This window comes from Macaca mulatta, chromosome X (genome assembly GCF_049350105.2).
Source record: "Macaca mulatta isolate MMU2019108-1 chromosome X, T2T-MMU8v2.0, whole genome shotgun sequence".
Taxonomy (NCBI): Eukaryota; Metazoa; Chordata; class Mammalia; order Primates; family Cercopithecidae; genus Macaca; species Macaca mulatta.
Window position 1 is genome coordinate 135,809,484 of NC_133426.1, and position 144,179 is coordinate 135,953,662.

The 144,179-nt window shown below is 37.7% G+C and overlaps 1 protein-coding gene, 1 long non-coding RNA gene and 1 pseudogene across 9 annotated transcripts in view; all 3 read right to left on the reverse strand.

Moving 5' to 3' along the window:
* Positions 1–12,551: 12,551 nt before the first annotated feature.
* Positions 12,552–90,265, reverse strand: LOC114669768 (uncharacterized). Its single transcript, XR_001442099.3, has 3 exons — positions 90,094–90,265; positions 89,875–89,985; positions 12,552–14,275 (listed from the first exon to the last, which is right to left on the reverse strand). It is a non-coding gene; the product is annotated as an uncharacterized LOC114669768 (long non-coding RNA).
* LOC114675254 (5S ribosomal RNA) lies at positions 89,086–89,203 on the reverse strand (annotated as a pseudogene).
* Positions 90,266–98,862: 8,597 nt separating the features above from the next.
* Positions 98,863–144,179, reverse strand: part of SMARCA1 (SWI/SNF related, matrix associated, actin dependent regulator of chromatin, subfamily a, member 1) — a 76,762-nt gene continuing 31,445 nt past the window's right edge. For 2 of the 8 annotated variants that reach the window (XM_015128164.2, XM_002806391.4), the window contains 12 exons: positions 143,780–143,932; positions 141,901–142,033; positions 140,787–140,935; positions 138,570–138,689; positions 133,247–133,357; positions 132,875–132,988; positions 123,110–123,232; positions 120,660–120,792; positions 117,727–117,845; positions 117,403–117,615; positions 100,694–100,804; positions 98,863–99,593 (listed from right to left, as the gene is read on the reverse strand). In XM_015128164.2, the coding sequence (XP_014983650.1) occupies positions 99,522–99,593; positions 100,694–100,804; positions 117,403–117,615; positions 117,727–117,845; positions 120,660–120,792; positions 123,110–123,232; positions 132,875–132,988; positions 133,247–133,357; positions 138,570–138,689; positions 140,787–140,935; positions 141,901–142,033; positions 143,780–143,932 (1,551 nt within the window). In that variant the 3' untranslated portion in view covers positions 98,863–99,521. Of the gene's footprint in view, positions 99,662–100,662; positions 100,805–117,402; positions 117,616–117,726; positions 117,846–120,659; positions 120,793–123,109; positions 123,233–132,874; positions 132,989–133,246; positions 133,358–138,569; positions 138,690–140,786; positions 140,936–141,900; positions 142,034–143,779; positions 143,933–144,179 lie in introns of all 8 variants that reach the window. The other 6 variants (XM_077989579.1, XM_015128167.3, XM_077989578.1 and 3 more) reach the window with 3 other exon arrangements.

Below are 144,179 nucleotides of genomic sequence, written 5' to 3' on the forward strand. Positions count from 1 at the left end.
GTACTTTCACAGTAGCACTTAGATTAGTGGTCAATTAAATAACTGAATACTACAGTCTAGGCAAATTGACACATAAAGTTATCCATTAGAGAGATCATTCTAGATTATTGGTTCTCAATATTGACTTCACATTAGAATCACTTGAGGGTTTTTTAAAATACTAAAGCCAGGCCCCAGTCTCAAGAGGTTCCAAAATGGTTAATAGCTCCCCAGCTAATTCTAATGTGCAGTGCACACATGGTGAAGAACCACTGATACAGAGACCAACGTACCTCATTTTACACATAAACTGAAGCCAAGAGAAAATAGGAGATTTGACCAGCATTCTTTAATAACAAAAGCTAGATCTGGGTTTCCTAATTCTTAACTCAATATGTTACTAATATCTACCTCTGCTTGAATAGATGAATTTCTGGAGGTATTCCATAATACAATATCTGGAAATTTTTTTAATACTTTGGTGCTGAGGTGGTAAAGAGTAGGTAGGGTGGTATCAACAAAACAAGAGTCATCATGAGGTGATGATTGTTGGAGGCAGGTAATGAGTACATGGGGGTTCTGGTACTATTTCCTTTACTTTTGTATATGTTAACAATTGTCATTAATACTGCCTATAAAATCAAAAACAAAAACAGGTAATTCCATGCCTCTGCCAAACTGCATCAGGCTATCAACTATATCTGGCTTTCACTGAGTTTGAAGAAACCCTTCCCTACTTTTCAACTCTAGCTGGAAACGTGAGAATGGTCTGTCAGTTCTAGACATTTCCCTAAAACTGTAATGAGTTATGATTCCGGGGCTGTAAACACCCCTAAAATAAAAAAAAAGCAAAAAGTTATTTTAATATACTCTATAAACAAGTTGCTAACAAATAGAAAGTTGCCTATTAAACAGCCACAAGTTTTGGTAAGCCAACTGTATAACACAGGCTTAACCTTGGTGAGGTTGCAGAGCACATGAGACTGAATTGCCCAATATTAAGCATGGAAAGATTATAATGCTGTTGTTGAATAGAGTATGCTATAGATGTCACTTAGGTCGAGTTGGTTGATGGAACTGTTCAAGTTTCCTTAACGTTTTATAATTCTTTTTCTTGTTGCTCTATCCATTATTAAACATGGAATATTGACATCTCCAAAACTTACTGAATTGTCTATTTCTCACTTTAATTCTGTCCATTTTTGCTTGACTTATTTTGACACTCTGTTGTTAGATCCACATATAATTTTTTTTTATAGATTGACTTTTATTATTATAACCTGCCCCTCTTTGTCTCTAGTAATATTTTTGCTTTAAATTCTGTTTGTATGAGATTAGTAAAACCACTCCAGCTTTCTTAGGATTGTTGTTTGCATGGTATTACATTTTCCACATTTTTACTTTTAGCGCATTTGTATATTTGAATCTAAAGTATATCTCTTATGAACAGCAAATAGTTGAATCTTGTTTTCAAAAATCCAGTTTAACAATTTCTGTCTTTTGGTTGAAGTTTTGATCATTTTACAATTATTGTAATTACTGTTTTTGTTTTTGTTTTGTTTTGTTTTTTGAGGCAGGGACTCACTCTGTCACCCAGGGTGGAGTGCAGTGGCACAATCTTGCTCATTTCAACCTCTGCCTGCTGGGATCAAACAATCCTCTCACCTCAGCCTCCCAAGCACCTGGGACTATAGGCACATGTCACCACCCGGATAATTTTGTGTTGTTTTTTTATATAGAGACAGGGTTTCACTATGTCACCCAGGCTGGTCTTGAACTCTGGGACTCAAGTGATCTGCCCACCTCAGCCTCCCAAAGTGCTAGACTACAGGCATCAGTCACTGTACCCGGCCTGTAATTACAATTAAAGTAGGATGTATGTCTACCATACTGCTATTTTTCTATATGGATATATTTGTTCCTCTGTTTTACTTTACTGCCTTCTTCTGTCTTAAGTGATTATTTTCTACTATACCATTTTAATTCCTTTAACGATTTTTGATTATATTTTTACTTTTCCCAGTGGTTATTCTAGGGTTGACAATATACATTTTAACATTTCAAAATCTACGTGTATATTTATACTAACTTAATTCAGTAAAATACAGATACTTTGCTCCAACATAGCTCCCTTCTTTCCTCCTCCTTCGTGCCATTGTTAATGTACATATTACATCTGTATATGTTATAAACTCAACAATACAGCATAAGAATTGCTTTATACAATCTTTATCTTTTAAATGAGTTAAGAAAATGAAAGAGAGAAATATAGGGTCTTTTATTAGCCTACATATTCACCATTTTTGCTAATTTTTATTTCTTGCTGTGGACTTGAGTTTACTACCTAGTGTCATTTTCTTGCTCCAATATAGATCTATACCCTCTCCCCTCCTTTGTGCTATTATTATCATATATGTTACATCTTTATGTATTATAATCCCAATACAATTTTATAACTAGTATTTTATTCAATTATCTTGCCAAGAAAAAATAAGATTAGATAGATATAGATAGTTAAAACTTGAACAGCACAAGGGTTAGGGGCACTGACCCCACACGCTGTTGAAAATCCATGTATAACTCGACTCCTCAAAAACTTAACTACTAGTAGCCTACTATTGACCAGAAGCTTTACTGATAACATAAACAGTTAATTAGGACACATACATCTGACCAAGCAGGTGAAAAATCTCTACAAAGAGAAATATAAAACATGGGTGAAAACAATAATAGATAACATAAACAAATGGAAAAATAGTCCACACTCATGGAATGGAAGAATCAATATTGTTAAAATGGCCATACTGCCCAAAGCAATCTACAGATTCAATGTTATTTCCATCAAACTACCAATGTCATTCTTCACAGAATTAGAAAAAACTATTCCAAAATTCATATGGAATCAAAAAAGATCTCCAACAGCTAAAGCAATCCTAAGCAAAAAGAACAAACCTACAGGCATCACATTACCTGACTTCAAACTATACTACAAAGCTACAGTGACCAAAACAGCATGGTACTGATACAAAAACAGATGCATAGAACAATAGAACAGAACAGAGAACCCATAAATAAAGCCACACAACTACAACCAACTAATCTTTTACAAAGTCAATGAAAATTAGCAATGGGGGAAAAACACCCTATTCAATAAATAGGGTCAAGATAATTGGCTAACTATATGCATACGAATGAAACTAGACCCCTATCATCAAATACAAATAATAACTTAAGATGGATTAAAGACTTGAGGGAGAGGTGGAGCGACATGACAAATAGAAAGCTCCACCAATCGTCTCCCAAACAAGGATACCAAGTTAACAACTACCTACACAGAAAAAATAAAAAATTTAAAAAACACCTTCAGAAGGACCAAGAATCAGGTGAGCACTCACAGTATCTGGTTTTATATCACTGAAAGAGGCACTGAAGAGATAGAAAAAAACAGTCCTGAATCATTGGTGCCACTCATCCCCCACTCCTGGCAGCCATGATATGGTGTGGAAAGTATCTCTGGGAATTGGGGGATGGAGAACACAGCAATTGTGAAGCACTGAACTCAATGCTGTCCTGTTAGAGCAGAAAGGAAAACCAGACCTAACTCAGCTGAGGCCCGCCCACAGAGGGAGCATTTAAACCAGCCCTAGCCAGAAGGGAATTGCAGATTCCAGTGGTCTGAACCCTGGTGCCAGCAAACCTTGCCACCAAGTGCCAAAGTGCTCTTAGTCTCTAAGTAAACTTGAAAGGCAGTCTAGGCCATAAAGATTGAAAGTAGTAGGAGAATCCTAGGGCTGAACTAGGGCCAGTGGATTGGGGAGGAATGTGACAAACTGAGACACCAGCTAGGGCAGCCAAGGTAGTGCTGGCATCATCCCTCCTCTAGCCTCAGGCTGCACAACTCACAGCTCCAAAGGAGACCCCTTCCTTCCACCTGAAGAGAGGAGAGGAATCCTGGGGAGGACTTGTCTTTCATCTTGAATACCAGCTCAGCCACAACAGGATAGGCACCAGTCAGAGAAGTGAGGTCCCTAATCTAGGCCCTAGCTCCCAGATGACATTTCTAGACACACCCTGGGCAGGAATGGAAGCTGCTGCTTGAAGAAAAGGACCTAGTCCTGCCTGCATTCATTACCCACTAACTGAAGAGTCCTTGGGCCCTGAATAACCAGCAGTGATACCAAGTGATATCGTCTGGCTCTGTGACCCCACCCAAATCTCATATGGAATTTTAATCAGAATTGTAATCCCCACGTGTTGGGGGAAGGACCCTGTGGGAGATGATTAGATTATGGGGGCAGTTCCCCCATGCTATTCTAGTGGTGAGTGAGTACTCACGAGATCTGATAGTTTTATAAAGGGCTTTTTCCCCCTTTGCTCAGCACTTCTTCCTGCCACCATGTGAAGGAGGACATGTTTGCTTCCCCTTCCACCATGATTGTAAGTTTCCTAAAGCTTCCTCACCCTGAAGAACTGTGAGTCAATTAAACTTCTTTACTTTATAAATTACCTAGTATTGGGTATGTCCTCATAGCAGCATGAGGACAGACTAGTACAGTAAATTGGTACCAGAAGTAGTGAAGCACTGCTGTAAAGAGACCCAAAAAATGTGAAAACAACTTTAGAACTAGGTAACAGGCAGAGGTTGGAACAGTTTCAAAGACAGGACGATGTGGGAAAGTTTGAAACTTCTTAGAAACTTGTTGAATGGTTTCAACCAAAATGCTGATAGTGATATGGACAATGAAGTCCAGGCTGAGGTGGTCTCAGATGGAGATGAGTAACTTGGTAACTGGAGCAAAGGTGACTCTTGTTATGCTTTAGGAAAGATCCTGGTGGCATTTTGCCCCTGCCCTAGAGATTTGTGGAACTTTGAACTTGAGAGAGATGATTTGGGGTATCTGGAGGAAGAAATTTCTTATTGTCCATATCACTATCAGCATTTTGGTCAAAGCCATTCAACAAGTCTCTAGAGAGTTCCAAACTTTCCCACATTTTCCTGTCTTCTTCTGAGCCCTCCAAACTGTTCCAACTTCTGCCTGTTACCCATTTCCAAAGTCACTTCCACATTTTCAGGTATTTTTTCAGTAGCATGCCACCCTACTGGTATCAATTGTATTAATCCTCTTTCATATCTGAGACTGGGAAGAAAAAAAGGTTTAATGAACTTACAGTTCCACATGGTTGGGAAGGCCTCACAATCATGGTGGAAGGTGAAAGGCATATCTCACATGGTGGCAGACAAGAGAAGAGAGCTTGTGCAGGGAAACTCCCACTTTTAAAACCATCAGATCTCATGGGGCTTATTCACTATCATGAAAACAGCACGGGAAAGACCTGCCCCCTTGATTCAACCACCTCCCACTAGGTCCCTCCCAGAACACATGAGAATTCAAAATGAGATCTGGGTGGGGACACAGCCAATCCATATCAGATAACAACACCCAAGTCTTTTCAAATATACATAAAGCCTTCCCAAGAAGAATGGCTACAAAGAAATCTAGCCACTGAAGACTACAATAAATACCTAGCCCTTCAATGCCCAAACACTGAAGAACATCCACTAGCATCAACACCATCCAAGAAAACATGACCTCACCAAATGAACTAAATAAGGCACCAGAGACTAATACTGGAAAAATGGAGATATGTGACCTTTCAGAGAGAGAATTCAAAATAGCTGCTTTTAGGAAGCTCAAAGAAAACACAAAGAAAAAAAATGCAGAATTCTATTAGATAAATTTAACAAAGAAACTGAAATAATTTAAAAGAATCAAGCAGAAGTTCTGGAGCTAAAAAATGCAACTGACATTCTGAAGAATGCACCAGAGTCCTTCAATAGCAGAATTAATCAAGCAGAAGAATTAGTGAGCTTGAAGATAGCCTGTTTGAAAATACACAGTCAGAGAAGACAAAAGAAAAACAGAATTAAAAAAATAAAGCATTACTGCAGGATCTAGAAAATAGCCTCAAAAGGGTAAGTCTAACAGTTATTGGCCTTAAAGAGAAGGTAGAGAAACGGAGGTAAAAAGTTTATTCAAAAGGATTATAACAGAGAACTTCCCAACCTAGAGAAAGATATCAATATACAAGTAGAAAAAGGTTATAGAACACCAAGCAGATTTAACACAAAGAAGACTACCTCTAGGCACTTAAGAATCAAACCCCCAAAAGTCAAGGATTAAAAAAGGATCCTAAAAGCAGCAAGAGAAAAGAAACAAAAGACATACAGTGGAGTTCCAATACATCTGGTAGCAGACTTTTCAGTGGAAATCTTATAGGCCAGGAGAGAGTGGCATGACATATTTAAAGTGCTGAATATGTGCATGACATATTTAAAGTGCTGAAAAAAACATATACCCTAGAAAAGTATATCTGGTGAAAATACTCTTTTAAACATGAGGGAAAATAAAGACTTTCCCAGACAAACAAAAGCTGAGGGATTTCATCAACACTAGACCTGTCCTACAAGAAATGCTAAAGAGAGTACTTCAATCAGAAAGAAAAGAGCCAAGCATGATGGCTTATGCCTGTAGTCCCACTACTTTAAGAGGACAAGGCAGGTGGATCACTGGAGGCCAGGAGTTCGAGACCAGCCTGGCCAACATAGCAAAACCCCTCTCTACTAAAAATAAAAAATATATACAAAAATTTGCTAGGCATAGTGGCACATGCCAGGTACTCCAGAGACTGAGGCAAGAGAATCACTTGAACCCAGGAAGCAGAGGTTGCAATGAGCTGAGATCGTGCCACTGCACTCCAGCCTAGACAACAGAGTGAGACCCCATCTCAAAAAAAAAAGGTGAAAACTGCCATATATTTTTGGCTGGGTGTGGTGGCTCATGCCTGTAATTCCAACACTTTGGGAGACTGAGGCAGGTGGATTACTTGAGGTCAGGAGTTCAAGACCAGCCTGGACAACATGGTGAAACCCCATCTCTACAAAAATGGAAGGAAAAGGATATTAATGAGCAATAAACAATCACCTGAAGGAGCAAAACTTACCAGTTTACAACACTGTAACTGTGGTGTGTAAACTACTCTTATCTTAATTAGAAAGACTAAATGATGAACCAATAAAAAATAATTACAACTTTTCAAGACATAGTACAATAAGATATAAATAGAAATAAAAAACAGTTAAAATGCAGGGGAACAAAGTTATGGCAAGTTTTTGTTAGTTTTCCTTTTGCTTGTTTGTTTATGCAAATAGTGTTAGGTTGTTATTAGCTTAAAATAATGGGTTATAAGATAGTATTTGTAAGTCTCCTGGTAACCTAAAACCCAAAAGCATACAATGTATACAAAAAAATAAAAAGCAAGAAACCAAATCATATCACCAGAGAAAATCATCTTCACTAGAGGAAGAAAAGAATGAAAGAAAGAAGGAAGAGAAGACCACAAAATAATCAGAATACAAATAACAAAATGACAGAAGTCAGTCCTTAGTTATCAATAATAACATTGAATCTAAAAGGACTAAACTCTCCCATCAAAAGCAATAGACTGGCCGAATGGATGAAACAACAAGATCTTTTGATCTGTTGCCTGCACGAAACATGCTTTACCTATAAAGACACACACAGACTGAAATAAAAAGATGGAAAAAGATATTCCATGACAACGGAAACCAAAAAAGAGCAGGAGTCACTATACTTAGAGCAGACAAAATAGATTTCAAGACAAAAACTATAAGAGACAAAGAAGGTCACCATATAATGATAAAACAGTCAATTAAGCAAGAGGATGTAACAATTTTAAATACATACGTACCCAACACAGAAGCAGTCAGATATATAAAGGAAATATTATTAGAGCTAAAGAAAGAGGCCCTAAAACAATAATAGCTGGAGACTTCAACACTCCACTTTCAGTATTGGGCAGATCTCCAAGACAGAAAACCAACAAAGACCAGACTTAATCTGCACTATAGACCAAATGGATCTAATAGATATGTACAGAACATTTCAATCAAGAGCTATGGAATACACATTCTTTTCCTCAGCACATGGATCATTCTCAAGGAAAGACCACATGTCAGGTCACAAAAACACATCTTAAAACATTCAAAAAATTTGAAATAATATCAAATATCTACTCTGACTACATGGAATAAAACTAGAAAGCAATAACTAGAGGAAATTTGGAAACTATACATGGAAACACATGGAAATCAAACAGTATCTTCCTGAATGACCATTAGGTCAATAAAGAAATTAAGAAAGAAATTGAAAATTTTCTTGAAACAAATGATAATGAAAACACAATATACCAAAACCTATGGGATACAGCAAAAGCAGCACTAAGAGGAAAGTTTATAGTTATAACTGCCAACGTCAAAAAAGAAAAACTTCAAATAAACAATCTAATAATGCATCTTGAAGAACTAGAAAAGCAAGAGGAAACAAAACCCAAAATTAGTAGAAGAAAAAATAATAATAAAGATCAGAGCAGATATAAACGAAATTGAAATGCAAAAGCAATTTTAAAAATCAGTGAAACAAAAATTGGGTTTTTTAAATGTTTCTTTTTTTCTTTTATTTTTCTTCAACTTTTATTTTAAGTTCAGGGATACATGTGCAAGTTTGTTACATAAGTAAATGTGTGCCACAGTCGTTTGCTGCACAAATCATCCCATCACAGGTATTAAGCCCAGCATCCATCAGCTATTCTTCCTGATGCTCTCCCTCCCTCTGCCCCCACCAACAGGTGCTCAGTGTGTGTTGTTCCTCTCCATGTGTCCATGTGTTCTCAACATTCAGCTCCCACTTACAAGTGAAAACATGTGTTGCTTGGTTTTCTGCTCCTGGGTCCTGTCAGGGGGGCAGGGGAAGGGACAGCATCAAGATAAACAGCTAATATATGTGGGGTTTAATACCTAGGTGATGGGTTGATAGATGCAGCAAACCACCATGGCACACATTTACCTATGTAAAAAACCTGCACATCCGCACATGTATCCTGAATCTTAAAATTAAATTAAATTTTAAAAAATAAAGAGGTCTATTTCACATTCAGTTTTCACCATATTGCACTGTTGTTTACCTCTCACAAGCCTCAGACCATAGGATACGAGAAAAGTTAGCCCTTATTAGGAGAACCACACTACTATTTAGGGAAGACCAGAGGATAGTATTGCAAAAGGGAAGGTAGATGGGGTATGAGGCTATTAGATACATAGTATGCTAGTGTGCACTGGATAATAATTGTGGAAAGGATGAAGAGAGGAAGGAGAAGGAGAGTCAGAACCAAACGAAAATATAGAGTCACTGATTACATATTATATTTCAGTAAGAAAATAGTAATAAATGTCCTTTACATGAGCAGCCTTATAAACTCTTATAAGGTGCTTAGAAGAGTGTCTGGCATAGAGTATTCACTATATATGTTTGTTAAATACGTAAATGTTCAGCTGGGAAACTTACTAGTTGGAGATTTATGTGTTTAATTTTGACCTTAGGTTTCTATGTCTTCATCGGGAAAAGGGAGGTGGCGGCTTATACACTGAAAAATTGTGGTTAAATTTATTTTCATATATTTATGGTGGGAGTGCAAATTGGAACCAGCCTTTTGAAAAACAATTTGTCTCTACGGATAAAATCTTTACTTTTAAAATTGAAAAACTACAATTAAACCAATTTCTAAAACTTCCAAAGTAATCCAATACATTGTTGTAGTCAAGAGATGGGTATTTGTGCATTATTAAAGTCGTTGTGAAAAGATTTATACAGGCATACCTCCTTTGATTGCAAATCACTTTATTGTGCTTCACAGATTTTACATTTTTTACAAATTGAAAGTTTGTGGGAACCCTGCATCAAGCAAGTCTATTAGTGCTGTTTTTCCAACAACATGTGCTCACTTCCTGTCTCTGTGCCTCATCTTGGTAATTCTCACAATATTGTAAACTTTTTCATTATTATTATATCTGTTTTGGTGATGTGTGATAAGTGTTCTTTGATGCTACTATTATACTTGTTTTGGGGTGCCACAAACTGGGCCTATATAAGACAGCAAACTTAACCAACACATGTATGTGCTCCGACTGCTCTACCAACCAGCTATTCCTCCATCTCTCTCACTCTCCTTTGGCCTCCCTATTCCCTGAGACATAGTAGTATTGAATTTAGGCCAATTAATGATCCTACAATGTCCGCTAAGTGTTCAGTGAAAGGAAGAGTTGCACTTTAAATCAAAAGCTAGAAATGATTAAGATTAGTGAGGAAGATATGTCAAAAGTTGAGACAGGCCAAAAGCTAGACCTCTTGAGCCAAACAGCTAGCCAAGCTGTGAATGCAAATGAAAAGCTCTTGAAGGAAATTAAAAGTACTACTCCAATAAAAACACAAATGATAAGTGAAACAGTCTTATTGCTGAGAAAGTTTTAGTGGTCTGAATAGAAGATCAAACCAGAAACAACATTCTCTAAACCAAAGCCTAGAGCAAGACCCTAACTCTTCAATTCTATCAAAGCTGAGAGAGGTGAGGAAGCTACAGAAGAAAAGTTTAAAGCTAGCAGAGTTTGGTTCACAAGGTTTAAAGAAAGAAGCTGTCTCCATAACATGAAAGTGCAAGGTGAAGCAGCAAGTGCTGATGGAGAAGTTGTAGCAAGTTATCCAGAAGATCTAACTAAGATAATTGATGAGAGTGGCTACACCAAATAAAAGATTTTCAGTTAAGAAGAAATAGCCTGATATTGAAGGAAGATGCCATCTAGGACTTCCATGGCTAGAGAGGAAAAATTAATGCCCAGCTTCAAAACTTCAAGAATCTGGTTAACTCTTTAGGGTCTAATGCAACTCATGTCTTTACATTGAAGCCAATGCTCATGTACCATTCTTAAATCTTAGAGCCCTTAAGAATTATGCTAAATTACATGATCAAGAAATAACCATAGAAACAGTCACCCAGCAGCCCTCACTGCTGCTCTGTCTATGGAATACTCATTCTTTTACTCCTTTACTTTCTTAATAAATTTGCATTCTCTTTAAAAAGAAAGAAGGAGCTAAATCTACTTTGCCTGTGCTCTAGAAATGAAATAACAAAGCTGGATGATAGCATATCTGTTTACACCATGGCTTATGAACATTTTAAGCCCACTGTTGAGGCCTACTGCTAAGAAAAAAAGATTCCTTTCAAAATATTACTGCTCACTGACAATGCATCTGATCACCCAAAAGCACTGATGAAGACGTATAAGGAGATTAATGTTTTCATGCCTGCCAACATAACATCTACTCTGTAACCCATGGATCAAGGAGTAATTCTGACTTTTGAAGTCTTATTATTTAAGAAATACATTTCATAAGGCTATAGTTGCCATAGACAGTGATTTGTATGATAGATCTGGGCAAAGTAAATTGAAAACCTAGAAAGGATTCATTGTTCTAGATGCCATTAAGAACATTCATGATTCCATGGAAGGAGGTCAAAATGTCAACATTAACAGGAGTTTGGAAGAATTTGATTCCATCCCTCATGGATGATTTTGAGAGGTTCAAGACTTCAGTGGAGCAAGTCACTGCAGATGTGGTAGAAAAAGCAAGAGAACTAGAATTAGAAGTAGAGCCTGACGATGTGACTGCATTGCTGTAATCTCATGATAAACCTGAATGGATGAGGAGTTGCTTCTTATGGATGGGCAAAGAAATTGGTGTGGCATGTACTCCTGGTGAAGATACCATGAACATTGTTGAAATGACAGCAAGGGATTTAGAATACTACATAAAATTAGTTTATAAAGCAACAGCAGGGTTTGAGAGGATCGAATCTAATTTTGAAAGAAGTTCTACTAGGGGTAACATGTTACCAAACAGCATTGCAGGCTACAGAAAAATCTTTCGTCAAAACAATAGTCAATTGATGTGGCAAACTTCATTATTCTTTTATTTTAAGAAATTGCCACAGCCACCCAAACCTTCAACAACCACCACCTTGATCAGTCAGCCACCATCCATGTTGAGGTAAAACCCTTCATCAACAAGAGCATTATGACTCACTGAAGGTCCAGATGATTGTTAGCATTTTTCTACAATAAAGTATTGTTAATTAAGGTATGTATGGCATTTAAGACATGATGCTATCACACACTTAATAGACTACAGTATAGTGTAAGCATAACTTTTATGCACTGCGGAACTTAAGAAAAATTGTGTGACTTGCTTTATTGCAGTATGTGCATTACTGTGGTGGTTTGGAACCAAACTTGCATTATTTCCAAGGTATACCTTCAACAACAAAAAGACAAAACCAACAAAAGAGAAAATTTTAATTAAATTATGGTACATCCACTCAGAAGAATATTCCGCAATCATTAAAAATGATAGTAGGCCAGGCAGGGTGGCTCACATCTGTAATCCCAGCACTTTGGGAGGCCGAGGCAGGCAGATCACAAGGTCAAGAGATCGAGACCATCCTGGCCAACATGGTGAAACCCTGTCTCTACTAAAAATACAAAAATTAGCTGGGCGTGGTGGCACGTGCCTTTAGTCCCAGCTACTCGGAAGGCTGAGGCAGGAGAATTGCTTGAACCCAGGAGGCGGAGGTTGCAGTGAGCCGAGATCGCGCCATGGCACTCCAGTCTGGGGACAGAGCAAGACTCCATCTCAAAAAAAAAAAAGAAGATAGTAAAGGTAATACTGAAACATGGATAAAATTCTTATGCTGTAGCCAGATAGTAAACTATTAATATATGTATAGCATGATGTATCAATCAGGGCTCTCCAGATACATAGAACCTATAGAAGATATAGCTATATATTGATATATAGATATATATAGAAAGGAATACATATATATGATTTATGCATATGAAGAGTTATATATAAATAGAATATAAACATCCTATAGAAGTTTTATATTCATAAATCCTATAAATAAGAGAGAGATATATAGATAAAGACATTTATTATAATGTATTATCTCACATAATAGGAAGGCTGAGAAGTCCCATAATCTATCATCTGTAAGCTGGAGACTCAGGAAAGTCAGTGGTGTAATTTGAAGACCTGAGAGCCAGAGAGCTGAGGGTGTAGATTCCAGTCCAAGTCTGAAGTTCTGAGAATGAGGAGCAGCAAGGGGAAGGGAAGGTTGATGTGGTAGCTGAAGCAGTCGGGAAGAATTAATTCAAGCTTCCTTCAACTTTTTGTTCTATTCAGGCCTTCAGCAGACTAGATGATGCCCACTTACACTGGAAAGAGCCATCTGCTTTACTCAGTTTGCCGATTCAAATGCTAATCTCTCCCAGAAACACTCTCAAAGACATACCCAGAAATCATATTTAACCAAAATATCTGGACATCCCTTAGTGCAATCAAGTTCCATATTTATTTTGCCTTTCCATATTTATTTTGCCTATCCATTCCATATTTATTTTGCCTTCAGTAAGCACCTCAGTTGGTCAGCATTCTTTACTTGGTGGAATGACCCAAACCTTTATTCCTAAGGGGTCTGGGTCATTAGTAGTCTGGCCCAGATTTAATTGTTGTTGTATTTCTTCCAATACATCAAGTTGGCACATAAAATTAATAATCACAAGTCCACTCCTAATTGATTTCCCTCCTCCCCACATTTTCTTAAACCATACTTAATATTCAAATTAAAATCATAACAAAGTCATAATTCTGCCTAACATAATACAACTATCCTGCATACAACCAAAAATGCATTAGCCCCTTCCCCAGAAAAGGGGAAGAAGGCAAAGCACTTGAGTGAAGTTTACTCTTCCCCTTGATTTCCCTGAACTAAAATACTCTGATATAAAATTAACAGTACTTAAACACTATGACATAGAGTTAATACATGTTACATTACATGATAAGGGAATAAGAGAGGAAAGGAAACAAAGATATTTGCTTAGGTAGTTGCATAGACACAAATGTATTCATAACAAACTAAGAAATATTTATGACAATTAGCCCTTGTTTTTATAACTGGTCACATGGTCATAGCTGGCATTTATAATTACCTTCATCTACCATCCATTCCATATTTATTTTGCCTTCAGTAAGCACCTCAGTTGGTCGTGGTTCTTTACTTGGTGAAATGACCCAAACCTTTATTCCTAAGGGGTCTGGGTCATTAGTAGTCTGGCCTGGATTGAACTGTTGTTGTTTCAAAAATTCAAATTGTTGAATTTTCTATTGACCTTAATGACAGGGCATGGTAATACCAAAAGATGCCTACAGGATCTCCTGTATTCCAAACATACTCTTCCTTACCTCCATTGTAGAGTAGTAGTCCAATTCCTCCTTAATAGTCAGGATCAGTCACCCCAGCCAGCACCACAACTCTTCTTTGCCTGTAGATTCAGAGGAATGAGGAGCCTAAAGTGGCTGGGAAGCAGTCTTAACTTACAGTTCAATGGAATCATTGTTTTGTCTCCTAGTGAAAGGGGTCCCCCCATTGGAACTAAGACCTTCAACCAGCAGAGCATGAAGTCATAGGAACAGGAAACAAAGTTTTACTAGTAGATCACTAAGGGTAATTAGTAATAGTGTCACTCCTATTTTCACCCCTTTATTACTGAACCCTTGAATCCTGGCTATGGGAGAAACACCACCATATATTGGGTGCCGATTCAAAGCATGTACAGCTTTGTGGAGGACCTTATCCCAGTCCTGCAAGGTATCACCACCTAGTTGCCAACGTAACTAAGCTTCAAAAGACCATTCCACAGGTCTATCAAGCCAGGTGCTTCAGGATGGTGAAAAACTTGGTAAGATTAGTGAATTCCATAAGCATGGGCCCATTGCCACACTTTTTTGCTGTGAAGTGAGTTGCTTGATCAGAAGCAATGCTGTGTAAAATATAGGACAGTGGACAGAGCATTGTGTAAGTCCACAGATGGTAGTTTTGGCAGAAGCATGACACTCATGGAAGGCAAATCCATATCCAGAGTAAGTGACTATTTCAGTAAGAAGAAAAACTGCTTCTTCCATTATGGAAGCTGTCCAGTGTAACGAATCTGTCATCAGGTACCTAGCTGATCACCTTGGGCAATGCTGCCATATCAGGGATTCAGTGTTCATCACAGCTGATGGCAGATTCAGCACACAGCCATGGCCATAGGCATGTCAGCCTTGGTGTGTAGCAATCCATGTTGCTAAGCTCATGTATAACTTCCATCCCTGCCTCCATAGCCACTTTGTTAATTATCCCACTGAGTGATGACATGGGTGGTTGGAGAAAGAGGCTAACTGGTATTCACAGAATGGGTTACCCTCTCCATTTGATTATTAAAATTTTCCTCTGCTAGGGTCAGCTATTGTTGAACATTCATACAGGACACAAATATCTTCACTTAGTTTTTCATTCAGAGAGGACTACCCACAGACCTCTTCCCAAAATATCCTTGTCATCAATTTCCCAATTATGTTCCTTCCAAGTCCCCAACCATAGAGCCACATCATTGGCCACAGCCCAATAATCAATATATAATTACACATCTGGACAATTCCTTTCAGTCAAAGTGAACAACCATGTGCACCGCTCAAAGTTCTGCTCACTGGTAGGCTTTCCCTTCACCACTATCCTTCATTGATAACCCAAACAAGGGCGTAGTGCTGCAGCTGTCTACTTTCAGGTGTTGCCTGCATATTATACAGAACCATCTGTACACTAGGCCTGAGTCTTCTCTTCCTCTGTTAACTAATTGTAGGTAACTGCCCATGAGGCCTTAAGTGCAGGCTAGGAGAGAGAAGGCAATGTAACAGGAGAGAGGACCATGGGCATTTAGACCACTTCTTCATGTACCTTACTGTTTATTCGGGGCCTGCTCAGGTCCAATCACATATATACCACATCTATTTGATAATAAGTGCTCTGCTGTGTGTGTCGAACTTTATGGCTCAGGGGGTCAGACAGCAACCAGTTTGTGATGAACACCTCAGGTCACATGGTAACTTGGTGGCCCATCATTAAGCATTTAGTCTCTAAGGCCCAGTAGCAGGTCAGGAGCTGTTTCTCAATAAGAGAGTAGTTATCTGTGGAGGGTGACAGGACTTTGCTCCAAAACCCTATGCCTGCATGGTGATTCACCTATAGAGATCTACCAAAGTCTCCAAACAGCATCCCTATCTGCCACTGACCCTTCAAGCACCGTTAGATCCACTGGATCATATGGCCCAAATGGCAGGGCAGCTTACATAGCAGCCTGGACCTGTTGCGGAGCCTTCTCTTATTCTGGGTCCTACTCAAAACAAGTAGCTTTTGGGGTCACTGGGTAAATGGGCCAGAGTAACACACCCAAATAAGGAATATTTTGCCTCTAAAATTCAAAATGGTCTACAAGGCATTGTGCCTATTTTCTGGTTGCAGGAGGAGCCAAATGCAGTAACTTATCCTTCATTTTAGAAGGGATATCTTGACCCCACACCACTGAACCCCTAGAGATTTTACTAATGTAGAAGGCCCCTGAATTTTTGTCAGATTTATTTCCCACCTCCTGGCACAAAAGAAGTCTTACTGATAAGCCTAAAGTAATTGCTACTTCTCACCCACTAGTTCCAATTAGCACAATATCATCAATGTGATGGACCAGTTTGGATATCTTATGGAAGGGAAAAGCAATCAAGATCTCTGTGAACTAAATTACGACATAGGCAAAAATAACAGATGCTAGTTAAGGCGGTGGAGAAAAGGAAACACATACACACTGTTGGTGGGAATGTAAATTCGTTCAGCCACTGTACAAAGCAGTTTGGAGATTTCTCAAAGAACTTAGAACCACCATTCAACCCAGTAAATCCCTTTACAAGGTATATACCCAAAGGAAAATAAAGCATTCTACCAAAAAGACATATGCATGCATATGTTCATTGCAGCACTATTCACAATAGCGAAGACATAGAATCAACCTGGATGCCCATCAATGGTGGATGCATAAAGAAAATATGGCACATATACACCATGAAATACTACACAGCCATTAAAAAAATAAAATCCTTTCCTTTGCAGGAACATGGATGCAGCTGGAGGCCATTATCCTAAGTAAATTAATGTACAAACAGAAAAATACTGCATATTCTCACTTGTAAGTGGGAGCTAAACATTTGGTACACATGGACACAAAAATGAGAACAATAGATACTAGGGTCTATAAGAGGTGGAAGCAGAAAAGGGGACAAAGGTTGGGTACTATGCTCACTATCTGGGTGATGGGTTCATTCACATTCATACCCGAAACCTCAGCATCACATAATATGCCCATGTAACAAACCTGCACATGTACCCCCAAATCTAAAAGAAATGTTGAAATTATTTGAAAAATAATAATTAATTAATTAAGTTTTGACATAGGACTGAAGAGATGATATGCCTGTGAGGTATAATAGTGAAGGTATATTGCTGGCCTTGCCAGCTGAAGGCACACAGTTTCTGGTGAGCCTTATGGGCAAGGATGGAAAAAAGAGAATTTTTCAGGTTGATAGTTGCATATCAAGTATAGGGGATGTGTTAATTTGTTCAAGCAATGAAACCACATCTAGTAGAGCAACTGCAATTGGAGTCACCACCTGATCAAGCCTATGACAATCCACTGCCATTCTCCAAAATACACCTGCTTTCTGCATGGGCCAAATAAGCAAGGTGAATGTAGATGTGGTGGCAGCCACCAACCTTGAATCCTTTAAGTCCCTGATGGTGGCACTAATCTCAGCAATCCCTCCAGGACTGTAGTATTGCTTTTGTTTTACTAATTTCCTAGGTAGATACAGTTCAAGTGGCTTCATACTTGGCTGTTTCCACCATAGTAGTACCCAGTCTGTAAGTTCAGGGAACCGAAATGGAGATTTTTCCAGCTGCTGAGCATGTCTATTCCAATTATGCATTCCAGAACTGGGCAAATAAACACAAGATGAATTCAGGGACCTACTGGACCCACTGTAAGATGGACATGAGCTAAAACTCCACTGATCACCTGACCTCCATAAGCCCCTATCTGACTGGTAGGCCACAGTGACATTTTGGGTCTCCTGGAATTGGTGTCAGTTCAGAACCAGTGTTCGGTAGTTCCTGGAAGATCTGATTATTTCCTTTTCCTCAATATACAGCTATTGTTGTAAAAGGCCATGGGTCACTTTGTGGAAGCTGGGAGAAAGATTAATAGTACAAATTTCTGATAGTGTACAAGGCCCTTCCTCAAATGGACCACACCTTTCCTTCATTCAAGTGGTTCTGGTTCTACAAACTGGCTTAAGTCTGGAAATTGACGAAGGAGCCATCACTCTCTGTTTTTATTATTAAAATTAGACTTTTGTTCAATTGACCCAGAACTATCCTGCTTATACAGATCAAGTAAGAATTTAGTACCATTCTTATCTATTTTGCTTCTAGAAAAACCATGATTAACTAACCAAAACCATTGGTCTGGGTGAGTCACGTTATTTTGCTGCTGTGACTCTGCTGTCCATTATGGTAGCCATGCTCACCTTTGGCAACTGAGTCCTGCTACTTGGCCCCTGCTACCTGGCACCCAATTATTCCTATTGCATTTAGGTTTCCAAATTCAGTAGCTACAGTTTTCACTGTAAGGTCTGGCCTACAAAGAAGAGTGATCACAGAGCTCTTTAAAGATGTCAGCACTCCCCTCATACATTTATTTCTCACAGTATTGGTGAAAGGTATGTCTTCTGGACCCTCCCAGTGTGGGTGAGTAGGTCTTAAATGATAAATTCACTCTCATATTTCAATCTCCCTAAGACTTTTAATTCCTTTCTGTACATTAAACCAAGGCAGATCTGGCATTTCCAGTTCTCTCACTGTGGGTCACCTTTTTGTCCATGTGTCAGCCAATCAAACAAATAAAATACTAAAGTCTTTTCAGACTCCATGAGCTTCAATATTAAATGCAGAATCTCTGCTTAGTGAGCCTATAAATTCTGCCTGATCCAACTTTATGTTCCTTTCACCATTATCCCACATCCTTAGTATCCATTCCCACACAAGTTCCCCAGATTTCTGCTTATATAAATTGGAAAATTCAAGTAGTTCTTTTGGAGTTTAGTCCACCTTTTCATGGGTCATACTTTGTACCTCAAGTTTAGGGGCCTGTTATGACTTAACTGTAGTTATAAGCCTAGAAGCAAAGAGGGGTGGTGGGATAGTGGGTCCTGAAGAGAGTCAGCAGTGTCTTGGATGGCAACTGCCTCAGGAGAGGCCATTCATTTCCTCAGGCAATGCAAGGTTACTCCCTTCAGATGGGCACGGAAAGGCCAATATTACTGGGGGTAGAGAGGTTGATACCACTGGGGACAGGGATGCTCCTGCTACTAGGCATAGGGAGGTCACTTCTACTGGGGGTGAGGAGATCACTTCCTTTGAGAATGGGGGGAGGGCTGCTCCCACTGGTGGTGAGGAGACTTCTTCCCCTAACACAGAAGTTTCACCAAAATTTAAGGGTTAAATGTCCCCAGCTTCATCCGGGTCTTCCCATACACCTCCATTCCAACTTACAGAATCCCATTCTTCCCCAGCCAATGCCCTCACGTTAACAGTAGACACCCAGCAAAGCTAGGAACTCAGTGCAAGTTGAAATTCAGCAAGAGGCAGAATATGTTTGATTTTCAGCAATCTTATCCCTGTAGCTACAGGAGATAAGGGTCTTCTTTGGGGCACACATAAAAAGCCTTCAAGAGCTTTGAAGAGAGTAGTGGTTCTCCCAGCACGGAGTTTGACATCTGAGAACAGACAGACTGCCTCCTCAAGTGGGTCCCTGACCCCTGAGTAGCCTAACTGGGAGGTATCTCCCAGTAGGGGCCGACTGACACCTCATATGGCTGGGTGCCCCTCTGAGACGAAGCTTCCAGAGGAAGGATTAGGCAGCAACATTTGCTGTTCTGCAATATTTGCTGTTCTGCAACCTCCACTGGTAATACCCAGGCAAACAGGGTCTGGAGTGGACCTCCAGCAAACTCTAACAGATCTGAAGCTGAGGGTCCTGACTGTTAGAAGGAAAACTAACAAACAGAAAGGACAGTCACACCAAAATCCCATCTGTACATCACCATCATCAAAGACCAAAGGTAGATAAAACCACAAAGATGGGGAGAAACCAGAGCAGAAAAGCTGAAAATTCTAAAAACCAGGGTGCCTCTTCTCCTCCAAAGGAACACAGCTCCTCGCCAGCATCAGAACAAAACTGGACGGAGAAGGACTTTCACAAGTTGAGAGAAGAAGGCTTCAGACGATCAGTAACAACAAACTTCTCCGAGCTAAAGGAGGATGTTTGAACTCATCACAAAGAAACTAAAAATCTTGAAAAAAGATTAGATGAATGACTAACTAGAATAAATAGTGTAGAGAAGACCCTAAATGACCTGATGGAGCTGAAAACCATGGCACAAGAACTATGTGATGCATGCACAAGCTTCAGTAGCCAATTTGATCAAGTGGAAGAAAGGGTATCAGTGATTGAAGATCAAATGAATGAAATGAAGCTAGAAGAGAAGTTTAGAGAAAAAATAGTAAAAAAAATGAACAAAGCCTCCAAGAAATATGGGACTATGAGAAAAGACCAAATCTACGTCTGATTGGTGTGCCTGAAAGTGATGGGGAGAATGAAATCGAGTTGGAAAATGCTCTTCAGGATATCATCCAGGAGAACTTCCCCAACCTAGCAAGGCAGGCCAACATTCAAATTCAGGAAATACAGAGAATGCCACGAAGATACTCCTCAAGAAGAGTAACTCCAAGACACATAATTGTCAGATTCACCAAAGTTGAAATGAAGCAAAAAATGTTAAGGGAAGCCAGAGAGAAAGGTCGGGTTACCCACAAAGGGAAGCCCATCAGACTAACAGCAGATTTCTCAGCAGAAACTCTACAAGCCAGAAGAGAGTGGGGGCCAATATTCAATATTCTTAAAGAAAAGAATTTCAACCCAGAATTTCATATCCAGCCAAACTAAGCTTCATAAGTGAAGGAGAAATAAAATCCTTTACAGAGAAGCAAATGCTGAGAGATTTTGTCACCACCAGCCTGACTCAAAAGAGCTCCTGAAGGAAGCACCAAACGTGGAAAGGAACAACTGGTACCAGCCACTGCAAAAACATGCCAAATTATAAAGACCATCAATGCTAGGAAGAAACTGCATCAACTAACAAGCAAAATAGCCAGCTAACATCATAATGACAGGATCAATTCACACATAACAATATTAACCTTAAATGTAAATGGGCTAAATGCCCCAATTAAAAGACATAGAATGGCAAATTGGATAAAGAGTCAAGAACCATCAGTGTGCTGTATTCAGGAGGCCCATCTCATGTGCAGAGACACACATAGGCTCAAAATAAAGGGATGAAGAAAGATCTACCAAGCAAATGGAAAACAAAAAAAAGCAGGGGTTGCAATCCTAGTCTCTGATAAAACAGACTTTAAACCAACAAAGATCAAAACAGACAAAGAAGGCCACTACAGAATGGTAAAGGGATCAACTCAACAAGAAGACCTAACTATCCTAAATATATAGATACCCAATACAGGAGCACCCAGATTCATAAAGCAAGTCCTTAGAGACCTAAAAAGACACTTAGACTCCCTCACAATAATAATGGGAGAATTAACCACCACACTGTCAACGTTAGACAGATCAACAAGACAGAAAGTTAACAAGGATATCCAGGAATTGAACTCAGTTCTGCATCAAACGGACCTAATAGACAACTACAGAATGTTCCACCCCAAATCTTCTCAGCACCACATTACACTTATTCCAAAATTGACCACTTAGTTGGAGGTAAAGCACTCCTCAGCAATGTAAAAGAACAGAAATTATAACAAACTGTCTCTCAGACCACAGGGCAATCAAACTAGAACTCAGGATTAAGAAACTCACTCAAAACCACTCAACTACATGGAAACTGAACAACCTGCTCCTTAATGACTACTGGGTACATAACAAAATGAAGGCAGAAATAAAGACGTTCCTTGAAACCAATGAGAACAAAGACACAACATACCAGAATCTCTGGGACACATTTAAACCAGTGTGTAGATGGAAATTTACAGTATTATATGCCCACAAAAGAAAGCAGGAAAGATCTAAAATTGACACCCTAATATCACAATTAAAAGAACTAGAGAAGCAAGAGTAAACACACTCAAAAGCTAGCAGAAGGCAAGAAATAACTAAGATCAGAGCAGAACTGAAGGCCATAGACACACAAAAAACCCTTCAAAAAAATCAATGAATCCAGGAGCTGGTTTTTTAAAAGATCGATAGACTGCTAGCAAGACTAACAAAGAAGAAAAGAAAGAAGAATCAAATAGATGCAATAAAAAATGATAAGGGGGATATCACCACCGATACCATAGAAATACAAACTACCATCAGAGAATACTATAAACACCTCTATGCAAATAAACTAGAAAATCTAGAAGAAATTGATAAATTCCTGGACACATACACCCTCCCAAGACGAAACCAGGAAGAAGTGGAATCCCTGAATAGACCGATAACTGGCTCTGAAATTGAGGCAATAATTAATAGCGTACTAACCAAAAAAAGTCCAGGACCAGACGGATTCACAGCCGAATTCTACCAGAGGTACAAGGAGGAGCTGGTACCATTCCTTCTGAAACTATTCCAATCAATAGAAAAGGAGGGAATCCTTCCTAATTCATTTTATGAGGCCAACATCATCCTGATACCAAAGATTGGCAGACACAACAAAAAAAAGAGAATTTTAGACCAAAATCCCTGATGAACATCGATGCAAAAATCCTCAGTAAAATACTGACAAACTGAATCCAGCAGCACATCAAAAAGCTTATCCATCACGATCAAGTTGGCTTCATCCCTGGGATGCAAGGCTGGTTCAACATATGCAAATCAATAGATGTAATCCATCATATAAACAGAACCAAAGACTAAAACCACATGATTATCTCAATAGATGCAGAAAAGGCCTTTGAGAAAATTCAACAGCCCTTCATTCTAAAAACTCTCAATAAACTAGGTATTGATGGGATGTATCTCAAAATAGTAAGAGCTATGTATGACAAACCCACAGCCAATATCATACTGAATGGGCAAAAACTGGAAGCATTCCCTTTGAAAACTGGCGCAAGACAGGGATGCCCTCTCTCACCACTCCTATTCAACATAGGGTTGGAAATTCTGACCAGGGCAATAAGGCAGGAGAAAAAAATAAAGGGTATTCAGTTAGGAGAAGAGGAAGTCAAATTGTCCCTGTTTACAGATGACATGACTGTATATTTAGAAAACTCCATCGTCTAAGCCCAAAATCTCCTGAAGCCGATAAGCAACTTCAGCAAAGTCTCAGGATACAAAATCAAGGTGCAAAACTCACAAGCATTCCGACATACCAACAACAGTCAGAGAGCCAAATCATGAGTGAACTCCCATTTGCAATTGCTTCAAAGAGAATAAAATATCTAGGAATCCAGCTTACAAGGGATGTGAAGGACCTCTTCAAGGAGAACTACAAACCACTCCTCAAGGAAATAAGAGAGGACACAAACAAATGGAAGAACATTCCATGCTCATGGATAGGAAGAATCAATATCATGAAAATGGCCATATTGCCCAAGGTAATTTATAGATTCAATGCCATCCCCATTAAGCTACCAATGACTTTCCTCACAGAATTGGAAAAAACTACTTTAAAGTTCATATGGAACCAAAAAAAGAGCCTGCATTGGCAAGACAATCCTAGGCCAAAAGAACAAAGCTGGAGGCATCATGCTACTTGACTTCAAATTATACTATAAGGCTACAGTAACCAAAACAGCATGGTACTGGTACCAAAACAGAAATATAGACCAATGGAACAGAACAGAGCCCTCAGAAATAATACCACACATCTAAAACCACCTGATCTTTGACAAACCTGACAAAAGCAAGAAATGGGGAAAGGAATCCCTATTTAATAAATGGTGTTGGGAAAACTGGCTAGCCATATGTAGAAAGCTGAAACTGGATCCCTCCCTTACAGCTTATACAAAAATTAATTCAAGATGGATTAAAGACTTAAATGTTAGACCTAAAACCATAAAAAACCCTAGAAGAAAACCTGGGCAATACCCATCAGGACATAGGCATGGGCAAGGACTTCATGACTAAAACACCAAAAGCAACAGCAACAAAAGCCAAAATTGACAAATGGGATCTAATTAAACTAAAGAGCTTCTGCACAGCAAAAGAAACTACCATCAGAGTGAACAGGCAACCTACAGTATGGGAGAAAATTTTTGCAATCTACACAGTTGACAAAGAGCTAATATCCAGAACCTATAAAGAACTCAATCAAATTTACAGGAAAAAAACAAACAATCCCATCAAAAAGTGGGCAAAGGATAAGAACAGACATTTCTCAAAAGAAGACATTCATACAGCCAACAGACACATGAAAAAATGTTCATCATCACTCGCCATCAGAGAAATGTAAATCAAAACCACAATGAGATACCATCTCACACCAATTAGAATGATGATCATTAAAAAGTCAGGAAACAACAGGTGCTGGAGAGGATGTGGAGAAATAGGAACGCTTTTACACTGTTGGTGGGACTGTAAACTAGTTCAGCCATTGTGAAAGACAGTGTGGCGATTCCTCAAGGATCTAGAACTAGAAATACCATTTGGCCCAGCAATCCCACTACTGGGTATATACCCAAAGGATTATAAATCAAGCTGCTACAAAGACACATGCACATGTATGTTTATTGCAGCACTATTCACAATAGCAAAGATTTGGAACCAACCCAAATGTCCATCAATGATAGACTGGATTAAGAAAATGTGGCACATATACACTGTGGAATACTATGCAGCCATAAAAAAAGGATGAGTTCATGTCCTTTGTAGGGACATGGATGAAGCTGGAAACCATCATTCTGAGCAAAGTATTGCAAGGATAGAAAACCAAACACCGCATGTTATCATTCATAGGTGGAAATTGAACAATGAAAACACTTGGACACAGGATGGGGAACATCACACACTGGGGCCTGTCGTGGGGTGAGGGGAGTGGGGAGGGATAGCATTAGGAGATATACCTAATGTAAATGACTAGTTAATGGGTGCAGCACACCAACATGTCACGTGTATACATATGTAACAAACCTGCATATTGCACATGTACCCTAGAACTTAAAGTATAATAATAAAAAAAGCCTTCAAGTTGTTTATGGAGCTTTGGTTGAGAATATGAGTCACGGAGCCCATGCTTTTCTTTCATCACTTTGTCCAAGGAGATTAGGACCAACCAGGCAACCTTATTATATTTGTTAGCTGTCAAAAATCTCCCCAAAATGTTCCAAATGTATGTACAACTCACCTAGTTCCTTTCTTTTTATAAGTGGTTGACTTGGAGTATCCAATGCAGACTTTTTTGTGTATCTCCATTGCCAGACCATGCATGAACTATCAATGCTCTCTTTACTACTGGAAATAGAGTTATTAGCATCTTTAAATCTAACCAGATTTAAGAGCCAATCTTAAAACTCCAGAACCAATTCAGAAACTCATCCTTAGAATTCTGTTCCTCTAGAATCACTCTTGGTACAAAAATCTGTATTAGTCAAGAGTTCTTCAGAAAAATAGAACCAAAAGGATGGAGATACATATAAAGAGAGAGAGATTTACATATTATATCTGTTATATCTCTAGATATCTACCTATATTAGATAGATAGATAGATAGATAGATAGATAGATAGATAGATAGATAGATAGATATAAAGAGATTTACTATAAGATATTGGCTTATGTGATTATGAAGGCTTAGAAGTTCCATGGTCTGCCATCTGAAAGCTGGTGACCCAAGAAAGCCAGTAGTGTGGTTTGAAGACCTGAAAGCCAGAGAGTTGATGGTGTAGATTCCAGTCCAAGTCTGAAGGCCTGAGAACCAGGAGCACCAAGGGCAGCAGATCAACATCCTAACTCAAGCATTTTTGTTCTGTTTTGGTCCTCAACGGATTAGATGATGCCCACCCACATCAGGGGCAGCTATCTGCTTTATTCAGTTCACCAATTCAAATGCCAATTTCTTCTAGAAACACCACAACAGGCACATCCAAAAATAATGTTTAACCATAATATACGGGCATCTCTTAGTCCAGTCTAGTTAGCACATAAAATTATCACATATGATTTTCATTATGTTTGATAAAATGTTTATTTTTTAATTATTAAAATTTTAAGAATGATTGAGATACAAAATTAAGGTTTTTTTCTCTTTTTTTTCCATTTCAAAACTGTCTTTTTTAAAATGTAGACTTAAATAATACTGTTCACTACCCTGTCTGCATGACAGGCTTAGCTTGAAGAGTAAATGTGACTATGATGTGCATGGAAGCACTCTGAAAACTCTCACATAACAATATGATGTCAGGTGGTATTTCATGGAGAGTTACATACAGACCCACATATGCACTAAATGGCACTTCTGTGTAGTTTTCCCCACATTTTCACATCAGGACACAAACAGAAAATGATAATAATTGTCAACACACTAAGAAAAACACGTAAGTTGCTTGCAGCCAGAACAATTTTCCAGAGCTCTGGCCACTGCCAGCCCTGCCCTACCTGAGGATAAGAAGACTAGTATTTCTGCATACCAGATGAGAATCTCTGTTCTATTGGCCCAACACTTCCCTTTACCCCCATCTCCCCCATAGGAATTGACTCAGAGCAAGAGGACAGCTTCAATTCCCTATGATTTCATCTCCAGCCCAACCAATCAGCACTCTCGACTCTGATCTTCCCCTACCCACCAAATTATCCTTAAAAACTCTGATCCCCAAATGATCAGGGATACTGATTTAAGTAATAATAAAACTCTGGTCTCCCACAAATAATAATAATGATAATAATAATAATAATAATAATAATAATAGTAATAATACAGGCCAAGAAATGTAGAATCCCAAGATCCAACACTGTGTGACTCTAGATATTTTACTTCACCTCTCATTTACAAACAGAAATATTTGTAAATATTTCTTTTCTTCCTGGCCTTAGAGAGTAAAGTAAGGATCAAGTGCTTTGTTTAGAAACAAAAAAAGGTAAGGACACATGATAGATGCTATTATTCTCTCCACATTTAAACCCTAGGTAGAAGCATTGACAACAGGGAGACTAGAAGGCAGTATGTTTTCAAATAGTACACATATGCTGCTCTTTTATTCTGCAAGTATTTACTGAGTGCTCCCTGCTTGCAAAATACTGTGCTAAGGTGCTAGGTGCTGAGAATAGAAAATTCTTATTCTCCTAAGAAAATATCTATTTTATTTTATTTTTTTGCTATAGCAACAAGTAATCCCCTCTGCCAGTTTTCAATACATTCTTTAGTCAGTGATACTTTGTACTAGTAATGCTTCTGAAAGCTAACCCATAAGTGATAGGCTAATGCCTCAGAATGTCAACCAATCAATAGTAGACACGAACCAGTAACCATGTTTCTATAGCTAAGGTTACAGTCTCTCCCTTTCTGGGTGGTGGCCTCTACACCATGGCCTTTGGAAGGTCTCATAGTGTGAGGGACTTTTGCTTAACCCTGCAAACCTGTCAAAGTGGCACCTAAATAAAACTTGTTGTGTGCTACTGCCGCCTTGTGGTCATATATTTTATTTTGACCAGCCCCAATATGTCAACCCCAATATGTCCTCCAACTCACTACAAAGGTCTGGAAATTAGACTGGCTTGACTTTCTGCCCTCTAGTTCTCAGTTTGACAGGGGAGTTATGACAAATTCATTCAGGTCAGTGCTCAGTTGATGTATATGAACTTATAAGTGGTCAGATTTGGGAAGAGGAAAGAGGTCACTGTGGGCAGGGATGTTTCAGGATCCCGGAGGAGATAGAAATTGAACTGGATAATGAGATAACCAGGCAGAGAAAAGGAGGTAGAAACCAAAAGATGAAACCAAGAGGAAACAGGTTAAACCACTAGTAAATGGGGTGATTTTAAAAATTCTACATCTTCTTCAAGGACCTAGTAGAATTATGTTCCCTGAGATAGGCCAAAAACTGAAAGCACGTTTCTACCAAGTGGATCTGTATCTCAGTAGTATTTCAAAGGTGTTTGTACTCTCCTGATGGTCACTAGACTAAGAATGCTACCCATGAAAATGATTACAGGCCAGTAATGTATGGATTATGATACAGAACAACTTGATCACCCTCTTTGTCCCTGGGTCTAAATAACCCCAGAAAGAAATAACCCTTATAAACACAGAGGAGCTATTACATCCCACCATGGCTTTTCAAACATGAAATAATGCTCATAAATATTCTTTGATTTCACTGGTAACAGTGGTTGTTCACAGGAAAATAAAACCATCCTTCCCCTGCCACTCTATCATTCCAAAGGTATCCCACTGCCCTGATCAGGTTATCCTCCTTGAAACAAAGTAACTTTTAATAAAGTGGGCTGGTGGCAGGGAGAACCTGATATGATCACACACCTGTTATAATAGGATTTAATTCTGCTTCAGATGTGCTAGTTTTAATAAAAAAGGATCGAGCAAATCGAAAATAAATTACACTGAAAGGTCAGGCTTATTGCTTGTACAGTTATGTTAACTCCCCCACTGACACTTTTAGAGACTGTATTTATGAGACCTTTTGATTTGGAAAGGAGAGGTATAAAATACATCTACAATTTCCCCGTTATTTGCAGCAGTATTTCATTTTCAAGTGTCAATTCCAAGCACTTAACTATGGCATTCTTCAACAGGAGTAAATCTAAAAAGTATGAGTTGTTTACACAACGCTGTTATTCAATATATTAATAAAACAAGCTTTTCTATCCAGTGGAAAGTTAGAAAAATCCTTCCAGAGCTTACACAGCACAGTAATTCACTTTATTGCATGTGGAACATTTACTAAGAATGTGTTGGCTCCTAATTTGAATGAGCACGTTCCTCTGACACAGCATCTCCTCTACCAGAAGGAGAGTCTGCTTGATTTACTAACTAGGGATGGATGAACCAATGACCCGCCCAGGTTTATTTTCCCAATATATTTAATGAGACATTCAAGTAGGTACAGTGTGTTTGTTTCTTTGCTCAACTCCAGCTTTGCTTTGCTCAGCTTATAGTAACTGCAAGTGTTACCATAAGCAATTCCAAATGTCTTTCTTTTCTCTTAGGCTAGTTTCATGATTCATCTATCAAACATAACAGAATGCGGAAGGGGACTTCTATTACCGCAAAATTGGTAACGATGGTCCAAAGCTGAAGACAAAAAAAAGTAAGAATAATAATAAACAATGAACACTTGCATGGCATTTATTATGTACCAGGCTTTGTATTAAACATTTTACAACCCTTAATCCAATCAATCCTCACAACAACTCTATGATGTAGTTATAACTATTATCTCCATCTTAAAGATGAGAAAAGTGAGGCACAAAAATATAAGTGAGTTGCCAAGTGACATATAGTTTGTAAGTGGAAGAGCTAGGATTTGAACTCAGGTACTCTGTGAGCTGACACACAGTTTCTAAGTGGAAGAGCTAAGATTTGAACTCCAGACTTGAAGTGTCTTGTAGCCTAGACTCTCTCATATTCTAAAGAGAGCCCCAATAAATGGGACCAGATATTTCCCACAAGGCTTACTGGACATACTGTCTTCATCTATCCTCTACCACTCTCCACGTCGTCTACTCCCCTGAGACCTGGAGGAGGGGAGGAAGCTATTGGAGTTTTCAGCCTGTTGCAAAAGAGGAAGAGGTTTTCCTCTCCACCACCAAAGCCAAATGAGGTAGGGGTGAGTCTCAAGATAATCTCTCATAGATCTGGGAGAGCCTGTTAGAAAATGAGACTGGCATCTTGCTCCCTAGCAGCATACTCATGGCCCTGGAGACCCTGATGATTTACTCAAAGATACATTTGAGCGGAACAAGGAGATAATACTTAAGAGAGAATGATATATGTTCTATAAAGGCAGAGAGTGTGGGTAAATATTGAGGCTGGGCCTGCTTCTCACGTGGAGATTTCTGAAGGCAGCATACTTGCTGTAGTAGCCCATTCCATCAGGGCATGAAAGGGCTGTAGTATAATGTAACCTGGAGAAGAACAGGATAAAACTGAACTCCTGACCCCTACTGCCCTTAAAAGTCACAGAAAAGGATCATAGCAGTTCTGACTCCACATACAGGAGCACAGACTGGAAGAGTAAAAGCCTTAGTGCTACCCAGGCAGCTTGAGGGCTGATAGTCATGGCAACCCATCTAGTGAAGGGATTGGACATTTGGAATTTTGGGAATGACTGAGAGAAACCAGGCTGCTCCTCTTTGACAGTGTCCTCAGTAACAGTGAACACTGAAAATGAAGCTAGCCACCACTGCTGTGAAAGCCACATATGCCGTCTATGTACACAGAAGGTAGCCCAACAGCGGAAGCTACCAGCAAGAGCTGGAAATAAATCTAACCAGAGTGAGGCCGGGAGCAATCTCCCTACCCCTAACAGGGGTAGGAAGTAATGGGCTAGAAAGTAACGCCAGAGGAGCTAACTTACAAGAAGGATCGGGGGGAGAAGAATAGAGAATACCATACCCCTGCATCTACACCTAATACTCCTACCCACCTATCTAGAAAGCAACAGGGTAGGAGCAATCTTCTATTCTGATAAGACATTGGAATTTTGTAATGGACTAAATTTTGATAACTGAAAAGAACCAGAAGGTTATGAATTTTGAAAAGGGAATTCAACAAAGCAAAGTTGGAATCAACATTTGGAAAACACAAAACCTTTACAAGTTAATGCCCCAAATAACTTACTATTCTTCAGTAAATCAGTTACATCAGAATTCCACTGCAGAGGACAGATGCCTCTGTAGTAGGCTGTAGGGGTGTGGTGATTATTTTTCATGCCCTTAACTTCAGAGGTTACGGATCCACAGAAACATTCCAACCTTCCATCATTTATTTTCAGTTTATCACTCATGGATTTATGAGCAACAGATATTGCCCAGATCACCGGGCTAGGGCAGAATACAATCACACACAAAGAAACAGTAACAAAAGAGTCCTGTGGTTCAGTTCCCACTTGTAGAATTGGAGGAACTCTAGCCCCATCCAAATCCTTCCTTCTGGCTCTAGTTGGCTATGGTGGAGGATAGGTGAGGAAGGATCATCGGGGTGTCTTGCAACTTCTGCCTTAGGCTTTATTTCCACATAATTCCTGCATGCCTGGTCCTAACCACACTCTCTGGGCCTAGCCTGTTGTCACTGCCCAAAGACTCTACTGCTGTTTCCTGTCATAACACTCCACCTTCATGATGCTGCTAGAGCCATCGCCACCACTGCAGCAGAAGGCCTCTTCTGTATTGCTGCTCTTAGTCTCATATAGAATAATACACCAGAATGTGCTGGTGCATTTCAGATACATGGGAGTCCCCTTTCCCTTAGACTTTGATATTTGTCCCAAAGGAGTATGTCAGAAGCCTATATGAGTATCGACCTATCACAATGCACCTGGGAGTCCCTCTCTACACAACCTAGTATTATTCCTGCACCAAGTTGATGGACCCAAACTCCCTCTACTACCAAGTTGAGCTCCTATTAAGATTAGATATGTATTGTGCAAGTGCTCTATGTTGAAACAGTGTGATTATTGTTTATTATCACACTTACTCCTCAAGTGTGATAGGAATAGTTTTTTTGGACAAAAATTAATTTTATCAGGTAATTTCTGGTTAGGATTAGTTTTGCCTGAAAAGAAACATAAATAAAATGGAAATAATAATTCCTTAAACAACACAGGGGTTTTGTTTCCCCTCATGTTCCAGTAGGATTGCTGTGATACCCCACTGTGCCAGAGACCTGGACTTCTATTTTATTGCTCCATCTTGTGGGGCTGAGGCTTTGGCCAGGATGATCCTCTTCATCATGAAATGAGAGAGACATGTTGCTGCCTCCCTTTAAGAACACTTCCTAGAAGTTGCACACACCACTTCTGCTTACAATTCATTGTCCAGTTAGGTGTCACATGGTCACATCTAATTGCAAGAGTGGTTGGGAAATGTAGTCCTTATTCCTGATGACCATGTGGCCAGCTAAAGAATTGGGGTTTTCCAAAAGAAAATGCAATAAAAACAAAGATAAATATCTGGGACCTAATTAAACTAAAGAGCTTTTGCATGGCAAAAGGAACAGTCAGCAGAGTAAACAGACAACCCACAAAAGGGGAAGACAATCTTCACAATCTATACATGTGACAAAAGACTAATATCCAGAATCTACAACGAAGTCAAACAAATCAGTAAGATAAAAAACAAACAATCCCATCGAAAAGTGGGCTAAGGACATGAATAGACAATTCTCAAAAGAAGATATACAAATGGCCAACAAACATATGAAAAATGCTCAATATCACTAATGATCAAGGAAATGCAAATCAAAACCACAATGTGATACCACCTTATTCCTGCAAGAATGGCCATAATCAAAAAACAGTAGATGTTGGCATGGATGCGGTGAACAGGGAACACTTGTTGGTGGGAATGTAAACTAGTACAGCCACTATGGAAAACAGTGTGGCGATTCCTTAAAGAACTAAAAATAGAACTAACATTTGATCCAGAAATCCCACTACCAGGTATCTACCTAGAGGACAAGAAGTCATTATTTGAAAAAGATACTCACACACATACGTTTACAGCAACACAATTCACAATTGCAAAATCGTGGAAAAAACCCAAATGCCCATCAGTCAACGAGTGGATAAAGACACTGTGATATATATAGATGAATGAATTAAGAGCATTTGCAGTGACCTGGTTGACATTGGAGACTATTATTCTAAGTAAAGTAACTCAGGAATGGAAAACTAAACATCGTATGTTCTCGCTGATATGTGGGAGCTAAGCTATGAGGACGCAAAGGCAAAAGAATGATACAATGGACTTTGGGGATTTGAGGGGAAGAGTGGGAGTGGGGTGAGGGATAAAAAGACTACAGATATGGCTCAGTGTAGACTGCTTGAGTGATGGTTGCACCAAAATCTCACAAATCACCACTAAAGAACTCACTCATGTAACCAAATAACACTTGTACCCCAATAACATATAGAAATATATAATTAATTAATTAATTAATTAATTAGATATAAATGAATAAAAGAACAAAAGAATTGGGGTTCTATTGCTAATCAAGAAATGGGAATATTGCTGGGTGTGGTGGCTCATGCCTGTAATCTCGGTACTTTGGGAGGCCGAGGTGAGAGGATTGCTCAAGGCCAGGAGTTCGAGACCAGCCTGGCCAACATGGTGAAACCCCATCTCTACTTAAAAAAAAAAATACAAAAATTAGCCAGGTGTGGTGGTGCTTGCTTATAATCCCAGCTTCTTGGGAGGCTGAGGCACGAGAATTGCTTGAACCCAGGAGGCAGAAGTTGCAGTGAGCCTAGATGACACCACTGCACTCCAGCCTGGGCAACACAGTGAGACTCTGCTTCAAAAAAATAAGTAAATAAAAAAGAAAGAAAGATAGGGGAATATATTTTGGAGAACAATTAGCAATCTCTACCACAGGTAAGTATAAGGCTTCCACATATGATTGTACATTTTGTGGATTTAAGAAGGATGAGAGGAAGAAGGGAGATGAAATCTAGTTTGTGTCCACTATTCACACCAGTGCACCCTAGCTTAAGGTTTAGTCAGCCAAGAAGAAGGGCTATACTAGTCTGTTTTGCATTGTTATAAAGTAATACCTGACACTGGGTAAATTATAAAGAAAAGAGGTTTATTTAGCTCCCAGTTCTGCATGGTGTCAGCATCTGCTCAGCTTCTGATGAGGCCTCAGGAAACTTTTACTTATGGTGAAAGGCAACAGGGGAGCAGTCATGTCACACGGAGAGAGAGACAGCAAGAGAGAGAGAAAGAAGAGGAGGAGATGCCAGGCTCTTTTAGACAACTATTAATAGCTGTCACATGAACATAGAATGTGAACTCATTCATCACCAAAGGGAAGGCACAAAGAGACCTTTGCCTCCATGAAGGATCTGCCTCCATGACCCAAACACCTCCCAGTATGCCCCACCTCCAACACTGGGGATCACATTTCAACATGAGATTTGTTGGCAATAAATATCCAAGCTACATCAGGTGCCTTCTTGTATTGGGTTGAGCCATACAAAATTGTCATTTTCATAGATCAAATATGATAAAAAGTCAGCAATTTAATATGGTTGGACCAGTAATTCATCAGCCCAGAAAGGATATCTTTTTGTAATTCTCACAAATGTACCTGTGATAGAGCAATTGTACAAATGTCTCCAATTGTCCATCTTCATCTTCCCTGTAGCTATGTCTTTTGTAATGTGGTTTGCAGCCTTTCCCATCAAGAGGTAGAGTCAATTTCCTCAACCCTTGAATCTGGGCTGGCCATGTGGCTTGTTTGACTGGTGGAGTAAGGTGGAAGTAAAGATGTACCAGTACTGAATCCAGGCCTCAAGAGGCCTCACATGCTTCTTCCCTCACTCTTTCAGAACCTTGTCAGGACCATGTGAAAAAGCCCAGGGTAGACCATTGGAGGAAGTCCCTCCTAGACCATCCTACAGCCAGCCAATCCCCATACATTTTTGAGATTTCAGCCAAGATCAACAGATCTGCCTACCTAACCCACAGCTGATCACTGACACATGAGTGAGCCCAGCTAAAACTAGAATCATCCAGCTGATTCACAGACTCATGAGCAATAATAAATAAATACTCTTTAAGCCTCTAATTTTGGGGATGGTTTGTTAGATAAGCAATAGTTAACTGCTACAGTGTCATATGTACTACAACATCCCTGTATAGCTATTAGTAGCCTCATTTTATAGCTAACTGAGCTTAGTAGTTAAGTGATTTGCCTAAGGTCACACAACTAGTTAATACAGGGACAGCCAGGATTCTAAACCAGCCTGTCTACAGACCCTGTGATCATAACCATTACTCTATATGACCATAGCACTACTCTAAGTAATGAGGAAGAGGCAGGCCCCATTTGTACCCAGTGGCTAAATGCTAGATGTTTAATAATCAGCTCTCTGGCAAGTGAGAGTTGTCACTTGATTTGTAGTGCTTGCTGATTTCCATGATGTAAATACTCCCACCATGGCCAATCTCAAATCTACAACTTGACATCACTGAACACACAGTTGAGAAGATATATACAGTAACACACCATTATAGCACTTCCACCATACAAATATAAGTAAATAATCTCAAGAGCATAAATAAAAGTAAAATGTAGTAAAAGAACATTTTACTGTTTTGAGTTATAAGTTTTGCGTACGTGTTGCCTTTGTTTCAATGTAATTTAACTGTACATTTATATATTAATTTATTTTTAATGGCTGTGTTTAAGAACTGGCTTGCAAAATTTTCTTAAAATTTAACATTTGGCTCTTGTGAGCCAGTATGAGCCATCTCTAGCACACCCTTTGCTAAGGGTCATAATCTAATCATCCAGCCATTTGACCTGCTCGGCAAATTTGTTGCTTCCTCCTGTAAACCTACACCTATTTGCCCACCCCTCCAGCCCTCCAAATGTGTATGAATTAGCTGAATATTATAGCTTGGCCTATACCCTGGGACCTCTGTCCATATGTCAGCACTTCCTTAACCTCTTCTATTTGTCTTTTCAGTCTATACTACACTTTCGGGTAACAAAATCTATGTCTACTCCCCATTGGGTGAAGTCCATATTTCTTTATTTATTCTACAGTGATCTCATTTGTATTCTAGCTTCAGAAAAGGTCTACACTTTCAAGGATGCAGCATTTAGACAATAGCTCCATTTTCTCCTTCTCATCATACCCCCTCACCTTCCTGATAGCAAACATCTCCCCTGTCAGCCATCCTCTCATCACATGGAGAGAGCCTAATATTTTTGTCCTTGTGGTCAAATTTATCCACCACCCACACCCTCCCCAACAGTCTTCTATGTGATATCTGTACATTTCACAAAGAAGCAAGTATTAATGTGGTGATCTTCGGCCCTTCTGGAGTTGACACAGGCAACTTTGGTCTAGGATCAGCTTCATGCAGTCGTTTGAAGAGGTTTCCAGAAGAACTGATTCCATGAATTTTCTCTGCTATACAGCCCAAGGCTTAACTGGGTTCAAAAATTCTGTGAGTGTGTGTGTGTGTGTGTGTGTGTGTGTGTGTGTGTGTGTGTGTGTGTTCTTTAACCTTAATCCTTGGGCTGAAATCCATTCCCATATTCTCCTTGGCTAGCATCATTGTGGGATATGGAATAAACATTTAAAAGTCCATATAAGGCCCTTCATGAAGCCCACATAAGTCTCTTTCCAGGGACTTCAAATCTCAATCTCTACCTCACATTTGACATTTCAGCAGCACTGAAAAGCCTGGAGTTGCTTACACTCTCCAGGGTGTTTCTTGCCTTGTGCTTGCTGCTTTTCTCTCTGTCTGAAATGCCCTCTCCTCCTCTCTCCAGCCCAAACAAGCATATTCACCTACCAAATGCTTGTACCTCTCTTCACATCCTCTGTGAAGCCTTCTCTGATACTTTGAGATAGAATTCATCAATTCTAATATGAAGAAATGCACTGCACAACGTCTCTATTATGTATATACTTCTACTATCACGTGACACATAGGGTTGCCAGATTTAGCAAATAAAAATATGGAACACCCAGTTAAATTTGAACTTCAGATAAACAATGAATACGCTTTAGTATAAGTATGTCCCATGTGCTATTTGGGATATATTTATGCTAAAAATTATTTATCTTAAATGCAAACTTAACTGGGCATCCTGTATTTTATCTGGCAATTATAGTGACACACCATGTTAGTATTTCTCTCTGGCAGCTCAGCTATGAGTTCCTTGAGGGCAGGACTTTTTTAATTTGTTCACCTATGTATTCTTAGCACAATTTAGTCCTTAGCACACGGTAAAACTCACTAAATGGTGTTGGAATAACATGTGGGTACTGTTTAAACCATTTGAACTAGTTTATGTACATCACCTTGCTGAGTCTCACAAAAATCCAGTGAAGGCAGGAAAAAATAGTGTAATGGTTAATACTGAGTGTCAACTTGATTGGATCGAAGGATACAAAGTATTGATCCTGGGTGTGTCTGTGAGGGTGTTGTCAAAGGAGATTAACATTTGAGTCAGTGGGCTAGGAAAGACAGACCCACCCTTAATCTGGGTGGGCACAATCTAATCAGCTGCCAGCATGGCTACAATATAAGCAGGCAGAAAAATGTGAAAAGAAAGACAGGCCTAGCCTCCCAACCTACATCTTTCTCCCATGGTGGATGCTTCCTGCCCTCGAACATCAGACTCCAAGTTCTTCAGTTTTGGGACTCAGACAGGTTCTCCTTACTCCTCAGCCTGCAGATGGCCTATTGTGGGACCTTGTGATCATGTGAGTTAACACTTAATAAACTCATATATATATATATATTCCATTAGTTCTGTCCCTCTAGAGAACCCCGACTAATACAAATGGGTATTATTATCTTCATTGTACTAATAATGAAACCAGGGAGCAGAGAGGAATGACTTACCCAAGTCCATGTCATATGATCATGACAGAACCAGAACTCAGCCCTGGTTCTCCTGACTCCCTAGTTCATTCCACTTAAACCACATTGCTGTTTTTCTGTCTGTGGCCACAGATTTTATGCAACTTTGCAATTTTCAAAACTATTTCTAAGCTTTAAATAAATGATCATACTTGCTTTGGCTTTAAATGATATTATGACTCCACTGGTATAGCAGTGGCTTTAATATAGCTTGAGGTGTTTGAAGTTGAGCCTAGTGAATTTTTAATTAGGTATCAATCAAATCGAGAGACTGGTTATAGAGCATCATTTTCCAGTAAAGTCAGCAACATGGTAAATGATTTTATTGGTAAACCATGAGCTTTCTTTACATATTTATTATTATTATGTCAATACAGGTTTCCTCTATCTGCGTATGTATAGCAGTTGACAATATCAGCTACATTATTAGTTTGGTTTCCTCTGCTTGGCTAGCTTTTCAGTTGGGGTAAGTGAAGTCTGCATTTCCTGTCTCAGCACTTTTGAAGAAGTGGCAGTAACAGTAAAACTTATATTAACTTGTGCCCAAGTAATAAGCCCTCTGTTAATTGAAATTTTTCTGCACTTAGCTCTTGTGGAAAAAAAAGAGGCAATTATGTAAAGATGATGGACTGACAAACATTTTTCCCCAGAAGCCTCTGGCACTGGTCTATTCAGTCCAATTTCCTTTACTACCTATTTCCATGTAGAGTTCTAGACGGTAATGAGAAATCATCTCTTTGACCCTTGCAAAGGGCCCAGCTCTCTACTAGGTGCTATGAGGTCCAAAAGGGATAGAAAGTAACTAACATTTATGACATGACTACTATGAATATTTCTGGAAGAATACTCAAGAAACTGGTGACTGTGGATGTCTCCTGGGAGGAAAACTGAGTGACTAGGGCACAAGAGTTAAAAGGAGGCTAGCTCTGCACTGCATCCCCTTGTGTACATTTTGAATTTTGTATCACAAACTTGCATTACCTAATCAAAGAAATTAATTATTGTTTTTCAATGCCTACCATGTTTTTTGCATGATCTAATTAATTCTCACAATGACCCTTTGAGGTAAGTATTGTTTTCATTCTTATTTTATAGAGGGAAAACTGAGGTTCTGAGAGTTTAAGTCACTTGCCCCAGCTCATATTATCCTGAATAAGTCCAATCACAATCATCAGAACCTCCCAGCTAATCTCTGGGAGGCCAGAGATTGAACCTGGCCAGAATCTGAACAGGGTCTACCTCCCTCCAAAGCTATGCTAGCTATCCTGCTCCCCAAAGAAGATGAAAACTGAGTATTCAATCGCAAGGACAATCTTGTTGTAGAACTACGACATAACATTCTAAACAGTTAATTATAATATTTCATTACTTCTAAGAAATGCATTTTAAATTTTCTGAAATTAAGATATGTCTTCCAAGGGATGGTGTGTTGTAATATATTTGAAGGTGATTTTTTGTTTTTCTCAGTGATTCATAAGATAATGGTATGTATTCCAAGCAATGGCTTCTTGAGGTCAGTGAAATATGGTGCCAATATAGTGCAGAAAATCAAAAAGTCTAAACCAGTAGCACAAGCAGTAAGTGATGTAGGAGCTCTGAAGAAGTAACACCCTCTTCTGTAAGAGTTGCTAGGGTAGGCTTTACGCTGATTCGAGCTAAGCCTCAACGACTGGGCAGTGTATCTGTTATCTACTGCCACAAAATACTGTACAACAAACAATCCCAAAACTCAGTGGCCCAAAACAGCAACCCTGTATTTACTATTGCTCTTGAGTTTAGAGATTAGCTGGAAGGTTCTGATGATCTTTATTAGACTTATTCATTTGTCTATGGTCAGATGAAGGTCAGCTGACTGGTCTTGGCCAGGCTCACTCATGTCTGCATATCAGCTGACTATTGGCTGATCTAGAATGCCCTCATTGAGGAAGGGATGGTGTGGCTCTGTTTCATGTGTTTCTCCCATACCTCCGGCAGCCTAGCCTAAGCATGTTCTCATGGATATAGCAAGAGAGCAAGAGCAGAGGTGCAAGAGTGAGCAGGAGGAAAGGTGCAAGCATTTTTCTAGCCTTTGTTTGCAACATGTTTGCTAACATCTTGCTGACTAAAGCATGACAAGGCTTAGCCCAAAGATGAGGCAGAACACAGCACCTTTAATGAGAGAAGTGAGGCAATCAGTCTGTAACAGGTAAGCTTCAGATCTGCAGGTTGAAGAAAGGAGGGCTTTGGTTGCTGGCTAGGAGAGATCTTGCAGGGAGACAGGAGTCATCCAAATGGACTCTGTGTGTTTGAGAGAGTTGTTACATTAGCAAAGACAGTACCAGGCAAGGTGATAACTGAGCTTTTGTAGGAACAATGTTAGCAATGACATTAGGGAATAGTTGTTTGAAACAAGGATAGAGTCAATCATCACGTAAATCCGACCTCTCCTGCCTCTACCCCTAGAAGCTCCTGAGGCTCACCCATAGAACCCTAAGTTTCCGCAAATTATAGTTGGAAATACACTGCATAAGCATTCATAGCCCCAGCAGCAGGCCTAGCCTGTCCTTGTTCAGCTTCCTAGAGCAAGCATGATGATGAATTCATTATTTTCTGCTTTCCTCATTTTTTCTTTATATTTCCCTGTTCTAATTACCCTCACCACAAAGCATCCTGAATGTCTTTTAGATCCTTCTTCTTATCTACTAATTCAGAATAATTTGTTTTACCATCAGAATTTTATTTTGGGGAATCCCCCAGTCCTCTTCAATGACCCAAGTGTTGCATCCCAAAGCTGTGGCTTTCTCTTAGTTTCTACTTCATATCTATGAAAAAGGAACTTGATAATTTTTTCCTGTCATTTTTTCTGCTCTCTGGGAAATGACATTGTCAACGAGGTAAGAAAAGCAAAGGAAATAATATATTAAACACATTGTTTTTATCTGAGTAAGCTTCAGGAATTGAACAAGCCCAGTAAAAGCTAGAGATAGACAAGGCTTTCTGGAGAAAGTAAAGTCTGAGCTGGACTCTCAAAACAGTGTGGGTTTAGAATGACAAGAATAAGTGTGTAAGATTAGGTTATGACAACCTGTTCCAAGTTGAAAAGTCTCTGCAAGCCCTGACAAAAAACTATGACATTCTTTCAGTAGCTCTATGAATCACCGCCACTAAACCAGCCTAGTGATGTTTCTTTGTGGATCATCATACATAAAATCGGCATTTGACATAGTGACTGCAGCTTGGAGTGTGGGTGCTCTGGCCCTAGAAAGTCACCCTCTAGCTCAGCCTTCAAGGTATCTTCCTTATTGATCATTGCAACATTCCTCATGTTTAACTCCCTCCAAGGCCAGAAAAATATCTCCACCTCTCCAGATGAACTTTAGAAATGACACATGAACAACCTCCACTAGGATTTCAATTTGCACCCTAGTTATTTTTGCAGGACTTTCTTCTTTGTGAAATTGCTAGATAATTAACCAGCTTTGAGTTCTGAATCACACTGAGGATATCCAGAGCACTGAGAATTTTTCTTTTGAAAACAAAAGGGAAATCAATTTCAGCTAATTCAGTTGTTGCCATTTTATGAAGTTAAGGTGCTCAATGTAAATTAGTGTTTTGAATGTATGCCTTTGATCAATAGGTGTAATTATTGATTGGAATCACACAAAGCCAAAAGCAAACCAATCATTCTTGACATAGAGGCTTTATACCATGCAGATAAATCCCCAACACAACTGCAGTGAGCTCAAGGCTTATGTGACCCTCCAATGTTACAAGTCAACTCACGAAAATAATGCAACCATGTTCACTCTTTGCCTCCCTTACTTTGCAAACTCCTCTGGATTTTTCATTAAAAGGATTCATAGCCAGAATAGGAATAGCTATTCCTAATTGGTTAATTGTTCAGAAGGTGACTAAAACAGTTCCTTATGCTTAGTAATCATAATGCTACTAGGAGGTATAAATTAAGCAGAATATGATGCAGAGCCTTTAGGCAAAGCTAGACTGATTTGATTATTGAATGGCCACTGCAACTGCAGCTCCCCCAACCGTCCACCATTAGAATGGCTTCCCCATGAGCTTGTCACTGTGTCCAAAATTGTTACAATTTGTCAAAGTCAGGGTGCCCAAAAACCTTTTCCTTCTTAAGCCCCAGGATCCATTCTTGGTCCCGGGCCACTTTCCTATGCTGTTATGAACACTAGCTAATGCCCATTGAACACTTATGTGCCAGACACTCAGCTGAGCACTTCACATATGTCACCTCGCTGAATCTTTTTTTTTTTGTCAGTCTGGTAGTTTTTAATTATTATCATTAATTTTTCAGATAGAATATTCTTTTTTTTCCTTTATTTCTTCCAAAAATAAAAAAAAAAGGGATACATGTGCAGAACGTGCAGGTTTGTTACATAGGTATACGTGTGCCATGGTGGCTTGCTGCACCTATTGACCTAACCTTTAAGTTCCCTCCCCTCAACCCCCACCCCCCAACAGGCCCTGGTGTGTGTTGTTCCCCTCTCTGTGTCCATATGTTCTCAATGTTCACCCCCCACTTATGAGTGAGAACTTGTGGTGTTTGGTTTTCTGTTCCTGTGTTAGTTTGCTGAGGATGATGGCTTCCAGCTTCATCCATGTCCCTGCAAAGTACATGATCTCATTCCTTTTTATGGCTGCATAGTATTCCATGGCGTACATGTTCCATATTTTCTTAATCCAGTCTACCATTGACGGGCATATGGGTTGGTTCCATGTTTTTGCTATTGTAAATAGTGCTGCAATAAACATACATTGCATGTGTCTTTATAGTAGAATGATTTATATTCCTTTGGGTATATACCCAGTAATGGGGTTGCTGGGTCAAATGGTATTTCTGGTCCCAGATCCTAGAGGAATTGCCATACTGTCTTCCACAATGGTTAAACTAATTTACTTTCCCATCAACAGTGTAAAAGTGTTCCTATTTCTCCATAGCCTCATCAGCATCTCTTGTTTCCTGAAGTTTTAATAATCACCATTCTGACTGGCACGAGAAGGTATCTAATTGTGGTTCTGATTTGCATTTCTCTGATGATCAGTGATGTTGAGCTTTTCTTCATATGTTTGTTGGCCGTCTAAATTAAATGTTAGAAAAAACTATTTTAAATTTCGTATGAAGTCAAAGAACACCTCATATAGCCAAGACAATCCTAAGCACAAAGAACAAAGCTACCTGTCTTCAAACTATACTACAAGGCTACAGTAACCAAAACAGCAAGGTACTCATACCAAAACAGACATATAGACCAATGGAGCAGAACAGAAACCTCAGAAATAACACCACACATCTACAACCATCTGATCTTCAACAAACCTGACAAAAAACAAGCAATGGGGAAAGGATCTCCTATTCAGTAAACAGTGCTGGGAAAACTGGTTAGCCATATGCAGAAAACTGAAACTGGATCCCTTCCTTTCACCTTATACAAAAATTAACTCAAAAGGATTAAAGACTTAAATGTAAAACCCAAAACCATTAAAACCCTAGAAGGAAACCTAGGCAATACCATTCAGGACGTATGAATGGGTAAAGACTTCTTGACAAAAACACTAAAAGCAATGGAAACAAAAGCCAAAATTGACAAATGAGATCTAATTAAACTAAGGAGCTTCCGCACAGCAAAAGAAACTATCATCAGACTGAACAGGCAACCTATGGGAGAAAATTTTTGCAATCTACACATCTGACAAAAGTCTAATGTCCAGAATTTACAAGGAAATTAAACATATTCACAAAAAAAAAAACCCATCAAAAAGTGGGCAAAGTATGTGAACAGACACACCTCACTGAATCTTTACAAAGCTCTGTGAAGCAGGTAATAGTACCCTGCTTCTGATTCCAAGATGCCACTGATTTTATGATTCACTATCAATTTAACAAATTGTATATGAATTGTACATGCTGATTATGACACATATCAAACACAGAAGTGTTAAAATACTCAAGTCAGGAAAATAGGTAATAGCCCCACTTTACAGATGAGAAAACTGAAGCCGCAGAGGAGTTAAATAACCAGCCACAAATAACCAAGGTCACAAAGCTAGTAAATGGTAGTGAAAATTCAAACCCAGATCTCTGATTCTAGTGCCTATACCAACCTATGGGCACATGATTGCTTTACTTCCTTTTCCACAGGGGTCTCAGCTGCCTTTCTTCTCCCTTCCCTAGATGCCACTTTCCATTCCATTTCATGGAGTTCCGCTTATCTCAAGAAGCTGCCTGCAATGGTAATACGAACTACTCAGTTTTCTTCTTCCATGAGACCTCAAACAACCAGAAACTAATGATCATGCCAGGAAATAGAGATAGTAGAATCTGGTAGATGAATGTGCAGGATCACTGATTTCAAGAGGAAAGAGTTAATATATGCTGTAGTCTCTCCATCCAGCACCAAATTCACTGAAATATAGAGGAATTCTTGAAAGGCATGAAGTAAGTGGAATAGTATTGAAGAGATACCTATAGCGCAGGTCACAGGCAGTAAAACTCTGCAGTAGTAGATGAGAGCAGTATAAAATGCGCTTCGTACCCTCAGGTGGCAGAAATGGAAAGAGCTCAGGGATAACTATGAGATAGTTATGCAAGATCAGATAGGGTTATGCAGATCAGATACAAAGAACTCAGGAATATCTATAGGAATAACTATTCAAGATCGGATAGGGTAATTGACCCCACATATACCCTCCCACCTTCTCCAGCTGTGGGTCAGGTAGTAGCCACAATAGCATTGCCCATGTCTGAATGGGAACAGTACACCAATGCTTTAGGTGTAGGATTGTCAGACAAAACATAGAACACCCAGTTAAATTTGAATTTTAGATAGGCAATGACCTTTTTTCATATAAATATGTCCCAAATATTGCATGGGACATACTTATACTAAATAAAGTATGTTCTTTGACTGAAATCCAAATTTAATTAGAACTCTTTTATTTACCAAATCTAGCAACCCGAGAGAAACAGGAGGGCATCTATATCCGTATCCCAGCCAGCAATATGCCCTACCCTCCCTGAATATAGTTACAATACACAGTAGCAACTTCCATATATTCCCTTAAGTAGACTGTGTAAAAAGAGGCAAGACTGTCAAACATTTAAGAAAACCTCACACTATTGAGTAGATACTAACTATAAAAAAAGATAGTCCACATGTGTTCACTAAAAAAAATGTAAAATTATTGTATTAAGCTCCCCTCTAAGAATTGGACTGTCATATTTCAGAAAGACTAAATTTAACACACACATGCACACACACATATACATTTTTGGGGGCACATCATGAAGCCACCAATATGATGATTGTGAGAAAAGAGTATATGATATAGTGCTAAATTTTAAAAAATCAGAATAAGACTCATAGGTATGACAGTTATACTTTTTCTTCATTTTCCAATTGCTCTATAATACGGTAATATAACCTTATATCTTTTGGTAAAGTTTAAAATAAACATGTTTTTAAAACTAAAAAAAAGAAAGAAAGTCTCACACTATTGAAAAGGAACAACAAACTCAATAAATGAATTTAACTGAGAGGAAACAAAATTAATAGACAATTCAGAATAAGACCTTTACATAGTTTGATTCATTCCCTCAGAGAGATATAAAAGATATCACATCCATAAAACAATAATAAATGGCTTTGAATAAGTGAAAGTGACTCTTTAAAAGCTAATTCAAGCTTTGAAAGTTAAAATATAATTATTGAAATAAATAGCTCAACAGATGGGCTAAATAGTGGATTAGATTCAGGTGAAAAGCAAATAAGTAAACTGCAATAGTGAACTGAAAAGTTATCCAGTAGAATCCAAAGAGTTAATAAGATAGAAAGCATGAAAGTACAAAAACACAGAGTACAGACCCAGAAGTTTTAATATCAATCCAACAGGAGTTCCAACAGAAGAGAACAGATAAAATAGGGAGGAGACAATATAACTAATAGCCAAAAATTTCCCAAAATGGAAGAATGACATGAGTCTTTGACTGAAAAGGCCTATGAAGTGCCAAGCAAAATAAATCTCTCTCTCTCTCTCTCTCACATACACACACACACACACACACACACACACACACGAACGACACATTTTAGTGCAATTTTAGAAACCAAAGTTAAAGAGCAAGTGCTAAAAGCTATCAGTGAGCAGGGAGAGAAGTTAGATTACCAGAAAGGAATGAGAATATTCAGTTTGAAGTTAGGCTTCCATCTGCAACACTGGATACAATGTTGGAGCACTTCATATTGCTAAAGGAAAATAATTATGAACCTACAATGCTATCAATCAAAAGTTAGGGTAAAATAAAGATATTTTAAGCCATGGAAATACTTAGAAATTTTACTAATCGTTAACCCATACTGAAATACTTATTGGTGGATATATTATAGAAGAAGAAAATTGAATCCAAGAGGAAGTAGTGAGACTAAAATCCAAAAGTATCAATATGAGAATTGGGGATGGAGAGCAGAGGGTATTAAAAGCATGCTAACATTATTATCATTTTAGGAAGATAAATAAGATATTTATTAATTCTAGTATTAGAAATATATAACTTCATGTATGTGTTTCAAAATTAAGGATGGTTATAAAAGATAGAAATAAAATGTATACCTTTCCAACCTGAAAGAGAGGAGGGGGGAAAAATCTCAATCCATTCTACAAAAAGTAGAAAAGAAACTATAAAGAAAGTGAAAGCATAAGTTCATAACAAGTAATAAGAAAGCAGGAATAACTCCATACATATCAGTAATCACAGCAAATGTGAATAAATTAAACTTATCTATTAAAAAACAGTAAAAATTATTCAACTAGATGTTATGTACAAGAGACATACTTAAAATGATTCACAGATGGAAAATAAAGAGCTAGAAAAGATAACATAAGACAAATATCAACAAAAGGAAATCTGGTGTAGCAATATTAAAAGTAGACAAAATATAAATTCAAGGCAAAACTGATTCAGAGACAAAAAGAGAAACATCATTTTAATAAAAAGAAAGGACATTCCACCAAGATGATATAACTGTTATGAACCTTTGTATATTTATGAACATAGGCTCTAAACATAGAAAACATAAACTAATAAATGTACAAAAAGAAATAGTGTTTTTCATAAATCACAATCACAATGGGAGAATTTAAAACATTTCTTTAAGAAATTGAGAGATCAAGTAGAGAAAAATTAAGAATACAGACAATTTGAATAATTCAATATATAGAACTTTGTATTAAACAAAGAATATACCTTTTTAAAAAAATACACAAATATTCATCAAAAAATGATCATTTACTAGACCATAAGGAAATACTGAATTCCAAAAACATGTCTTTTAGGCCACGTTCACTTTTCACAAAATTAGGAATCAACTACAAAAAGATAGTTCCTCATAGTCTTCACATCTGGAAATGTTTAAAGAACACAACTCCAAATACTCTTGGACTACAACTTCAAACTACACTACAAGGCTACAGTAATCAAAACAATATGCTACTGGTACAAAAACAGATACATAGATCAATGGAACAGAATAAAGAACACAGAAAAAAAGCCACATGACTACAACCAACTGATCCTCAACAAAGTTGACAAAATAAGCAATGGGGAAAGGACCTATTCATAAATGATGTTGGTATAACTGGCTATACATATGCAGAAGAATGAAACTGGACCTATCACCATATACAAAAATTAACTTAAGACGGATTAAAGACTTAAATGTAAGACCTCAAACTATAAAACTCCTAGAAGAAAACATAGAAAATACCTTTCTCAATATCAGCCTGGCAAAGAATTTATGGTTAAGTCCTCAAAAGCATTTGCAACAAAGACAAAATTAACAAGTGGGATCTATTAAACTAAAGAGCTTCTGCACAGCAAGAAAAACTATCAAAGGAGTAAACAGATAAACTACAGAACGGGAGCATTCCCCTTGAAAACCAGCAGTGCATAAGAATTCCCTCTCTTGTCACTCCTATTCAACATAGTATTTGAAGTTCTGGCCAGGACAATTAGACAAGAGAAAGAAACAAATAGGAAGAGCAGAAAGCAAACTACCTCTGTTTGCAGATGATATGATCCTATATTTAGAAAGCCCCATCATCGGCCGGGCCCAGTGGCTCATGCCTATAATCCCAGCACTTTGGGAGGTCAAGGCGGGTGGTTCACCTGAGGTTGGGAGTTGGAGACCAGCCTGTCCAACATGGAGAAACCCCGTCTCTACTAAAAATACAAAATTAGCCAGGTGTGGTGGTGCACGTCTGTAATCCCAGCTACTCGGGAGATGGAGGATGGAGAATTGCTTGAACCAGGGAGGCGGAGGTTGTGGTGGGCCGAGATTGCACCATCGCACTCCAGCCTGGGCAACAAGAGTGAAACTCCATCTCAAAAAAAAAAAAAGAAAACCCCATCATCTCAACCCAAAAGCATCTTAAGCTGAGAAGCAACTTCAGCGAAGTCTCAGGATACAGAATCAATGTGCAAACATCACTAGCATATACACCAACAACAGGCAAGCAGAAAACCAAATCACAAATGAACTCCCATTCACAATTGCCACAATAAGAATAAAATACTTAGGAATACAGCTAACAAGGGAAGTGATGGATCTCTACAGGAGAACTACAAACCACTGCTCAAAGAAATCAGAGAGGTCACAAACAAATGGAAAAACATTCCATGCTCATGGATAGGAAGAATCAATATCATGAAAATGGTCATACTGCCCAAAACAACTTACAGAGTCAATGCTATTCTCATTAAACTACCACTGACATTCTCCACAGAACTAGAAAAAAAAGATTTTGAAATTCATATGGAACCAAAAAAGAGCTTGAATAGCCAAGGCAATCCTAAGCGAAAAGAACAAAGCTGGAGGCATCACACTACCAGACTTCAAACTATACTACAGGGCTACAGTAACCAAAACATCATGGTACTGTGACCGCAACAGACACATAGACCAGTGGAACAAAACAGAGAATGCAGAAATAAGACCACACACCTACAACCATCTGATCTTCAACAAACCAAAACAAGCAGTGGAAAAAGGATTCCCTATTTAATAAATGGTGCTAGGAGAACCGGCTAACCACATGCAGAAAACTGAAACTGGATGCCTTCCTTATACCATACACAAAAATCAACTCAAGATAGATACAGCCTAAATGTAAAACCCAAAACTGGGCCGGGCATGGTGACTCATGCCTGTAATCCCAGCACTTTGGGAGGCTGAGGCAGGTGGATCACCTGAGGTCAGGAATTCAAGACCGGCCTGAACGACATGATGAAACCCCGGATCTACTAAAAAATACAAAAATTAGCCAGACATGGTGGCAGGCGCCTGTAATTCCAGCTATTCAGGAGGCTGAGGCAGGAGAATTACTGGAACCTGGGAGGCGGAGCTTGCAGTGAGCCAAGATCGCGCCACTGCACTCCAGCCTGGGCGACAGAGTGAGACTCCGTCTCAAACAAACAAAAAAAAAAAAAAGAAAGAAAAAAGGAAAAAGAAAAGAAAAAGAAAAAGGAACACTATGCACAACCTAATACCAATTTGTAAACCTAGAAAAAATGGACACATTTAAAGAAAATACAAATTACCAAAATTGGTCCAAGAATAAACAAAATACCTTGAATGGACCAAAAACCATAGAAGAAAATTTAATAGTAGTCAAAATGTTCTAACATCCATCCTCCGAAAAAAGTCCCAGTGGTTTTACTGACACATTCTACCAAAGCTTCAATAAGTCAGTACTCAAATGTAAATGAATAAAAAGAACTCTGGAATTATGCAACCAAACTGATAACAGTGGTTCATTCTGGAGAAAAAAAGGTGAAAATTACGGGTAACAAAGAGATAATATTTTCATTTTTATAAGAAGAATGTATTCATGTATTACTTGTATAATTTGTAATTTCCTAAGAAATTTTCCTACAAATTAAACACAAAAGTCTTAATTCATATTTAAATTAAATACCTAAATGAAAATTGACAATTTCCTACATAAATTAACAATATCAACTCACAATCTACCACTTACCAAATGTGTGACCTTTGACAAATTATTTAACCTCTCTGAGCCTCAATTTCTTTTATAAATGGTGGATAATAGTACATTCCTTATAGTGTTGTTATACAAATTAAAATTAAATGAGTTAGACAATGGGAAGTGCTTAGCACACAGTATGCACTCAAGAACTGTTCATTTTCACCATTATTAGTTATTAATAAAACAACAATATTTAGGAATTACAGAGGCCATAGGATCTTATGGGGATTGCATAGTCACCATCTCTATTCTGTAATTTCTGACTCCCTCCTGAGTCAGCGTTGACTGGGAGTGCACTTGAGATTCTGTCCTCTGCTTTCTTTCCTGATTATGGGTCTCACTCTCTCTCCCCACCCACAATTCTTATCCACTTCAGGAAAAGTCACATGGAATCTCCTTTTTTTGTTGTTTGTTTGTTTGCTTGTTTGTTTCTCTAGGCTTTTTTTTCATTGTGGTAAAATATACACAACATACAATTTACTATTTGAACCATTTTTAAAATATACAATTCAGTGGCATTAAGTATATTCACATTGCTGTGCAACCATCATCAATACCCATTTCCAGAACTTTTCATCATCTCAAGCTGAAACCCTGTACCCTTTAAGTAATAACTCCCCATTGTGGAACTTCTTTTTCCTGATGTTCCCTCTTCCCTGCCTAAAGACATTAAGCCTTTATCTTCAAGGACACTTCGCCTTTCTGAAGTTCTCTAGACTGGGTGGCCTTGAAGTCTCCAGGCCACTAGAATGATGGTCTCTAGGGTTTTCCTCACATTCAGTACCTTCAGTGAAAGTACAGAAGGCTACTTTTGGAACAAAAACATATTTACAGAGATACTGAGCCATTATAAGTCATTATTGCTACCTTACTGGGCTAGACAGAACCTGTTATGGGTTGAATTGTATCCCTCCAAAATTTACACATTAAAGTCCTAACCCTTAGTACCTCAGAATGTGACCTTACTTGGAAATCACTTTATGGCATATGTAGTTATTAATAGTTAAGATGAAGTTATATTGGGGTAGGGTGAGCCCCCTACTCCAAAATGACTGACATGTATATAAAAAGAATACCATATTGAAGAGACAGACACACACAGGATGAATGCCATGCAAAGATTGGAGTTATGCTGCCACAGGCCAAAGAACTACCAGAAGGTAGGAGAAAGGCCTGAAAGGGATCCTTCCTTCCTTAACATCTTTAGAGGGAGTATGGCCCTGCCAAGACCTTGATTTTGGACTTCTGTCACCTAGAACTGAGAAAATAAATTTCTGTTATTTGAAGTATTTCAGTGGTTCTTTGTTACAGTAGCCCTAAAAAACTAATACAAACACCTACTCAACACAATAGGATTGGGAAGTTTTAAAGGGCAATGGAAGATTGGTAGTGTGTATTCATTTTCTATTGTTCTGGGTATAGGGCACTTCTGGGGAAGGTCAGCTTAAGTAGAGGACATAAGTTGGAGGCCATCAAAAGTTTGGGGAATTATAAGGGTCTCGGGTTCGTGGAGGACTCTGAATGTCTATAAAAGCCAGGCCAGCTTACTGCCATTTTCCTAGTGTTTCCAAGGATACATTTTCTAGGCATATCCAGTGATTCTCTTGTTTCCACAAGATGCACAATTTCTCACTTTTGGAACTGATTTTTGTTAATCCAAAGAGAAGATTTCTTGGAACCAGATAGGCACTTGAGTGGAACCATTAGAGGGAGGAAGGCTCTTCTATTTCTGAGCTGCTCAGGCTGGCATCATAAAGCACTGCTTAGGGCCTAACTCACATGTTGTTCAACTAGAGGTTGATTTTTGTCTTTTAAAAGGCAGCAGTCTTCCCTGGGGTGTTGGGTAGAAGCTTTGAAGATATGGCACCTGGAATGAGTTGAGATATTCAATCAATTTTTCCCAGAAGAATGAAAGGCAGGGCCACTTCCCTGTTAGTCTTGGTGTGATTTCCTCACTATATACCACAAGCTCAGAAATCTAAGATCTTTCAGTTAGAAGTTGTTGTCTAAGAGTTGGGACTGAAGCCACAGAGGGCTGACCAGAAAGCGTTCTGTAATCCTGCTGACCTGCCTGGCAGTTGGAAAAGCAGGATTCTTTCTCCAGGACTTGTAATTGCCTCCCCCTTTTCACTAAAAATGAAATCTCATGAAATTTAGAAGTTCATAAGGTTGGAATGTTTATTTGCTGAATTGGCCTTTAATGGTCTCTCATTTCTCATCTGTGCTTTCCTGTGTTCCAGCCTCATGTCAGTGTGCTCATAACACAGAGAAAATATCCCCTTCTCAGCAAAATACCTTGAGGCTTATAAATGACAAATAGCTGAGAAGGGAGAGAAGCTGTGACTTCGTTGGATACATAAGTTTAAAGTGTGTCAACACTTACTTTTAAAATTCTCTTTTGTTTTTAATTTCCCCAGTGAATCTTTGCATAAGTTAGGTAACCCTAATTACAAATCAAAAGTAAGGCCCTCCCCACAGAATAACTGGCAAGATTTTCAGCCATAATCACTTTGACCAAATAATCATATGCAAGCATGCCCTTGGTATTTGCAAATTTTCCAAGATCCAAAAGTGTATCACTTTAAGAAGCCTTATTATATGGAGAATGATGGCAAATTTAGCATTGTCACTATATCCTGTTAAGCTTTTTGGAAGGTAGTATAAGCTTTGATGCATGATGTAACTCATTCATTTATTTAAACATTCAGTAGATATCTTTAAGAACCTACTGGGGTGATGTCAGCAAGAGGGCAGAATAGACTAGGAGATCCCAGGCTTTACTCCCTGAAACAGAAAGTCCAACTAGCAACTATCCACAGAAAAGAATACCGTTTTGAAAACCCCAAAACATGAAAATGAGACTGATCCCCCGTGTGGATCATGGAACCAAATAAAAACCACATTAGAAGGGTAAGAGAAATAGTCTCACTCTGCATTACCTTGCCCCTCCAAGTTGGCACTGTGCCACATACAGGATTCTCCTTTCCTCAGTTTCTCCGGTGGGAATAGAGAACCACAGATGGACATTCAGTTTCCCTATCATTACAAGACACTTTCCAGGAAGTCCATTACTGGCCTACTTTATGTAGAACACTGAGGTAATGAAATGGCTAGAATGCCTGGTATCAAGTAGAAACAAAGAAAGGAGACAGAGTTTACAGTGACTAGCACGTGGATTTTGGCGGTAATTGTGTGTTCCAGCCAGTAGTGGCACCCAATCAGAAATACCAGACAATGGCACGGCCCACCAACAAAGCCAAGCTGGTAACTCCCAGAAGCATAGTGGAAAGTTCAATCTGGCTTGAGTCCCTAGATGGCTAGCCTTTATGCCCAGCCTTAGAGTCTACCCCAAGGCCCCTCCAAGGCATAGAGATGCTCATGTCTGCATATTTTGGCAGAGCACAGGGACTAGATTTGCTAGACCCAGGAGTTCAAACAGTGGCTCTGCTCAGCCTCAGAGCTGATTCCAAGGGCCTGCCCAGGGAGGGAAATGCCCACCACTCAGCATTTCAGCAGAGCACAGAGGCAAAGGCCAAACCTGCCCAATCCAAGAAACCAAATAGTGGCTCTGCCCAGCCTCAGAGCCCACACCAAGGTCCTTCCCAGGCAGGGAGACACCTGCCACTGCACATTTCTAATGATTATAGCTTCTGGACCCATCCATCTCAAGCAGTGACTCCACCTAATCTCACAGGACAGCCTGTAGCCTTGCTCAATTGCAAAACCCAAATAGAGGAAAGAGCCAGGAAATACACCCTGCAACACTGCCCAATCAGAGGTGATGGCAGTGCCCAGCCAGCAGCTCCACCTAATTGTAGGAGGCCAGCCAGTGGTCTCAGCAGACAGTGAAGCCCAGCCAGCAACCCCACCTGATCTCAGAACTAAGATAGCAGTCCAGCCAACTAGAGAGCCCAACAGCAAGCTCTGCCCACCCAGGATCATTAGCAACTGGCCAATCCAGAATCACAGGCTACACTCCATAACGAAGATTGATCTCTGCCAAAGAACACCTGTAAAGGCTGAAAAAGGTGGCTGTCTCCTCAAATGTATCGAGACAGCAATGTAAGGCCAAGGGATTATGACAAATCAGGAAACCACAAAAAGAAACAAACAAAGCCCCAACAATGGATCCTAAAGAAACAAAGATCTATCAAGACTGATGAAGAATTCAGAATAATCCCCTTAAGTAAATTCAGTGAACCACAAAAATATAGGATAGAAAATTAAATAAAATTTGGAAAATAATACATGAACAAACTGAGAAATTTGACAGAGAAATAGAAATAATTTAAAAAATAAAAATCCTAGAGATGAAGATGACTGAAATAAATTCCATAGAAAGTTTCTGTAGCAGACTCAATTAAGCAAAAGAAAGAATCGGTGAACTAGAAGAGAGAACATTTGAAATTATTCAATCAGAGGAACAAAAAGTAAAAGGAATGAAGAAAGCCCACCGGAATTATGGGATGCATCAAGAGAACAAACATTTTCATAATAAGAATTTCAGAAGGAGAAGAAAGAGAACGAGAGCCAGAAAGCATATTTAAAGAAATAATGACTGAAACCCTTCCAAAAATGGGAAAAGATGCTAACATTCAGGTATAGGGAATATAGAGGTTTCCAATAAAATACAGCCCCCCAAAAAAGGTCACTATGACACACAAAATATCAAACTATCAAAAATCAAAAACAAAGAAAAAATTCTGACAGCAGCAAGAAATTTTTAAAAATCACATACAAAAGAGTTCTAATACAGCTATCAGTGGACTTCTCAGCAGAAGCCTTGCAAAGCAGGAAGGTGTGATATGATATAGTCAAAGTGCTGAAGGACAAAAAACCTGCCAACCAAGAATACTGTACCTGGCAAAGCTGTCCTTCAGAAATGAGGGAGAAATAAAAGTTTTCCCAGACAAACAAAAGCTAAGGGACTTCATCACCACTAGGCCTGCTTTATAGGAATTGCTAAAGGAATTTTGTTAAGCAGAAATAAAATCCACTAATTAACAACATAAAACATATGAAAGCCCAAAATTCAATAATATAAGTAGTACAGAGCCATATTCAGAATATTCTAAAATTGTAATGGTGGTACATAAAGCAATTTGATCTCTAATACTAGGTTTAAAAAGCAAAACTATTAAAAACAACTATAGCTAAAATAAATCATCAATGGATACAAGTTACAAAAGGATGTAAATTTTGGCACCAAAAACATAAAATGGGGGGGGGGGATAAAGGTGTAGAGTTGTTGTACGTGATAGAGTTAAGTTCTGATCAGCTTGAAATAGCCTATTATAACTACAAGATCGTTCTTCTTAGTCCCAGGGTAGCCACAAAGTAAAAATCTACAGTAGATACACAAAGTGTATATAGAAAGGATTCAAAGAATACTACTACAGGCTAGGTGTGGTGGATCATGCCTGTCATCCCAGCATTTTGGGAGGCCAAGGTGGGCAGATCACTTGAGGTCAGGTGTTCGAGACCAGCCTAGCCAACATTGTGAAATCCCATCTCTACTAAAATACAAAAAATTAGCCGGGTGTGGTGGTGTGCACCTGTAGTCCCAGCTACTCAGGAGGCTGAGGCAGGAGAATCACCTGAACTCAGGAGGTGGAGGTCGCAATTGCAGTGAGCTGAGATCATGCTGCTGCACACCAACCTGTGGGACAGAGCAAGACTATGTCTCATAAATAAACAAATAAATAAACAAACAAAGAATACCACTACAGAAAACCATCAAACCACAAAAAACAACAGCAGGAAAGGAAGAAACAATCTACAAATCAACCAGAAAACAAACTACAAAATGGCAGTTATATAAGTCCTTACCCATCAATAATTACTTTGAATGCAAATGGATTACATTCTCCAATAAAAAAATATGGCTGAATGGATTTAAAAACAGATCTCAACTATATACTCCCTTCAGGAGACTCATCTCTCTTTTAAGGATACACATAGACTGAAAGTGAAGGAATGGAAAATGCTATTCCATGCAAAAAGAAACCAAAAGAGAGCAGGAGTAACTATACTTATGTTGGACAAAATACAGACTTTTAAGTCAAAAGATATAATAAGAGACAAGGGACATTATATAATGATAAATATGTCAATTTATCAAGAGGATATAACATTTTAATAAATATGCATCCAATAGTGGAGCAACTAAATATATAAAGCAAACATTAAAAGATCTGAAGGATGAGATAAATCTCAATACAATAATAGAAAGGGACATCAGTAATCCAATTTCAGCAATGAACAGATCATCCAGACAGAAAGTTAAAAAGGAAACATTGGACTTAAACTACACTTTAGACCAAATGGACTTAACAAACACATAGAACATTCCATCCAACAGCAACAGAATACACATTCTTCTCAAGTGCACATGAAACGTCCTCTAGGACAAAACATAAATTATGTCACAAAGCAAGTCTTAGCAAATTTAAGAAGACTGAAATTATATCAGTAACTTCTCCAACCATGATGGTGTGAAACTGGAAATAAATAACAGGAGAAATCTTGGAAAATTCATAAATATGTGAAAATTAAACAATATGCTTAAACAACTAATGGGCCAAAAGAGAAATCAAAAGGGAAATTTTAAAATATATTTTAAAAACCAAAATTATGTTCTTTGCAGCAACATGGATGCAGCTGGAAGACATTATCCTAAGCAAATTAACTCAGGAACAGAAAACCAAATACATGTTCTCACTTATAATTGGGAGCTAAACATTGAGTACTCATTGATATAAAGATGGCAACAATAAAATCTGGGGACTACTGGGAGGGTGGAGGAGAGCAAGGGCTGAAAAACTACTTATTGGGTACTATGCTCATTATCTGGGTGACAGGATCATTTGTACCCTAAACCTCAGCAACACGAAAAATACCCAGGTAACAAACCTGCACATGTACCTCCTGAATCTAAAATAAAAGGTGAAAAAAAAAGAAATAAAAATGTTTCCAAGCCACAAATAGTATATTTCAGAGTAAAGTCTCAAAAGTCCAGCAAGAGTAATGAATCAAAAAATAAGTGGTAGATTTTTCTGCACATTTTTTTCAGTTAAATATATAAAGACAATGACCCATGTGGCTGTTAGAATATCCTTATTTTACCAGTGTTTTAGAATATCCTTATTTTACCAGTGTTTTAAAACTGCCACCTTGACTTATAGCTAACAAAACCATGATTTAGAGAAAAACCCACTTTTTGGTAGTAAGAGTAAACAAATAATTTGAAACAAAATGCAGACGCCACCAAAAACTGTTATAACTAATAAAAGTTGCAGAATACAAAATCAACACACAAAATCAGTAGCATTTCTATGCACACTAATAGTGAACTATCTAAAAATGAAATCAAGACAATGTTCCCATTTGCAATAGCTACAAAAAAAAAAACTTAGAAATAAATTTAACCAAGGAATTGAAAAATCTGTACTCTGAAACCTATAAAACATTGATAAAAGAAATTGAAAAAGACACAAATAAATGGAAAGATATTCCATGTTCATAGATTGGAAGAATTAATATTGTTAAAATATCCCTACTACCTAAAGTGATCTACTGATTCAATGTAATCCCTATCAAAATACCAATGCCATTTTTCACAGAAATAGAATAAACAATCCCAAAATTCATATGGACCCCAACACACAAAAACAACCCAAATAGCTAAGGCTTGTTTTCCTTGAGCAAGAAGAACAAACCTGGAGGCATCACACTACCTGACATCAAACTACATTACAAAGCTACAGTAATTAAACAGCACAGGACTGGCATATAAAACAGACACATTGACCAATGAAACAGAACAAAGAGCCCAGAAATGAACCCACATGTTTACAATCAATTGATTTTTGACATGGGTGACAATAACTAACACAATGGGAAAAGAACAGTCTTTTCAATAAAGGATGTTGAGAAAACTAAATATTCACATGCATAAGAATGAAACTGGATCCTTATATCATATACAAATAAACTCAAAATGCATTAAAGACTTAAATGTATGACCTAAAACTGTAAAACTATTGAAAGAAAACATAAGGGAAAAGTTCCATGACATTGGTCTGGACAATGCTTGTTTTTACCCTAAAAGCTCAGGAAACAAAAGTAAAAATAGACAAATTGGATTACATCTAACCAGAAAGCTTCTACACCAAAAAGAAACAATTAACAGAGTGAGGAGACAACCTATGGATTGGGAGAAAATATTTTCAAGCCATACATCTGACAAGAGATTAATGTCCAAAATATATAAAGAACTCCTACAACTCAACAGCAGGAAAACAAATAATCTGATTTTAAAATGGGTGAAGAACCTGAATAGACATTTCTCAAAAGAAGACATACAAGTGGCCAACAGATTTATGAAAAATTGTCAACATCACTAATCATTAGGGAAACACAAATTTAAAACCACTATGAGATATTCTCTCACACCTGTCAGGATGGCTATTACCAAAAAGATGAAAGATAAGTGTCGTTGAGGATGTGCCAAAAGGAAACCACAGTACACTATTGCTGGGAACATAAATTAGTACACTACAGCCATTATGTATAACTGTATGTACATTCCTCAAAAAACTAAAAATAGAACTACCATATAATCTAGCAGTCCCACTTCTGAATATATATCCAAACAATTTGAAATCAGTATGTTGAAGAGACACTTGCACTCCCCTGTTCATTGCAGCGTTATTCACAATAGTCAAGATATGGAAGCAACCTAAGTGTCCACTAATAGATGAATGGATAAAGAAAATGGAGTATATATACACAATGGAATACTATTCAATTTTTTAAAAGAAGGAAATTCTGTCATTTGTGACAACATGGATGAACCTGGAAGAAATTACACTAAGGGAAATAAGCCAGGCACAGAAAGACAAATACCACATGATCTCACTTGTATGTGGAGTCTAAATTGATCGAACTCACAGAAGAAGCAGAGAGGAGAAAGGTTGTTATCATAGGCTAGGAGGTGAGGGGAATTAGGAGATGTTAGTCAAAGCATACAAAGTTTCAGTTAGAAGGAATGAGTTTTTTTGAGATCTATTGTACAGCATGGTGACTATCATTAATAATGATATATTGTATATTTCAAAACTGCTAAGAGAGTAAATTTCGAATGTTCTCACCACAAAAACTAATAAGCATTTAAGGTGATGGATATGTCAATTAGCTTGACTTAAGCATTTTACATTGTATACATATATCATAACAACACTTTGTACCCCACAAATATACACATTTTTAAAAATTAACGAAATAAACATTTTGGTTATAAAAGATACTTTTTATGTAAAAATTTTTGAAAATAAAAGAATCTGTTACATTTTAGGCACCATGCTACACACTTAGGATGCAGTAACAGCCAAGACAAACCCTGCCCTCACCAAGCTTAAGGGCTAAAATTTGGGAGACGTATAACTAAAACAATCGCAATAATGTGCGATACATTTTGTATGAGATTAACCTCAACTGGCTGTGAAAGTATAGTGGAGGGACATTTATTCTGGATTTAGGAATGGGTGTGAACTTAGGAAAAATTCCCAGGGGTGATAAAATTACAGCTAAAACCAGATGGATGAGTTAGCCTGGTATTGTGCAGGCTGTGAGCATGGCATATATTGGAAACAGAACCAATTTCATTACAGTTGGAGTATTAACTCAAAAGAGATCTGGTTTAAAAAAATAAGGGTGGATAAGTGGACAAACACCAGGTCATGAAAGGTTTTCTAAGACTTGTTAAGAAATTCAGACATTTTTCGTAGGCAATGGGAAGCCACTAAAGACTTTTGAGGAGGAAAGTGACATGATCAGATTTATAGTTTAAAAAGCACACTATAGCTGCTATGTGGAGAAAAGGTTGGAGGAGAGGGCAAGAGTAGAAACAGGAAGACCAGTTAGGAGGTCATTGCAGTTGCCCAACAGAGGAATGATGGTAGCCTGGAGGAGAGTGGTAGTCCACAGTGCAGTGATGGAAATGTAGAAGAGTGGAGATATTCAAGTGATATTTAGGAGATAAGATGAACAGGACCTGGCAATTGATCGAATGTGGAAGAGGTGAAAAAGGAAGGTGTCAAGGATGAGTCCTTGATTTAGGGCATAAGCAACTGGGTGATTAGTGATGACATTCACTGAGATAAAGAGCACTGGAGAAGGTGCAAACAAGGGTAGCTGGAGGAAGGGAAAAAAGATGAGTTTAGTTTTGGAATTTTTTTTCTAGAAGTTGTACAATTTTATTTTTATATTTGTCTCTGTGATCCAGTTTTTAAAAATTATATTTTAAGTTCTGGGATACACGTGCAGAACGTGCAGGTTTGTTACATAGCTATACACATGCCATGGTGGTTTGCTGCATCCATCAACCCATCATCTACATTAGGTATTTCTCCTAATGCTATCACTCCCCTAGTCCCCCAACCCCAACAGTCTCTCTTTTACTTCTATGTCCATCAAAATCCTTCCAAATAAATCGTGAGACCTCATCCTCTCTCAAAGGCTTTTCTTGATGCCAATTCACACTGACTGTATGTTCCTCTTTGTTTTAGCAATTATTCTGCACTACCTCTAACTTAATAGTGCTCTGTTTGTGATATATCCAGATGGGAATGCCTAAATCAAGTTCCCCTCCCTGTGTCCATGTGTTCTCATTGTTCAACACCCACTTATGAGTGAGAACATGCAGTGTTTGGTTTTCTGTTCCTGTGTTAGTTTGCTGAGAATGATGGTTTCCAGCTTCATCCATGTCCCTGCAAAGGACACGAACTCATTCTTTTTTACGGCTGCATAGTATACCATGGTATATATGTGCCACATTTTATTTATCCAGTCTATTATTGATGGGCATTTGGGTTGGTTCCAAGTCTTTGCTATTGTGAAGAGTGCTGCAATAAACACACGTGTGCATATGGCTTTGTAGTAGAATCATTCATAATCCTTTGGATATATACCCAGTAATGGGATTGCTGGGTTAAATGGTATTTCTGGTTCTAGATCCTTGAGGAATTGCCACGCTGTCTTCCACACTGGAGGAACTAAATTACACTCCCACCAACAGTGTAAAAGCATTCCTATTTCTCCGCATCCTCTCCAGCATCTGTTGTTTCCTGACTTTTTAATGACTGCCATTCTAAATGGCATGAGATGGTATCTCATTGTGGTTTTGATTTGCATTTCTCTAATGACCAGTGAGGATGAGCTTTTTTACATATGTTAGTTGGCTGCATAAAGGTCTTCTTTTGAGAAGTGGCTGTTCATACCCTTCGCCCAGTTTTTGATGGGGATTTTTAAAAATTTTACTTCAAGTTCTGGGATACAAGTACAGAATACGCAGGTTGTTACATAGGTATACGTGTGCCATGGTGGTTTGCTGCACCTATCAACCTATCACCTAGGTTTAAAGCCCCACATGCATTAGCTATATGTTCTGATGCTTTCCCTCCCCTCGCCCCACCCCCGACAGGCCTCACTGTGTGTTGTTCCCCCACTGTGTCCATGTATTCTCATTGTTTGACTCCCACTTAGGAATGAGAACATGTGATGTTTGGTTTCCCATTCCTGTGTTAGTTTGCTGAGGATAATAGCTTCCAGCTTCATCCATGTCCCTGCAAATGACGTGATCTCATTCCTTTTTATGGCTGAATAGTATTCCATGGTGTATATGTACCAAATTTTCTTTATAGTTTTAGAAATTTTGAGTATACAGCACATGTGATATATCCAGATGGGAATACCTAGTCAATAATAGAGTCAGTAACAGGGTTGGAAATACAACTTGAGAGTTACCATGATATAGAAATTATATTGTACTTGAAGCCATCAGATGAGACTGTAAAGGCAGAGAATGTAGGATAACAAGTAAAAAGGTGTGAGGCTCAAGTCCTGAGAAATCCAGCATTTAAAGTTTAGGTGTAAGAGAATGAATACCCAAATGAGACTGAGAGGAAGAGGCCAGAGAAGCAAAAGGAAAGCCTGGAGAGCTGTATCACAAAAAAGCATGTTAAAGGAGTGTGTTGGGCAATAGGGAGTAGTCTACAATGCAGTATGCTGCTGAGAAGCCAAGCAAGATGGGGACTAAGTGCCTCCTGGATTTAATGACATTAAGATAATTTTCTATTCCTGGGTCTCAGTCTTCTCACTCTTAAAATGTAGTGATTGGTCTGATCTTGATCTCACTCAAATGCAATCAAAGTACTTTCACTTGGCCGGGCCCTGTGGCTCACACCTCTAATCCCAGCACTTTGGGAGGTCAAGGCACATGGATCACTTGAGGTCAGGAGTTCAAGACCAGCCTTGGCCAATATGGTGAAACCCCATCTCTACTAAAAACACAAAAATTAGCCAGGCATGGTGGTGCATGCCTGTAGTCCCAGCTACTTGAGAGGCTGAGGCAGGAGAATCATTCGAACCCAGGAGGCAGAGGTTGCAGTGAGCCAAGATTGCACCACTGCACTGCCTGGGTGACAGAGTGAGAGTGAGACTCCATCTCAAAAAATAAATAAATAAATACACAAAAAACAAAGTACTTTTACTTTTGTCTGCTTTACATATTGAGCTTCTTAACATATTATTCCATTTGATGAAAGAATTCCATATTTTTTTTAAATCTAATGAAAACTATAGGATATTGGACTAGATATTCCAGTTCCAGCTGGAACATTAGCAATGCCCTTCCAGCTCTAATATTCTGGATTCTATCCATTCAAGACATACCCCAATCTAAACTTATCTTACTTTAATAATATCTCCAAATGGCTCCTGATATGGAACTTCAACCTTATCAGTCTAGCCTCCTTATAATTGCATTAGTTTCTCACATTAGTTTCTGTGTTTCTCTATTACTTCTATGTCCATCAAAATCCTTCCAAATAAATCGTGAGACCTCATCCTCTCTCAAAGGCTTTTCTTGATGCCAATTCACACTGACTGTATGCTCCTCTGTCTTTGTTTTAGCAATTATTCTGCACTACCTCTAACTTAATAGTGCTCTGTTTGAGGTACATTAGTCTTATCACCCCAGTGAGATTGTAAACTCCCCTACAGCACTGACCATGTATTTGCTTGCCTATCCCTCATCCTTGACACAGGCTACATGCTCAGCAAGTATCTAATAAATACCATTTGGCATGCAGCCTGTCTTTTCAGCTGTTAAGGCAGCAAGACCAAGCTCTACACTCTGTTATTTGTGGTATGCTTATTGCAAAGAATTTTTATTCTATGGTATTTGCCATGGTTAGTGGGGTAAGACAAGGAAATGTCAATGTTTTAATTGCAGTAAAGCACACACACACACACACACACACACACACACAAGCAAATGCCACAGCAAAGAAAGCAACATTAGGCACTATGCTCAGGAATCTGAGACCTTTGTTACAAACCGTCAAACCCCAGCATGAGCCTGGCCTTGAATATGAACATTTCACACTGAGAGGCACTCATTTTTAAAGAAAGTCATGTTTGAGGTCATAGCTGGTGGACTGTATTGCTTTAATAGGGACTATATAAAAATCATACATTTTCTAAACAAGGGCTGTGGGAATGACTTTGCCTTGACTTGTGGTGCATTTACCCTGAAAGAAAAACAAGTAAACATGGTTGAGGCTTTCATTAAGCTATAAAAATTGATGGGGCCAATTATCTCCCTCCTGAAACTCAGCCAATATAAGGAGAAGAAAAGAAATGGTTTGGAAATGGAGATAAGGCACTGATAGAGGAATGAGTGGCATCCAGGCAGTCTCTGACTTTCACAGCAGCTCACAAAGAAGAGGAGGCCTTTCTGGGAGAACAAAATTCAACTGATGTCAGTCAGCTTTTATGAAGCATTTTCTGTTTCAATAAGCCTTTGTGTTGAGCCTTGTTGGGGATGAAATTAAAACACAAGTTTCCTGGTCCTTGCTCTGGAGAAACATAGTGTAATTGGTGAAACCAAGACAAAGATATATAAAATAACAAAAGGACATTTACAAAGTGATATGAACTAAAACAAAATATAAATTAGCTTCAAGTATTCAGGAAATGGGAAGTCAAGGAATCACATGATGTTGCGTGTGTGTATTCACATGTGTAGTGTGACCACTTGTGTCTGTTGGGGAGACAGTGGTATAATCATCTGGGAAACAGAACTTTATCCTGAGGAAGCATATGAGCTAGACTGTTGGAGGAAATGGGGCATTCTCTTTAACATTATGAGCAATAGGTGCAGAGGAAGAAAATCAAGGTATGTGACGAAAAGGAAATAAATCATGCTATTAGGCTAGTGGGTCTTTGTGAGCCAGGCTAGGGTTTGGGAGTTGGACAACGCGCATGCAAAGATTGTCAGTAGGAAAAAAGTTGGATAGATCAGTTGAGACTAATTGAGGAAGAGCTTCAAAGCCCCCAGCGAACATTATGCTTATGGTGAAAGAACAAAAACTTTCTCTCACAGGTCAGGAACAAACAAGTATGCCCACTTTCACTTCTACTCAACATTGTACTCTGGTTTCTAACTCAAGCAATTAGGCAAGGAAAAGAAATAAAAGGCAACCAGACTGGAGAGAAGGAAGTAAAGCTGTTTGTATTTGCATTAAAAATGATCATGTACATAGAAAATTGTAAGGGATTCACTAAAAACCTATTAGCACTAATAAATCAAGGTTGTAGGATACAAGTTAATTTACAAAAATCAATTGTATTTCTATACACTTGCAATGAACAATCCAAAAATGAAATTAAGAAAACTATTTCATTTATAATAGCATCAAAAAGAATACTTACGAACAAAGTTTAAAAGAAGTGTAAAACTTTACTCTAAAAACCACAAAGAAAGCATTGTTGAAAGAAATTAAATATCTAGATAAATGCAAACACATTCTGTGTTCATGGAGTAGAAGACTTGATATTACTAAGATGGCATACTGCCCAAATTGATCTATAGATTCAACATAATCTCCATCAAAATCCCAGATGAATTCTTTGTACAAATTAACAAGCTAATTCTAAAATTTATAGGAAATTGCAAGACTCCCAGAATAACCGAAACAATCTCAACAAAGAAGAACAAAGTAGGAACACTCATGTTTTCTGATTTCAAAACTTACTAAAAAGCAATGATAATCAGGACAATATCAGTACTGGCATAGGACAGACACCTATATCAATGGAATAGAATCTAGAAGTAAAACCACACATCTAGGACTAGCTGATTTTCCACAAGAGTGCCAAGACCACTGAATGGAGAAAAAAATGTTCTTTTCAATAAATGGTGTAGAGACAACTGGATAACCATATGCAAAAGAATAGTGCATATACTAAAAACCATAAATTATATACTTTAATGGGTGAACTGATATGGTATGCGGTACAGTGTATTTCAATAAAGCCATTCTTATGAGTTGAATTGTGTCTCCCAAAAAGATATATTGAAATCCTAAACCCTGGTACCTATGACTGTGACCTTATTTGGAAATAGCGTCTTTGTATATGTAACTAAATTAAAATGAAGTCATTAGGTTGATCCCTAATCCAATATGACTGGTGTTCTTATAGGAAGAGGAAAATCTGAACAAAGACACGCAAGGAGACTGCCATGTGAGAACAGAAGCAGAGACTGGAGTGATGCAGCTGCAAGCCAAGAAACACTAAGAACTGGTCACCACCAGAAGCTAAGGAGAGGCAAAGAAGTGTTCTACCTAGAGTCTCAGAGGTAGCATGGCCCTACTAACACCTTGACTTCAGAATTCTAGTCTCCAGAACCATTAGACAATTAATTTCCATTGTTTTAAGTCACTCCATTTGTGGTATGTTGTTGCAGCTCAAGGAAACTGATACAGCTTCTTTAAAAATATAACAATCTGTTGAGTTTTAACTTGTATATCAGAAATTACACTGGACTAGGAGTTAAAGGACCTATATTTTTGACCCAACTCTCTTCTACCTCACTAACATTGACATTGGGCAAGTCACTAACTTTCTCTGTTTTTTTCCCTTTTATAAAATGCAGGGATTGTCTTGCATGTTCACTAAGGTCCCCTCAAGGATGACATTCCCCATTAATAGAATTCTTTATTTTACAATTCTGAAAATGTTAGCATAGGACCCCAAATTCAAATGACACCAATAAAAAGTAAAATATTTTCCAAATAAATTAATTTCTTCCATTTTGAAACTCTTTTGCTCGTCTTGATATCTCACTGGAATGAAATCACTCCATTTCTTCTTAGCTCCTATAGGAATATGAAGTCATTCCCCAAGCCTCGTGGGGACTAACTAGCAACTGGGACATAACATAGTTGCTGAGACAATGTAAATTAAACTCCATTTGTCCTTTCTCTTATGACTTGTAAATGTAGAACTCCCTTTCAAGAATTGTGCTTTTATAAAACCTGTGTGATGCCAACAACTAAACCTCATTTAACCAAAGAAAGAAAAGTAGCATTGTCCTAGTTTTTTCTCTGCCTTGTACTCAAAGATGCCTTATATAATGTGTAAACCACTGGTTTGTATATAAATTAATCTCATGTCAATCTCTCCTTTGTTATTAAAAATGTACAGCATATTGTTGCACAACACAGCAAGTGCTCAAAATGGCTTCCCCTTCCATGTTTTTAAAATGTGAAACAAAACACTCTTTCCTTTATGTCTCCTTTATTTTTTTTTACCTTCCTTTTATCTCTCCTGTGGTGTATTCTCTTTGCAACAAAATTCACTTTACACACTTGACACTGTATTGTAGCTCAAGAAATGAGTATACATCAGTTGCTGAATTGTGTACATGCAATAAAGATGTCTTTTCTTTAATACCCAGCACCACGTGAAGTTTAAATTAACTTCCCCGATCACCACAAACCAGATTTTTTTTTCACCAGCTGAATATTCAGGAAGCAGTTTGGTATTTAGCTTCAAAGTAATGAACTCTTCTATCCTAAGTGCCAATCATTGGCTTTTTGGTATCTCATTATGCAGAATATCAAGGATAAAACAAAACAAAACAAAACAATTCTACAAGGGAATGACTATTAGATTGACAATGGAGGCTCAAATAAAATGGAATGATAGCTTCAAAGTGATGAGGAAAAATATCTTCTACCCTGAAGCCTACGCTTAGCTAAACTATCATTAAGAAGTGAGAGTGAACAAAAGGCATTTTCAGACAAACGAGACTAAAAGCAGTTTCCTCTCAAAGACCCTTGCTGAAAGACAACAAAAATATCTACTTCAGAAAGGAAAAAATAATAATTTCAGAATAAAAGTATAGGACAAAACAAACAATGGTGAGCATAGAAACTGAAAAACACGTTTACAAATTTAAAAAGCACTGAGTATAAAAATAAATAATAGTGATAGCTGAGGATGATTTAATAATAAAGTTAATACACCAGACAACAAGATGGAAGAAGGGATGATGACGAGTATTTATTTTCTTGCATTGTTTAGAAAAATACAGAGTGATTGATGCTAGACTCTGTTGTTACATTTATCTATAAACATTTAAGGGGTCACATACTGATTTAAATTTTTTTAAGTTACTAGAAGATCAGAAATAAAATGTACGACTTCCAAAGGAGTAAAGGGTAAAAATAAAAATAAAGAAAACTTGATTCATAGTAAGAATCATCATTGGCAGTTCCTAAAATAGTAAAACACACAGTTACAATATGACCCAGCAACTCGACTCCTATGTATATGCCCAAGAGAACTGAAAACACGAAACCTTGTATGTGAATGTTCATAACAGTGTTATTCACAATAACCAAAGAGTAAAAACAACCCAAATGTGTATCAACCAATAAATGGACTAACAAATGGCACTATGTCTATACAACAGAATATCATTCAGCCATAAAAAGGAACGAACCGCCTAGAAGCTGACTGAGAGAAAAAAAGGAATGAAGTGCCAATCCATGCTACAACATGAATGAACCTTGAAAACATTATGCTAAGCGAAAGAAGCCAGACACAAAAGCCCACATATTTTATGATTCTATTTCTGTGATGAGTCCAGAATGGACAAATTCATAGAGACAAAAAGTAGATAAGTGACTGCCATGGGTTGGAAGAGAGGGGAACATGAAGTGACTGTTAATGTGTATGAAGTTTCTTTACGGGATGATGAAAGTGTTTTAAAATTAGATTGTAGTGATGTTTGCAAAGCACTGTGAATATAACAAGAACTATTGAATTTTGCATGTTAAAAGTAGGAATTGCATAGTATGTACACTATGCCTCAATAAATCTGTTATTAAAAAATAAAACAATAATGTCCAAATATATCAGTAATCACAACAAAAGAAAATGAATTAAACATAGCTGTCAAAGGCCCATATGGTTTTAGAATCAAGTTTAACCAAATGTTCAAAAACATATAATCCAGATTTTATATAAAATGCTCCAGAAGAAAAAGAAGTTAGTATTTCCAAATTATTTTGTGAATCTAGTATGCCTTGATACAAAAACTCTAAAAGAACAGTGTAAAAAGAGGACAAAAACTGGAGAATTCAACGTATGATCATTAATGTAAAATCCTAAATCCAACATTAGCAAACCAAACCTAGCAATGAATTATAATTTTGAAAACATTATGACCAGGTAGTATTTATTCCAGAAACATAAGATTAGTTTAACATTAGAAAATCCATGTAATTCACAAAATTAAGTGTCCAAGGGAGAAAATACACCAAATTTCACTAGATGCAGACAAAGCGTTTGATAAAATTCAACACTCATTCATATGATTTTTTAAAAACACATCTTAGCCAACTCAGAATGAAAAGGAACTTCCTTGACTTGATAAAAGGTAGCTAACAAAAATGCTAATGGTGAAATATTAGAATCATACCCTTTAGAATCAGAAAACAAATCAAGTATCTTCATCACTATTTCTATTCAATATAGACTGGAGGCACTTGTCAGAACAATAAAACAAAAAATAAAAACAAATGAAAGAGAATATTGTAAAAAAAAAAAGGAAAATTGCCATTTTTGCAACAAACTATTCGCTAATAAGAGATTTCAGCAATGTTGCTGGACATCAAATCAACATACAAAATTATATATACCAGCAATAATCAATTAGAAAATATATATTTTTAAATATCATTCACAACAGCAACAAAACCTGTAAGATTCTTAGGAAAAAAGTTAACCAAGTATGTGTAGAATTATAATAGAGAAAATTATTATTCAATTATATTCCAACCAAAATCCCAACAGTATATTTCCCATTAACCTTGACAAGCTAATTCTAAAAGTGCTATGGAAGAGTTTCAGGCCAAGAACAGCCAAGAAAATTTTGAAGAGAATGAAGGAAGAGTCAACCTACTAGATATCAATTTATTAAAAACATATTGTTAAATAATATGATATTAACATTACAAAATCAAATAGATCAGAGGTTGGTAAACTTTGTCTGTAAAGGCCAGTTAGTAAACACTTTAGGCTTTGCATGCCGGGGGAAAATTTGAGGATATTGTGTAGATACTTATATAACGAGAGAGGAACTCCTACCCAGCTTCACCCCATTTGCCTGGGGTGGATAGTTTCACACAGTGAGCAGGCTTTGTATCCTCTGTTGGAGACATTTTTCAGAAGATCTACCATCCAAAGGCTAAGATGACTATTGATCAACTATCTCAGTTTGCCTGGGACTGCCCTTGTTTTAGCCCTGAAAGTCTCAGATACTGAGTATCCCCTCCATCTCCAGAAAATCGGCATGGTTGATTGCTCTACCTAAGCGGGAAGGGAAGACAAAAAGGCAACCACCACAGTCAGTAACATCTTCAGCCCCAGCCACACCCAGACCCCAGTACATCCATCCTGCTCTCCTCTCAGACAGCTTGGCCATCTTAACTTGGGCAGGTGGCTAGAGGCAAGGCAACTAACTAAGTCACTGACCCCCAGACTGAGATTCCACTGGACTGATTCCACCGCTCCATGGGGGCAGCTGCCAACAGCAGAGCCTCCAACAAGTAGAAGGAGACTATGAGTCCTGGGCAGCAGTGAGAAGTGGCTGCCATAAGGGGAGGCAAGCTCTGGGAACAAAGAGGAGAACACGGACAGAGGAATATGGCCAAGGCTTGGCCTCCAACATTTATATTGCTAGCCTACTTGAGCAGCGCTTGTGGGCCAGATTTGACCTGAGGGATATAGTTCACTGACCCCTGAAATATATCAATGCTTCACATTAGAGTGCCCCAAAGCAGATGTACATACATATGGGAACCTGGTATATAACAGAAGTAGCATTATAAATTAGTTGGGGAAATAATGGAGCATTCAATAAATGGTGCTGGGACAATTTGTTATCTGCAAAAGTAAAGGGAAATAAAAATTTATCCCTACCTTATATCCTACACAAAAATAAATTCCAGATGAATTAAAGACTTAAATGTGAAAAACAAATTTTCAAAAAATCTAGAATTAAAAAAGGGAGAATATCTTAATGACATAAAGGTATAAAATAAGTTATTAAACAGGGCACAATAAGCACAAACAAGAAAGAGGATCAACAAATTGGACTACATTAAATAGAAAACTTCTATATGATAAGACATCTTTAAAAAGTAAAAAGATAATCTACAGACAGGAAGAAGATATTTCCAATGTATAAAATCAATAACAGATTAATATACAGTATATATTTTTAACTTCTACAAATCAGTAAGAAAAAACAACAGCCCAAATGAAAAGAATTAGACATGGAATGAATAGGCAGTTCCCAGAAGAGGACATTCCAATGATTAATATAGGGAATATAAACAAGGATATACAAAGATGTTAATCAGAATAAGCTGGACTTATACTACAATAACAAATCATCCCCAAATCTCAGTGGTTTAGCACATAAACATTTCTTATTCATGAAAAGTCAACTATAAATCAGGCACCTCTCCAAGACAGTAGTTCTCCACGAGGTGACTCAGGAATTAAGGCTGCTATGATCATGTGGCTCCATTTTCTCCATAGCCAACTTCCATGCCCCTGATCCAAGGGCAGGGTGGTAGAGGAATGAGAGAAGGGAAGGATAGGACAGCATAGCGTAGCGTAGCATAGCATAGCATAGACTGCCTCAGCCAGGAGGTGACCCACATCACTTCTGCTCACAATTTTATGGGCCAGAACTAGTCACATGGCCCTGCAAGGGGACTGGAAAGTAGAGTTTTCTGTTGTTTAGGAAGGAGAATATGAAACAGAATTTGGTAAATGCATAGCATTGTCTCTAGCGTTGTCTCTGCTATAAATGATCATTACAGTTTCTAAGACAAAAACAATATAGTTTGTAATGTAAAAAATTGAGAACGATATACCTATCCATCAAAGTGTTAAATAAAGTAGCAAGTGTATTCATTGGAATACTACAGGGAAAATGAATTAACTAGATCCGTATGTCTAATATGGGTAAATCTCAAAAATAAAATGTTGAGAAAACATAAAACCATAGATAGGAGGGATAAGCACCAACCTCTAGGTAATGGCTACCTCTGAAGTGGAAAGGAGGGAGGGGAATGGCATAGGGAGAGGAGGGGGGTGATGAATCTTTAGAGGTATGATGTGACATTTTGTTTCTTTTTAAAATGATACGTATAGTAAAATGGTGGTTATCAGACGCTGGAGGGTAGGGGGAATGGGGCAACACTGGTCAAAGGGTAGAAAGCTGCCATTAGACAGGAGGGATAAATAATAGGTATTTAAGTTAATGGATAGCTAATTCATTTGATTCGATCATTCCACACTGTATATCATATATATCATAACATCATATATAACATCACTGTATATGCCATAATTATATATGATTATAAGATGTTTACAAATAGGAAATAAATAAGTAATAAAAATGATCTGTAAAGGCAAATTTATAGAGAAAGGAAATTGATTAGTGGTTGCCTGGGGCTGAGTGTGAAAATTGGGGAGTGACTACAAATAGACACAAGATATTTTAGATGAACGTCTTCAAAAATTGGATCGTGGTGATGGTTACACAGCTCTGTAAATCATTGAACTGTATACACTTAAAAATACACTTAAAAAAGTGAATTTTATGGTATTTAAATTGTACCTAAGTAAAGCTATTTTATATCCATAGTCATACAATAGAACATTTTTCTATATCTGTAATGAATCCATATTTATCTGTAATAAATATACAAAAATGTTCTATTGTATGACTCCATTAACATAAAAATAGATGTTTACATATACAATAAAAGCTTTATTTTTTAATGAGGGGGCATAGTAGCTGGTTTCTGCCTCAAAGGTCTCATGGCTCAAGTAAATTGCTTTTTGGAAAGAAAAGGACGTGAGACCTAAAGATGACATTGCTAAAGCAATAATAACTACTTAATATTATTCAATTTATTAATTTAGATAAATGCATATTTAAATTTTAAGTCAGCCATGTTGATTATCCACTCTAATTTCATAAAGCCAAATCAGTGTTTTCATCTTACTAGATCACTTTTTGCATCATCTAACATAATTTTCCAGAGCACATAATTTTCACTTCCAAATAACAGCAGAAGACACAACATTTTTTAAATGCTTCTATGATGCTCTCTCTAGAAAAAAATGTTACCAGGCAACAAATACCTATAGGCATAACATACATAACATTTAGACCATTTTTTCCATTAATGGTTTAATATAATGATTAAAACTATAGCTCTGAAGCTTGACCAGTTAACATTTATTGAGGAATTTCTATGCACCAAGCCAATCACCTTTCAAAGTAAGCCTCTGGGATAAATATCGTTATTAAGCCCATTTTTTACATGGAAAAACAAGGCTCAGAGAACTTGAGTAACTAACAGCTAGTGAGAATCTGATAGCAAAGCCTGAGTGCCTCTACTTTAGCTGTTCCTATCAAAAGTCTTACCTAGAGATGTGTTATAACATTAACCACAAGGATCTAGTGGAAGGAGAGTGTTGTCCAGAGTCCTTGTCAATGTTGTCAGAGCAAAACTTTCTGTTTTGAGTTTATTCAATGACTTCAGGTAATTTTAATACAAGGGGTTGCAGAGAATTCAGATGTTTTTGCAAGAGTTTTTCAGATTTTTTATTGATACACAATGTTTGTACATATTTATGACATACATTTGATATTTTATTACATGCATAGCATACATAATGATCAAGTCAGGGTATTTAAGGTATCCATCACCTCAAATATTCATCATTTCTATGAGGTGGAAACATTTCAAGTCCTCTTTTCTAGCTGTTTTGAAATATACAATGCATTGTTGTTAACTACAGTCACTCTAACCTGCTTTGAACATTAGAACTTATTCCTTCCATCTAACTGTATATTTGTACCCATTAACTAACTTCTCTTTGTTGACTCTCCTACACAACCCACACATTCTTCCCAGATTTCTAGTATCCATCATTCTTCTCTCTACCTCCATGAGATCAATTTTTTTTTCTCCTATATGAGAACATGCGATATATGTCTTTCTGTGCCTGGCTGTCTTCATGTAACAGAATGACATTCAGTTTCATCCATGTTGCTGAAATGACATTATTTCATTCTTTTATATGGCCAAATAGTATTTAATTGCATATATATATAAAAAACATCTTATTATACTGTAAGTTCTGAGATACATGTGCATAACGTGCAGGTTTGTTACATAGGTATACATGTGTCATGGTGGTTTGCTATACCCATTAACCCGTCATCTACATTAGGTATTTCTCCTAATGCTATCCCTCCCCTACCCCCCAACCCCGACAGGCCCCAGTGTGTGATGTTCCCCTCTCTGTGTCCATGTGTTCTCATTATTCAACTCCCACTTATGAGTGAGAACACGTAGTGTTTGGTTTTCTGTCCTTGGGTTAGTTTGCTGAGAATGATGGTTTCCAGCTTCATCCATGTCCCTGCAAAGGACATGAACTCATCCTTTTTATGGCTGCATAGTATTCTATGGGGGTATATGTGCCACATTTTCTTTATCCAGTCTATCTTTGATGGGCATTTGGGTTAGTTCCAAGTCTTTGCTATTGTGAACAGTGCTGCAGTAAACATACGTGTGCATGTGTCTTTATAGTAGAATGTTTTACAATCCTTTGGATATATATCCAGTAATGGGATTGCTGGGTCAAATGGTATTTCTAGTTCTAGATCCTTGAGGAATCGCCACACTGTCTTCCACAATGGTTGAACTAATTTACACTTCCATCAACAGTGTGAAAGTGTTCCTATTTCTCCACATCTTCTCCAGCATCTATTGTTTCCTGACTTTTCAATGATCGCCAAACTAACTGGGGTGAGATGGTATCTCGTTGTGATTTTGATTTGCATTTCTCTAATGACCAGTGATGTTGAGCTTTTTTTCATGTTTGTGGACCACATAAATATCTTCTTTTGAGAAGTGTCTGTTCATACCCTTTGCCTACTTTTTGATGGGGTTGTTTTTTTCTTGTACATTTGTTTAAGTTCCTTGTAGATTCTGGATATTAGCCCTTTATCAGATGGATAGATTGCAAAAGTTTTCTCCCATTATATAGGTTGCCTGTTCACTCTGATTATAGTTTCTTTTGGTGTGCAGAAGCTCTTTAGCTTAGATCTTATTTGTCAATTTTGGCTTTTGTTGCCATTGCTTTTGGTGTTTTACTCATGAAGTCTTTGCCCAGGCCTATATCCTGAATGGTATTGCCTAGGTTTTCTTCTAAGGTTTTTATGGTTTTAGGTCTTTTGTTTAAGTCTTTAATCCATCTTGAGTTAATTTTTGTATAAGTTGTAAGGAAGGGGTCCCGTTTCAGTTTTCTGCGTATGGCTAGCCAGTTTTCCCTGGCTAGGGAAATTAAATAGGGAATCCTTTCCCCATTGCTTGTTTTTGTCAGGTTTGTCAAAGATCAGATGGTTGTAGATGTGTGGCATTATTTCTGAGGCTTCTGTTCTGTTCCATTGGTCTATATATCTGTTTTGATACAAGTACCATGCTGCTTTGGTTACTGTAGCCTTGTAGCATAGTTTGAAGTCAGGTAGTGTGAGGCCTCCATCTTTATTCTTTTTGCTTAGGCTTGTCTTGGCTATGTGGGCTCTTTTTTGGTTCCATATGAAATTTAAAGTAGTTTTTCCTAATTCTGTGAAGAAAGTCAATGGTAGCTTGATAGAGATAGCATTGAATCTTTAAATTACTTTGGGCAGTATGGCCCTTTTCATGATATTGATTCTTCCTATCCATGAGCATGGAATTTTTTTTCATTTGTTTGGGTCCTCTCTTATTTCCTTGAGCAGTAGTTTGTAGTGCTCCTTGAAGAGGTCCTTGATATCCCTTGTAAGTTGGATTCCTAGGTATTTTATTCTCTTGGTAGCAATTGTGAATGGGAGTTCACTCATGATTTGGCTCTCTGTTTGGCTACTATTGGTGTATAGGAATGCTTGTGATTTTTGCACTCATTGATTTTATATCCTGAGGATTTGCTGAAGTTGCTTATCAGCTTAAGGAGATTTTGGGCTGAGACGATGGGGATTTCTAAATATACCATCATGTCATCTGCAAACAGAGACAATTTGACTTCCTCTCTTCTTATTTGAAGGCCCTCTATTACCTTCTCTTGCCTGACTGCCCTGGCCAGAACTTCCAATACTATGTTGAATAGGAGTGGTGACAGAGAGCATCCTTGTCTTGTGGCGGTTTTCAAAGGGAATGCTTCCAACTTTTGCCCACTCATTATTATCTTGGCTGTGGGTTTGTCATAAATAGCTCTTATTATTTTGAGATATGTTCCATCAATACCTACTTTACTGAGGGTTTTTAGCATGGAGTGTTGAATTTTATCAAAGGCCTTTTCTGCATCTATTGAAATAATCATATGGTTTTTGTCATTGATTCTGTTTATGTGATGGATTACGTTTACTGATTTGTATATGTTGAACCAGCCTTGCATCCCAGGAATTAAGCCAACTTGATCATGGTGGATAAGCTTTTTGATGTGCTCCTGGATTCGGTTTGCCAGTATTTTATTGAGGATTTTCACATTGATGTACATCAGGGATATTGGCCTGAAATTTTCTTTTTGTTGTTGTTGTTGTTGTGTCTCTGCCAGGTTTTGGTATCAGGATGATGCTGGCCTCATAAAATTAGTTAGGGAGGAGTCCCTCTTTTTCAATTGTTTGGAATAGTTTCAAAAGGAATGGCAGAAGTTCCTCTTTGTACCTCTGGTAGAATTCGGCTGTGAATCTGTCTGGTCCTGGGCTTTTTTTGGTTGGTAGGCTATTAATTGCTGCCTCAATTTCAGAATTTGTTATTGGTCTATTCAAGGATTCGACTTATTCCTGGTTTAGCCTTGGGAACGTGTATGTGTCCAGGAAGTTATCCGTTTCTTCTAGATTTTCTAGTTTACTTGCATAGAGGTGTTTATAGTATTCTCTGATGGTAGTTTGTATTTCTGTGGGATCGGTGGTGATATCCCCTTTATCATTTTTTATTGTGTCTATTTGATTCTTCTCTCTTTTCTTCTTTATTAGTCCAGCTAGTGGTCTATTTTGTTAATCTTTTCAAAAAATCAGCTTCTGGATTCCTTGATTTTTTGAAGGGTTTTTTTCATGTCTCGGTCTCCTTCAGTTCTGTTCTGATCTTAGTTATTTCTTATCTTCTGCTAGCTTTTGCATTTGTTTGCTCTGGCTTCTCTAGTTCTTTTATTTGTGATGTTAGCGTGTTGATTTTAGATCTTTCCCACTTTCTCCTGTGGGAATTTAGTGCTAGAAATTTCCCTCTAAACACTGCTTTAGCTGCGTCCCAGAGATTCGGGTACGTTGTGTCTTTGTTCTCATTGGTTTCAAAGAATTTATTTATTTCTGCCTTAATTTCGTTATTTACTCAGTAGTCACTCAGGAGCAGGTTGTTCAGTTTCCATGTAGTTATGCAGTTTTGAGTGAGTTTCTTAATCCCGAGTTCTAATTTGATTGCACTGTGGTCTGAGACACTGTTTGTTATGATTTCCATTCTTTTGCATTTGCTGAGTAGTGTTTTACTTCCAATTTTGTGGTCAATTTTAGAATAAGTGCAACGTGGTGCTGAGAAGAATGTATATTCTGTTGATTTGGGGTGGAGAGTTCTGTAGATGTCTATTAGGTCTGCTTGGTCCAGAGCTGAGTTCAAGTCCTCAATATCCTTGTTAATTTTCTGTCTTATAGATCTAATATTGACAGTGAATAAATACCACAGTTTTTAACCATTCGTCCATTGATGGACACTTAGGTTGATTCCATATCTTGACTATCGTGAATAGTGCTGCAATAAACATGGCAGTGCAAGTATCTTTTTGATATACTGATTTATTTTCTTTTGGATAAATACCCTGTAGTGGGATTGCTGGATCATAAGGAGTTCTATTTTTAGTTTTCCGAGAAATCTCCATACTATTTTCCATAGTGGCTGTACTAATTTACATTCCCACCAACAGTGTATAAGACTTCCCTTTTTTCTGCATCCTCGCCACCATCTGCTATTTACCATATTTTTAGTAATAGCCTTCTAACTGAGGATGATATCTCACTGTGGTTTTGATTTGCATTTTCCTGATGATTAGTGACGTTGAGCATTTTTAATACACCTATTTACCATTTGAATGTCTTCTTTTGAGAAATGTCTATTCATGTCATATGGCCACTGCTTAATGAGACTATTAGGTTTTTTACTATTGAGTTCCTTGTATATTCTAAATATTAGTCCCTTGTCACACGAATAGTTGATATTTTCTTCCAGTCAACAGGTGGTCTCTTCACTCTGTTGATTGTTTCCTTTGCTGTTCAAAACCTTTTTTGTTTATTACAGTCTAGTTTGTCTAGTTTTGCTTTTGTTGCTGCCTGTGCTTTTGAGCTCTTTGCCATAAAATCTTTGCCTAGACCAATGTCCTAAGATGTTTTCCCTATGTTTTCTTTTAGTAGTTTTATACTTTGGAGTCTTAGGTTTAAATCTTTAATCCACCTTGAGTTGATATTTGTATATGGTGAGAGATAAGGGTCTGGGTTAATTCTTCTACATATGAATATCCAATTTTCACAGCATCATTTATTGAAAAGTGTTCTTTCCCCAGTGTATGTTCTTGGTATGTTTGTAAAAATCAGTTGGCAACAAATAAGTCAATTTATTTCTGGGTTCTCTGTTCCGTTCGATTGGTCTATGTGTCTATTTTTATACCAATACCATGCTGTCTTGGTAACCATAGTTTTGTAATATATTTTGAAATCAGGTAGTGTGATGCCTCCAGTTTTGTTATTTTTGTTCAGGATTGCTAACTATTTGGGTCCTTTTTTGTTCCCATATAAATTTTAAGACTGTTTTCTCTATTTCTGTGAAAAATGAAATTGGTATTTTGACAGGTATTGCATTAAATCTGTATATTTCTTTGGGTACTATGGTCATTTTAATAATGGTAATTCTTCTAATCCATGAGCATATAATGCCTTTGCATTTGTCTGTGTCCCCTTTAGTTTCTTTCATCAGAGTTTTGTAGATTTCCTCATAGAGGTCTTTCATCTCCTTATTAAACCTATTCCTAGGTATTTTAATGTTTGTACCTATTGTAAATAGGATTGCCTTCTTGATTTTTTTCCTCAGCTAACTCATTATCAATGTAAAGAAACACTACTGATTTCTGTATGTTGATTTCGTATCCTGTAACTTTACTGAATTTATCAGATCTCAAATTTTTTTTTTTTTTTTTGGTGGAGTCTTTAAGTTTTCTATCTATAAGATCATGTCATCTCCAAAGAGGGACAATTTGCCCTCCCCTTTTTCAGTTTGGATGCCTTTTTTTTTTTTTTTTTTTTTTTTTTTTATCTCTTGCCTGATTGCTCTGACTAGAATTTCCAGTACTATTTTGAATAGGAGTGGTGAAGGTGGGCATCCTTGTCTTATTCCAGTTCTTAGAGGAAAGGCTTTCAGCTTTTCCCCATTTAGTATAATGTTGGCTGTGGATTTATCATATATGGCCTTTATTATGTTGAGCTATGTTTCTTCTATGCCTAGTATGTTGGGAGTTTTTATCATGAAGGGATGTTGAATTTTGTCAAGTGCTTTTTCTGCATCTATTGAGATGATCATATGGTTTTTGTTCTTTCTGTTGATCTGATGTATCACATTTATTGATTTGCATATGTTGAACCATCCTTGCATCTCTGGGATAAATCCCACTTAATCATGGTGTGCTACATTTTTGTTGTGCTGATTCAGTTTACTAGTATTTTGTTTAGGATTTTTGCATCTATGTTCATCAGGGATATTGGCCTGTAGTTTTATTTTTTGTTGTTGTGTCCTTATCTGATTTTGGTATCAGGATATAATGCTGGCCTTGTATAATGAGCTAGAGAGAATTCCTTTGTCTTCAAGTGTTTTGAAATATTTTGAGGAAAACTGGTGTTAGTTCTTCTTTGTGAGTTTTGTAGAATTCATCAGTGAAGCCATTCGGTCCTGGGCTTTTAACTGTTGGGAGACATTTTATTACTGCTTCAATCTCATTACTCATTAATGGTCTGTTCAGGTTTTCTATTTCTTCTTGGTTCAATCTTGGTAGGTTGTATGTGTCCAGGAATTTATCCATTTCCTCTAAGTTTTCCAGTTTGTTGATATATAGTTGTTAATAATAGTGTCTGATGATCTTCTATGTTTCTGTGGTATTAGTTATAATGTCTCCTTTTGCATTTCTTTCATTTATTCATTTATTCATTTATTTATTGAGCTGGAGTTTTGCTCGTATCACCTAGGCTGGAGTGCAATGGCATAATCTCGGCTCACTGCAAACTCTGCCTGCCGGGTTCAAGTGATTCTCCTGCCTCAGCCTCCCGAGTAGCTGGGATTACAGGCGTCCACCATCACACCCAGTTAATTTTTGTATTTTTAGTAGAGATGGGGTTTCACCATGTTGGCCAGGCTGGTCTAGAACTACTGACCTCAGGTGATCCACCAGCCTGCCTCAGCCTCTCAAAGTGCTGGGATTACAGGAGGTGCCCGCCCTCCTTTTTTACTTCTGATTTTATTTGGGCTGTCCCTCTTTTTTTCTTGGTTAGTCTAGCTAGTGGTTTATCAATTTTGTTTATCTTTTCACAAAACCAATTTTTTATTTTGTTGATCTTTTTTATTTTTTTTAAGTCTTTTTATTTAGTTCTGCTCAGATCCTTGTTACTTCTTTCCTTCTACTAATTTTAGGTTTGGGTTCTTCTCGCTTTTCTAATTCCTCGAGATGCACTGTTATATTGTTCCTTTGAAATTTTTCTACTTTTTTGATATAGGCATTCACTGCTATAAACGTCCCTTGTTAGCACTGCTTTTGCTGTATGTCATACGTTTTGGTATGTTGTGTTTCAATTCTTGTTTCAAGACTTTTTTTTAATTTCCTCCTTAATTTCTTCCTTGACCCAATGGTCATTCAGGCTCATATTGTTTAATTCCTACATATTTTTAAAGTTCCTAAAGTTACTCTTACTAATTTCTAGTTTTATTCCATTGTGGTCTGAGAAGATACTTGATATGATTTCAATTTTTAAAAATGTGTTGACACTTGTTTTCTGTCCTAGCATATGATCTATCCTGTAGAATGTTCCATGTGCTGATGAGAAGAATGTGTATTCTATAATTGTTGGATAAAATGTTCTGTAAATGTCTGTTAGGTCCATTTGGTCTAAAGTGCAGTTTAAATCCAATGTTTCTTTGTTAATTTCCTTTCCAGATAATTTGTCTAATGCTGAGAGTGGGGTGTCACTTCTTCCAGTTTTTTTGAATTTGCTTTCATAGGGGAGGACTTATTCCTGAAGATGCATTTGTGGTATTGGTTGGTAGGGCATTTTGGCTTTGATTCTGAGCATGTACAGTAGTGTAATCTCTGTATAATTTCTTCAGATGTAAAGAGTGTCAGTAGTGTCTGTGGTTTCCTCGGTGGCTTAGGGTGTGGTTTTTAGTGGTGGCTTTGCTTAAGTTTCACTGGGGATAGGTTTGTCAGGTGGGCCAGTCCTTGGACCACTGTGGTGGCAGTGGTGGACTGCACACACCTGTCCTTGGGCCCCAGTGTGACATATACTGGCACTAGTATTAGCAGGTCGATGCAGGCCAAGCATTTGGCCCCCAGGCAGCTTGCTTGAGTGTCAGCAGTGGCAGTGATAGACCAGGTGGTAGGGTGGGTCCTTGGGCCCTTGGGCAGTGGGTATGTTGTGACCGACAGCAGTAGCAATGGTATGACAATCTACTGGCGCCCAAGTGTCTGCACAGGTGTTGGTGGTGGCTACAACAGGCTAAGTGGGCCAGTTCCCAGGCCCACAGGTGATGCATGCTGATGGGTTCCAGCTGTGGTGGTAGCATCATGTTGGGTGGGCCTGTCCTCAGGCCCCTAGGAGGAGTGCTCAGATGCCAATGATGGTGGATGGGGTAGGGCGATCCTCAAGCCTAGAGATGGCATGCTTGTGCACCAGGGGAAGTGAAGCCAGGCTGACTGGACATGTCCTCAGGCCCCCTACTAGTGCATACAGGTGCTGGCTGTGATAGGCAGGAGCAGGGTGATCCCCATGCTCCCAGCAGAATGCTCAGTTGGGGGTGGCAGCTGCTGGGGAGGCTGGTGTTACTTTCAGTGGCAGCAGCCATAAAGAAGTACCTGAGGAGCACACACTTCAGCCCCAGGTGGTGGCTGCAAGCAGGATAGCCTTTCCTCAGGGCACATGTAAATGTACAGTGGCCCTGCTACTGGGGCCAGCAGGTTTGCTGCCAATGGTTTGCACTTCAGCCCTGGAAGTGGCATCTGGCTGTGGGTGGAGATGTCAATGAGACTCTAGGAATGTGAAGATGCAGGGGCTGTTGGGCCTGATGGCAGAATGCACTCTGGTGGGAGCTGGGCTCTTAAAATGACACTATGCTGCAGTTTCTTGGAACTGGAAGGGGGTGAGGCACAGCAAGGTTGAACTCAGTGTGAGCTCCCTCTCTGTAACAATGCTGCTGCACAATCTCCAGGCAGTTAGTTCCCTGGGTTAGTCTCTTGGCCCACATGGATCCAGGGCTCTCCTGGGGCTAGGACAGTGGGAGTCTGCAGTAGGAATGTGAACCACAGGAATCACTCACTTACCCTTTTCCCACATGGGGGAGCCTCTTCAGGCTCCCTGCCAATCCTGATGAGCTGAGAAGGCCTCTTTCCCTCTTTTTCCTTGCCTTAGGTGTTTCCTGTCACGTATCTGTTGTATTCCAGCATTCTCTCTTAGGTGATCTATTTGAAGTATGATTATCTACACACTATTTTGGTTCTTCTTTGTGGAGGAGGCAAGAACCCAATCACTAGTCAGCCACCTTGAAGCCCCTCTCGATAGTCTTTTTAGGAAGGTTCCAAATTTACTAAATCATGAATAATCCTCCGGGTGCTTCAGCTCCATAGATGACCTGGGAGTGTTGGCTGACTCAATGACCAAGAAGCAGGAAGACTGATGCTCTGGCAGCAATGGAATTTTTTTTAAAAAGGCATAAACTCCAAAATGAGGACAACAGTAAAGAGACCATCAGTATACCAGAGAAATCAGGGCATTTCTGAAGATAGAAAGCAGATGCAGGCATGGTAACTAATGAAGAAGCAATAACCTAAAGAATGCATAGAGAAGTACAGCCAAGAAAAGAGTCAGTGTGCCCTTTAGGATCCCAGAAAAGCTCAGAGTTCAGAAGGACCAGGTACAGCAAAAAGTAGAAGTGAAGTGTGGAACTGACAACACTGAGATTAATTAAAAGTCTGTATATGGAACAGTTGTCTCTCCTCAACCTCCAATTCCCCATACAAAAGAATATAATTACCAGGCTTCTATCCTAGGCAAGAGAAAGGAGGATTATTCTCCAGAGGAATTAAATAGTCCTAGAGCAAAGGCCTCTGCCTTATGTTCCTTGAGGGATCCCTACCAGATCAGCCTAAAGTGAAACCCACTAGTTGACAAGCTTTACCCAAGCACAGCACTCTCAAGCAGTTGTTTATATTTTATTGCATTATTGTTATATATGAAGACATGCAGGCATCACCAGGCATTTGAAAAAAAAATTTGTAATGTAAATGAGATCAATAATAAACAGAGAAATGGTCCCAAGAGCAACTGCAACAGTTCAGGGAATAAAGAGAACTTAAAGAGCAGTAAAACAAAACAATTTTAAGTAGTGTTCTCAGAGAGATTCATGATATTGCATCCCCAAAACACGGACGAAATGCAATGATAAAGGACCAATCAGAGAACAAGAAAGAGGTTGTGTAAATTTAAAATGTGATTTTCGAAATAAAACTTAGTGACAAGTTTGAGCATAAGGGTGGGGAAATTTCCCAGAAAATAGAAGGAAAAGACAAAGAGATGGGAAATCTGAGCAAAAAGATAAAAGATATAGAGGGTCAATCCAAAAATTCCAAATCTAATTAACAGTAGTTTCAGAAAAGAGACAGAGAGAGCAGAGAGGGAGAAATTATTGAAACAAATTATACAAGATAATTTTATAGAACTGCATGAAGAATAGAGTTTCTATATCAAAGGGATCCCCCTCAGTGCTCAATGCCACAAATCAAAAACACCTAACAAGCCACATCACTATGAATTCCAGGACACCAAAAACAAAACAGTGTTGAAAGCTTCCAAAAAGAAAAAAAAATGGTGATCTATAAAGGTACGAGAATTGGATTGGCATATTTCTCATTTGCAACATTGGATACCAGACGACAATTGAGCCATTTCTTCAAGTTCTGAAAGAAAAGTACTTTCAAATGAGAATTCTGTACCCACAAACTTATCAATCAAGCCTGAGAACAGAATCAAAACATTTCCAGAAACTTAAAACTCAGAAAGTTTATCTCACATACTCTTTCTTATGAAATTACTTGAGGCTCTATTCCAGCCAGAAAAACTAGTAAACCAAAAAAGAAAACAATGAGATCCAAGAAACAGTGGTTCTATCCAAGGACTGCAGTTAAGAGAAGTCCTAGGGTGACTGGTATCTATTAGGACTAGAGTGCAATCACACCAGATTGCAGCAAGGTGATGGAGGGTTCCAGGAGTAAGGTACCCACAGAAAACAATAGGAATCAAGAGCATTTACACTATCCTTTAAGAACTGGAACAACCTAAGGAGATGGCAAAGGCAGACAATTCCTGTGAATTAGGAAAGCAACCAAGTAAGCAATAATTTGGGTAATATAGTTCCCATGGAAGCCTCTGGAAAGAACTGCGTAAGGATAAAATCCATCCAGGAAAGAGATAAACAAAATAAAAAAATTTATAAATAAAGATTCTTTGGTAAAATGGACTGTTTTTCCAGGCATTAAATCTATGCAAATGTAAAATGAAAACTAAGCAACTACAGAATTGAGGTCACAGGAGTTGCTCACCTTGGGCAATGTGCTCAGTGGAGAAACTATATTCTTCAATCTCCCCTACAGATGAGGGATGTAATGAAATACAAATAGCAGTTGGGGCTGCTGGAAGTCTTTCTGACCTTCTCCCCCTTCCGTTTCTTGCCTAGAATGTAGACATGATGAGTAGAACTCTAGCAGCCACCTCATAACCTTTAAAATGAAAGTCACACACTTAGCCTGGGAAATACGGAAGCCAGAGGAAGCTGGATCCCTATTGAGTCCATGGAACCTTCACCATGACTGACTCCCACTTCCAGTCTTCCTTCAGGTGAGAGACTAGATCCTTATGTGTTTAAGTCATTACTGTCAGGTCTCTATTAACTGCCAAACACAATTTCTAACTGATTCCTAGAACAGAAAGTACATGTTATTGATCTTGACAATGCAAGATGGGGAAAACATGTATGATTTCCTCATCTTTCATAGCAAAGTCAATCAATATCACTTAAAATCGGAAAAAGAAGAAAAAATACAGTAACACCACCTCAATGTTTTTTTCATCAATTTTTTTCCCCTCAACCTTAGAAGGATCTGTTAGAAACTGATATTTTTATGAAAAATAAATATTTTTCCAAAGTTTACAACTCCTTCCACTTTACTTCATTTTCTCTTTGTTAAATTCTAGTAAACATAAATTGAATAATTTTGATTAAAATATATATAATATTGCCAGGTGCAGTGGCTCATGCCTGTAATCCAAGCACTTTGGGAGGCTGAGGCAGGTGGATCACTTGAGGTCAGGAGTTCAAGACCAGCCTGGCCAACATGGTGAAACCCTATCTCTACTAAAAATACAAAAAGTCACCAGGTGTGGTGGCGGGCACCTGTAATCCCAGCTACTGGGGAAGCTGAGGCAGGAGAATCACTTGAAGCTGGGAAGCAGAGGTTGCAGTGAGCTGAGATCACACCATTGCACTCCAGCCTGGGCATCACAGTGAGACTCTATCTCAGAAAAAAAAAAAAAAATATATATATATATATATATATATGCATCTATCACATGCAATGAGATATCTGGAACACTATGAATCTCATGCTAATGGACATTTATCAGGGTGGTGAGATCTGAGATGGTTTTAGCTCCCAACTTTTTACTTTGAATTACTAGAATTTTTTGTAATGAACTTGTATCATTTTTAGAAGAATAAAGTCCTTTTGAAATAAGATGATTAGAGTCAAAGATCTCCAAAGATCTTCAAGCTCTAATAGTTTTAATAGATTTAATATTCCATGAAGCAAATGCATATCCATAATTCAAAGGCTCCACATTCTTTTTTAAAAAACAATAATATCTCACTAAGTCATCTGAGTCTCCTTTGATCACTGATCTTTGTTGAGGCTCAAGGCCTGTTAGAAAAGCACTAGATGACTTCAAATAACTTTAGAGGACAGTGTGTTCTCATTAACCAAAAGCAATTTTTTTAACACAAATGGAAATTTTAAAAATGGGAAGCATGCTATCTAATTAATCTAAGAAAAATGAAAAAACATTAACTTACACATAGCTTTTTGTTTGTTTGGGATTTTTTTGAAACAGGGTCTCGCACTCGGGGCTGGAGTGCAACGGCGCAATTTCAGCTCACTGCAACCTCTGCCTCCCGGGTTCAAGCAGTTCTCCTGCCTCAGCCTCCTGAGTAGCTGGGATTACAGGCTCCCGCTACCACACCTGGCTATTTTTTGTATTTCCAGTAGAGACAACGTTTCGCTAAGTTGGTTAGGCTCATCTGGAAATCCTGACCTCGTGATCCACTGCCTGGCTAATATTTTTTGTATTTTTAGTAGAGACGAGGTTTCACTAAGTTGGCCAGACTGGTCTCGAACTCCCGACCTCGTGATCCACTGCACCCGGCCCACATAAAGTAGTTTTAATATTTAGATGTAATTATGGTAAACTGTATACTTAAAGAGGCTATAAATATAACTTACATTGTCATCACTTTCTTCAATACCAAGAGTCCAAATATATTGTCTGGTTGGAGAACCCACTATTCCTATTCCTCTAATCTCTCCCAGTTCTTTCATACCTCTCTGTCTTTGCACACATGCTAAGGCTTTCTCCTTCATCTCTATTTGGCCAAATGTCATTTATCCTTCAAAACTCAGTACCTCCTACCACTACAGGCCTATAGCACCTGGGGTATACATCAGTTATAACGTTTTCAGGGCCCTGTGTAATTGTGTAGGTTGTGCACTGCACAGGGCACACAGATGAGGGAGTAAGGGGGAGTTAAAATCCAGCCTGAGCTCAGCTGCTAAGTGAGCTCTTACCTGCCTAGAGGAGGACTCTACTAAATCTGCACAAATGTTGACCTTACAGGTTCATGTTGACTCTCAGGGTTGTTTGGATTGAAATCAGAATTTTACTGCTCCTCCTAGACTGTGAATGCATAAAAGGCAGGGACAGTGCCATGTTCACCCTTTTACCCCCAGCATCCTCAATGCCTAGTATAAAGTAGGAACTTCATATTTGTTTAATAGATCCTGAATAAATATAAGATATAAACAGTTCCTTAACCTCTTAACATCACAGTGATAACAAGTGCCAGAAATTTTTCTCTCACCTTTAGGTTGAAAAACATTTTTTAAAAGTCATACAGGAAAATAAATAAAACTAATATTAAGTCAGTCGCATTTGTATGCCAGGAATTTCACATATATCATTTCATTTTATGCTTCCAATAACCCTACCCATTAAGTCCTCTTAGTAGTGATCATACTTAACATACTTAATCAACATACTTAACAATCAGTACAACATAGGCACCCACCAATCAGAGTGGACACTGATAGAGCTCAGCTATAAACAACTGTTCCACCCATGCTGGTAAGTATCAACTCAATGTCAGCCCTGAGTATGTCATCCTCACATTAGAGATAGGCAAATGCATGCTCGGGAAAGTTAGATAATGTGTCAAGCTCACATAGCTAGTTAAGTGGAAAAACCAGGCCTACAACCTGGCTGATTCCCAAAACATGTGCTCTTTCCCCCATACCATGATACCACTATATCATCTGTATATAGCTTAGCAGGCGTGTGGCAGCTTCGCCTGTTTCCTGACATCTGGCGCAATGTCTATTCACTAGAGTACTTCACCTCCCCAAAGAGGAATAATCATAGTTTTTAACTCTGAAGTAATTACCTTGATTCCACAAGTCACACGCAACTACTCATGTGGCTTTATAGTAATGCTTCATATCTTAATAAATCTGAGTGGTACATTTTTATTACTTCATACATTGAAGGGGTTAGGAACAGGAGACAATTCTCGATTAAGGCTCCTGGCTCCCTTTAAATTTGCTAAAGTTAATTTTCTTTAAACTTGGACTAAATAATGTAGTTCCTTTCCACAATTATACCTCAACTGCTTAAGATTATACCCAATGTAATTTTGTTCTGTGAAAGTTCGGGGCAATACTTTGCATCCTACACATTTTACTATTGGTTAATGAATTCTAGCTTATTTCAAGAGATCATATGTTCTATGAACACATGTTCCTTTGGGGACCCTGTTATTTACTCAATCCTTGGACCATCCACCATATAGCCCTATGGCCAGACACTATACATAATGCCAAATCCCTACTAGGAATGAAAACACTGAACAGTGCTTGGTTTGTTTTGAGTTTGTTTTCCATTACAGCCCTGCGGGGAATTCTAACAAACTAGTTTATACTATTAAATCAGTTCTTCTCTGTAAAATAAAGGGGATTTTTTTCCCTTAGTTTAGTTTTACTGGAATGTAGTACTAACCTACAGACAATCTAATCATTCTGATTTGTGACCAAAATTTATTTCACTTGCAAGAAGACAGTGAACCTAAGGAAAGATTATCAGTTTTAAAATGCTTTTTAAAAGACATGCTTTCCCTTTTTTTAAAGCAAGACATGTTGAAATTGCTTTAGAACAAATCAATCAAACTATGAAATGCTTTATTTACAACTACATTGATGCAAGTACACATAGAAAATATTGTACACATGCCTTCTGTAATATAAGTTTTGGATCCTCTTTCCATCTAAATCATGGGGCGGCATTCAAAATAATTAGCAACCAGAATGGCACAGACATAAGCCAATCAAAATGGAGGAGGCCAACCCTAGCCCTGAAGCAGAAGCCTAGAGTCCTCTGCTATGCCACAAAATAACCCTTTAGTTGTTGGGTAGTAAGAAGGTGTTGGGGGTCTCAGGAAGGGATCAAGTCAGTTGGGGTAAGAACGCATTCAAGAGGTTCAGGGAAGGAACTATTTACCAATCACTAAGTAGTATTCAGTATTTTAATAACAAGTTTAGCTGGTTATTAAATAATTGCCAGTATTGTTATATTCTAATTTATATTTTAATATTACAGTAATAGCAGTATAATTTAAAATAAACACTATGGTGAGTACCATCTAAAAATCAATCTGCCAGTCAATACACTGTACTCGAAATGTCCATCAATGCCTGCCAGACCCCAGGCCCGTTGTCCACCTACTCTACTCTTAGCCCCTACTGTCTAGCAGCCATGTTATGTATTATATTAGTGTGCCCTTCATTGGACACAGCCAGTGAGACTCAGGATGAATTCACAACTCAAGGGCCAAAAATCCACAAGCCAGTCAGCAACCTTTGACATAGCTGGCACAAAAATAAACTGGCCAACCAATCAGACTCCCAATCTTGGGAATTTTGAGTTGGGAAGCATGGAAAGATTCACGCATGGGGCATTAGTCCTTCCTGGCAGGAAATGAGAATTCAAGAGGTGATCACAGAAGTATCACTATATAAAAAGAGGATTGAAGGAGCTAGGGTTGGACACAAGTGGCAACAGTTAATCCCAGGTGAGTATGGACATCACAATCAGCATATGAGGAACAGTGGCAATCCAGGTGCCAGGAGGGATAACACAGGGAGACCTCTGTTTTTGAGTTTACAAATCAAGGGCTTCCAAGGATCATAACTGTCAGATGACCTAGTGAAATTCTCCTAGATTGAAACTACCATACAGCGAGACAACAAAGCCCACTTCAGCTCAACCACCAAAGGCCTGGATTCAAATTGGCACCCTAGAAACAGCAGTTTTCAAAGCGTGATTCCTGGACCAAGAGCATCAACATCACCTGGGAACTTGTTAGAAATGCAAGTATCTACTGAATCAGAAACTCTGGAGATGGAGCTCGGCATTCTGGATTTTTTTAAATTAAATTTAAATAATGCCTACAGCACTCATGTTCCCAGGGGGTCTCCCATCCAAGTACTAACCAGGCCCAACCCTGCTTAGCTTCCAAGATCAGGCGAGATTGGGCATGTTCAGTGTGATATGGCAATAGGCCAGTTTGAGTTTTAACAAGTCTTCCAGGTGATTCCAATCCAAGTTCGAGTTTGAGAACCAACCCCTCAAGTTGCCTTTGCCCAGAGTGCCAACATTACCTAGAAGTGTACTTCTGCTGCCCTCAGATCATCTCAGGGATAATCCTCCCAGAGGCAGATTCCCCAGTCAGTCAGATTTGCTGATGAAAGAACTCCTCTGCAATAGTTTATGCTTACTGGTTTCAGTATATAATTCATCATTCCCAAGCAGCTGCAAGGATGCAATATACACGCTGAACCAAAGACCATAAGCAGGCCCAGGAACTGAAGATTTAAGGATGTCCCCTAAAGGTTGCAGACAGAGACTGACAGGCAGCTTTTAATATGATTCTTTCATATGGCTTCTAGATGAAACCGAGTTGTGTCTCTCCTGGAAGCACATGTTTGTGGTTGAGGTGTAATAGGTAGGTGGTTTTAGGCAGAAACATCTTTGGTATTGTATATAGGAGAAAGGTCAGCGTACTAACGGGCAAGAAACAGACTATATGAAAATGTCAATTACTGCCTGTTAGTCCACTGCCTGCTTGCAACCTCTGCTGCTCTTGCTGCCAAGTTTTATATCACATGACCTCACCCTTTAGCCACAGGGTGTACCCCTGACCCAGTTGTAGCCAAGTCAGTCGAGTCACTTACCTACAATGTGGCCTGATGCAGAAGATGATCTATGCCCATATGATTTCTCCCATTCAAAAACGTGAAGGCGGCAGCAGTTAGAAATGAGAGTTAGAGTTTACCAAAAATGTCCTGAGGAAGAGAGGGATCTATGAAGGATCATGGCAAGAAAAAGTAACAATAAAAGCAGAACTCATGCACAAAATCAGTAGGCCATTGATTAGAGCTATGGACACATACAGAGAGAAGCAGGGATGCTGAGAGAGAGAATGACAATGACAGAGACACTGAGAGAGACATCATGTAGCCCCGGAGAGAGATGAAGAGCATAACTGCCTCGATTCCTGCTGGCTGATGTCCTTATAATAACCACCTGTTCTTATTTAGGTAGTCAGCGAGTTACTAGAGTGCCTGAGGAGAGAGCTATTTATATTTGTTTGAGTGTAAGAGCACGTGAGAGCAAGTAACAAGATGATAGAGACACAGAGCCAATGAGAGGCAAGGGCAATAAAATAAAGAAACAGAGACAGACTGTCCCTATGGATACAAAGCTTGAAGGGTATTCTGTCAGAGAAGGGGTCATGGCCACAACCCCTTCTCCCTAGGGTTTAACCTGAGGTGCAATTAAAAATGAAGAATGAATGAACAACTGAATGCATGAATACACAAATGAGTAAATAATAAATAGACAAGTACATTTTAAATGAATAAAGTTAATGACATTTGTCAGGATGGACAGAGATGACGACGGCCAAGGTCCAGTGGCAGAAAGAGCAACAAAGCTTCTGAGATCAAACCACTATGAGACCAGAAAGATGACTCAAGCATTTGAATTTCAAACCATTTTTGCTGGAACATCTTTGCCCAATGGTGGACTGAGTGGGGATCTCACTTAGGGACCAGTGACATGGGAGTTGAGACATTTTGCCCCAGAAACATTAATTTAGTCATAACAAGTAACAGGGCACAGTCAGTCCAGCCCCATCCATGGAAATAATGGCAATTATGGGATCACAAATCATGATAAGTTTGGTGGCAGCAAAAGTGACAGGAAAGCCTGTTCTGAAGCAAACAGCTTAGGTAGCAAAGGTAAAGGTCTCCTGCCTCAAAAAAGCTTGTCTGAGTTCTGACCCAGTGACAGAATAGGGGTGGTAGGACCGTCCCTGAACCTCAATAAATATCTTGAACCTCAGGGTACTCTCAAACAATACAGGGCATTTTGATCTCACTGCCCAGTTTTGGCCCCACTATTTTGACCACAAGGCCTTTTTTTGTTTTTTTTCCTGCATGTTGCTTTCTTCTTCTCAGACTATGAACCATTCTGGTTATAAGAACTCAACTTTACTAGAAGTTTAATTTAATACCCCTATTTGAACTTATAAGGATTTCTTTGAATGTATAAATAGGAATTTGACAACTTGAAAGTAGCTGAGCCCATGAGATGCTGAGCCCAACCCAAACTGCTAACCCACAGAATTGTGAGTTGCAAGTGGTTGTTTTAAGCCACTGAGTTTTAGGGTAGATTTTTATGCAGCAAAAGGTAACTGACATGGAGCCTGTCTGAAATAAAGCCAAACCAAGTGTAGTTGTCTTCAAAGCCTAAAGCCGAAAATTCTGAATGTGATTCTGAATGATTTCCTTCAGCACGGCAAATCCATATCCCCGCATCCTGAGAGATAAAATCACTAATTCCAGTTCTATGAGGTTTAAGCAGTCCAGCTTGGCATACCACAGCACCTACCTAGCATTGCAGAAGATCTCCACGTGAGGAAAATTATGGCATGCAAACTATTCACATATAGTCTACATTGCTTTTTTTAAAAACTACAAAATAAAAACAAATCGTTTAAAAACATAGTCCATCCATATTCAAATTTCAGTGTATGTGCATTTATAACAGCATATGAAAGTATCACATTTTCTCCCAGTATTGTAAACAGCAGCAAGTTGCCATTTCCCAGAAGACTCAAAATACTGTGACATCATGGTATAGTAAACCATTGTCTCAAGGATTCAAGTTCACTGATAAAGAATCTCACCAATAATCAAAAACTGTGTTAGAAAATAAGTCCCACATAGGTGATGTGATTCTCACAGAAAGTTATTGAGTTTGCATTCTATAATGGTACCTCTTTTGATACCTTCTGTATTAGTCAATGCTCCAGCCACATATCAACACATAATCAAGCACACACTAAAGAATGTACCTGGTTGCCATAGCTAAGCATCTAAGCAAGCATAGTGTCCATATTGACTTCCAGGCAAAGGAGTTAAAAGTTCCTCTCTAGTCTGCTCCCCAGCCTCCTACCCAAGTAGTGGAGGAGTGCTGACTTGATGGGCAAGATTCCTGGGCGCTGTTGAACCACAGTTTTTACTGGGTGGAGCCCTGAAAATATAAACAATCCCATACAGGTAGAAAGCCCCTTTCTGGGTTCATTCTCTCTGGGGCTGGTGGCTGTAACTTTTTTTTTTTTTTTCTCATTTGAATGGCAAATTTGGAAATTTGACTTTGGCCTAAGGGAAATGCTAAGCTATTTATCCTGTTTGGGTTCTGAGTTCCACACTATCTCTACTCTAAGCTTCCTTGTGGTCAGCTTAGTAGAGTGCTGAAATAGAGTCTGGGGGTCAATGCCCCCAATGTTATTTTACTTCCTTTGCCACTCTTTAATCACATGTGTCTCTTGTGGAACACACCAGGGTGACAGGGCCAAGGCAGAATTTAAATATTCCCAAGTCACCCGGCCAATCACTACCATAATTCATCCCTTAATGGTACCTGGATCTCACCTCTGTCCCTGACACTGATATGATCTACAGGGCAACTGTATTCCCCAGGGACTGACATTTGGGGAATAAAGTCCCACAAAAGAGATTGAGGTTTAGTCCTCAAACTTGAAGCACTGCTGCTGCAGGGCCAGTGTATAATCTCCCATGTGTAAAAGGCAGGTGCTGGTATTGGTGTAAATATTCATTTTAGGAGCTAGGATAACCTTGTCCATGACTTCAAACTGCAGGAGCCACAAGGTTCTGCAGCTAGGTCTCCCTAAAATAAACAGAATTCCAGTGTGTGACATTTTTGGCCTATTGGATCATTAGATCCAAATACTCATACACCTAACTTAGATGACAGGCCTAGACTCTGTTCCTCTGAACTTTGTTTTAACTTGTATCCAGAGATAGAGAATAAACAGAATTCCAGTGTGTGACATTTTTGGCCTATTGGATCATTAGATCCAAATACTCATACACCTAACTTAGATGACAGGCCTAGACTCTGTTCCTCTGAACTTTGTTTTAACTTGTACTCAGAGATAGAGAATGATGGTCACATAAAATTCTGAGGTGTCATGGCCTTCTCTGAAGTTTTCTGAGTCCCTTCCCCACCATATGTTCTCATGTTGACTCTGATTCGGACATTGCATAAACCCTAATATAAGAATCTGTGGAGAAAAGATAGAGTTAAAAAAATAACCCTTAGTGATTTGCAAGGCCTAATCAAAAGACAAGACACACCCTGCAGTTTCTTTCCTGATCAGGAATCTTCAATAAACATCGGCCAAGAGTCTAATTATGGTTGTGGACTTTAGAGACCTCAGAGTGTGGATGCAATCACTGAAGGAAGGTAGAGTTCACTCATAAAAAGAGATTGAGACCTTCACTACATGGAGACAGTAGCTTACTCTCGGACTGAGGTGAAGAGTAAAAGTCAATGAAAGAAAAAAGATCAAAAGTCAACAGGGCATTAAATAATAACTATATGCAGAATGCTGCAGGGCATTAAATAATAACTATATCCAGAATGCCATGGCTTTGAGAATTGGGTCGACCTGGAAATAAAGGCCCTTGGTTAGGTTAGGTTACATTATAAGATAGGCTAGACTACAGGATAGGATGTGTTAGATTACAGGATACTTTAAATGAACTAAAAACTCTTGCCCAGGAGATAGTTATTGCTTTGGAAGTGGTGGGAAGCAAGCCAGGAAAGAATTAGAAAAGGAGGCTGGGTGTGGGGCCTCACACCCGTAATCCCATCACTTTGGGGGGACCAAGGCGGGAGGATCATTTGAACCCAGGGGTTCAAGACCCACCTGGGCAGCATGGCGAAACCCTGCCTCTACAAAAAATACAAAAAATTAGCCCGTCGTGGCAGTGCACACCTGTAGTCCCAGCTACTCGGGAAGCTGAGGTGGGAGAATCCCCTGAGCCAGGGAAGTCAAGGCTGCAGTGAGCCAAAATTGCACAACTGCACTCCAGTCTCAGTGACAGAATGAGACCATGTCTCAATAAACAAAACTAGAAAAGGAAGAAAGCTTGAGATCTTAGAAACCAGGATAGACATATATGAAAGGAGAAAAGGATATACCTACACAGATACAGCACCCAGATCTCAGACCCAATTGCAATCATTTCTCATGAAGGCAAAGGAAACCATCTACCTAACTGTAAACAGTGTAGCTAACATACATTAGGAAATAGTAGACGAAATACCATGACAATCTTAGTAGAAAGGGGTAAGTTATATTTCAGCAGTGATCTTATTGCCAGTACAAAACTAAATGCCAGTACAAAAACAAATGGCATTTGGAAACTTACAGTTGATTTCAGGAGAGGGCTGAATAATCCTACATGATGATGATGATGGTCACATAATAAATATTCTAGCAAAGGTGAGACCTTATGCAAAGATCTTTTCTATCTTGGATATAGCAAATAGGCTTTGAGCTCTACCACTGAAGGATATATGTTAATTCAAAACTATTCATGAAAAGAGGTAGACAGTTGTGAGATGAATAATGCTCACCATCAACCTCCCATAGATATATGGAGACTCTTGAAGACAGCCCACATAATTTGGTAATCCAATATATTGATGAATTCTAGTATATATATCACAGGAAGATCAGAAATTAACCAAGCATATCTTGGGGGCAATACAGACAGGGTTGAAAGTCAATGGAAAGATATAGCTTGGATCTGACTACAGTGGCCTAGATGAACGTTTCCTCAGCAGGAGAGCAATGTATCAGGAAAGGGACAAATGATCAAGTCACTAGGCCAACAGATGAAAAGAGCCTGTTATCAACAAGCTTTCGTAATGGTTGCATTACAGTAAGAAAGGCCAATGCTTGCTCCAAATATCTAAATGAAACACTGGTACAGGGAAGGAATACCAGCTAGCATGGAGAACACTTAAAAAGACAATAGCTTGGGCACCAGCTTTGGCCTTACCAAACACTTGAGAACCTTGTAACCTCTGCCTAATGATAATACCCAATACCATAGCTATTGGTGATACAAGAAAATTTCTTTTGTTAATTAGCTTCCAGAGGCCTGGAAGGCTTCTCTATCCTCTGTAAGGTAGCCTGGAAGAGCTCGGGGTTCCCAGTGCTGAATACCCTGATTCAGTCATACCACCCACTAGCTGTTCACAGAGGGAATAGAATTTATAAGAACAGATCAATAATATGCTATCCAGTCATTACTCTTATTAAACACCCTATGCTTTCTAAATGAATTACTAAGGGCTAAGAAGAGCTATGCACACAAGGCAAGTATCTTAATTTGAGTTCCCTCAGAAGCAAATGCTAATACAAAGATTCTAATTCAAGTCATTTATTCAGGAGCTGACATAAGGAAATACCTACAGGTGAGTAGGGAAGTGATACAGGGAAAAGAAAGCAGTTAATAGAGTGTGTTATCAAGACAGCCGCTACTGTGGGTGGTTGGAGCTTAATCCGGTGGGTAAACTCTGGGGAACTATAAATCACATACCTTAGTTACCTTGCTCAAGAGGTAAGAGAGTTGGGGTATTCCTACACCAACTCCCATCAGTTTTTTTATTCAGAGTCACTTCCAGAGGTGTTAATCCCTAGCTCTTCCAGCCTACCATGCGGAGGGTAGAGAAGCCTTCTAGGCCTCTGAAAAAGCCTTCAGAAAGAGACAGTGGCAAATAAAAATCAGTTGGAGCACACAGAAATAATAAGGCTGAGGGATAGGTGACAGGACAGTTAGTATTAGCTATGTGTATTTCAACCACAGAAAAAATCTTACTCCGGTCTATCAGGCAGGATGGCTTGGAGAGATGAAGGAAACATGAGATGGAATATGCAGAGAAGTTGGAAATTGGTAACAACCTGAGGATTTCAGGAATTGGTAAGAACACCTGGAGAGAAAGACATGTGGTGGCCTTGAAGCTGGCCTGGACTCTTAGCTGCACTGGCTACTGCACCATAGAGGGGAAACAATAGACCACAGTGGGGACTTTTGCCAATAATTGGGAAATAACAGCATTTCATTTTGATGACAGTAGATAGATTCACCAGTTAGGTAGAGGCTTTTCAAACCAAACACCTAGCAACTAAGATAGCTGCAAATATTTTAGTTCAAAAATTTCTCTTAACTGGGAGTCTTAGACAAAGAACCAAATTTGGAAACACATTTCATGGGAAAACTGTGTAATCTGACAAGTATCCAAGTATAGCCTAACACTCGTAGGCTAGGTAGCCAGAGAAAAACACAGAACTATACAATAAAGCCATACTAATGGCTATGATAAAAAACAAGAGATTACTGAGCTCACCACCTGCCTTCTTTTGATTCTAAGGAAATTAGAGCCTGAGTAGCCAATGAATCAAGACAGAGCTTTACAAGGACCTCTGTGGAAGATCTAGGGTTGTTGGGAAATTCATTCACTGCTTATCTTTTACAGATAGAGGCCTTGAGTGAAGGAAGCCACTCAGGGTCTCTGTTTCTGTGCTCACTTTCCTCCTTGTACATTTTCCAAACAAGGAATCAGGTTGGGTCAGATTCCAATGTAATCCACTGGACCATTTTTGCTGGTGGGCAGAGTCATTATGCTTTATAAGACTGCATTCATGTATATAGCACTCTCTTCTGCTTCCTCTGGCCTCCATACAGCTGACATAGTAAACTGACAATCCAGATTTATCTCCCCAACATGGCAGCCATGTCTAGGCCACTTGTTTGAAATGGGATTTCTTTGTTGGGACTTTTACATTTTCAATGGGAGTTGAATTTCTCTGAGGAAATTTCACAATAAGAGGGGTTTCATATTCAGACTTGAGGCATTTTATATTTCCAAGATGTTACTATTTGGACTAAGCTATCATCTGGTGTTCACTGTATGGGTCTGTTTGGTAGGCTAGGTTCAACAATGTAGCTATACATACTTTAAGATGAGAAGTAGAATAGGTGATGAATTTTTCACTAAATATATAGTGTGGTCTTTAAGTTAAGTCCTGAATAAAACTATTTCACAAGTTTCTAAGGATGACATCAGAAGCATCCATTGAAGGCCCTGGGGACCTGAATTTCACATCTCTTTGGTCCAAGAAAGACTCATAACAGCCATGATATGGAACAGGGAAATGGCTCCATGAAAAGAAGAACTTACCTGCAGATTTTCTCCCCTAAGGTAGAGAATCACATATTAGCTCAGCTACCTACCCCTTTGGATTACCAGAGAAAGAATGAGAATTAGAGATTATTAAATGTCCGTGTTGGGGTTCAAAGACCCTAACTGTGCAAGCTCCCACCCGCCATCTTCACTGCTCCCTAGGAAAAGAAAGGCTGAACTGACTGATCAGAGTCCAGACCCTTATTAGGCTGTTTTCTACTGCGTACAACTTGGGGTTATCAGTAAAAGTCTCTGGTATCATTTTCCCCAGCACAGACGACTAACTACAGCTATTCATATCATTGGAGTAGAAAATTCCAAGGTTAGATTTTGGGCTGAAGAGCTCTGGAGTTTGCAGCCAAAGCACCAGCTAGTGAAGTATTACTTTGCTCACCTTAACCTCCCTTCCTTACAAAAAAGGCAGTTAAGCCAAGGATAGATTTGGGTATCCCTGGGTCCCCTAATATCGTCCCAATCTTGTCTCTTAATAGAATCCCAATTTTACCCCAACCCCCAACAGGGTACAAGAGTCTAAGTGCTAATAGTGGAAACAGTAAAAATAATCCAACCAGAAACATGGCAGTAAGAGATATAAAATCCGGACAATGAATGGAGACTTAGAAGAGTCCCACAGACAGTCGGTTGTTGTTCTAGAAGATCTATTCCTCTGTTGGAGAACCTCTATGAAGATTGAGGATGTGAAGAATGCTGACTTACACTCAGGGGCTACCCAGAATTTGCTAGTAGTACACTAAAGAGAGTCTGATAGGAAATGCAAAAAGATCTTGGAAGGGGGAAGAGACAACTCTTTAGTGGTCCAAACCTTGTTTTGGTAACTAACATTATCCTGCATTCTCAGCTTTACTTATTTGTTGTGTATTTCACACTAGATTCAGATCCATTTTCCCTGCTCTCTTACAATCTGACCCAGACTCTGATTAATTCCACACTAAAAGTTTCATGTAATAGACCCAGGTTCATTCCTGAACTGACAGTCTCTGTGACAGAGGCAGTAATGTAAGACGTTCCATTTATTTCCCTACATTTGCTAGCCCTCTTTCAGGTATATAGGATGACAGGACTACTTTGGTGGCAATGAAATATAAGTGGATGTGACACATGTCATTTCTGGGCTGAGGCAGTAAAGAGCCTAAGTGCCACATGTTCCAGACGTTGCAGCCACAAAAGAGCAGAGCCTTAGTCATCCTGGAACCTTGAGTTACCATGTGGAGCAGATCCCTTCCCATTCCCACATCCCTCTGTCCTGCATGAGATATGTAGTGTGAGCAAGAAAAAAACTCTTGGTGTATAAAACCTCTGACACTTTTGAGATTGTTACCTGAGCATAACTGTATTAGTGACAAACGCAGCCCCCCTTCTGCATGCATAGTGCTTATTTCATACTCTAAACTTAATTGTTAATAATTCTACATGTTACACCCAGGCCCTTCTGAACTGGCTCTATGGGACAGAAGATCACACACAAGTCAGCAAGCAAAGCTTTAACTTTGAACCAAATACACAGTAGTAAACAATACAATTCAGTAAACACAACTACTTTCTACTGCACAAAAAAACAGGAAATAATTAAATTTCTTATAGACATTTCTTTATTATATTTTCCCACTTGAATATTTAGAGAATAATTTAAATGTAATGCATACTGACAGCAAGCACAGTATCAAATATTAGTTTTTTTTTAATATTTTTCTTTCCTCACCCTTTATTCCTTTGGAAAAAATATTTAGATGACCTCAAAGAAACAAGTATTATGCTAATCACAGTATGCAGTAACACATACAAGCCCAGACTCAATAGAAAAGAAAGCAACAAAGAAGTGAAAAAGTCTTTCTCCTCAAATCATTTTAATTCGTTTTTCCACAGCCATATAAATTTAAAGTATGAAACAACAATAATACAACTATAGAATCTAGGTTCTCTTTCAAAGCAGCGGCATATAAAACATAGAAAAGCTAAAACCTCAGCACAAGCTTCAAAAGAACAAGGACTGAGAGGATCCTGATGAAGACATGAAATGCACAAAATACAGTACACAAAATACTAGAATGCCATAAAATATAAAGCTACACATTTCAGGTAGAAAGCATTGTAAAATATATAAAATATGCAAGAAATCAAAACCAAAGAGATTTTTCTTAGAGTACCATGAATACACTGGAACTGGCAATTAGCATTTGAAGATGGGAACAAGAAAATAGCAGTTTCCCATTTAAAACTTTATTTCTAGGCTTTAGGATTTCACCTTCTTGACATCCTTCTTTCCAGAGCTCTCAGTAGCTGACTCTGCTTTTCTTTTCTGTGACTAAAATGGAAACAGATTTAATGTTCTGCTCCAATATGCACATTTTAAATGGCCCAACAATGTTAAATCTAGGATGCAAATGCATTAAAAAAAAATTTTAACATGAATATTCACTTAAATGTTATATTCACAGTTAATGTTCTATATAGCCCAACAAACTATATAACCCAATGTAAAATAATCTTCAAAGATGTTTCTTTTTATGAAAAGACATAAAATACCCATCAAAAATAGTCATCAAGTATCTACTTACACACGGTATTATAAATGTACTCTTATCTTAAAGAACTACTTAATGTTTTCTGGGCAAAATTTTATTTGTGAGTATATATTTTTTAAAAACTTATGATAGGTTTTAACATACCATATTTCATATCTTCTATGATACACATTTCTTTCACATTTTAGCATCTCTGAAATCAGGATGCATCTTACAACGGACGACAAATTACACCTGGCAGCATTTTCCCTCAGTGGTACATAAAATAATGCTGTGTCTTACAATGGAAGGCATCTTAGATTCGATGAAATATGGCAGTTTACTTAACCACACTCAAATAATACGATCTATTAAAGAATATTTTAAATTACAGCTATACAAAGCAACCTGACTGGATTAAAATCAAGTTATCCTATCAATTCAACAGTTCACTTATTACCAAGCAATGCTTTGTTGTCTGCTCAGAGTTCCCATTTGTACTCATAGTTCCACAAACATCAGAAAACTTACTTGATCAAATCAGAACTCCTAGTTTCAACTTTAGCCCAATCCCATCCCACCCTTACCCCTCTGCTACCCCCATAATAGCTCTAGTCTCAATTCAGAAGATTTCGCTTGCATTATACTTCTGTTTAGATTCATGAGGAATTTTTTAAAATACTGAGCCTAGTTACTAGGGAGTTCCTAACCATATGTTCTACAAACAAATAAGAAACATGGTAGTGATGTAACTCTTTTTCTGTCCAAAACAAATTAGCATTTCATAAAACCAGCTTTTATTTATAGGTATCACTGTGGCATTAAACATAATATAGGCATTTTAATTATGTAAAAAAAAATGGGATCTACCTAAAAGTTAGGAAAATGCTGAAAATTTTACCATTGGAGTTTTAGTTGCCCGTTTCTTCTTTTCTGCTCTCTCTCTTTCCTCAATTTCCATATTTTCTTTCTCAATCAATGAAATCAGAGTATTACAGCGTCTCTGGAATTCCTAAATGAAGTAATAAAAAGATTTTTAATTTCTGCAACCCAATCATAATCTTTAAAAGGCTGACAACTATTTAAATGTATGATTTCTGTGGTACAGAATTTCCAAAACTGCCATTTTTCTGAAAAATATTCACACAGAGTATTAATAGATTGCACCAAAAATAAGGAGGGGGGTAAGTGTCATTTATGGATGACTGGTTAAACAAACCGTGATACATCCATATCATATAATATTACTCAGCAATAGAAAGGAAAGAACTATTAATATAGTTAACAATCTGAGTGAACCTCAAGGGAATTATGCTACGTTAAAAAAAAAAAAAAAAAAGCTAATTTCAAAAGGTTACATACCATATTATTGCATTTATATAACATCCTTAAATGACAAAATTATAGAAAGAGAGAACAGATCAACGGTTGCCGGGAGCTAGGGAGAGGAGAGATGGTGGGTGTGACTGTAAACAGATAGCACAATAGAGTCTTACGGTGGTGGAGGTTACACCACTCTACACATGACAAAACTGCATTGAACTGCACACACACACACACACACGCACGCACATGTATAACTGATGAAATCTGAACAAGCTCTATAGATTATACGAATGTCAATTTCCTGGTGGTGATATTTCACTATAGTTTTGCAAAATGTCACTATTAGGGAAAACTGGGTGAAGGGTGCATGGGACCTCTCTGTACATTTTCTTTACAACTTTTTGTGAATGTATAAATATTTCAAAATAAAAAGTTAACATAAATCACATAAACAAAAAAAATAAGGGGATGTTCTGTGGTCAAAATAAGTTTTGGAAGTACTCAGTTTACAAAAGGTAAACAGATTTACTTATTACATAGCTTCTCAGAGCCTTTCAGTTTCCTATGTGCACTGTGAACCACTAGGCATACAGGATGCAGCAGTTGTCAAAAATACTTAACCAACAGACTTTCTTCTCACCGGGCATCTTGTGGGATCAGAGTTCTGGGGACCACACCACAGTAAACACTGCTGTATTTGTTAATTCAGAGCAAATAATGCCTGAAAAGATTTCTACATTAACCTTGCCACTACCTATATTTCACTGTCAGCAAATCAATGCATGCAAATTATAAATACTTTTTATGAATGTATGGTGAGCATTAAACATGATTCATTAATATGGAATCTCATATATTATTAACCCTATATACTTTGCTATATTTTAAAGGTAAATAATGGTTTAATATCAAAGGATAAATAATATTTTAAGATATGATTCCTTTTCTGTATAAGCAAAAATGTCTGCCAGAATAGCCAAACACTCAAGAGAAAATGTAGGTTTCCTGGCAATTAAGAACAACCCCAACACATGCACATACAAATGGTCAAAGTGCAGGAATAGAAAACTCACCAAAAAAAAAAAAAAAGCCCAAACATTAAAATCAAGTTTCACTGCAACTAATGACTAAAGAAATGCAAAGTGAAACAATGCCATCAAATTAGCAATGATATGTACAATGTTTGTATGCATGTATACATATATGGTATACATATCTGGTATTGACAATAAGATGTTGAAATGGGAACTTTCATTCACTGATGATGAAATGTCAATGCTACTATCTGCTATGGACTGAGGTATGTCGCTGCAAAATTCATTTGAAGCCCTAACCTGCAATGTGACTGCATTTGAAGATGGGGACTTTAAGGAGGTAATTAAGGTTAAATGAGGTCATATGGGCGGAGCCCTAATCCAATAGGACTAGTGTCCTTGTGAGAAGTGGAAGATACATCAAAGCTCTCCCTTTCTCTGCATGCACTCCAAGAATGGGCCACATGAGAACATCATGTGCAGAAGGTGGCCATCCACAAGCCAGGAAGAGAAGCCACACCAGAAACCAGCCCTGCTGGCACCTTGATCTTGAACTTTCAGTCTCCTTAACGGTGAGAAAATAAATTCCTGTTGCTTAAGCCACCCAGTCTGTGGCATTCTGTTATGGCTGCCCAAGCTGACTAATACACTACCTTTCTCAAAAGCAAATTGGAAATTTCAATGAAGGATCTTAAAATTTTCATACCCTTTGACCTAAAAATTCCATTCCCAGAAATTCATTGTAAGGAAATGAGATGTATACAAAGATTTACAAAATAATGTTTAGAGCAGTGTTAAACTGGGAACTAACTAAAATTTTGGTAATCTGGAAATAGAATACACAGACACATATTATTATTATATATATACACAGAAAGAGCTAAAAGAATATTAACAACATTACTAGTCGTTAACAGCAGCTATCTCTGAGAGTAGGACTATTGATAACTTTTATTTTTCTCTTGATACTAGCCTGAATTCTCCAAATTTTCTGCAATGAACATTTAAGTCTTGGGCAATTTGTAACTTTTTAAGAACGAAAAATTGTTTAAAATTCAGTTTTATCTTTCCAAATAAAATCCAAAAAAAATGACATACAACATAGGAAATGTAAGATACAAAATAAGATCAACTATCCAGGCAAATGAATTTTAGGCTCTAAATGAAACCTGAAAGGAGGCAGAAAACCAGAGAGTCTAGCCAGAAAAAAAAATACTCATTAATGAATTATTGTTTACCTATTAAAAATAATCTAACATAATACTGGCATGTTCAAGTTTCTTGTGTATCTTCAATTACCCTGGGTTAAATAATTTACCAACAGTAACTCTGAAATTTTCCTTACTTAACAAAACAATAGTGATATCTTTAGTATGCAGACCAAATATTCTTCATAGCTTCATTCAATAACACACATACAAATTAAACAGCATGTTATTCAATTTATCTATTATAGAAAGGGCTAAGTTGACCCTGATGAGATTTGATCGTTGGTTTCTAGGGAGACTAAACAGTCTTTATGTAAAGCTGATTCGTGAATCATTAAGCTATATCCTCTGGCTATTATTATTCTCAATAAGTAATAGTCGCTTGTGACTGGAGATATCTTTAGATACATACTCATGGTTCATGTGGGTGATTCGGAAAAAAAACTAATACTTTTGAGACAGCCTCCTATGCAGGGAAGTAGAATACCTCAAAATGACTATAAATGGACTGTGTAATTAGTTCATACCTTAATTCCTTTTAACCTGTCAATAACTACTCCAGACAGAAAAATAATCTAAGACTCTAGAGAAAGACATCGAGGAATGGGCAGATATAGGTGTTACCTTCCTAGCATAGGTCATGTCATGTTCTCTATAGATAATAGCTCCATTTTTTTATTCACATGCTTCATGACTGCCTAATGCAACATACATTATCATAAACAGAACACTAGCTAAAACTAGAAGTTAAAAGGAGAAAGGCTAGATTACCAATAAAAAATGACTCATTTATTGAATAAGTGACTATGAAATGACTATGAGAAATTTCATGATGTCAAAATCACTTCTTTTTCTATAATTTCTCCTTTCATATATTCTCCTAGACTCTTGTACATCTTTATCTTCCTATTTTGTGGGGGATTACAGGGAATTGTTCATAGGACCTCAAACTGTTTCCACAATTCTATAGTCTAATTATCTCTTTCTCTCACCATTTCCCCACACTGGATTTAAAAATGAAGTTGGAGAAAAACAGCACAGAAGAGGAAAAGAGGAGATGCAAAAACAATAAAGACAACAGAAAAGAATAGGAAAATAACAAATAGAAAACTGCTCTGTAGTGTTACTAGCTGTGGCAAAAAATTCCTGTGTTCAAATGTATATGGGAAATGTTGGTTTTTTACAATGTTAAACAAATGTCTTTATGATAGGACTTCTCAGAGCTTTTAGCATTCTAATGCAGAGTGGAAATGTGAATGGTAGGATTCAGTATCATCAGCATGTCCCAACTCTATCTGAACACAGAACTCTTGTTCTGCACGTCATCATTTGCACACCCTGGAACAACATTTGGTAGAAATCAACTTGGGAAATGTTGCACAGCATGAGTGATGAATACAGCTAAGTTAGGATCAAAGTACAGGCATATCTTGTTTTATTGCACTTCACTTTACTGAGCTTCATAGATATTGTGCTTTTACAAATTGAAAGTCTGTAGCAATCCTGCACTGAACAAGTCTATGGGTGCCATTTTTCCAAGAGGATATGTTTACTTCATGTCTCTGTGTCACATGTTGGTAATTCTCACAATATTTCAAAAATCATCATTACTGTATCTGTTACAGTGACCTGAGATCAGCGGTCTTTTATGTTACTATCATAATCATTTTGGGGTACCACGAATCACATCCACATTAGATGGCCAACTTTATTTATAAATGTTGTGTGTATTCTGACCACTCTAATGACCAGCCGTTCCCCCATCTCTCTCCCTCCCTCACACTTCTCTCTATTCCCTGAGACACAATGATATAGAAATAGGGCTAATTATAACTCTAAAATGGCCCCTAGGTGTTCGAATAAAAGGAAAAGACTTACTCTAAATTAAAAGCCAGAAATGATTAAGCTTAGTGAGGAAGTTAAGACAGGCCAAAAGCTAGGCCTCTTGAGCTAAACAACTAGCCAAGTTGTGAATGCAAAGGAAACACTCTTGGAGGAAATTAAAACTGCTATTCCACTGGAAGTATTCCCTATGAAAACCGGCACAACAGAAGGATGTCCTCTCTCACCACTCCTATTCAACACAGTATTGGAAGTTCTGGCCAGGGCAATCAGGCAAGAGAAGGAAAGAAACGGTATTCAAATAGGAAGAGAGGAAGTCAAATTGTCTCTGTTTGCGGATGACATGATTGTATATTTAGAAAACCCCATTGTCTCAGCCCAAAATCTCCTTAAGCTGATAAGCAACTTCAGCAAAGTCTCAGGATACAAAATCTATGCAATAATCACAAGCATACCTATACACCAATAATAGACAAACAGAGAGCCAAATCATGAGTGAACTCCAACTCACAATTGCTACCATGAGGATAAAATATCTAGGAATACAACTTACAAGGGGAAGGACCTCTTCAAAGAGAACTACAAACCACTACTCAAGGAAATAAGAGAGGACACAAACAAACAGAAAAACATTCCATGCTCATGGATAGGAAGAATCAATATCGTGAAAATGGCAATACTGCCCAAAGTAATTTATAGATTAAATGCTATCCCCATCAAGCTACCCTTGACTTTCTTCACAGAATTAGAAAAAACTACTTTAAATTTCATATGGAACCAAAAAATAGCCCGTAGAGCCAAGACAATCCTAAACAAAAAGAACAAAGCTGGAGGTATCACGCTACCTGACTTTAAACTATACTACAAGGCTACAGTAACCAAAACAACATGGTATTGGTACCAAAGCAGATATACAGACCAATGGAACAGAACAGAAGCCTCAGAAATAACACCATACATCTAACCATCTGATCTTTGACAAACCTGACAAAAACAAGAAATGGGGAAAGGATTCCCTATTTAATAAATGGTATTGGGAAAACTGGCTAGTCATATGCAGAAAACTGAAACTAGACCCCTTCCTACACCTTATACAAAAATTAACTCAAGATGAATTAAAGACTTAAACATAAGACCTAAAACCATAAAAACCTTAGAAGAAAACCTAGGCAATACCATTCAGGACACAGGCCTGCGCAAAGACTTCATGAGTAAAACACCAAAAGCAATGACAACAAAAGCCAAAACTGAAAAATGGGATCTACTTAAATTAAAGAGCTTCTACACAGCAAAAGAAACTATCATCAGAGTGAACAGGCAAACTACAGAATGGGAGAAAATCTCTGCAATGTATCCATCTGATAAAGGGCTAATATCCAGAATCTACAAGGAACTTAAGCAAATTTACAAGAAAAAAAAACCAAACAACCCCATTAAACAGTGGGCAAAGGATATGAACAGACATCTCAAAACAAGACATTTATGCAGCCAACTAACATATGAAAACAAACTCAACATCACTGGTCATTAGAGAAATGCAAATCAAAACCACAATGAGACACCATCTCACACCAGTTAGAATGGCAATCATTAAAAAGTCAGGAAACAACAGATGCTGGAGAGGACGTGGAGAAATAGGAATGCTTTTACACTGTTGGTGGGAGTGTAAATTAGGTCAACCAGTTCCTCCAGTGTGGAAGACAGCGTGGCAATTCCTCAGGGATCAAGAACCAGAAATACCATTTAACCCAGCAATCCCATTACTGGGTATATACCCAAAGGATTAGAAATCATTCTAATATAAAGACACATGCACATGTATGTTTACTGCAGCACTGTTCACAATAGCAAAGACTTGGAACCAACCCAAATGCCCATCGATGATAGACTGGATAAAGAAAATGTGGCACATATAACCCATGGAATACTGTGCAGCCATAAAAAAAGATGACTTCATGTCCTTTGCAGGGACATGGATGAAGCTGGAAACCATCATTCTCAGCAAACTAATCCAAGGACAGAAAACCAAACACAGCATGTTCTCACTCATAAGTGGGAGTTGAACAATGAGAACACATGGACACGAGGAGGGGAACATCATACACTAGGGCCTGTTGGGGGGTGGGACACTAAGGGAGGGATAGCATTAGGAGAAATACCTAATGTAGATGCTGGATTGATGGGTGCAGCAAACCACCATGGCACATGTATACCTACGTAACAAACCTGCATGTTCTGCACATGTATCCCAGAACATAAAGTATAATTTAAAAAAAAAAAAAGTGCTACGCCACTGAACACACAAGTGATAAGAAAGTCAAACAGCCTTATTGCTGTATGGAAAAAGTTTTAGTGGTCTGGATAGATCAAACCAGCCACAACATTCACAACATTCCCTTAAGACAAAGCCTCATTCAGAGCAAGATCCTAACTCTTCAAAATTCTATGAAGGCTGAGAGAGGTGAGGAAGGTGCAGAAGAAAAGTTTAAAGTTGGCGGAGGTTGGTTCATGAAGTTTAAAGAAAGACGCTGTTTCCGTAACATAAGAGTGCAAGGGAAAACAGCAAGTGCTGATGGAGAAGCTGCAGCAAGTTATCCAGAAAAATCTAGCTAAGATAATTGATGAGGGTGGCCACACTAACCAATGAACTTTCAATGGAGACAAAATACCCTGATATTAGATGATGATGCCATCTAGGACTTTCATAACTAGAGAGGAAAAGCGGATGCCCAGCTTCAAAGCTTCAAATGACATGTTTACTCGTTAGGGGCTAATGCAGCTGGTGACTTTAAACTGAAACCAATGCTCATTTATTATTCTGAAAAATCCTAGGGCCCTTAAAAATTATGCTAAATCCACTCTACCTTAGCTCTAGAAATGGAACAACAAAGCCTGGGGTGACAGCACTATTTATAGTATAGTTTTCTGAATATTTTAAACCCACTGTTGAGACCCTACTCCTCAAAAGAAGATTCATTTTAAAATATTATTGCTCTTTGACATTGCACCTGGTCACCCAAGAGTTCCGCTGGAGATAACATATAAGAATATTGATGGTTTTCATGCCTGTTAATACAACATTCATTTGCAGCCCATGGATCAAGGAGTAATTCTGACTTTCAAGTCATATTATTTAAGAAATACATATTATAAGACTATAGCTGCCATAAATAGTGATTCCTCTGATGGATCTGGGCAAAGTAAATTGAAAAGCTTCTGGAAAGGATTCATCATTCTAGATGCCATTAAGAACATTTGTGATTCATGGAAGGAAGTCAAAATGTCAATATTAACAAAAGTTTGGAAGAAGGTGATTCCAATCCTCATGGACGACTTTGAGGGATTCAAGACTTTAGTGGAGGAAGTCACTGCAGATGTGGTGGAAATAGCAAGAGAACTAGAATTAGAAGTGGAGCCTGAAGATGTGACTGAAATGCTGCAATTTCATGATAAAACTTGAATGGATGAGGAGTTGCTTCTTATGGATGAACAAAGAAAGTGGTTACTTGGGAAGGCATCTACTCCTGGTGAAGATGCTGTGAACACTGTTGAGATGACAACAAAGGATTCAGAATTATACATAAAATTAGTTAATAAAGGATTGGCAAGATTTGAGAGGACTGACTCCAATTTTGAAAGAAGCTCTACTGTAACATGCTATAAAACAGTATCACATGCCAAAGATAAATCTTTTGTGAAAGGAGGAGTCAATCAATGTGGCACACTTCATTGCTGTCTTCTCTGAAGAAATTGCCACAGCCACCCCAACCTTCAGCAACCACCACCCTGATCAGTCAGCAGCCATTCACACTGAGGCAAGACCCTCCACCAGCAAAAAGATTACAACTTGCTAAAGGCTCAGATGATTGTTAACATTTTTAAGCAGTAAAGTATTTTTAATTAAAGTAAGTACTTTCTTAGACATAATGCTATTGCTCGCCTTATAGACAAAACTTGTATATGCACTGAGAAACCAAAAAATTCATGTGACTTGCTTTCTTGTGACATTTGCTTTATTGTGGTGGTCTGGAACTGAACCTGCAATATCTCCAATGTGTGCCTGTGTAAAGAACCTGGGAACTAAGAACAAAGAACTTAAAATTTTTACTTAATTCCATTGACAAAAGGATCCTATAAACAATTTTTGAGCAGGAGGAGTGATGTAATCAAAAGTGTAGTATGTACTCAGAAATCTTTTCTTGATACAGATTCTCACTAGTAGTTCATAAAATCATAAAGGAAATTTTAAAAGTCATTCATGTTGACGTTTGAATCCCTACTACTAGGTCCTTGCTAATTATTTGTACAGCCTGTCTGAATTATTCCAATGATGCGGTACTCACTACCTCACAAGGCTGGCTATTCCAACTTTGGACAAGTTAAAAATGTTCCTTTATGCAAAGCTATAATTTGCTACCTCATGGTTTCCAAAAATTGGTTCTAGGTCTAACTTTTGTAGACATTAGAGAACAAGCTGATTTCCTCTTCCATATGACAATCTTTCACATATTTCAAGGAAGTTCCCATGCCTCTATCACAGTCACCCCTAGGTCCCCAAATACTCCTCTTTAAGGCTAAATATCCTCTCCTTTATACACCCATCCTTCACTTAACCCATTTCTTATAGAATTGTGTAACACTTGTATCAACCCTTCCTTCTAATTCTTTCCACCTTTCTTACACATACTTTTAAGCCAGGTGTTGGTACATTGTTTCTATAAAGAGCCCGACAGCAAATATTTTTGACTTTGCAGACCACACAATCTCTGTCACAACTATTTAGCTCTGCCATTGTAGCATGAAAACAGCCAAAGACAATACATAAACAAATGTGTGGCCATTTTCCAAAAAAATCATACTTATGAACCCTAGAATGTGAATTTTGTATCATTTTCACATGTTGCAGCAAAATATCCTTCTTCTTTTGATTTTTTTCAACCACTTAAAAATATAAAAATCATTCTTTGCTTTCAGGCCACACAAAAACAGGTGGTGGGCCACAGTTTGCAAGTCCTGTTTTAAGCTACAGACTCAGCTTCACTTGAAACAAAATTGTGCTGCCTTGCTTCTCCATACCTTTTTAACGGTTTATGATTCTATTCAAAGCAAACTCACTCAAGTTTCACTTTTTGAATACTAGGATATGTATCTCCACCTTTAATAAATGATGTAATGTTTGCAGTGAGCGGCACTGCCCCTTAGTGTGTGGTGAATATCAATCATCCTGGGCACTAAGTTCAAATATCCTTTGCTCCAATACTCAGCTTCAAAGCATCAATTCAAAAGGCAGAGAAAGCATCAGTAGACTTGAAGTGACTTATTGAAAGAGATTAAAGAGGATCCACATTACATTTCCTATGTACTAAAATCCCAGACACTAAGCCTACCTAAGTCTGAATGACAGAAGGTCTGTGCCTGTTATGGTTGAAAGTCAAAAGCAGCTGAATGAGCAAGGGCACACAAAAAACTCCACTCCACATTTGTGCCTCTGAATTTGTAGGTAAAGTTCTACGAGGTCAGAATTTTCTTCTACAGCTCTTAGTAAAACAAAATGGACACTGTTTCACCTTTGCTCTTTTTTAATCGATGTCTTCACCTATACATTCTGCAGTATATTTCCCAGGTTCCTAGTCACTTTTGAATCTCTATCATACTAACAAAAAGCAATGGCAGTCTATACTAAAATGCACACAGGCAATTATATGAGAGTTAATATTCAAATAAACATGTCCTACATTTCACAAACAAGTATTAAATGTTATGATGCTTTTATGTAACTGCTGCTGCTTAAGCATTGCTGTTTAGAAACTACTGTATTACTGGGCACGGTGGCTCACACCTGTAATCCCAGCACTTTAGGAGGCCGAGGTGGGCAGATCATGAGGTCAAGAAATCGAGACCATCCGGGCCAACATGGTGAAACCTCATCTCTACTAAAAATACAAAACATTAGCTGGGTGTGGTGGCACAGGCCTGTAGTCCCAGCTACTCGGGAGGCTGAGGCAGGAGAATCACTTGATCCCGGGAAGCAGAGGTTGCAGTGAGCTGAGATTGCACCACTGCACTCCAGCCTGGCAACACAGCAAGACTCCGTCTCAAAAAAAAAGAAAAAAAAGAAAATGTTGTATCACTTCCTCACAAGGTAATGCGTAAGAATAAATACCTTAAATGCACCCCGTTAGTGCATTAATCGTATCTTATGTCAGATTGTTACAACAGTTCAAGGTGCCAAATCGAACACTATTGCTGCATAATAAAACACATTTATAACTGGCTATTCAAGCTTATGAATAAATAAAAGCTGCAGGGATGATAGCCAAATAAAGTCTAACCTTAGAAAAAGTTAGATTAAAGGAAAATTAAAATGAACTCCAACCCACTGGCATATCTGCTCGCATTCTATCCAAATCTGGTCCAACTGTAGGAGTCTATGGGATGGAAGCAAACTTAAATACAACAGTTCTATGCCCATTTATTCACTGAACGCCTACTCTGAGTCAAGTGCTATGCTGGTCTCTTTAAATATAACTATTAATAATTGTGGCCAGGCACAGTGGCTCATGCCTGTAATCCTGATACTTTGGGAGGCCGAGGCAGGAGGACTGCTTGAACCCAGGAGTTCAAGACCAGCCTGGGCAACACAGTGAGACCCCATCTTCACAAAAACCGAAAAGGCCAGCTGTGTGCAGTGACATGTGCCTGTAGTCCTAGCTACTTCAGAGGCTGAGGTGGGAGGTTTGCTTGAGTGCAGGAGTTTTAGGCTACAGTGACCCGTGATCATGCCACTGCACTCCAGCTGGGCAAAAGCGATAAAGACCCTATTGTTAAAAAATTAAAATTTTAATAAGAAAAGAACATTTTAGTCTTTTAAGTGCACGAGGAAGTAATAAATTCCTAAGTGCATAAATATATGTGGTTTCAAATATTTTAATTCTATAGTCAAGAAGAACCCATCAGTACATTTTACAGTTTATCAATTTTACCAATGATGTATTAATTCATATTTTTCATACTCTACTAAGAATGTAATGCTCTAAAATATCAATATTAGGCTGGGCGCAGTGGCTCATGCCTGTTATCCCAGCACTTTGGGAGATCAAGGTGGGCGGATCACTTGAGGTCAGAAGTTCAAGACCAGCCTGGCCAATATGGTGAAATCCCATCTCTACCAAAAACATTAAAAATTAGCCGGTCATAGTGGTGTGCACCTGTAATCCCAGCTACTTGGGAGGCTGAGGCACAAGAATCACTTGAACCCGGGAGGCGGAGGTTGCAGTAAGCCGAGAAAAAAAAAATTAGCTGTTATCACACAATTAAGTACTAACATGGAAATTAAAAATCATGAGTAGCTGTCTTTCCTTATGAAATTTTCCTAGACTACACTCCATAAGCAGCAAAAAGAAGTGTTACTGTGACTATAGAACAAGTTGGCAATTTTTTAATTTGACTGTCATTTTTCTAAAGTATCTGTAAAGAAAATCCATTTCTGACTGGACTGATAATTTATAAAATATCCTGTGCCGAACCAATAACCTAATTAATATTTAATACCTCCTGATAAGCCAAAAACAGGGAGGTTAATAAAGAGCCAAAGCAGTATTTTCTAAAAAGTATTTTTTTCCTACAATTCTAATGGAGAATGTCATTTTCTTACCTTTTAAATAGAAAACACTTTCATTTATAATAAAGCTGTGATTTGAAGACAAGCAGTAATAACAAAATTTTTATTACATTGTATACCACAGTATGTGATTCTCTTTCTGAGATGCTATCAGAAAAATGCATTGAAACTACTACAACAGACAGGGTAATTGTAATGACTAATTACTAATACTCGGATTCAACTCTAATATATACAAGGCCACAGGCAATGTACACACAAGCTCTTGAGCTGGCTGGAAAAGGAAAAAGCTCCCCAGAGGTTAAAAGGTAAGATTTTTTTTTAAAACTAAAATTAAGAGTCAAAGCAACCCTGCAAATAATACAATAAATGGTTCTATCAAGAAAAGTTCCTTATTTCAGAGAGTTAAATTCTGCTTTTTCTACTTTAAGTACTTAGAAAGATCTAAGAAGGTACAAAGAAATACTGATTGAATTTTGGGTACTCTTTCCACATGTCCTTTGCAGTAAACTGACTAACGTGCTAGATCTTTTGGACCTCTCAGATTCTTCTCGAATCTCCCAGTCACGTTTAGTCTGTCACTAAATGAACAGAGACACTCTCCTGACATTCCTAAAAGAAGTGGCAAGAAAATTAAGCTAATGTTGGTAAAGGAACTGGCAAGCATTATATAAAACGTACCATATAAATACAAAGTATTACTTCCTCTTATGGTTATTTGGTAAAGGTCCTTTTAACGCTGATAGTTTTTGACTATCCTAAGACTATGACCTCATTCTAAGATGGTTTTCTTAGAAAGAAAATGGTAGGGCAATTCATACGCTCTGAGCTTAAAAAGCTAAGTTGATCATATCCTTCCTACTTGTTTATGTAGTTCAATAGAGACTGATTACTTACTTAAAGACCACACAAATTCTCAGAGAAAGAAATCACAATCCTTTTAGTACAGAGAAATTGAACTGAAACTCATTTTCTCTTTTGTATAGCTAGCATTTTTTAATGAAAAAGAGCCTCAAAGAAATCTGCAACCTTTAGCTGAAGGCTTTCAAAGTGAGTCATATTTAGAAGCGGAAGTTCGTGCCTTTAAGCACTTTATGACTGTTAGTTAAGTCAGAAGCCATGAATTCAGTACTTTGAGATCTCTGAATAAAATATAACTATCAAGGTTTCTACTTTTTATAAGATGCATTTCACACTATTCATGTCTCTAAGAAAGAAAAGGGTCATCTTTAAGCAAGATCATTTTTAAAGGTATCTTTAGTAAGCTAAGTTCAATCATTAGTAAGATTTTCATTTGAACACAGTGACACACTCACATATCAAATTACATTCTCTGTAGTTCTAAGACGGGATTTTTCAGTGAAACAACTTCTTTGTATTTCAGAAATCACAAGTGCCTCTTTCAAAGGGGGCAGTTTCTCTTCCCAGATTGTGAATGTGATTCACTATACAGAACAGTTATTAAAAATGAAAGGGGAAAAGAAGATCATCAATGACCATCAATCCATCTCTATAATTTCCTAATTGTTGATATTATCATGAAATATTCTAAAAAGAAGTTCCAAATGTATGTGTATTTTAAAATATATTATTTATACTCTAAATCCAGAATTATAAGCAAAAATTATCCATTAACTAGAAGGGAAATAAAAATTTAATAGAAAAAAATAATAAATAAAACTTTTCAATTAAAATATTTAAATACAAAATAAACTATTGCAGGTTTTTGAAGATTGTTCAGAAATAATAAATTCCACTTTCTAGAAGGTAATTGAAGACAGAAATGTCTTCATCTTTAACAGACAAAAAAAGATTTCATTTTATGATCATTTAAATAGTTAATATGTGCTTTTTAGAAAATATACTTGAGATTTAAATTTCTCGGTAAAGAAAGAGTACAGAGGTAAATGTTTTGTAAAAAGAAGATGGAGGAAAAACAGATTTTTTACAAGGGAGTTCAGAGACATCTAGTGGTTGGTAATATTATACTGGATATTTTTCTTAGAAAATAAAATAAGGTTATGTAGTTCCACAGTTGTGTTCACATTATAAACAGTATAAGATTTTCCTTGCAGTTTGAATGCGTTTCGTCCTACTGGTTTAATGATTCCAGAAACTGAAAACAGCATTAAGCTCTCAATCTTTTAAAAAAAAATAGCAAAATATCACTGAAATAAAAACTCAAAATTCAATAACTATTCTATCACAGAAAAGGGTATGTTTGTTCTAAAACATGATTAACTGACAAATGCAGCTAGGCATTTGTCTTTTACAAGCTGTTAGTGGTGCTCTAAATTAAATCATTACATGTATAAAACCCCAAATGGCTAAAAGATTTATCCCGCATGGCTTTTAAAAGGAGTTCTCTGCTAAACATAGTCATAGATTCACCGTGCTAAAAGGGACCTTAAAAGGCCAAGTAACTCACCACCAATGTCTTCAGAGAGTCAAAATAGAATTCCACTTTCAAAGGCTGATGAAAAGCTATTCTACATTGTTCTTCAATAATCTATTTCAATGACCCAAAGAACCCTATAAAACAACTCTCCCCTATATCTAACCTCAGTCCTTCATGTTACAGATTACCTATCTTTTTTATTCTTTTCTTAATTCTTCCTACTGTATCTTGCTAACATATATATCTTTTCATAGTCTTTTGTACAAGTATAGCACTTTACACTTATCCCTATTAAATGTCATGTTTGCTGGGCGCGATGGCTCATGCCTATAATCCCAGCACTTTGGGAGGCCGAGGCGGGTGGATCACATGAGATCAGGAGTTTGAGACCAGCCTGGCCAACATGGTGAAACTCCGTCTCTACTAAAAATACAAAAGTTAGCTGGACGTGGTGGCAGGCGCCTGTAATCCCAGCTACTCGGGAGGCTGAGACAGGAGAACTGCTTGAACCTGGGAGGTGGAGGTTGCAGTGAGCCGAGATTGCACCACTGCACTCCAGCCTGGGTGACAAGAGTGAAACTCCGTCTCAAAATAAATAAATAAATGCCTACATACATACCAAAATAAATAAATAAATAAATGTTGTGTTGCTAGATTCAACTGACCCATCATTCCAACTGCTCTAGTTCCTTCTGGATCATGGCTTGGTCTAAAATGTCTGCTAGCTCTCCAAGCATACGCCATTCATAAATTTGATGGACATATTCCACACACTCTAAATTTTTGTTAGAGTTTTAACAAATATGTGATCTTCTAAAGCACCTGCCAAAATTAATGTCTTCACTACAGTAACCCAGATTTTTCCTTTCTTTTTATTCAACTTGAACTGAAAACATAAAGTGAGTCAAGCAAAATATTAAGCATTGTTTCACACTCAGTCCCAACTTTTAGACAAAAAGATATTTATGACAGGTAGCAGCTAAGAAAAATGTATCCTATTTTATGATTAGTCACAAAAATATTGTTTGGATTGTTAGTTTCTGGTTGCTTTTAATTCTTAGGCTGCATAAATCTACTTTTGTCTTAATTACCTTGGCTGACAAAAGATTAACAATGTCAACATTAAAAATGTGTTACATGTATTTCAAAATCATCGTGAACACCACTGCTAAGTAGGACTAGAATAGGAACACAATTCGCATTAGAAAGTAATGGAGGAAATCACATAAGCTAAAATAAAATATCTCTTCAACTTAAATATTCTGTTTCCTAAAAAAAAAAAAACTCAACTCAGGCAACAACTCCTTTTCATTGAAAGCCCATCTTTAAGTCACTCACATAGTCTCAAGTATAATCTGCTTAATTACAAATGGGAAAATATACCTCTAAAGTGGAGAGCTCTGAAGATCAGCACATTAACAAGTGACCAAACTTAGCATCACCAACAGTGTGACAACATGACATAATGTGCCTTCTGATGGGATGCAATAAAAAATACATAACATCACTTCCATAGCACTCTTGCCAAATATGTTGAACCTAAATCTTACAATGAGTAATGAGGCAAATCCACAATGTGGGACATTCTACAAGACAGCTAGCCTGGACACCTTTAAAAAGTCATGATCACGAAAACCAAAAAGTTGTGGATTAAAAGAGATTAAAGAGACCCAACAACGAAATGCAATGTGTGAAACTTGTAGGATCATCAATTTTAAAAAAACAGCTATAAAGAGCATTTTGGGGACCACTGGAAAATCTTACACATGGACTGTATACTAAATGACATTACTGAATCAATGTTTTCAGGTGGGACTGTGGTTATGTAAGAAAATGTCATTATTCTCAGGAGATATATGCTTAAGTATTTAGAGGTGAACACTCACATTGTCAGTAATTTTCAAATGGTTCAGAAATATAGTTAAGTATACTTATAAATATAAACTATAGATATGCATTTCAGAATATAGAATATAGATGCCCCCATATTTTTAATACAAAGTATAGATTCTACAGGTATGTATAGGTGCTGCATATGTATACATATATATACAGAGAGAGAGAAAGAGAGAGCACCAATGTGCCAAAATGTTAATTGAAGAATCTAGGTGAAGGATATATGACGTCTGAAATTTTTCAAAATATAAAGTTGGAGGAAATCGGTAAGAAAGGAATACATACCATGGCAGTCCTAGACTTGATAAACCAGTCAAATCTAAACTGGGGAGCATTTCGTACACACTGTCTTAATTCTTCATATACATTTTCTCTATCAAAGCCCATTTTGTGTAACATACAAATCAAGAATCTATCTTCTTCCTCAGTATAGTTCTTTCCTTTGCTGGTTCCATATTGAATGCGCAACTGATGAAATGGAGCCTTGTATCTTGCAATCTGTGTATTTAAACAAAATAGTGCTTTTAATTGAACGTGCAGTAAGAAGTCAAAGCTGACCACCATATCAATTAAGACGATCTAATAATAATTTGACATAAAATATAGTACTTTGGCATCCAGGGCTTTCTTGATACTGATCCTTCGTTGAATTCTTGCTTCTCCACGTTCAATTTGAGCCATAATTTTCTCAATGTCTTGTAATTCATTGCAACGTTCCCAAAATACAGCTGAAAAACAGAGTTATTTCTTTACAATCCTATTATTTAAGCAAATAAATCCAAGGAATTGTAGAATAAGGAATTAATGGGAAATAATGCAGTAAGCTTGTGCTTCTTAAAATTAAGATTCACATTCATCTTATATATATAATATGTTCAATTATTAAATACTACTAACTTTTCACTTAAAAATAAGACCTCAACAAGGTTTTAGGCTAGCAATGTTCCCTTCATGAAATAGTATGGAATCTTATGATCCATCCCAAATGACTAGGATTTCAAAAGATGGTGCAGACACTGATGTAAGATAGGCTTTTTACTCAAACATGATAGAAAAGGGACCAAACACATAAAGTGACACAGGAGAGAGCAATATATAAACTGTGAATATAGCTTCCTAGCATGCAAAAACAATTATGGGCCGGGCGCAGTGGCTCACACCGTAATCCCAGCACTTTGGGAGGCCGAGGTGGGCAGATTGCCTGAGGTTGGGAGTTTGAGACCAGCCTGGTCAACCTGGTGAAACCTCGTCTCTACTAAAAATATGAAAATTAGCTGCGCATGGTGGTGCGCGCCTGTAATTCCAGCTACTCGGGAAGCTGAAGCGGGAGAATTGCTTGAACCCGGAAAGTGGAGGCTGCAGTGAGCCAAGATCACACCATTGCACTCCAGCCTGGGTGACTGAGTGACACTCTGTCTCAAAAACAAACAAATAAACAAAAAAAACAAGCTATTATGAACAGATTGTTCAAATTTTTTCTATGGAGCAGCCATTTCTCCTGAAATTGTCATTTGCTTTTGGAATCACTCAGTAATCATCTTACGGTATTTCCAATGACCAATAGTGTGTTTTTAAACTTACTTGGAATACCCTTTTCTCATTATTAAAAAAAAAAAAAAAAAAAAAACCTCATTGGGATTTTAATTGCATACACACTGAAAAATACTTCAAGTCACTCAACCAGATTTTACAGATGAGCCAAATAATCTGGCTGTATTAATATGTCACATCTTATGACTTCAATGAAAGGCCTTTTAATGACATACTCCACATCCTCAAGCTTTTCATTTTTAGAGCCTATCAAGAAAGGTATGTGAGCACTCTGATTTTTATAAGCACCTGTGTTCATTTATTCATTCACTCAATCATTCAACAAATATTTAAACAACTGCTATGTACAAGATACTGTATATTCAAGGGTGGCCAATTGTATACATTTCTTCTCTTACTGTAACCAACTACAACAAACTCATTGCAATGTCCCCACCCTGTGACATGGCCCCCAACCTGGCAGGCAGCAATTAAATAGTCCTGAGCTAGTCATGCCACCTGGCCTGGTGTCAAATTTGAAAGAATGTCTGACAGGACAATCTTTTTAAATCACATTTTTTCTTGCAAATTCACACACACTGATGTTATCTCCCTGTCTATCTTCTGAAGAAAATTCTTCTTAAAAATCTCTCTGCACATACCCTTTTACATTCTTTTCATTCAACTCTTGATGCTAAAATTTCTCTCTTCAATCTATTTTTTCCCCTAAGCCTCCAAATGCCCTAAATTTATGTGCTAAATGTTCAGAGTAATAGTAATGTCATGCTGGTATCAAGGAAAAGGAAGTTCATAAACTTAATGTTATATGTAATAAAAACTCAATACAACTGACCTCTAAATTCCCCCAGAAGACCCTTTTAGATTTCCAGAAGAAAAAAAAATCTCTCTACTTAAATCTGGATTTCTTCAAGTACTAGCATGCTAGATAAATTAAAAGCTGTTCCTAGCCATTATTAATCTTTAGTATATTTATTGTTACTGTAATATTTCTTTCCTACTATTGCAAAAACAGAATTTCAGTGGTTAGGTTAAATAGATTTGGGGCAGGGGCTATCATAGAAACTTAAACCTACTTTGTAAACTTAAACCTACTTTGCCATTGTTTCAATGACAAAAAATGCTCCAGATTCTAAACATCTTGTTTCAAATTATAATTTTAAGAGCTGAACCTATTTGGAAGTTAGAAAAGTCCTATATACTACATATAGAAAACTTGCTAGACATATTTACCTATTTTTAATAAGATTTCTGGATAGCTAAACACGAGGAGGTTTCTGGAGGGTGGCATGCCCAGGGAGGGCACTGAAGCGCTGCGCCCCTTGGCCCATACCTTGCCCTACACGCTTCATCTGTATCCTTTGCAATATCCTTTATAATAAACCAGTAAGTGTAAAAAAAATCCATATGCTTCAGCAGCTACACTGATTCTGGTCAAGCTCAACAACACAGGTGAGTAAGAGAGGGAGACGATTCGAGGACCAGTTAACAGATTGATTAAAGCAACCTTTTCAGCTCTATGCCCACTAGCCTCAAGTTAATGGGACCCACAGGAACTCTCTGGAAAAGGTTGGAACTCTGAGGGTGTTTGAGCATCTAAATGGGCCTGACGGGAACTCTCTACATTAAGGACGACCTAGAAAGAAAGGCATGAATTCAGTCCACTGAATATGAATCTCAGAACTGAACCAGAAGAGGACCAAATTCCAGAGGTGGGAAGGTGGGAAACTAATTTTGTCAATGCTTATCCAATAGCCACCCTTGTTTTATCGAGCTTTATTTGGCTCTTTTAGCTAGGTGATAGAAACAACAGCCGTCAGTTTGTTAGGATAAATCTTATAATCTTTTCATAGAAACACAAGTACAGTTTATACTCTCATCTATGTCTTATTCATAAAAGTTTAAAACATCTCTGAACAAAGGTACAATTAAACTGGTGCTACATAAATGAATAACGTTAAAATACAACACCATGTTTCAAATTATATACAAACCTGAATACTCCATGACCTCCTCAGGGGATTTGCCCTCTACCTCTCGAGCTATGTTATCAATGTCATCTCTTCCATATTTCTCATTAGCTTTAATAAACTGGTTAAAATCTCGTTTAGTCCAGTTTGTGAAACCCTGTGAACAAAAAGTTAAGCATTATCAATAGAGGTTAAATTAATAAATCCATTTATTGTCCTATTTACTTCTATACAATGATACATTTTAAAACACTTTAAAAGACTTAAAATGTTTCTCCTCATAAAATTGCACATATTTTATGTTGGAATCAAAAGTTGAGTGAGAGTTGTTACAGAAATAACTGCTTTTCTATTACAAAGAGAATGTAATCCTCTCCAAGTACTTAAAGTTGATATATAGTTCTAAGATTTTCTGTAGTTTTTAATTTCATATTTTATAGATGCCTACTACATTAAAATACAAATGCATGAAAATAAAAATGCTAATATAAATGCTGAAGTCGTGATATTCTAGTACTTCAATGATTTTTTTCACAGATCTGTTCCCATGTAAATTAAGAGAGAGAAATGTGGATACACTAAATCAAAAGAACACTGAGAATAACCAAAAGAGAATGCAAAAAAAAAAAAAATTCTAACTCTTTACATCATTCTGAACTAGTGGGAATAAATAATTTCTGTTCTAAATTATGTTCCTAAATAGAACTTCTACAAGCAGAATGTTATTGGAGCCACTCAATTTCTTTACTAAAACATAAACACTTTAGCCAGTGTTTTAAATTCCCTTGGCATTATTAGCATGTCTGTGAAGTCACAAGACCAAAAATTTGTTTTCCACTCCTCGAGCCCCAACTCACATAAACGTGATACTCTAGACATTGCAAAACTCTATCCCTGGCTTTTAGTCGATAAAGATTTCAGATGACCCCACATTTTGTTCCTATGTACTGCCATGGTTTTTGAAAAAGATTAATTATTTAAGGTAGCAGAGAAGGACAAAAATGAATTCATCTACTAGGAGGGGCAGAAAACTGATTATATTTCTAATCACAAACTAAAATATTATCTCAGTTGAGATTGTATATTCATGTTATACCATACATTCACAATATACTCCAAGCCATGTAGCATTCTAAAGCCGTAACTTCACTTTTGCATTCAGGAAATACATTTTGAAAACAGAAGATGAATATTTAAATGTTTTATTTTATCCTGTGGTAAGTTCTAATATTCAGCCATCTGCAATTATATTTTCAAACTAAACTTTATTACTTCCAGGCATTTGGTTCAAAAACTTATGAATGTAATTTGTGAAAATCCAATACACATACAATAAAATTACATGTTACAGCAAAGACCTATATAATAAATAACATATAAATATAAAAACTATCTTTCAATAATTAATGCGGAGAATTACCTGCTATTATGCATTGCACATTGTTCAAAATTTGTTGAATAAATAAATCTTGCTGGCAACCCTCTATACTAAAGTAATGTCTTACAAGTACACATTTTGGCTTTCTCAAGCCTTCTGTGCTGAAATTCTTTTTACCTTCCATAGTTTATTTTAGAAGTAGAACACTCGTAAAACTCGTTATAGCAATAGTAACTTGAAAGCATTAATATTTTGTTCAAATGGAAGCCTTTCTAATTTAATAATTGTTATACAATGATCACCTTAAAAAGTTTCAGAAATATCATTGCATGAAAATTCTAAAAAAAAATAAAAATAATTTTGAAAATTACGAAATTATTCTATTAATAAAAAATTAATGGAATATAACTTCTGGAGACAATTCACACCTATAAACAAAAGAAATTTAAATTTTCAAGAATATGCTAATAACAGGCTTGGCCCGTTGGCTCACACCTGTAATATCAGCTGCACTTTGGGAGGCCAAGGTGGGCGGATCACTTGAGGTCAGGAGTTTGAGACTAGCCTGGCCAACATGGCAAAACCCCATCTCTACTAAAAACACAAAAATTAGCCAGGCACGGTGGCGGGTGCCTGTAATCCCAGTTACTCAGGAGGCTGGGGCAGGAGAATCGCTTGAACCCGGGAGGTGGAGGATGCAGTGAGCTGAGATTGCACCACTGCACTCCGGCCTGGGTGACAGAGCAAGACTGTCTCAAAAAACAAAAAAGAATATGTTAATAACTACTGTCTATCAGAATTCAAATGTGGATTCACTGACCTTATTACAATTGGCAAAATGTGTGTCATATTGCTAATACTTTACACTTATATTTTGCATATACATACTACCCAGTATTTCCAAAAGGGCATATTCTATAAGATCAATTTTTAAAAATAGGGATTTTGGTCTAAACATGTTTACAAAATAGCCCTGAGTTTTGCTGGTGTGTCAAACTAGGATACTAGGCCCATACAAAAAAAATTAAGTGTGATCTGTATTTTCTTTTTTTCTATCGATTGACTGTAAATATTTCAGCCATTGAAAATACTTTACTTGGGTGAGAAGTTTTTCCTTTTCTTCAGTCTCTTCTGGTGTAAGAGGTTCAGCTCCATCAATCTTTTTTTGCTCTTCTCTTTGAGCCAGAGCTGGATTTGGGATATCAGGATTCCTTGGGACCTATAAATCAAGAGACAAACTAAGAGTACACTGACGAGAAAAATTAATTACTAAGGCTGTATATACACAGCCTTATCAATCTTTAGAGTTATTTCAAGAGTAAACAATATAAAATCATAGTCAGAATGACACATGGTCCTCTCCACATTTCTGCTACCATGATCCTATTGAAGTAAAAACCATTATTGTGCCACATGATATTCCATAGTTAAAACTCATTAGTAAATGCCACATTAGATTTCAGATATGATTATACTCTGGAACAAAGTCTATCCTTATACTATTGTAATATACAGAACAAACAAAAAGTTTGGCAGTAAAAAGAAAAAAGAACCCATATTACCCTGGCAACACAGAGCAGAATGGAGAAGTGGCAATGCACCTAAACATTACATCCAACAGTCTGATCAGTTCAATGTGCAAAAAGAAAGGAGTGCTTTTATTGCCTGCGAAGGTATGTAAGGGGAGAGAGCATTTTTACATAAAATCGAAAGTTTGGAAAACATAACAGGATAATGAAGAAAAAAGAAGAAACAGAGAATATAAGAGGGAAGGGTATAGTAGAGCACACAAATAGCTATGATAGGACCAGTGGTCAAGGAGGGGAAAGACTAACAACAGCAGTGACCAACAGAAATCATATATGGTGTTTTGGGCACAGAACTGCAAATACAGTGACAACTGAGAACAGAACTCAAGTTCAAAAGATGAGGACAGAAGCTCAGCTCTCCAAGAAAGCAAGCTGCCACCTGTATCTCAAAACTGTAGCCTGCAGAGCCTCAGTGTATCACAGTGAGCATATACAACCAGTGTGGTTCAGCAGTATGGGGCTGAACTATACTGTGTGTATGGAGGAACAAATGAAGCCTCTCAGCCTAAAGCCTGATATCATCGCTATGTGCATCTGCAGCTACAAGGAAGCACATTGATTTAAGAGGGCAAGTACATAACGTGTACTACACTTTATAGCATTCCATTAAACATGAAAATAAAAGGGCTGGCAGTAAGCCTTCCACTGCTTGAAATGCACACATATCACAAATGACTCATTCCCTAGGGGCATCTGGTAGTCATGGTTTTACTACCCTGTAATTATAATACATATTAGAGTGCATTTTTCTCATTGTTGTATGTATTTCATAGAGTTTAGAACTATATCATTGCAACTTAAAAATAACCTTTAAACAATAACTATTAAGGACAATAGTTCTTCAAGTATAAAACCTAACTGAGCATTAAAAAGAAATACTGAGAAAGTAGACTCACCTGTAATCATCAGTATCAGGCAATCAAATTAGCAGGTATTGACTAAATGTCTATTACGTAGAACTATCATAAGTATTGACTGGAATATAACTTTAGGTTTTATCCCTTATCCCAAATGTTTCAGACCAGAAGTGTTTCAGATTTCAGATTTTTGGGGGGTTTGGAATATTTGCATTACACTTATCTGTTGAGCATTTCTAACTTGAGAATCCGAAATCAAAAAAATGCTCCAATGAGCATTTCCTTTGGGTGCAATGTCAGGGCTCAAAAGGTTTTGGATTCTGGAGCATGTCAGATTTCAGATTTTTGAATTAGGGAAACTCTACCTATATTAGATATGGTCCTTGCCCACAAGGAGCTCACAAACTAGTTGTGGAATTTTGAGCTGTACCTTAAGGACTCTAAGGATTTGGGGAGATGGAGAAGGAAGAAAGAATATTCTAGGCTAGGGCAGTATGAGCAAAAACATGAAGGCAGAAATGTGCGGAAGGCACACATAGGGTTTATGTTGAAAAGAGATAAGAAACAAGGCCAGGTAGAGACAGATTTACAGGGTCTTAAAACTACACAGAAGGTTCTGCAGACTTTTGAACAAGGGAGTGAAGTATCAAAATGTAGCGTTTTTACCTGTAAGCCTTCTGCTGAATGGACTGAAGTGGGGAAGCGACTGACAGGTAAGAGAACCTGCTGAACTATCATAATCTAGAAATGAGGCATGATCATCTGGACTACGATGGTGGCAAACGGAAATGGAAAAGAAGGTGTACATTTAAAATGAAATGTAGCCCAGTCATAGCATGATTAAAAACAACTTCTCTTCAGTAGCTAAACCCAGTGTTAAAATTACAGGCATACCAGCAATTCCATTCCTAAGTATTTACGCAAAGAAAGGAAAACGTTATCTATACAAAGACTTTGACAAGATTCTTCACAGTAGCTTTACTCATCATAGCCAAAAGCCAGAAAACAGCCCAGATGACCATCAAGAGAATGGATAAGCAAACTGTGGCCTATCCATACAATGGAATAGGGGTTCTACAATCAAAAGGAAAGAGCCACACAGATACATGGGACAACATGGCTGAATCTCTAAAACATTATGCTAAGTGAAACAAGCCTTATACATATGGTATGATTCCATTTATGTGAAATTCTAGAACAAAACTTAAAAATCTAATCTATGGAGGGAAAGATCAGAACAGTGGTTGCATCTGAGGAGTGCATATGGTCACTAGGAAGAGGCACTTTCTAGGGTGACAGTAATGGTCTATAGCTTTATAGGAGGAGTTCAAGTTACATAAGAGTATGCATTTGTGAAAAAACAATGAATGGTACACTTAAGGTTTATATATTTCACTCTATGTAAATGTTACTTTAAAAAATCATAAACAAAATATGACTGGCTAATGACATGCATGTTGAAGTGTTCCTGGGTAAAATGTACTTATGTCTGCAACTTTGAGATGCATAATGATAAGATAAACACCCATATGACAGAGGGCCAGATAAATGGAAAAATAGGTGAAAAAGCAAATACGATAAGATGTAAACTGTCAAATATATGTGGTGTATATATGGGTGTTCACTGTACAATTATTTCAACATTTTTTTATTTTTAAAAATCCTTCATAATTTTTTTAAAAAAGTACAGATACAGCTTTAAAAATGAATAGACCCCTTAAATTCCTGGTATGTGAAATTACTTTGATTTCAAATTTTAATTTTAATTGAAAGAAATCTCTTTGATCTTAAGATATTCTTCTCTTAAATATTTTCAAAATTTCCATGTCCAACAAACTATATTTTTAACAAAATGAAAATATTTTATAAACATCTAATTTATGACAGAAAATAGATAATATACCCACATAAAATAAAATAAAAATGCTTATTCCCATGCAGACATCCCCATACTAAAAACTTCCCCTTTCAACTTCTAATACAAGCAAAATCAGAATATTTTATAAAACCATTGGATTTTAGGATCCACTGCAATTTATGCTATATCCAGTGGTCATATTAATTAACATAGCAAAACAAGAATGACTTTATGAAAGCTTTGTTTGCTATTTTAATTCTAGAAAATACTCAAATAGCTGCTAAAATGTTTAGAATTAGAAAAGGCTCAAATTTTCTAAATTCCTATATCTCCCGCTGATATGGTTTGGCTGTGTCCCCACTCAAATTTCATCTTGAATTGTAGCTCCCATAATTCCCATGTGTCATGGGAAGGACCCAACGGGAGGTAATTGAATCATGGGGGCAGGTCTTTCCCATGCTGTTCTCGTGATAGTGAATAATTCTCATGAGATCTGATGGTATTATAAAGAGGAATTCCCCTGCACAAGTTCTCTCTTCCCTTCTAACATGGAGGATGTGACTTACTCCTTCTTGTCTTCCGCCACAATTGCGAGGCCCCCTGAGTCATGTGGAACTGTGAGTCAATTAAACCTCTTTTCTTTATAAATTACCCAGTCCCGGGTATGTCCTTATCAGCAGTGTGAAAACAGACTAATACACCTCCTATAAAAAAATCTTAATAGTCATTATTTTAATAAGACATATTTTTTTTGCCTCATGAGGTTCATATCAGCATTAAGCTTCCTGGAATGATTTCAAAGTGCTACATTATAAATTAAGCAGATAGGCCAGGCGTGGTGGCTCACACCTGTAATCCCAGCACTTTGGGAGGTCAAGGCGGGTGGATCACTTGAGGTTAGGAGTTCAAGACCAGCCTGGCCAACATGGTGAAACCCCGTATCTACTAAAATTATAAAAACTAGCTGGGTGTGGTGATGGGTGCCTGTAATCCCAGCTACTCGGGAGGCTGAGGCAGGAGAATTGCTTGAACCCAGGAGATGGAGGTTGCAGTGAGCTGACACAGTGCCGCTGCACTCCAGCCTCAGCGAGACAGTGAGACTCTGTCTCAAAAAAAAAAAATTAAGCAGACAAATTACAGACCAATAGTACTGAATAGATAACTAGGAGGTATTTAAAGTCTTCATACTCTATGTCTCATTATGATCTCCAGCAACACAATATATAAAAAGTTATCTTTCTAAAGGAAAAATCTCAATTATTATTTGGATTTCTAGTCAGATGCTAAAGAATTCGTGATTAAGAACTGTATTCCATGAAGTAGTGAAAAATTTTTTTGGCCTTGTTTCTTAGGAGTAGTTTAGCAAGCATTGCATAGAAAATATGGAATACTGAATTAAATGTGACACCACACAAAATAAAAGCAGTAACCTGAAATCAGCTCACATTTTAGTTCTACCACTGAAAAAATAGGTGGCCCACAATGACACATTACCAAAACTGACAAAGATTATGGAACTTTCTCCATTTATCAAATGTTTATATTTGTCCCTCAAGAATTTTTTATTGGGGATAAATGTTAGAATGTTCTACAGCTTTATTAAGCTTCAAATGTGGCAAAACTCTTGCATTCCAGGTGTTAGACTCAATGGAATGTCCAGATATTCTGGATTTTTTATGCTGCAATTGAAAGTTCAATTAAGTCATCCTCTTCCAATATAAAGGTTTTAGTGACCAAGTGATTGCATGCATTAAATAACAACTCCTTTAAGTCGAAAGAGCAATGAAGCTTTTGAATATGCCTAAGGTCAAAGCCTAGATAACAGCAAGAATAGGCACATCATGTACTGCTGTCCACCAAGTGGTTAGGGCAAAACAAATACTTCTCTCACCTTCAAATAAAACAAAACTCTTTAACTCCAGATCTTATTATCAGCAATATTGCTGTGACCTTGTGCTGAATATTAGGGTGGGAAAGGGGGAGCAAAATAGAAAATAAAAATGCAAATAACCAGGAAGTACAAGGAAACCGCTCTCTACCAACTGCTTCAAAACTTGTGAGCCCTTCACTAGCCCCACTCCAAATCACAACAGAATAAGCCTTTGGGGACTCAACACAGATAAAACGTAACCATGAACCACAGTGCCCATAGCTATGGGCATCACCTATCTCCCCTTGGCTAACAATCCTTCAGGCAGAAAATGGGGAAAGAGTCCCTTTTTGAGAATCTGTGTATACAGAATTCCAGGTAACTCCACTAAAGCAGTTTTGTTTTGTTCATTTGAGGATAAACTAGTGTTCCATTCACTTTGTGGCCCTGATGAGTTTTCTGAAGGTATGAGGGGGAAATAAAGCAATGCTAGCTATGCCTTGAGAAGATATGTCTAATGGTTACATATCACATCATCCTTAAAAGGGAGCTTTTTAAGATGATTAACATGCCTGCTAATCTGTCTATTCTCTGAACTCAAACAAAAAACCACCCAATTAAAGAACCCACCTTAGCTCAGGTCCACAGTTCCTAGTAAAGAATGGAAGAGACAAGGTCCAGAAAGAACCAATATCCAGAAGGTATTCTTATTTGTCTCGTAAATCCTCAGCTAAGCATGTATAGGGAGGATCAAGGCAAGTCTTAAGACAATACGGAAGCAATCTAGGATGTGGCTGAAGAGAGCACAAGGCTAGGAGTAGAGGAGTAGGGGACTGGTTCTCCTTCCACCACCACCACCGCAGTCCAAGTCGCCACCATCTTCTCATTCTGATACTTCAACAGCCTCCTGGCTGGTTTCCTTGGATAAACCTGCCATTCTCTGCATCGCAGTCAAAGTGATCTTTTAAAAATGTAAATCTGGACCAGGCGCGGAGGCTCACACCTGTAATCCCAGCACTTTGGGAGGCCGAGGCGGGCAGATCAAGACATCAAGAAATCGAGACCATCCTGGCCAACACAGTGAAACCCCATTTCTACTAAAAATACAAAAATTAGCTGGACATGGTGGCATGTGCCTGTAGTCCCAGCTACTGGGGAGGCTGAGGCAGGAGATTCCCTTGAACCCGGGAGGCAGAGGTTGCAATGAGCCAAGATTGTGCCACTGCACTCCAGCCTGGTGACAGAGCCAGACTCCGTCTCAAAAAAAAAAAAAAAATGTAAATCTGATCATAATTTACCATTTATAAGTTATATGACCTTGAGAAAATTATTCAGGGCAAATGACTCAACCTTTCTATGCTTCAGTTTCCTCATCTGTAAAATAAGGATGTAGTTCAAGGGCTGTTAGAAGGATAATGAGCTAACATTTATAAATAACTTGGAACAATAAGTAACACATGTAAGGACTAAGTATCTGCTATTAGTATTACTTTACCACCCGCCCACCCACTTCCCTGCCTTAAAAACATCTCAGTGGGTTTCCTTTACTCTAAAGCTAAAGTTCAACCTCATTAATATGACCTACAAAGCCCTCCATATGATTTGACTCTACCCACTCAGCAGCCTCATCTCAAGTCACCCTCTTTCTTAACAGTTCCTAACGACACTGGCTTTCTTAGAGCTCCCAGAAGGAGCCATCCTCCTTCCCACCTCAAGATCTTTGCATATGAGGTGCTACCTGCCTCAGCTTTTCTATCCCACACTTCACTTAGCTTATTCACATCTCTGGAAACTCAGCTTAAATGACACTTCCTTAGGGAACGCTTCCCTGATCTCCCAGTCCACATGAGATACCCATGTTATATTCCCTTCATTAGCATCACTTGTAAGCACAGAACCACACAAATGCCACCACTATTATACTGTAGTATCTAATGCCTATCTCCTCTATTAGAATGTAAGCTCCATGAGGTGAAAGACTGTCTTATTCACTGCTTTAACCCAAGTGCTTGGCCCAGTACCTGGCACAGAGGAGTGCTCAATAAATAGGTATTAAACTCTGTAAAAAGGTCCTCTTTTTACTCTTTTTCCCTCTCCTCTTGCTTCTTTCAGGGAAACGAGGAAGAGCAAACAATAAGGTGCAATAGCACAAATTCCATGCCATCTATCTCCCCTCTCCCTATTCATCCCTTTCCTCTATAATACTTACACTTCCCCCTCCTCTTCCCCTTCCTTTCTACCACCCTTAATAGCTGTCCCTTCATTCCTCCATCTTCTGAGATTTCCTCTCTTCTCCATCTCCTTACAGCTGGCCACCACCCAAAGAGTCACTGTAAGACTTCATCCCTAACCACAAACTGCCTGTAATGAAAGGTACTGTTTATATTCAAACCAGACCCATGGCCAGAATGTGGTGGGCACTGTAAATTATCATGGGGAACAAAATTTCAGTATCTCCAAAGAAGGAGCATTAGTTATATCAGAGATGATTTTTTTAATTGTTGCTACTCAACTACCACTTGGCCTAACTCCCAAATGTCATGCCACACCATTGTAAACACAGTCCTTATTTAGGACTGCAGAAAGAAACAGGGTTTCATCACATGCAGAAAGAGCCCAGAATGTCTGAGTAGAATGAACAGAACATCTGAATACTGAGAAACTGGTTGTGAGACCAGGACCCATGGCAACCCTGTTAGCTCCACGATCTTGAACAAGGTCCTTTAACCTCTCTGAACTTCAGTTTCCTCACCTATTAAACAGTGATGATAATAACACCTACTTCATGAGGTTGTTAGGAATCAACAACCTCAGTATGTGTTAAAGCACTTTGTAACTTATAAAATGTTCTATGCAAATATTTGATTTATTACTGAGGTCTAACATTTCAATTAATTCTCCTTTCAAGTCTCACTAATAACAGTTAATGAAAGTAACAGAAAATAATATTCCTTTTTTTTTTTTTTTTTTTTTTTTTTTGAGACGGAGTCTCGCTCTGTCGCCCAAGCTGGAGTGCAGTGGCGCGATCCTGGCTCACTGCAAGCTCCGCCTCCTGGGTTCACGCCATTCTCCTGCCCCAGCCTCCCGAGTAGCTGGGACTACAGGCGCCCGCCACTGCGCCCGGCTCATTTTTTGTATTTTTAGTAGAGACGGGGTTTCACCGTGGTCTCGATCTCCTGACCTTGTGATCCGCCCGCCTCGGCCTCCCAAAGTGCTGGGATTACAGGCGTGAGCCACCGCACCCGGCAGAAAATAATATTCTAAACCTAAAATTATTATAAACCTTAATGAGATATGTATTTGTTTACCTCATAAGGTAACTACTTCATTATTAAATAATAATTGTTAATAATTATTAATTTTCCTATTTTTATTTTGCATTTGAACCTATAACTTACCTGTTTCTTCTGGTGTATCACTGTTTTCACTTTCTTTGAAACTAGTATTATGTCTTATGTGAATGTTCACCCTAAAGATCTATTCTAGTTCCAAAATATAAATGAGTTAAGATATAAGTATCTTATATACATGGAGCTTTTCTAGGCACATTCCAGCTACTAATTAAAATAATGGGTCACAGTTCCAGTTGTGATAAAGGTTTACAAAATAAAATTTAAAACACAGCTGTTAATTCATAAAACAGAACACTTCATAAAATTAAAATTGTGTTAATATTTTATTTATTTCATTTTATTTTATTTTTGAGATGGAGTCTCCCTCTGTCACCCAGACTGGAGTGCAGTGGCGCGATCTCAGCTCACTGCAACCTTCACCTCCCAGGTTCAAGCGATTCTCCTGCCTCAGCCTCCCGAGTAGCTGGGATTACAGGCACCTGCCACCACACCCAGCTAATTTTTGTATTTTTAGTAGACACAGGGTTTTGCCATGTTGGCAAGGCTGGTCTCATACTCCTGACCTCAAGTGATCCTCCTGCCTCAGCCTCCCAAAGTGCTGGGATTACAGGCATGAGCCACTGCGCCCAGCCAATATTTTATAATTTTTTAATATTAGTCATTATTATACCTTTAGTCATCTCTCTCCATTCACTAGGAAGTCAGTTTCAACATACAGAAATTACCTGGTATGCTTACTCTCTCAATACGACAGATTTAGTGTGACAAATATTAAATTTCACTCATGAAAACTAGGATTCTATCTACCTATATAAATAAGAATTCCAAATACCAAAAGATCATTTTAAAATTGTATAATTCACTATCAAGTTTATCATTATCTTTAACACCTAAGTGACTACAATCTACTACCCACCAGCAAGGCTTTCAGCAACCTATAAGCAATAAAGACAGAAATACTATTTCTTGGACCTATTAAGGAAATGATCAAAAATTTCCTATCATATATTAATATTTGCTTTTAAATGCATACCTATTGTTCTCTCTACATATTCTTTAACTATTCAAAGACTGGCATTATAAAAATAACATGTTGTTATTACTATTTTGAAATATTGCATAATCCTTCATTAATCTCATTTAGTGATGACTGTACTGGTGATTGAGTAGTTAGATGTTTTACATCTAGTTAAACTTCCTCTTTGGTTTTAAAAGCATCACTGTTGTGATTTACTGTTACAGTCTCTCAAAATGCAACACCTTCTAGTCTAGATTAACAGATTAAATTATTTTTAAATATTATATTAAATTAATCTAAAAAATGGAAAAAATACCTTATAGCCTATCGTCTTCCGATAATAAAGAATTTCCTTTTCCAGGAGCTCAAATAAGCGTGGTGGGAAAAATTGAAAATCCTGAACATTTGGCTGTTTTGGAGGCCGTGGAGCCTATGAGAGGAAAATATATTATATACAGTTCTTTTCAGTACAGGAAGTAAACTTACTTATCTTTTGCTATTTCTGTTATATATGGAACAATAAATACAATAAAATCTATTTATATGGCTGGGCCAAATCAAATACTTTTTTGCACTGTTATATTTTAGAGACTATGATTTGGCAATGATATAAGTAAACCTGACCCATAGATCATGTTGCAAGAGAAATCTACTTTAGGACATAAAAACTGGCCTTGTACAGTTTTACCTTTGGAATCTTTGGCTCGCTGACACGCAAAGCCTCTCTAAAGTAGGCATCCACTGCGTAGTTTGCTTTGCGTTCTCGTTTAGGAGGTTCAATCCATTCCACCATGCCAAGCTATACACAACAAACAACAACAAGGGGTTTAATGACTCCAAACAGTTTTAACAAAATCAAGTACATCAAGGCTGCAGAAACATAAGAAAGCAAAAGCCACCAGGAAGAATCAAAACTTGCCTTATAAATCACAATTTACCTCCAAAGTTCCAAAACATAGTGGTACACCAAGTTTAGATGCAAAGACAGTTTTCTTTATTTTTATTTGAAAGTATGTTTAAAAATTAGTTCTTCCTTGGTGATTGAGAAGAATCTGTACAATCTGCTTGTTTTTTTGTTTTGTTTTGTCAAATGAAATAAAGGTAGCTAATATAGAAGGAAGAGTAACATCGACTATGGTAACTGTAGTTAAGTGTATGAATTAGAAACAGATGAAAGGGGTAAACAATAAATATCAACATGACAAGCATATATCCCTTCAAATAAAGAGAAACGTTCAAATGAGACCTTCTGGAAACGTAGGTATGGCAGAGTTGGAAAAGTTGGTGGAAACAGAAAGACCTAGATTCTGCTACTTCACTAGTCATATAACTTTGGGGAAATTATGTTTTTCCATCTGCAAAATGAGAATAATAATACCTACCTTAAGGATTACATATGATCATATATGTGAAAGCATTAAGTAAACTGCCAAGAGTTAAATACAAGATATTATTAAACATCCAAAGTAGCATGAACCATGATTTGGCAGCATTACCAATTTTACCCTATTATCAGCTAGAAAATATAATTTAACAGTCAACAGACAAAACTGACACTACAATGTTCTGGAGTCTGAGAAATGGCTTCCCAATCCATATTTTTCTTTATTTCAATCCTTAGCCTAGAGTCTTTACATAAAAAGGGGCATTAATCCACCATTAGTTGTCTCACTCTACTTGATCTAATATAAGGGCTGAATTCCAACCGTGGCATCATATTTTAAGAGTGGATAATAAACCAAGATGACCAGGGTGGTTAGAGATTTACAAATTCTCACAGTGCCTAGAGAAGTAATGGCTAAAGACAGACACAATGGTGACATTTGCATATGTGAAAGTCTATCAAATAGAAAAGAACATAGTTCTTTGTTGATCCGTAAGATTAAAACCAATGTGGAAAGTTAGAGAAAGTAAATGGCTACTCAATATAACTTAACTATTAATTAAGTACCTACTGCACTGTATGCAAGTCAGTGTCAGGGATATACAGATGAATAAAATAATTTCTTTCATCAAGGAACTTGTAACTCAAATAAAAAGTTTTCTGAGAACCAGAGAATATGAAACAGTGAAACAAACTGCCCTGAGAGGGGTAAGATTCCCAACACTGCAGTGTTCAGAGGCTGCATATCTGTCTTAGATGCTAAAGATGAGATTTCTTAATTACAAGAAACAGCATAAATGACCATCTAAGAGCCTATGAGATATCGATATTGTAATGAGATTATTAAGTAAAATTAGAAATTCCCACAGCAATGAAACAAATTTCGCTTTTCTTTCAGATGGATTAATGTGAAGTGACTGTATTGAAAGAGATATTTTATAAATAACCTCTCTCTCTCTCTCTCTCTCTCTCTCTCTCTCTCTATATATATATATATATATATATATATATATATATATATACTTTTTTTTTTTTTTTTGAGACGGAGTCTCACTCTGTCACCCAGGCTGGAGTGCAGTGGAGCGATCTCAGCTCACTGCAAACTCCGTCTCCAAGGTTCACACCATTCTCCTGCCTCAGCCTCCCGAGTAGCGGGGACTACAGGCACCCGCCACCATGCCCTGCTAATTTTTTGTATTTTTAGTAGAGACGGGGTTTCACCATGGTCTCAATTATTAATTTAGTAAAACTAAATTAATAATAGTTTAAACTTACATTCTACAAGTGATGTATTTAGCTATTTAACCTATACTTGTTTGATGGTCTAGGCATTCAAATTTGAAACAAACATTAAAGGCCAATTCCTCAACTTTCAAAAAAATAATAAATCATACTGAGTTAGTTTATTTCACATAAGAGTACATTAATGCTAACTTATCTGGGTTAATTTATTCAGGATCACAGCCATCATGACTTAATTTACCAGGTATGGTTGTAAAAGTAATGCAACTGATTCAACATACCATATATGAAAATCTACCTCAATGTATAATTTCCATGATTTATAAATGATATTCTTTTAAGTTTTCACTTCTCCTCAAAAGATAATTTAAACCTATTTTAAGAACCTATCTAGAAAATACAGAGGCAGAAATAAAATATAATCTCAGCTTAGAATATTCAGAAAAAATGTGATTCTGGACATCACTGTTACTGTCAGACATTTAATTATAAAAATACAAGTCATCATAGTTATTAAAATTCTCTTTATCTATGCATCATTACTTTGCTAAAATTAGAAGCACACGGAAACCAGTTAGAGATAGACAAGAATTTTACTAACTTTTCTCTAAAAATGCGGATAAGAAGCTCCACTGGTATTTAGACTTCATTGTTTAAAATTTTTCCACTTTATAAAACACTCCTAGTACCCATAAGTCTGTAGGAATAATTGTAAAATTAATAAAATTTATATCACATAATGAGATCTCAAAAGCATATTAGGAAAGGCAATTTCCACCCTGTGCAGATAGGCCATCACCTCCATCTCAGCAGGATAAAATATAAGCAGTCTAAGTGAAGATTAGAGATAGGACAATCTAACAAATACAAGTCAAGAAACTAAAAGCTATCAGAAGCAATAACAGAAACAAAGCATTATCAGCATACTAGCTAAAATGCAAAACCAAAATGGTTCTTCTCATTTTTCAGTAAAATAAGTACCTAAGAATGAGCTTTTTTATTTTAAGAAAATTCATTTCCATCAGTTCAAAAATATAACAGCTTTATGGAGCAATTTGAGCAACAAAATATGTAAAGATAGAACTGGATTGTAACTCAAAACATCCATGAGTCCATACTGATATAAATAAATAACTGAAGATACAAATAAATTGGGGAGAAGGGGTAGATCTTCCACACAGAAAAATATCAATTAATAAATACATATAGGTGAAATGAAGAAAAAACAAAATTACCATTGGGGGGAAACACCACAATAACTACTGCAGCCAAGCTCCACCAATACATGCTAAAATCAGTGAGTAAGAGTTTGAGAAAGATCTCCCCACAAGGTATGTATCAATTACAGAGGAAAAAATGGCAGAGGATGTATTAGAAAGCCTGGATTTCCAGGCAGAAGCCTGTTACAGGGGCGCTGCCCTGTGGAGCGACTCTACTAAGGCAATGCTGAGTGGAAATGTGAGGTTCGAACTCCTACGGAAAGTCCCCAACAAGGGCACTGCCTAGTGGAATTGGGGGTGTTACAGGGACCCTAGAATTATAGAGCCACCAGCATCGAGCAACTCCTATCTGGAAAAGCTGCAGACACCATACTCCAATTCATGAGAGCAGCCACATGGGCTGTACCCAGCAAAGCCCTGGAGGCAGGGCTGCCCAAGTGCTCAGGACCCCATCTCTCACACTAGTGTGCCCAGGATGTGGGACACAGAGTCAAGGGAGATCATTTTGGAGCTTTCAGATTTAATGTCTACCCTGCTGAGTTTTGGACTTGCATGAGGCTTGGTTCTCTCTTTCAGAATGGAAATGTTTACCCAATGCCTATATAACCATTGTATCTTAGAAATAAATATCTCGCTTTTCGTTTTACAGGCTCACAGCTGTAAGAAACATGTGTTGGGACTGAGATGAGACTTTGGACTTTTTAGCTGATGCTGGAACAAGCTAAGACTTTTGAGGACCATTGGGATGGAATGATTATAATTTGCAATGTGGGAAGGACATGAGATTTGGGAGGACAGGGGCAGAATGCTATAGTTTGGATATGTTTGTCCCCTAAATCTCACATGGAAATTTGATCCCCAGTGTTGGAGGTGGGGCCCAATAGGAAGTGTTTGGGTCATGGGGGCAGATCTCTCATGAAGGGCTTGGTGTAGTCCTCGAGGTAATGAGTGAGTTCTCTCACTCTATTAGCTCCTGACAAAGAGCCTAGCATTTCCCTCTTCTCTCCGGCACTGTCTCTCTCTCTGTCTCGACCATGTGGTCTTTACATACGCCGGCTCTCCTTTGCCTTCTTCCATAAGCGAAAGCAGGCTGAGCCCCTCACCAGAAGCCGATGCTGATGCCATGCTTCTCTTACAGCCTGTAGAACCATGAGCCTCAGGTATCCTTTTACAGCAACACAAATGTGCTAAGACAGTAGATATACCAATTACCCTGATTTGATCATTACACATCGTATATATGTAACAAAATATCACTCTGCATCCCATAAATATGTACAATTAACATGTGTCAACTAAAAATAAAAGGAAAAAATAATAAAGTCTATTTTTAAAGAAATGCAATGTGGGATACTAGATTAGATCCCCTGGAATCTAACACCAGTTAATTAGATAATTAACTAATATCCTTTTCCTGGCACAGGAAAGGACATTAGGAGAAAAACTGGTGTTAATTTCCCGGTTGTGATCATTATACTAACATGTAAACTGTTAATATTAGGGGAAGCTGAGTGAAGGATATAGGTTAGCTCTGTACTATTTTTACAACTATTCTGTAAGTCTAAAGTAATTTAAAAAGTTTTAAAAATCCAGCCTTAATTTCAGTTTAAAAAACAAGATAGATAAAACCCCCGTTTCTTCAACAGACCACATGTAACAAAGTCCTTCTGCATTTAAGTAACTAAATGTTACTAATATTATTATTCATATAGTTAACATTAAGTGCCAGGCACTATTCTAATAACTTTATGAGTATTAACTCATTTCATCATCAGAATCCCTCTATGATGTAACTATTATAACCTCCATTTGATAAGTGAGAAAACTGAGAATACTCACAGTCACTTAATTAGTGACAAAAGTTGAGATTTCAGCTCCAGAATTCAGGAATTCAACCTCAATCCTACTCTGCTTCTCAATAACAAAAGTAGTACTAGCAGTAGTAGTTGTAGCAGCAGCAGCAGCAACAGCAAAAATGATGATGATGATGATGACGATAAACCAGTAAAATATATGAAAGATACACCTTGCATGAGATCTCTAGACCTATATCAAATTTCACTCTAGAGCAGGGTATTATAATAGGTAAATGCCAGTGTCATTTTGTAATTGTTATGGGGAGAAATGCTCATTTGAGGTTCTAATGGTTGAGAGTAAAAAGTTACCTTCTGTTTTTCTCTATAATCTTCTCCTTCAAACTTGTATAAACTTTGTTCGATGTCCATTCTAAAATTTCTTAGAGAAGACTCTCCCATTTTTTGCAGGCGCTCATTCATCTCTGCAGTCTAAAGATGAATACATTGAAATGAGAAAATAATCACTGAATTACTTGTAAAAGTCTGTGGAATCTCTACCTTTTTAATAGTCAGGTTTTGACATGAAATATCCAGTCTGCTAATTTACAAGGTATGAATGCAATGCTAACATCAAACTTGAAGTGTAAATTTTACTTGCCCAAGTATTTCAAATATTTAAATGGTGCTTCCTAAGTACTCTCACTTAGGCTTTCTTTAAAATCTTTTATCAGTGAAGTTGTAGCCACATCATAATCGCTCTTGCATAATTTAAATGGGACAAATAGCTAAAGCTAAGCGAAAGACAAAGATGGACTAAAATAACACATTTTGCATACCAATATGAAACATATTAACACAAGATTATTCAAAATGCAGGTTATTACCTGAACTACAAAATTCTTCTGAAAAGCAAATTCAACCAGTTTACAAAATATGTAACAAACATAGTAAAATACACCATGGAGATGAAATCAGCAAAATCCACACTGTGATTAAGTCAAAAGGCAAACAACCTAGTCTTTTCACCAAATAAATTACAAAGAATACAATATATGGCAGGAGAAGGGGCCTATAGATTTTTAAAGATAGGAATGAAATCTCAACCAATGGCAATTTGTATTCTGATTTGCATTCTGATTTAAAAACAAAAAGAAAACTTTTTAAGTATAAATATTTATGAAACAATTGTAAATTTGAATACTAACTGGATATTTGGTGTTATTAAAGAATTATTGGGGTTGGCCAGGTGCGGTGGCTCAAGACTGTAATCCCAGCACTTTGGGAGGCCAAGACGGGCGAATCACCAGGTCAGGAGATCGAGACCATCCTGGCTGACACGGTGAAACCCCGTCTCTACTAAAAAATACAAAAAAACTAGCCGGGCGAGGTGGTGGGCGCCTGTAGTCCCAGCTGCTCGGGAGGCTGAGGCAGGAGGATGGCGTAAACCCGGGAGGCGGAGCTTGCAGTGAGCCGAGATCCAGCCACTGCACTCCAGCCTGGGCGACAGAGTGAGACGCTGTCTCAAACAAACAAAAAAAAAAGAAGTATTGGGGTTTTTCAGGTGAGACAATGTTATAATGACTATCTTTAAAGAGTCCTTCTATTTTAGAAATACACAGTGAATTATTTACAGCTGAAGTATGTCTGAGATTTGCTTCAAAATAATCCAAGGAGGGGAAAAGATAATGGGGCATATAAGCAGAACGGGACTGGTTGATGGTTGTTAGAAACAGGTGATAAGTACTTCGGGGCTCATTATACTTCTCTGTCTAATTATGTTTAAAATTATCCATAATGTGTGGAGAGGGGAAAGTGAATTAAACACAAAATTACAGTATTCTGAAACAACTTATTATGCTTTAACAAATAGTGATTTAGTATTTCATGAAATGTTTTATAAAAGATTTTCAATTAACCAATGTATCAGTAGATGATTTCTAGTCCACGGCAAAATATATATATATAAAATAAAAATATAGTCCTGGTCAGGCATGATGGCTCATGCCTATAATCTCAGTGCTTTGAGAGGCAGATGGGAGGCTCACTTGGGGCCAGAGGTTCAAGATCAGCCTGGGTAACAAAGCAAGACCCTGTCTCTAAAAAAGAAAATTAACAGGATGTGCATGTTGGTACATGCCTGTGGTCCCAGCTACTCTGGAGGCTGAGGTGGGAGGATCACGTGAGCCCAGGAGGTAGAGGCTACAGTGAGTTATGATTGCACCACTGCACTCCAGCCTGGGTGACAGAGCAAAACCCTGTCTCTAATAAAAAAAAAAAAAAATGTATTCCTTATACATGTGATTAAACACAAAATTTACTTGGCTTTTAGGTATAGTATTTTCAATAAAGCATTAGATATAAGGTCACTCAATTTTAAACCCTGCTTCTTAGTCTTTCTCACCAAAAAAAAAGTTTTTAAGCCTTAATCTACCCCTGGAAATAGATCTACAAGTTGTTGGAGACAATATGAGTTATCTGAAACATGTAGATAATGTAGACAAACATGTACAATGAAAATATAAGCATGCTGAAGTATGCTGATATTAAAACAATCCAGCATGAAAATAAAATGCTATTTTAACTAACCTTCTTTTCCCCTCTTTCCAGAATTGTTGTGATGTCTTCATCTGTCAACTCACTCTCTTTAGAAGCAAAAACATGGGTGGCTCCATGCCGTATCATTTGTAACATTTCCTCTTTCGCCAGCTTGTTTGACTGTTGGTCAATGAGTCTTCCTAATGATAAAAATTGAAATTGTACATATTCAATCAATTATATTCCAAAGAAGGCATAATCATTCTAATCAGACATTACCACGTTTAGCCATCCATAAAGCTTTAAAAGAACAAAAAATTAGTGAGCGTTAAGGTTATTTGTTTAATGAACAACCCTACAAGTTTTTCTTCTAACATACTTTCTATTTCTATATGAATTCCCTTCTGTAAAACTCAGTTAAAACCCAGAAGGACAGAAACTTTTTTTCATGTTCAAACTTTGTTTTCAGATCAAACTTCTCTATATGAAAAGGTACCCTCTAATGTGTTTTCAAAAAATTAAAAGTAGCCATTTTATCTGCTAAATAATCTCAGGTACTTCAACAAGCATGCTACTGACATTCAAGAATAAGTTAGTAATGTTCAACTACTCCATATATTAAATGCTAGGGTTTCAATTCAGAAGATTTCAATTAGCATTTTTTGTTTGTTTGTTTGTTTTGAGACAGAGTCTTGCTCTGTCGCCCAAGGTGGAGTGCAGTGGCGCGATCTCAGCTCACTGCAACCTCCACCTCCCAGGTTCAAGCAATTCTCCTGCCTCAGTCTCCTGAGTAGCTGGGACTACTGGCGCACGCCACCACACCTGGCTAATTTTTTGTATTTTTAGTAGAGACAGGGTTTCACCATGTTGGCCAGGCTGGTCTCAAACTCCTGATCTCAGGTAATCTGCCAGCCTCGGCCTCCCAAAGTGCTGGAATTACAGGCATGACCCACCTTACCCGGCCTCAATTAGCATTTTTAAATTTTTTCCTTTTATTTTTAGGTGATACATAACAATTGTACAGACTCATGGGATACACAGTGATGTTTCAATTTTTCCTCTAAGTTTTCAAATTTTAATCAACTTTTATTAAAAGTAATCTCCTTTGAAGAAAACTACATGTGTTTTACAAAAAACACCTAATTAAGTTTCTATGTATAAATACCTTGTTGTATAACAATTGAATCAAGTCTCAGCTTTATCTCAGCTCTCTCTACAATCCTCTCTTCAACAGTGTTGTCAGTGATGAGACGGAATACACGTACTGGCTTCTTCTGACCAATACGATGTGCTCGATCCTAGTAAAAAGAGTCCTAATATAAGATATTGGATATTCTGGATAAAATTTAGAGTATAGCCATCATATGCTGTAAAATTCTAAAAATAAAATTAGTTCTTTATCTCCTGATCTGACACTTTGGAAAAGAGCATGATGAATATTGAGAATATCTAAAGACCACTGGGAACAAAGAACTCTGCAAATATTATATTGTACCATTAATGGGAAACTTCCAGGACAAAGAGCAAAGCACCTGTAAGATGAGTAAAAGAGGGAGCCAAAAGTTTCTGGATTGAGTTACTAAGTAACTTTAAGCCACTAAATATAAACATCTTCCAAACTAGTAAGGAATTTTATTAAGTAGTTAGTAAGGGTTGCTATGGTGGCAAAAGTCTGCTTTATCTCATCATCAGGCACTTCTTTCTGCTTACTGAGGGATATGCAGTAGAGCTATAAAAATTAATGAGATATTAATATCCTTACTATTCAGTAGTCTAGAATTGGTTCTATGGTTTATAGTTGGTACAGGTGACAAGTGGCAAACTTCTAGTGGTATAAAACCATCTAGGGAGAGTATTTTTAAAACACAGAAGGTACTAGAGCAAACAGGTAAAGGGAGGAGGGTAGTAGAGAAAAAAAAATTTAAGTTCAAAACAGGCCTTGTACTACATATAAAAACACTAGAGCCTAGTAACAAAGTTTCAACACAGCACATTTTTAAAACAGAATGCAATACCCTACACATATTCACATTAAACCTGAACCAACAAATCCTGAAAGATTGGACGTACACTAAGACTTCTACAGAAATGAAGTGCTATCACTATTAAATTTTCCAGTTCAGTAACACTGTAACTTACTGGGGCTTACTCCTAGTTAGTCATATCAAACAGGTAGTTCAATACCATTGTAATGTAATAATTACGCCAAAGCATATTGATTTTGGAATGTCCCCAGTGGTCAATCCCTTTCAATTCTCTATTATAAAAGGAAAGCCTTCTAAGTTATACCTCACTGGCATATGACTTTTCATTGCCCCCAAAAAGACAATTATCCCATAGCTATATATTCAAAATCCTAAGAAGTTATTTTGTATCTTTTTACTTCTAAATTATATTTCTTTATATGAAAATGTGAGTCAAATTGAGAGAAGCTGTAGCTCTAGTTGAATAAATGACACCAAAATATCAAAGGGGTTACCTGTAGTGTCATGATGAAAGGTCAGAGAAATTGCTCCCTAAAAAAATTTTAAGTGTAGAATAGCTTTTGCATGGTATCATTATTAAGTAGCAAGTGTTTTTCTGGAATATATTCCTTTCTTGCCTTTTTGCCTTCTCTCCCAAAATTTTTTTTATGAAAGTTAAAATCCTACCTCTCCTAATTTCACTACTAAGGATTTTAATATATTTAGTTGTTAAGCAGAATAATAACAAGAGATTGTTTTTTAATCCTTTTCATTAAAACAAATGTATGTGCCCTCTTCAATCTGTAGGAATGGGAAAAAACTGATATTTCTATTTCATGATAAAAACCAAAATCAACAAAAAAATGCTATAGTTGGATCTGGGGTGTGTTTGTTGTTTGCTTTCATTTCTTCTGTCTTTGCAATTAGCATAGCAACTGTGTTTTCCAGGATAATCGACTGTAACTTCTACAAAATCTCTCAAAAATTGTTACCTTTTTATCATAAATGACCTTTATGTGTATAAATAGCAATAGTATTCAGAGCTATGATAAATTTCTGACACCATTAAAGATTACTAACCATAGCTTGTAGATCAACCTGTGGGTTCCAGTCTGAATCATATAGTATAACCACATCAGCACTTGCCAGGTTAATTCCGAGACCTCCAGCCCTGGTACTTAGCATAAAGATGAATTTGCTACTATTAGGCGCATTAAAAGCCTCTATTGCTTCCTTTATTTTTAATTGATAGAGGGATAGAAGAAAAAGAGAAAAATAAAATTAGACTATCAGGGTCCTTAAGAAACAAATAAAATCATTTAAAATACATATGGAAAATCTTCACACACTTTATAATATTCCTTATAAATATACTTTATAATATTCTTTCATCTTCAAAAAATTTAAGCGTCTATACTTATACTGTACTGTGTGAATTTCTGTAGAAAGTATATTATATAAATGAAGTTCCTAATCTTTA